General features: G+C 48.5%; 2 protein-coding genes across 2 annotated transcripts; one reads left to right on the forward strand and one right to left on the reverse strand.

Annotated features, from left to right (window-relative positions):
• Positions 1-7,920: 7,920 nt before the first annotated feature.
• LOC134409326 (spatacsin-like) lies at positions 7,921-15,708 on the reverse strand. Its single transcript, XM_063142035.1, has 10 exons — positions 14,868-15,708; positions 14,252-14,392; positions 13,876-14,076; positions 13,121-13,258; positions 12,420-12,557; positions 11,690-11,814; positions 11,018-11,186; positions 8,788-9,047; positions 8,485-8,636; positions 7,921-8,241 (listed from the first exon to the last, which is right to left on the reverse strand). The coding sequence occupies exons 1-10, from the start codon at positions 15,706-15,708 to the stop codon at positions 8,049-8,051; spliced, it is 2,358 nt and encodes a 785-aa protein (XP_062998105.1). The 3' UTR covers positions 7,921-8,048.
• An 8,316-nt stretch (positions 15,709-24,024) lies between these two features.
• LOC134409327 (spatacsin-like) lies at positions 24,025-114,135 on the forward strand. Its single transcript, XM_063142036.1, has 10 exons — positions 24,025-24,093; positions 107,421-107,619; positions 108,389-108,526; positions 109,090-109,220; positions 109,852-109,959; positions 110,463-110,631; positions 111,344-111,354; positions 112,514-112,669; positions 112,987-113,138; positions 113,382-114,135. Exons 1-10 carry the CDS (start codon positions 24,025-24,027, stop codon positions 113,572-113,574), a joined length of 1,326 nt encoding a protein of 441 aa, XP_062998106.1. The 3' UTR covers positions 113,575-114,135.
• The last annotated feature ends 28,957 nt before the right edge of the window (positions 114,136-143,092 follow it).

Below are 143,092 nucleotides of genomic sequence, written 5' to 3' on the forward strand. Positions count from 1 at the left end.
CTCCAGCTGTAGTGGTTCAGTTTGAAGCATCTGCAAATCTCCTCTGTTGTAGCCGTGGTGCTAGCAATGCTGTGCCAAGTTCCATGTTGTGTGTGTGGAGCTTGCACAGCAGAAAGAAATACGAGAGCCACGTGTGTCGTAATGGTAACGCTTCCACTGGAAAGCCGTCTGTCTTGCCTTCTGTCACTGATACCATCCTGAGGGCTGCTGCTTGGGAGCCTCCTCAAAGCGTTGCAGAGTAAGATGTGAAGGGCAAGGCCTGTTGGGTGCCTTGGAGTGTTCCAGCTCCTTAGCAGCACATTGATCCGAGGCTGTGCTTTCGTGGGAGCCCAGTGAATATGTACATCCATATGTACACCCATTCCCTAGAATCTCCCCCCAAATTCCCCATTGTGAGTGGGCTGAATCCTCTCAGGGAATGATAGCTGTTACCAAGCATAATTACAGGGTTTTGCATAAGTCATGGGAAAGCAGTCCAAAAGTCAGCTGTGGTTACTTGAATTCTGCAACCTTTCTAGAGTGCAGATGGGGAGAGAAGATACGGCGCTATTTGGAATGCCTGAAATAGCAGTACTGTACTTGAATTCCGCAAGCCTTCTCGTTACGCAGAGGGGCAAAGAATCCACTATCACTAGAAATCCTGCACAGGCCCTGCTCTGGCTTCTGAGATCTTGCCGGGCACGGCCCAGAGACTATCAAGTCTACCCTTAGCCAGCTTAAGGACTAGAAACTTTTTCTTTTGAAAGCAGAGATTCTCCGAGTGCTGAGCGCTGTGCTTCTGAAGCTTGTAGAGTTGGGGGCAGTGAGGAGGCCTTCTGTGATGAGGAGTCCCTTCAGCATGACAGTGAGGAGGATGGAGAAGATGTATATCATGTGCATCCAGCAGGTGAAGTTGTGTTCCTATTGCTGGTGATCCAGCTCTTTTCTCTCGTGTCCAGACTGGAAAACCTGGCCATGGTGGAGAGCCGGGGAGGGCTGTTTTCTCTGCCTGCTGCCTTTTACACGGAGAGTCCTGATTCAAGTGGCCTTTCCCTAAATAGATAAACCTCATGAGGGTTTCACTGAATTTTACAGCCTTGACCTGCTTTTCTTAATACTCAACCGGGTTGTGGCGACTCATGATCCAAACAGTGTAGATCTCAGCGCTTCGCAGGTCTTTTTCAAAAGGCCCAGAGGGCTCTGGAAAAGGGCCCCTTGGATTGACGGCCATCATGGAACGTGCTTGTCTGAATCATCCCATCCTGCTTGCCAGTAGAGTATAGTGGGGACCTGCTTTTTGCTGCATCAGGCTTTCTCGGTCTTTGTTGTTCTGGGCAGATTTCTTCTCTCGCAGATTAACGGGGAGAGGGGGAAGGAAGGGCAGAGGGAAATGCATGTAATGGGCCAATCAATCCAGCAAAGAATCCGGAAGCAGAAGGCCCAGTAGAAATCGCAGGATGCAAAGCCTCTGTGTGGAGAAGCCCTAAGGTGCCCCCACTTGCTTCATAAGCTCTTCCTCAAGCCATGTTCACGCTCTTTAGTGTGAAAATGTTGAAGTTCTCTGTGGTTGACTGTTTTGTTAATTTGCGCTATCACTGAATCACTGCATGTGTTTTTGAAGTTCCTGAAAAGAGTGGCCTTCAACCAGGTTTTGGGTCTTTCAGGAATCATTTTAACACGAATTGGATACTATACCATTCCATCCATGGAAGAGCTGGCCCAAATGACAAGCGACCAAGGAGAGTGCATTGTGACCAATTTCACCATTGGCCGGAAAGGTGAGGATGGACCCTGGGTCTGATCCAGCCTGGCAATTCTTATGTTCTTATGTTCTCGTGTATGCTTTAAAGTGGGCTCCTGCATTGAGTAGAGGGTTGGACTCCATGGCTTTATAGGCCCCTTCCACTCTACTATTCTATGATTCTAGTTTTGCCTAGTGGTTGCAAAAGATTTACCCCACAGCACCTTAATTTACCTTCACCTTCATTAATTTAAAATTAATGTCTAAAATTACCTAGCTGCACCAGTGCTTATTGAGGTGTAAAAGGCCCTCTGCATGTTCTCAGAAGCACTCTCCTCTTTCATCACTTTGCTTGCTCCAAGGCTGACCTCTGGCACATGCTTACACTACATTTCTAAGACACATGTAGCTGTGTGCACAGGATGATTTTGGTGTATCGTCGCAGCCATCCAGTTTGGGCTAACCCCTTGCTAATCATCGTCTTCTCTCTAGGCTATGGCTCAATTTACTTCGAAGGCGAAGTCAACCTGACCAACTTGAACCTAGATGAGATTGTGGGCATCTGCAGGAAATACGTTGTCATCTACCCAGATGCCAGATTGGCTCCACCCTTCGGGCAAGGTTTAAATCGGTAATGCAGAGCTCCCGTTGCCGGAAAGTTGGCTTGCGTTCTCCATGACTAAATGTGCGGCCTTCGTGAAGTTTAATTGCAGGTGTATTTGCGTTCCAGGTCTCCAACCCTCTGTTTTTTTAACAGGCGAGCCGAAATTACGTTGGATGAATATTGGCCCACTGACAAAACCTCAGGTGGCTTGATAAAGAGCCCAAGCCAGCTTGCAAAATTGAAATATGAAAATACCTTAGAGGCCGACTGTCGGAAATGTGGTGTCCAGTTCCTGGAGTACCGGCCCGAAACTGGTTCGTTGGTATTCAAGGTAACCCCCGCTGCTTGTGAATAGATCAAAGGAGCTCCCATGCTGAAGCTCTAGCATCTACTCCTTTTCCTTATGGCCTGTAAGATTTTAAAGCAGACTCCAAAAGTGCGGAGGGAGGATCGCTTCCACAGGCTGGTTGCCGTTTTAGTGGATTTGGGCTGATGTCCACAGTAATTCTGGGCTTACAAGCAGTGCCCCTAGCGTCGTGACACCCCACCCCCCGGCTTTGCCTCTTTGGGTGTGCTTCAGCTGGTGAGTTCTCTGCTTCCGTATCCCCACTGTGTGAAGTGCTGGCAGACTGCAGGGCCAGTTTTGAAAACCAGGTTTGCCATTGCCCTGTAGTACCCAGACGGAAGCAGGAGAATGAACAGACTGAATGTTTGTGAAGTAAAAATGACACGGCAGCTCTGCATGTCTGTCATTTAGAAAGACAACTGTATTGGCCATAGAGCAGCGTGAAGGCTGGGAAAAGAATAATCCCTGAGAAGTTAATAGTAGCCTCATCTGTTCCCTGACAGCAACCAGTTAGCACACTTTGTTCACTCACATGGCCAAGATGGCTTCCTACACTATAAGATTACCAGCTAAAAGGAATCCCCTTGAAAGCGCTCAGCCGGCACTGAACACGCTTATCTCGGACATGGGGCAAGCATTAATGGCTAGTCCTGAATCTGCCAGGGCAGTCGCCTCAAGTTTGCATCGCATGTGTCTTTTTTCAGAGAACGAATTCAGCTGCCGTGAAGGCATTGACTACGGCCACTCACCACAAGATGACCCTTTGCCCTGCAGTCAGACTTCATCCAAAACCTTTGCAAAGAATGCACCCTTCTAAATCCCGCGACAAAGATGGCCTACAGGAAGTTGTGCAAGCCCGGTCAAACCAGGATTTCGTGCCCAAGTAAGTGCTATGTCTCTATTTTTTCTGTGTGATGGATATTGGGAGAATATGCAAACCTGGTGAGATTCATGGTGGTCTTAAACCATCTCCCGTTCTGGGTTTAATCTAGAACAGCGTGGCTCTTCTTTGATTCCGTTAGTGCTCACTACTCCATTCAAGATCACGTTTGGTGCCCGCATACTTGAGTCAGCTCTGCGACTCCTTGTTCTAAAGGCTTCCCTCAAACTTTGTGAAGGCTGTTTCCATTTTCATCTTTCTAACTGGAGATAATTATGTTGTGTGCAGATGTTGAACAGTTCCATATGGAGCTCTAGTTCTCAACCTCGTACTACCTGAGGCACGCCTTTTGACACCATCTCAAAATGTAAAACACATTGAGTGTGGTTTTTTTTTTACAGTTTTTAAAATACCGTCTCTCTCTTTCACTCCTAGAAAAGATCTGATTCCTAGTTGGCTGAACTCTAGGTCCTGCAGTATTGCATTCTGCACTTCTGGCTATTACAGAAATAGGTCAGATCACCAGTCCAGTTGCTAGTCCTCACATGAGCAGACTCAGTGAAGCAATGGAACGAAGATAAGTATGGACTTGCCAAGTTCCCATTGATTCACTGTGTCGACTCCAGTTGGGAGTAGCAATTGGATTTAGGTCATTATCTCCCTTTCAAAAGAGAAACCAATAACAGAATAAGGATGTTTCTCTAATGTACCAGAGTTTGCTACATCCCATACACTAATGTACCCAGGGCCAGGGCCAATCTATTTTGCGCCCTAGGCAGGCACGCCGTTCTGAAGCCGCCCCCCAACCCCAGCGTCCTGGATTCGAAGATGACTGCTCCCCCCACCCGTGCCAATCGGGACATATGAAATGGCCTCTTAAGAGGCCCTTTCAGAGGTCCCGATTGGCACAGGTGGGGTGGGGTGGGAGGGTCTTCTTGGCCTCCATAAAGGGTGTCTATTCAGACTCACCACTAGTATAGGTGGGAGGCAATCTGGGGGTGCACTGGAAATTGGCTAGCCCTGGCGATGGTTTATGAGTTAAGAGCAGATACTGACAAGGACAGGCTTTGCCACACCTTTATTGTCTTAGCTAACTTGAAAAACAAACAGAACTTTTAGGGTTCACAATGGAGGATGAAGGCAACGGCTGGGGGAAGAGCCCTCCCAGTCTGCTTTTAGCACAATGGACGTATTCCTTCAGTTGTCAGGATGTCTTTAGGATGTCTTTAAGCACCACTGTTCTCTCTCCTATCAATTACAGCTGGACTAGATAGGATGGAAGTGGTGAGTCTACTGCATGGGGACATCCAGAGTATTGCATAGTGATATTGGACGCAGTGGTTTTCAATCTTAAGCCTGAGTGGTGGCACCAAACATAAAAGTTTCATTATGCGAATCATCGTATTAGGTGATTTGTGAGAGAATTTCCACCTCCCCACTAAAGGTGAAGATTCAGGAACTCCAGTAACAACTTAGTGTGGAATTCAGGGCTTCTTTAGGGCTTCTCGACATGACCATTTCTTCCCAGAACTGTTCTGCTGTTTCTGCTCCCTCTTTCAGGGAGGGGCCTCTACACTGGCTGGTTTTATCCTGGGTCTTTCCATTTCTTTTCTTTACATGGAGAGGCAGGGCCGGTGCCAGACTATTTTGCGCCCTAGGCAAGGTGAGCTACTTTCACACACACACACACACACACACACACACACACAAAATGCCAACTTTGATTTTTAAGAATATATGTTTCCTGGAAAAAATAAGAAGCACAAAACTTGAAACTGCTACATTGATTTTAAAGTGCAAGAAATACGTCATGCCAATTATAGCAAACAAATTGCAAAGGAACGTCTATGGGTCTAAAATGCATTATTTAATAGGAATATCACCTCCAAATCATCCCCCCCAACTCACACACACACGCACACACGCACTCAGCATCACTCACTCCAAACAAACACACGCATGAACACACACATTCACTCAAAGACCCCATGCACCCCATTCACCCATACATTCTCTCTCTCTCTCTCTCTCTCTCTCTCTCTCTCTCTCTCTCTTCCGGGCGCGTTCTGGAAGTCTGAACGTGGAGCCACTCCACCTCCACCTCCACCCCAGTGTCCCTGGCTTTGCTTCAGCTGGGCGGGCGCAGGGCGCCATCTCGCCCGCCCAGGCCCAACTGAATCCTCAGGCCAGGCCGGCTCACAGCCAACACGCGTGAGTGCTGCGCTGGGCCCGGCGCCCCTCTTAGCTTGGCGCTCTAGGTGGCCACCTGAGTGGTCTCTATGGTAGCACCGGCCCTGTGGAGAGGCAGCACCTCTCCTGAGCAGAAATGGTCCTGTGGAGAAGCCAGTCAAAATCAGCCTCTATCAAGTACTGTGATGGTTTCAGGTTGTATCTAGGACTCTCTCGATGGTTGCTAGGATAAAGAAACAAATGCTTGATACACCATTTTTAAAAAATATTAAATTCAGCTGATACTCAGAACTAAATGCAGACAGATTGCATAGCTTGAACACCAGCTGCACCCCTGCACCCCCATTTCTAAAGCAAAGTGTTCTCCCGTATGTACCTACTCAGACCCTTCAGTCCTCTTCGGAGGCATTTCTAAAAATGCCCCTGACAAAGGAGGCGGGACGGGAGGCTACAAGTGAGGCAGAGGCCTTCCGATTTGGGGAATGGGTTCGCCTGGGACCTACATTGTTATCTTTTTGGCACCAGGCAAAGACATTTCTTTTCTCACAGCCATTTTAGAGTTTAGTTTTTAGATTTTATGGCTAGATTTTAGTTTTATATATTTTAAAAAGATTGGTTCCTACACCCTTTGTTTTCTGCATTATATTTTATTCTGTTTGTAATCTGCCCAAAGAACATCTGTTATTGGTCAAATTAAAAATAGAATACATAGGGCGGGCGGGGGGGGGGGGGCGGTGGCTCTGGGGGCCCTCCACTGAGGCCCAACACTGCCACGCCCTAGTTCATTCCCCAGGCTGCATCATAGAACTGGAAGGGGCTTTCTAGGCCAGGGCGTTCGACCCACTCCTCAGCGCCAGTGCAGGAATCCCTCTTAGAGCATCGCTGCCAGATGGTGGTCCAGTCTCTGGTTGACTACACCAGTGATAGGGAGCCCATTGCCTCCCAAGACAGTTGGTTCCATTCTCTGACTGCTCTAACCAGTAGAGAAATTTCCCTGTTATTCAGCCAGAATCCGCACTTGGATGACAGAGAACATGTTTTGGCCTCCTTTGTGTGACAATGCTTTAGGTACTTGAAAAGTGCTATCTAACCCTCCCCATCTTTCTCTTCTCAAGGCCAACATACCCAGTTCTTTGAATATTGCCATTCCAATTATGAGCCATCTCACTGGAGGCAGCCCTCACGGGATGACACATGCACAGGTCCCAGCACCAACTGAAGAGGTGGACTCATTCCGTGGCCCACCCCACTCCACCCCCCGAAGCAAGCAGACAGCTCAGAAACGTCTCCAAAGACTTCATTCCCAGCCCTTGGCGACTCACGACATGACTGGAACTCCACCATTGTGGGCCAATCCCTGGAAGTGCCGCTTTCCACGCTCTTGCTGGTTGTGGTGCTAGTAGTGGTAGGAGGCTTCCGGCTCCCAACAGATTCTGGCTCAAACTCAGAGGACAGGATGGGGGTGGGATCATGTGCAGAGTAAATATCACATCCGCACCAGAGGCAAGCCTGCCTTGGAGAGGCATTTTTGGCAGGTCCTAGAGTGATCTGCTGTGAAAGCCTTGCATGAAACAGCTGAACTATGCAGGGGAGGAAGATGGAGCTCAGAGGCGATGTAGCGATGCCAGGGGCAGCTGGGCTCCCACTTACGCACATTTTCTGTGGATTGTAGCTGTGCTGAGATAAGCCAACCACAGATATGTAAAAGCAGAACGAGAACAGCAACAAGAAAGGCCACACCTCTGACTTTGTTATAGCAATTTAATTTAACACGCTTGAGAGCTACAGCCGTTAAATAAAACAAAATTACATGATTTCTTTCTGTTGTATCTCCTTGGAAAAAGTGTTATTTCAATTCCCTTGTATCTGAGATGAATTGCTGGGGGAATTTCACAGTTGGCAAATAAGGGCTGAAGGGTGCGCATGTGTAAATGTTGCATGCGCACTGGACTTCAACACTGCGCTGGCCAGAGACAACCTGAATCTGGCGTTGACATTTGGCCAGTGTGTTACTTGCTCTTGGCTTAACAGTAGTTTTAACCACCATACAGTAAAAGGAATTTAAAATGATTTGGGAGAAATGTATCTTTGAGACAGAGGAGTCACGAAGCAATACGATCAGTAAAATTTAATGGAGTTCTACAACAGGATTGTAGTCTCTGTCTTTTAAGACTCCGCTGTTCCGTTCATAACCCGAATAATAAATTTAGTAATAAAGTTTAATGACACAAAAGTTAGACCTAAAAGCAGTGCAAAGTCCTAAGATCACCTTTGCACCTTTGAGACATTCCTCCACTATCAATGTAGGTCAGAAAGCAAAGAACCATTTTATTATTTCACGTGTGTTCTTGCCAATGTGGAAATCCTTCAGAAGCATGTTCACTACGTCGTAGAACTGGTTGTCATAAGCTAGCTTGTAATACACATCGATATCATCACAATAGGTCAACAGCTTCTTCAGGTTTTTTAGAGCCGGTTCATTGCCTGCACGCTGCTTGAACCTGAAAGAGATGGTCATACTGTTAACAGATGTCCTCACCCCCTCTGCTTTCATCCTACGGCCAGCCTCTCCATTAGTTCAACCTAGTGCCGAAAGAATGAGATCTACCCCCTTTCAGTACGTACTCTGAAGGACTTGAAGACATGAAGCCAGTATCCCAATGATACAGAAAACCTGATTTGGGAGAAGTCTCCCCACTGGAGAATTGGGCTTCAAATGGTTCACTTGGTTGCAGAGGACTTACTCCTGGGCCATTTCCTCAAAGGTGCTCGCCTTGAGCAGGCCACGCTGCTTGCACTCCTCCAGGTAGCTGAAGTCCTCCTTTACAATCACTTGCTGATACAGGACTTCAGCCCAGTCCGGAACGAAGTCATAGGCCTCAGCCACGACTGCCGCCTAGCGAGAGATTGGGAGTGGAGAGGGAAGAGATCCCAGTTGGAGCAGGAGCAGGAGCATGCTAGGAGCTGCACGCTGCCCCCTGCCAACAAAAGGACTCTGCCCCCTAAGGCTCTCTGTCCATCGTACTGAGATCCTGACTGCATGTCACATTCAGCATGAAAAGTAGCCAGGCTCTCAGAAAGAACAAGGAAAGTGTCTGGGCCCACAACAGGACCGAGCTCCAATCAAGCTCTTGCAAGGAAAAATACTCAAGATCCAACAATAGCTGTAAGCTGTTCCCGATGGTGAAAGCTCTCCTGTCCTCTTCGTCACCGGGTAGAACCTGGGCAGGGACATGGCACATTCCAGCAGGCTCTTCTGGCTCAGGTTGATCAGCTTGGTTTTGGGGTTGGTGTTCAGGAAGTGGAGCTGCAGCGTAATGAGCTTTGTCAGCCTCTTGCAGCGCAAGGACTGACGCACACAGAAGTCCTCAAAGAGGAAGGATGAAGAGAAAGGAGTCAGGTAAGCAAGGAGGAAGCAGCTGCAGTCACTGCACCTAACTGCAACAGGACAGCCTTGGTTTGGGTCCAGGCTACCTGCGGGGTCACCTTCACCTGTACAATCCACCTCGCACACTCAGGTTCTCTGGGAAGAATTTCCATCAGTGAGCCAAAATTAGGCTGACATGTATTACCCAGAGGACCTCTTCTGCTTCTCCCAGACTGTGGCATGGCCTGCCGGAGGAGATTCGTCAACTTAACAGTCTTTTAGCATTTAAGAAAGCTATAAAGACGGATCTCAGGCATATCCAGTGGAGTCTTAGGATGTTTTTAGGATGTTTTAACAGTGTATACTATGTTTTTAATCAGTATTTTATACTTACTGTTGTTCCCCACCTTGATCCAAACGGAGAGGCAGGTAAGAAATAAAATTATCATTATTCCCAACCTGTTGCGCTCCAGATCTTTGGACTAACTGTCACCAGCCCCAGCCAGCATGGGCAATGGTCAGAAATGGTCAGTGGGAGCTGTAGTCCAAACCATCTGGACAGCACCAGGTTGGGAAGGCTGCAACAGGGCAACTGGATACATACCGGACACCAGGTTTGGATTTGCATGGGCAGAGCAGACTGTGATTTGGAGCTGCAAATAGGAGGGTTTTTCCCCACCACCAAAGGTGCAGCATGCGAAGCCGAAAGTAACAACGAGGGCCTGAGCTAGTTCTCCCCTTCAGACACAATGGGAGTTCTTCTGCAAATCCTGGATGGAGGGTCACTGACCTTCACTAATGCTAATGCTTTACCGATAGGAATAGTTCTCTGGCGTAGTGGTCTACCATTGCTTGGCTCCGACGGGCCAATTCTACTGTTACTTTCTACTGTTAGTTTTACCCTACCCTGTGCCTGCTTACCCTACCCTGTACCTGTTTGCATTCTCTTCCCCTCCTTATTGTTTTACTATGATTTTATTAGATTGTAAGCCTATGCGGCAGGGTCTTGCTATTTACTGTTTTACTCTGTACAGCACCATGTACATTGATGGTGCTATATAAATAAATAAATAAATAATAATAATAATAATAATAATAATAATAATAATAATAATAATAATGGGTGAGCCCAGGGTGGCTGTGTGCAAAAGGACTAGGCAGAGCGTAAAGCATGAGCGTATGCCCAGAGGTTCTCGCACCTCTTCGCATCCTGTGTGGGTAGAAAGGCAGCCACAAGAGTCAGTGTTTATGCTCCAGGTCTCCACGCCTTTGCTTGATGCACCTACTCAGGCACACTGGATTTTCTAGAGTCTAAGTGCTAAGCATATACTTAAAGTGGCAGCAAGGCGGAGCTCCTTCGTAACAGAACGTGCCACACCTGAAGAAGCTCTTGATGAAAGCCCTAACCCTCTTTATCGACGCTGCTGAGAGCTATTCCAAGGTAAAATGGAACACTGAATGGGGCTGGATGAAGGTTTAAAATAGTGATGGGAGCCTGTAGCCCTCAGCTCCCATCAGCCCCAGCCAGCATGGGAATAGATGCTGGGAGTGGTAGTCCAACAGGTTTCAATTTAAAGGGGAGCTGTGAAGTGTTTGCTCCATGTGTTCTGTGGTGTGATAGTTCTTGCATCAGGTACGTGAAAAGGGCTGTGTTCTGAAGGCACTCCTCTGGAAAGGAGAGAGCAGGGTGATTGTATGACCACGGTGGGCAGCGATGCCGCCTGCTCTGTGTCAGGGGACCTACTCTGTGTCAGGGGACACACGCTCCCCCACCCCCACCCCCACCCCCTCAAACCCACCCCCACGGCACCTCCTCCTCCTCCACCTGAGATCGAACACCTCAGACATCCCACCGTTTCCAGGTCCGGGTGGCTCCCGCCCGGGGCTCCCCGGGACGAGCGGCAATTTACCCCAAGGCTGGGATTCAATGAGCTTCAGCTGGACCTTGGCTGCCGCCTCGTGGTTCTCCCCAATCTCCCGGCACATGCTGAAGCAGAGGGCGATCATGTTGTGCTTCTCGCTGTCTCCTGGGCGGCAGCGCTTGATGTAGTCCAGCAGCGCTGTCTTGAGGGTCCCGCTCTGCCAAAGAGGGAGGGGCGGAGAGTGAAGGCAGCGCGTGGCTTGGGACCTGGCCAGCGCCAATCCTCAGGGCAAGTGAGCTCTGGCGCTGAGCAGAGCCCTCCAACAGCAACGCCAGGCCTCACAGTCGCTTGTGAAGGAGCGTAAAGGTGGCAAGAAAAACCTGCCCTTAAGACGGGGGTGGGGCAACTTGTGGTCCTCCAGCAGATATCCAGGTCTCCAAGTCCTGCCGTCCCTCATCACTGGCTCTGCTGGCTAAGGCGGAGGGAGGGGAACTGTAGGCCAAATACACCTGGAGGGCCAGAGGTTGCCCACCCCTGCCTTCAAGGGTGAGGGCATGGGCAAGTGATGGAGAGTTCGGTAGCACGGGGCAACATGTCGTGGGAATGCAGGGACTGGGGCGGTTATTTTGGAAGAGGGAAACAAGCAGAACAAAGGCACTGGAGGTTCTACAATTTGGAACTCTTGGACTGGGAAGGGTGGATTCTGTTGTTTGTACCCACCGGGTCCAACTTCTTTCTCATTAGCACCTCAAAGTGGTGCTTCTCATGCAGCAAGTCAAAGATGTAGGTCATCTCGTTGTACCTGCCGATGCCAGTGAGGTCGAACCTTTGGGGAGAGAAAAGAGCTTGAGCTTCAGAACCCACAAAACGTCACCCCACACGTTGCCGTTGGAGCAGTGCTGTGTCATGACAGCCCCACTCTTCCACTTGGGACAGAGTCCCTGCCTGTGGAATGCCACTGACCAGCCACTTCCCCCATTTCAGTGGGGTTCCAGACACTATGGACACCTCCCAGCTGCAGGCAAGAACTCCCCAGCTGAGAGACTGAGCAACGGAAGAAACGAACGCAAGGCCAGGAGGAAGCAATGGCTGCTCTCTCACCAGACCAGTGGAGAGCCACTCGCTTCCACACACAAGGCCCGACTCCTGGCACTGCTTCTCACGAGAGACACTGCAGGACGCTTGCTGGCGTAAGTCAACCTGCAGCACAACAGAACAAGACCTGTGTCGGAGCACAGGCCACCCTTCACAGGCGCGGGCAGGCGAGCGTCTGCCTTGCCACGGCCTTCCCTGCTCAGTGAGGGAGACAGCGGAGCTCCGGGAATCAGTGGGAGCCACAACAGCCTGCCGCTCTAAAACCCCAAAGACCAGGGGGAGGAAGGGGCACCGCAGCTGCTCAACATCCTCCACGGGGTGCTTTTGGGGCTGCCGCCACCGCCGCCGTCTCTACATCCCACAAGGCCGTATTCTTCACTGGGTGCTAAGTGTTCGTCTGTGAGCGTTCGGGTAGCTTGGAGAACGCGAATAATCCCTTCCATATGACACGTGAGGCTGAAGCAATTATGGGCGAGGATCAGGAGCTCTGTAGCTAAGGGAGGGAGGAATGGGGGCTCCCATCAGTAAGCATTTTGCTTAAAACAGAGTTCATGTGGCCCAAAAGCCAAAGAGCGGGATTTAAGTCCCTGCCTTGTTACTGTCTGCTGAATGGGACCCCCAGCAGCCAACCTCTCAGCTGTGGGAGACCCAGAGACCCAGTTCCCAGGCTTGAGTCATGAAGGTCAGAGATGGAGACCACCGCTTTCCCCTTCTGGGAATGTTCGCACATTCTCAAAGGGCTCAAGCGGTAAACCTGCACTGCTCCCTAGACACACGTGCAGCCTGGGGAACTGCAGCAGCATGTGAACCGAGGCCTCCACGAATGCAGCTCCTGGCATCGCATTTCCCAGATGTCCACCACGCAAAGAGAGCAAAAGGACAGGACACGAGGTCGCTCCTACAGCACAGTCGTATCTATGTGTACTCGGACATGACGTCCCAGGGACTGCGACGAGATCTGTGGCCAAGTGCGCATGTTTGGGGTAGCCGTCTTAGTCACAAGACCCAAGTCCTCGTAAGCGTGACATTACTGGACGTCCAGAGATAAACACTTACTGCAGGCAAGCTCCCCGTGAGGGACAGATGAAATTTTATCCAATAGCTTCACGCCAACCAGGGTGGGGTCCTGGCACAGTTTGGCCAACTGCAGGAACGCCTCGCTCTCCTCTGCTGGATTTAAGACTTGCTTTTCCCCTGTACAGACAGCAGGCCCAGAATGACATAGCGGCCACAGCACATTCCTCCGCTGAGCACCTGGGCCACGAAGGCAGCCTCTCCTCTCGCAAGTTTAGGAGTTCTTCCCCCATAAGTTGCACGAGCTCTGCCCTTGGCCCAAGAAAGCCATTTAAATGCCATGGCCATGGCAGAAGCAGTGACTTATTATTTTAATTTTTAAAAGTATTTTCATTCTTGTTGTAAGATGCTTTGGGTCTGAGAAAGATGTCCAGTAATAAATAATTGGATGATGGTGGTGGTGATGATGATGTAAAGAGGGTGGGATGGGGTGCAGGCAGTCACAGTGGATGGCAGCCTGAACGTGAGCTGACAACGTAACGCAGCATCGAAAAAGGGCCACTACAATGTTTTGGTTGGTATCAAGAGGCACAACGTCAGCCAGACTCCCAGAGTTTGGCAATCAACTGCCTGGAACGGAGCAAACAGACCAACAGCAGTGAGAACCCTCTGCCAGAGATGCTTTAAGGTGGGCTCCTGCATTGAGCAGGGGGTTGGACTTGATGACCTTACAGGCCCCTTCCAACTCGACTATTCTATGGGCCTATGAACTGGAGCCCCCACTCGCCCATACACACCTCTTCCTTGCAAAGGCACCAGCACTTCTCGGGTGACTTCCTCAGCCACGAGCTCCGCCACCATCTCTGGCTCCAGCCCCTGGGTGGTGAGGAAGGCCTGGGCCTTCTTGCCCCTGTCTGGCTGCTGGGAGGACAGGATCACCCGAAGCAGCTTCTCAGAATCATGGGCGGAGATCTCACCGAAGGAACAGCCCAGCTCCTGCAGAGCACCACGGAGAAGGACGGGGGAGGCCAATCCTGAAGCACCTGCCGCCTGGGAGAACCCCCACCCCACCCTGACCCCATGCCAAACGGACAGGCAAGATGCTCGGGGAAATTCCTATGCTTTCTGGAGCGCCCGCCCCAGGCGGCTCCAAACATGTGTCCAGACATTCCTTGGACAGGTCATACAGGCAGAGGACCTGCCTGCAGTAGTTCCGCCCATGTACACACTCTGCAATGAGAGCCTGCAGGCTACCTACAACCTCCTGGGGTGGGCACATCGCCTCCACCAAAGACCGCCACTCTAGGCTGGAGGCTGAAAATAAATGCAAGACTTCAGGAAGCAAGGAACAACCACGTCCAGAAGACTGATGAATCAAGACAAATCCTGCAGGAATTGCAGGTCACAATTTACAGAAAGAACCAACTGAAGGTTGGACAATGCTAATGAGCTTCAAAGCAAGGGAGGATCTAAAATGCTCAGAGATCTTCAATTGTCAAGTGCCCCCCACCCCGCCCATTTCTCTCTAGCCATTCCTGAAGAAACAAAGATCACACCAATTCTGAAAAGTCTGAATTACAAACTCTGAACTGGAGTTCTATGATGGAAACATTTCTAAGAATGGCCGGTGGCAACAACCCATCACACCCAACTGCTCTGTGATAGAACAACACTGATCCTCCCCCACACAATGGCTGGCAGAAAGGAATACGTTGCGAATGAGGGGTGTGCAGAACTCCGAGAGGGACACCTGGTGGGACTCCGACATCCCTGGGCTACAGCTGCTCACTGCTCTGCAGTCGTTTCTTCTGAGAGCCCTCTGCTCCGTTTCTCTTGCCCTTGCTTTCCTCTTTTTCTTGCGCTGCAAGGACAGCTTGGATATCTGGGTGAAACCAGCTTTGAGGGGTTTCTCCAGAAGCCAGCGCTCTGCAGTGCAAGACCAAGGAGACGTCTCTACTGTAGAAGTTAAAATACCGGCAAACGCGGCTGGCCTCGTGCTCACTGCCCTCATCCAGAAGGTGCCCGATTAGCAAACTCAGCGATTCCAATTCGGCCTCAGAAAGCATGGCGTGCAGTGCATCTTGGGAAGGCAAACTCTCAAGCTGCAAGTACTTGGGCACATTTAAAGCAGCTAGCTTAGAAAAGGAGAACTCCTTGGCTAAGGAGTCAAAGGACAGTTCGCCACTCATGGAAATCTGGTGAGAGAATCTCTGCTTGACCTGCCCCGTGCCCTGGCTCAGAGTCTGTTGTGTGATGCGGCAAAGCCAAATTTCTCTTTCAATATGCTCAAGCTCATCGAGTGGAATTGGGTCACTTTTAGCTAGCCAGTGTCCAGCCAAGGTAAGCAAAAGTTGCCTCTCAAGGACCCTCGATGCTCTCTCATCGCCCAAGGACTCAGAGGACAAAACGTCCGCCTGAGCCAAGAAGAAAGCAGAGGCTGCTGGGTGAGAGATGGCCTTTCTCACGTAGCTTTCGTGACACTTTTTCCAGAACTCGATCCTCGTCCGCTTTTGATACCAATGGCCAATCTGTTTCAAGAGGTGTATATTTTGGAGCACCTGCAAAAGACCGGTTAAAACATTTCTCAATCCCTTCTCAACAACGAGAACCAAAGGAAATCTTAACGACATGGAAATTGAGGACACAAGTTAAGTGTCTCTCTGCATAAAGCAGGTAACGTCTCTATGCCACTTTCCAATTCTACTTTGGTTAGAGATGGAAAATAACTAGGGGTGTGCACGGACCCCCCCGCTCCGCTTCTCTTCCAGATCCGCGATTTGCGGAACGGGCCGCTCCACCCCACCCCCGCTCCGCCTATGTCCGCTCCGCTCCGCTCGGAGCTCCGGATCTGGATCGGAGCTCCGTTTTCCCCCCCCCCCATAGGCTTGCATTAAGATAAAAAAGTATACAACTTTTTTTCTGTTAAAGTTAGAAACCTCAAGTTTGGCACCATGACACCTCACATGCACACCTCACATGCACGCCAAGGCAATCCCATCATCCCCTGATTTTTGGGGAATTTATGAAAACCAGGCACCCCATTCACACCCCTTTCCATAGCTCCGTCAATTTGCACGTTAAAAATCTCAAACTCGCCACCATGATAGCTTGTCCAGGGATACAAACGCACACCAAGACTCAAGGCAATCCCATCATCCCCTGATTTTTGGGGAATTTATGAAAACCGGGCACCCCATTCACACCCCTTTCGATAGCTCTGTCAATTTGCACTTTAGAAACCTCAAACTCGCCACCATGAAAGTTTGTCCAGGGATACACATGCATGCCCAGACTCAAGGCAGTCCCATCATCCCCTGATTTTTGGGGAATTTATGAAAACCGGGCACCCCATTCACACCCCTTTCCATAGCTCTGTCAATTTGCACTTTAGAAACCTCAAACTCGCCACCATGAAAGTTTGTCCAGGGATACACATGCATGCCCAGACTCAAGGCAGTCCCATCATCCCCTGATTTTTGGGGAATTTATGAAAACCGGGCTCCCCATTAACACCCCTTTTGATAGCTCTGTCAATTTGCACTTTAGAAACCTCAAACTCGCCACCATGATAGCTTGTCCAGGGATACATATGCACACCGAGACTCAAGGCAGTCCCAGCGGCAGAGCCCGGTAAGGGATCAAGGGAGAGGGGGGCCTTACCTGCCTCCGTCGGCGGTCCATCGGCGTCTTCAATTGAGCCCGCGGTTCCACCAGGAGGTCTGGGCCGCGGGCTCAATTGAAGATGCCGACGGACCGCCGACGGAGGCAGGTAAGGGAGAGGAGGGTGGGAGGGGGCTTACCGGGCCCTGCCGCCGTCGCCGCATGGGCTACAGTGGCAGGGCCTGGTAAACCCCACTTACCTTTCCGGCGGAGCTCCGGATTGAGGCAAAGGATCCGCCTTCACCTCGATCCTCTTTGCCACGCTCCGCCGGCCCCGCAATCCTCTTCGCCTCCGCCTTAAGGGCAGGTGAAGCCCCCCGCTCCGCTCCTGCTTCTCCGGTCCGATTAGAAGCGGAGCACATCCCTAGTATGTATGTTTACTGTATGAAGGATTCCCCTCTGCTGCTGCTGCTGGAGGTGTACAAATTGTGCATGGACTTCAAAAACTACCACGAAGCCCAAGCCAGGCTCCTTGCATTCCAAGCCAGCATTTCAGAAGTAAGCAGAAGCTTAATTCACTTGATGAAGCTTTCAAAAACACCCAAGTCTTTAACAGCGGAGGCAGATTCTGGTGCCTCTGCTTTGTATATTGTTGTGAAAGCTGCAGGTGTTCGATGGGCTGAGTGCCATGCTGCTTCTCTCTTAAATTCTACCAGCGCTCTAAGACAATTTGGCTTCTGTGGTGAGAAGATCCTCGAAACTACAGATGGTTGCTTTTTAAATAATTATTGGTCGCATTGATACCCCGCTGTCGGTGCCCCTCCCGATCCCACCCATGAGGCAGGTTAGGCTGAGAGTCCGCGCCAGGCCCAGCGCCACCCTGTAAGCTTCATGGCCAAATGCGGACTTGAACCTGATTCTCCCTAGTCCCAGTCTAACACTGTAACCACTACACTATGCTGCCTCTCAGTGGGAGAAGAGACACCCCAGAGTGAACCTCACCCGTTTCCCCTTTCTTCTTCAATGAATGAAAGCCTGTAGGAGAAACCAAGCGATCTGGCACATGGCAGAATATTCCTTGAGTGATCAAACTATGAGTCCAATTTATAAAAGGTTTATTAAGGTTTAAGATGAGGAAGTGGGAGAAAGAAGAAAGCATATATAAAAGTTTGTTTGAAGAAATGTGTAGTAAATGATTTATGGTGAAGATTTTTGTGTTTGATTCAGATACATTTGTTAATGTTAGATAATTGGTTTGATTTTATCATATTTATTTTTTGCAACAGGCCCGTTCCTCTTCTTAGCCTCTTAGGCCTTTTGTTACTCTAATTCCAGCCCTGTCTGGGATGGGGGGGGGGGGGGAGAGAATCAACCAGTTAGGCGAAGCTGCTGCTGCTGCTGCTGAGTCGCATGTTTGTCCTGCGCTTAGGGAGAGGAATGAGGCAGGCAGGACAAGAGGCGTGCATTGGCGCAATCTTTGTTCCTGACAGATACATCCACCAGGAGGAGGTCCTGCATACATTACATGGGGTAAAACATGGGCCACGATCCTATTCTTTGGGATCCAGCGGAGGGATTCCTAAAGGGAGAGGCATTGACCCTGTTTCGCCGGCATGCTAAACCACGGTGGTTAAGCATTTTGAGGTAAACATCATGGCTTAGCATGTTGTGTGAACCATTCCTAACCATGGTGGCTATGTAACCACGGTTTAAACACGCACTCACCACTTGCTGCAAGAGGGTCGACGGCCTAACCGTGGCTTCGCATGTCCTCTGAACAGGCCCGAAGTCTACTGAGCCTGTTTCCTTAGTTGTGTTCTTTTGATCGTGAGTTTAATTTTACCAGATGAAGAACAGTTAACACCCACACACCACACCTTTCCTGGTGTGTACAACTCCTAGGGCGTTACTAGACGAGGCTGTAGCGCGCGTTACCTTCCGCAGTCACGCCGAGGCTTCCAGATGACGTTCACGAGGATCCGCCGTTATCCTGCGGTGAAGCCTCTTTCTCCCGACTTTAAAAAAGTGAGTTCTAGTGCGCCTTTTCCTGGCGTCCCGCGGTAATTCGGAGTACGTGTGGGAGGATGTGAGGTCACTGCGGTCCGCACTGGGCAGGAAAAGGCGTGCTAAGGGGGAGTGGTCAGCGGCTTCGGTCAAGCCGCCTCCGCCATTTGCGCGCAGTCCGCCAGCTGGGCCTTTTTTTTTTTACTCCCCCAGTGACAGTTTGCGCAGGACCGGAGGACCGGAAAAGTGGCTGGTGACTCCTTGCGGTGGGCAGCTACCGTGGCCGCATAATGGCGGTGCTGTACGCTGCCTGTTAGTGTGGGTACCAGGCTGGCAGAGGGCAGAGCTGTTTGTGGGCTGCTGCCATGGCTACGGCCAGATGTGGGTTGGCTCCTTGGGATGGGGCACAGGGCACAGAGGCGGTCATCGCCGCCGACACCTCAAAGGCATGATGGGAGATGTAGGCACAGAGTGCCCATGCAGACGATTGACCTCGGGTCATATGACACCCGCCACGACCCCATCAGGAAGTGAGCGCATCAATGTTGACCCTCAACAGCAGCAGCAGCACTTCAGCTGGCACTGGCACTGCCGCCGCTGCCGCCGCCGCTGCTGCCGCCGGGGCCAGTGGCGGCATCGCTGACGGCTGCGCAAGTTTGCGGTCTTTCGGACGTGCGCAAACCGTGCAGCGAGCGGAAAAAAAAGCCGCGGCAATCAGGCCGGTGTGGCTGCGCAACCGGGCTCGCGGCAGCAGCAGCACAACCGGCGCAAACTTCCGCCACAAATCGAAGGCAGGTGTGGAGCATGAGGCGTCACGGCTGAATGGGAAAATCCGCTTTCACCGCTCCTCAACGACGGAACACCTGGTAGGTCTAGCAAAGCCCCTAATTTCCTAAACCTCTGTTGCTGAGGGTGGCTGTTCGCACAAGTTGCCTAAATATGTCCCTGGCCTGAAGTCCGGGTGGTGGGCAGGAGTGTTCTGCAGCCCACCTCGCTTACTTCAGGTGGTCTTTCCACAGCTTCCAGCCACACATGATGTGCCGCCTCCCATCCTCCCCAGGCCCTGGGTGGAGTCACAGGCTTCATGTCTCCTGGAAGTGATGCTGCCGCAATGCAGGACCCAGGAGGAGTTAGGAAAACGCCTTCAGCTTTTTGCAGCTCCCAACATTGCTCTTCCTCACGGCAAGGACCATTTTGTGTGTGTGTTTCCTGTGGGTGGGTGTTGCCCACGTAGCCTAGTCGCTGGATTGACATTTGTGGATTTTAACTGGAGCTTAACTTCAGCCAGGGTGTCGTTTTCAGTGCCTGGCCTCAGGCGGCCCTTAAAGGCAAGCTGGGGTTAAAGAAGTCTTTAGCTGCCAAATTTGGGCTCCTTTTAAGTGTAATAGAACATCATCATCACCATCATCATCATAACAGACTGTGGCACAGAAATGGGATAGGAAACCAACAGAAATTTGGCAGAGCAGTAAGTAGTTTGCAAGTGCATTGAAAGGCCCGTGCCTTTCGATATAAGGCCAAGCCTTCTACCTCTGCAGTCCCTGTCCTCTGTGTTCATCACTTGGGGAAGGGAAGGGACTGGGGCCACCAGTTGCTGATCAGCCTGACGTGGTTTATTTGTTTAAAACATTTGCTCTAGACTGATTCCAAGATGGTTTACAAATTTTTAGATATTAGGAATGCATTAAAACAGTGAAGTGCTTAAATAAACTGGCACATGAAAAGGAGCACACTTGGGCAAGTTAGCTCTTGGGTACGTGAAGAGGTTTACACCTGGCATCTGAAAGGAAAGCAGCATGGATGCCAGTGGTACATTTTATTTATTTATTTATTTATTTATTTATTTATTACACTTATATACCGCTCCCATAGCCAGGGCACTCTGGGCGGTTTATAGAAATTCTAAAATTGAGGTAAAAACAAGTATACAAAATTTAAAACTCTAAAGCACAGTACATACACACATAAAGCATTAAAAACCGATTAAAACTAAACATGTGGGTCATTAGGATGTGCCACCATATGCCTGGGCAAAGAGGAAAGTCTTAACCTGGCGCTGGAAAGATAGCAGCATTGGTGCCAGGCGAGCCTCATCAGGGAGATCATTCCACAGTCTGGGGGCCACCACCGAAAAGGCCCTGTCCCTCGTTGCCACACTGCTTGGGCACAGCCACTGAAGTGGCTGTCTCTGTCCTCGCTGCCCAATGTGCTTCTGGCCAGGGTGGGGCTCAGAGGAGGAGCAGGAGGAGGAGGGGCCTGGGTGGCAGGTCGATGCGGCCGACCTCTGAGTCCCCGTTTGCTCCTTCCCCAAGGCTCTCGCCTCTGAAGGGCTGATGGCGCCACGTCTTCAGCAGCGGCCCTGTCTTTTTTCGTTACTGTTTTTTGTGCTCCTTTTGTACATTGGGCCAGATTTGAAGAAGCTAAGTGCCCTCAGCTCTGCCTTGAAGGATTCTTCTGTCTTAATTGATCGTGCCATTTTAAGCAGTTACACTGTTGAGAATTTCCAGAATGAGCGCAGAAGAATTCTGGAACAGCTGCAGGAGAGACGCGCTTTTTCCGTGGCACGGGGAGTGGCAGAACTTGCAGAGTTGCCTGTGGACAACGTTGTTACCCAAGAGGTGCGCTGTAGTCCGTGTGGGTCTGCTCTGCACTTCCTGTTTTATGCTTTGGTTGGTTATTTTTAGGCATGTGCTCCGCTCCGATTAGAAGCGTAGAAGCAGTAGCGAATTGGCCTGCTCCGCCTTGCCCAGAGGCGGAGTAGAAGCGGACCGCGGACCCCTAGAAGCAAGGCGAAGAGAAGCGCCCATTTTTTGGAGCTCCTCTTTCAGGCGGACCGCTCCGATCGCCATCTTGAAACATTTCGCCCATAGGATTGCATTGCGGAAAATAATCGCGGATAACTGGGTTGTTTTTGAAGCTATCGTTCTGAAAATTCTTGTGCTCAGAGAGTCTGGATGGGGGTCATTTTGAGATTACTCTCAGCTCTCTGAGTCGTGCGGGTCGCGTGCTATATTTTTTTAAAAAATCAGGTACATTTACAATACAAACGGTAGGGTAAACCGGCTGCGGCGCAGCGGGGTTTATTTGAAGCGATGACAGGCACATTCAACTCCCAATCCTGATGAGAATTGATCACCTCATGAAGCATCATCCTCCAATCCCAGCGTTTGAGGCAGGGACTAAGCCAGAGTCACCCTCACAGTCAGAGAGCTCTCAGCGTCTTGTGGGTTTTGCGTTCGTTGGGAGAGGGTCTACTTAGCTAGCTGCTGCTGTGTACTTTGGAGATAGATTAGGATTTTAGCTTGGCGCGTGTTTGTTTGCTTCTTTCTGACTTTTTGCTTAGTTTGCCCTGTGTTTTTCCCTTACTTTGATTTAATATAAACTTTATTTTTAAATTTTGGAGTGTGTGTTTGTTTGGTTGGTTGTCCCCCCCCCTCCCCTCTCTTAAAGCCTGTTTGTGTTTGATCTTCCTTCTGCTTAAGGTGAAAGCTTTTTTTTGAAAACATACACACACTTCTTGTCCCATTTCCCTACATTTATTAGTAATATTCTTAAACATATTATTATATTCTTTTACATATTCTTAGTAGTATATTAGTATATTCTTATACATATTATTAGTAGTATTAATATTTTATTCTTCTTATACATATTAGTAGTAGTGTTTGGTTGGTTCGTTTCCCCCCTCCCCTCTCTTAAAGCCTGATTGTGTTTCCTTCTATCTATATACAAAAAAATGCCAAAAAAAATTATTCTCTTTTTCTTCTCTGTGTAACTTGGACTGTGAGTGTGCTGTGTGTGCACTGCTTTTGTGAAGTGCAACAGCCACAGATTGAGCATTTTGGGGAAAGCATACACACACTTCTTGTCCCATTTCCCTACATTTATTAGTAATATTCTTAAACATATTCTTATATTCTTATACATATTCTTAGTAGTATATTAGTATATTCTTATACATATTATTAGTAGTATTAATATTTTATTCTTCTTATACATATTAGTAGTAGTAGATATTAGTCATCATGAGAAGAGGGAGCAGGCGTGTTGAAAGCAGCAAGGGTCAGGGTGGCACCAGTAAGCAGGCTGCCTCTCCTGCTGTGAAAATCAAACGGGCAATTCCTTGGCTGGCTGCTCGGCAACAGAAGCAGGACAAGCAGTAGGCAGAGCCACTCTCTTCTGCAACTTGTGCCCGGCGTTCTCTTTTTGAGGGTGGGAATGGGAAAAGTGCCCCTTTTCAAGAGGCAAGTGGCAGCAGTGCCATTAGAGGAGGAGGAGGAGTATCTCCTTCATTATCCTTTGAGCCCACGAGCCCGCTGATGGACCTAGACGAGGTCCTCAGCACAGTGGAGGGGGAGGGGGAGGAGGCGGTGGTCCTCCAGGATGTGGGGGCTGAGGAGGAGCAGCAGTAGGCCGAGGCTCTCTCCCCAGTCTCATCCCACACCTCTTCCGCTGCCACCCCTGTTTCTGTGGCAACACCAGAGAGCTCAGGTGGGCAATTGGTGGTGTCACCATGGAAGCGAAAGACAAGCATCGTGTGGGACCACTTTGAGGTGGGAGTGGATCCCCGCTTTGCTGTCTGTCGCCACTGCAAACTCAGCCTAAGCAGGGGTTCATCTACAGGGCATTATGGAACCAGCAGCATGAAGATGCATCTTCAGAGGCAGCACCAGTTGGTCTTGCTGGGGAAAGAGGCGGGCAAGGCGACTGGTTCCAGGGGAAAGCCGAAGGCTGCTGCTGGCACTGCCACTCTCAGCTCTTCATCTCCCATCCCCACAAGGGTTAGGCAGGCAACCCTGCCGGAAATGGGGTGGGGGAAGTATGGACCCACAAGATGGTGTTTTCCAGTGCCCACCCAGATCACCACGTGCATCGGTGAGATGGTGGCGTTCGACGACCAGCCATTCAGCCTCGTCGACAATGCAGGCTTCAAGAGGCTGATGGCGCTTGTGGTGCCATACTATAAGCTGCCGTGTTGCACCACCCTGAGCAGGTGGGTGGTGCCTTCCCTGTACCGTTCCTGCAGGGAGTTAGTGCTGGGTCGTCTGTGCCAGGCAGAGGCACGGATGGTGCACTTCACCTCCGACATTTGGTCCAGCGAGGGCGGAATGCACGCTTACCTGTCCCTGATGACACACTGGTGGGCAGCCGTGGGGCAGGAAGCATCCAGCACTACAGGGACTGGCAAGGAGGGCTACTGCTGGGCCCTCCTCCACACGCAAGTGATGGACCAGTCCCACACGGCAGCAGAGATTACGGAGGCCATGAACCGCATGGTGGATGGGTGGCTAGCTGGGCAGAAGGTCACCCGCGGTTTCATGGTCACGGACGGGGAAGCCAACATGGTGAAGGTGGTGCGCGGCGGCGGATTCGAGGGCATCCGCTGCATCACGCACGTGTTGAACCTGGTGGTGAGGGATGGCCTTGGGATGGGCAGCAAGGCCAACCTCGGTCCCCTGTCCGGGATCCGTAACCTCCTGGAGAGCTGCAGAAAGGTGGCAGGCCATTTCCACCACAGTGTCAAGGGCAGTCGCTTGCTGCGGGAGAAGCAGGAGGAGTTGAATCTCCCGCAGCACAGGCTAGTGCAAGATGTGGTGACACGCTGGAACTCCACCTACCTGATGCTGGAGCGGATGGTGGAGCAACAGCGTGCCATCCACGACTTGTTTAGGGTCAGGGACATGGGCGTCCACCCAGCCCTGGGCAAGCAGCAGTGGGACGCCATGTCCCAGCTGGTGGCGGTCCTCAAGCCGTTCCTTAAGGCCACCGAGACCCTGAGCACTAGCTCTGCTCTCCTCAGCCAGGTGATCCCTGTATGCAGGCATCTCCAGAAACAGATGGGTGAGTTTCTGGAGTACAGGGATCCCGTCACTGGCAGGCGCTTTGAGCCCGAGGTACGCGAAGCGGTGACTAGGCTGAGGGACGGCCTGACGCGGAGGCTGGAGCCCATCCAAATAGACAGGGTCCACATGTTGGCAGCCATGTGTGACCCTCATGTGAAGGATGGGCTTTGTGGGCCAAATAGCAGGCAGCACTGGGTGGAAATGCTGGTGGGCGAAGTGCGGGCGGCACGGGCCAAGAGGGTGGGGCAGAGTGAGGCAGAGGAGCAGGCCACCCCTCCCCGCAGCAGCAGCACCAGCAGCAGCCTCACCTGCATCCCTCCCAGCAGCAGCACAGGCCAGGGGTATTGGGCAGAGGCTCTGCACACCGTGGTTGGGCAGAGACCCTCCCCAGCCACCGGCCAGGATGACGCTGCAACCGCCGGGCAGCGTTACCTGGCACAGCCCATGGAGGACTGCTCCATGGACCCCCTGGCCTACTGGTCATCCCGCTTTCAGATTTGGCCGGACCTGTCGCGGGTGGCCATGGATCGACTCAGCTGCCCACCCACCAGTGTTCCAAGCGAGAGGGTGTTCTCTATGGCGGGCGACATAGTGACCCCTCACCGCTCTCGCTTGGAGCCAGACTTGGTGGAGCAGCTGGTCTTTCTGAAGGGCAATCTGCCCCTGCTGGGATACCCCACCCTCAAGCCCTCGTGGGAGTGACAGGCAGGCTCCCCTCCCTTTAATTCCACCCCTCCTTCGGTTGGCAGGCACACTACAGTTCAGGCAGGCAGGCAGGCTTCTTCTTCTTCTTCTTCTTCTTCTTATTATTATTATTATTATTATTATTATTATTATTATTATTATTTAGTGGCTGTGTTTCAGTTCACAACATCAACTCTGAATCATTCGATTCGTCTCTCTCAGTAAGGTCATGCCTTCTTCGTCTTACATACAGGCAGGCAGGCTGTAGTCCTTCTACAATTCAGTTCACCACAGTAGACGACGTAGCAGGCACTGCCAGGCTGAATGTTCCCCAGAATACTTCCTGTCTGGTGGGGATCATGAGCCTCTACAAAAGCTGTAGGCAGAGTTTGTCACCGTGCGTGTGTGTGTGTGTGACTGTGAGGGCAAAGCACCGCACTTGAGTTTATTTCATTTCTGTGGCGTCCGGTACAGCTTAGTCAACTCATCCGGATAGTTTTCCACCCAGTTCCAAAAGACTCCATGATTGACTGCACGTGTTTGGGTGAGGTGCAAGCAGGGGGCAAGGCAATGCCTGGCACCACCACCACTAGCCAGGCTGCCTCTCTCCAGCAGTCCACGGGTCGCCCTTTGGAGTGCCCTTGGAGTGGAAGACGTACTCCCTGATCCAGAAGTATGGTTTTGAGAAGCAAGCTGTCACTTCAACTCATGAGCCTCTGTGCAAAAGCTGTCATTGTGTGTGTGGTTGTGAGTGTTACTGCAGCTGCCTGTCTTGCTGCGAAAATGAAACAGGAGAGTCCTCGCCTTTGAGAAGCAACCTTTAACTTCAACTCATGGAAGTCATTGACTTCAGCACAGCCACTACATAGAGGCTGTGGTCCTCCAGGATGTGGGTGACTTGATCAGTGTGCTGATTTTGAGAAGCAACCTTTCACTTAAACTCATTCACTTCCCCAATTGAGGGTGAGGGAGGTTAAACTCCAGCAGTCCACGGGTCGCTCAGGGATCAGATGCACTATTCATGATCCAGTCTGGTGATTTTGAGAGGCAACTTTTCATTTCAACTCATTCACTTCCCCAATTGAGGGAGGTACTCCAGCAGTCCACCGATCGCCCGTAGCACAGCCACTAGCAAAGCCACTACAGTGGATGCTCTCTTCTCTCTCTCTTCTTCTCTCTCTCTCCTCAGTCTCATCCAACCCCTCTTCCTCTTCCCCTTCTGCTGTAACCCCTCTTTGAGAAGCAAGCTTTCACTTAAACTCATTCACTTCCCCAATTGAGGGAGGTAAACTCCAGCAGTCCACGGGTCGCCCTTTGGAGGGCTCAGCAACAACGTTAATCCTCCAAGCATGCACATAAATCTTCCATACTCAAAGTAACTGCTTCAATAACTAGTAGCTCCTTTTTGCCCGCCTGCCTGCCCATGCCTGCCTGCCCTGGAGCCATCCTTGTGAGGTAGCTGGATCTGCTGGGACTCACCCCCCCCCCCGAGATCTATGGCATACTTGTGCAAGGTACCAGCTCCTTTGTGCCCACCGGCCCATGCCTGCCTGTCTGCCTGCCCGCCTGCCTGCCTGCCTGCCCGCCCGCCTGCCTGCCTGCCTGCCTGCTCATGCCCGCCTGCCCTGGAGCCATCCTTGTGAGGTAGCTGGATCTGCTGGGACTCACTCCCCCAGAGATCTATGGCATACCTGTGCAAGGTACCAGCTCCTTTGTGCCCACCGGCCCATGCCTGCCTGTCTGCCTGCCCGCCTGCCTGCCTGCCTGCCCGCCTGCCTGCCTGGCTGCCTGCCCATGCCCGCCTGCCCTGGAGCCGTCCTTGTGAGGTAGCTGGATCTGCTGGGACTCACTCCCCCAGAGATCTATGGCATACCTGTGCAAGGTACCAGCTCCTTTGTGCCCACCGGCCCAAGCCTGCCTGCCTGCTCACCTGCCTGTCTGCCTGCCCGCCTGCCTGCCTGCTCAATGACTCTCATGAGTCGAAGTGAGAGCTCACTTCTCAGAAAACATCAGGGAAAGGACAACATGAGGAACAGCTAGGACTTGGACTTGGACTTGAAGTGAGAGGTTGCTTCTCAAAGAGGGGGTTACAGCAGAAGATGGGTGGGACGAGACTGGCGGGGGGAGAGAAGTTCGACCAGCTGCTGCTACTAATCCTCACCCACATCCTGGCAAACCAGAGCATCCACAGGAGTGGCTGTGGTGAAGTCAATGACTCTCATGAGTCGAAGTGAGAGCTCACTTCTCAGGAAACTTAAACTGTCCCTATGCACTAAGTGGCTGTGCTCCGGAAGATCGGTGGATTGTTGGAGTACCACCCGCGATTGGGGAAGTAAATGAACTGAACTGATGGCCAGCCTCTCTCCCTCAGGCAGAGAGCATCAGCAAGGGGTCACAATGGCCAACCCATTTCCTACAGGCAGAGAGCATCAGCAAGGGGTCACTGTGGCCAGCTCCTTTCCCACAAAAAGAGAGCATCAGCAAGGGGTTACTATGGTCAGCCCTTTCCATAAGACAGAGAGCATCAGCAAGGGGTCACAATGGCCAGCCCCTTTCCCTCACGCAGAGAGCATCAGCAAGGGGTCACAATGGCCAGCCCCTCTCCCTCAGGCAGAGAGCATCAGCAAGGGGTCACAGTTGCCCGCCCCTTCTCCCTCAGGCACAGAGCATCAGCAAGGGGTTACAATGGCCAGCCCGTCTCCCTCAGGAAGAGAGAATCAGCAAGAGGGTCACAGTGGCCAGCTCCTTTCCCACAAAAGGAGAGCATCAGCAAGTGGTCACTGTGGCCAGCCCCTCTCCCTCAGGCAGAGAGCATCAGCAAGGGGTCACAATGGCCAGCCCCTTTCCCTCAGGCAGAGAGCATCAGCAAGGGGTCACAGTGGCCAGCCCGTCTCCCTCAGGCAGAGAGCATCAGCAAGGGGTTACAATGGCCGGCCCGTCTCCCTCAGGCAGAGAGCATCAGCAAGGGGTCACAGTGGCCAGCCTCCCTCCCTCAGGCAGAGAGCATCAGCAAGGGGTCACAATGGCCAGCCCGTCTCCCTCAGGCAGAGAGCATCAGCAAGGGGTCACAATGGCCAGCAATTTCCCTCAGGCAGAGAGCAACAGCAAGGGGTCAAAGTGGCCAGCCCCTCTACCTCAGGCACAAAGCAACAGCAGGGGGTCACATTGGCCAGCCTCACTCCCTCAGGTAGAGAGCATCAGCAAGGGGTCACAGTGGCCAGCCTCACTACCTTAAGCAGAGAGTATCAGCAAGGGGTCTCAATGGCCAGCCTCTCTCCCTCAGGCAGAGAGCATCAGCAGGGGGTCACAACGGCCAGCCAATCTCCCTCAGGCAGAGAGCATCAGCAAGGGGTCACAGTGGCCAGCCTCACTACCTTAAGCAGAGAGCATCAGCAAGGGGTCACATTGGCCTGCCTCTCTGCCTCAGGCAGAGAGCATCAGCAAGGGGTCACAATGGACAGCGTCACTCTCTCAAGCAGAGGGCATCAGCAAGGGGTCACAATGGCCAGCCCATTTCCCTCAGGCAGAGAGCATCAGCAAAGGGGTCACAGTGGCCAGCCCCTCTACCTCAGGCAAAGAGCATCAGCAGGGGGTCACAATGGCCAGCCTCACTCCCTCATGCAGAGAGCATCTGCAAGGGGTCACAATGGCCAGCCCCTATCCCACAGGCAGAGAGCATCAGCTGGGGGTAACAATGGCCAGCCGCTTTCCAACAGGCAGAGAGCATCAGCAAGGGGTCACAGTGGCCAGCCCCTCTCCCTCATGCAGAGAGAATCAGCAAGTGGACACAATGGCCAGTCTCACTCCCTAAGGCAATGAGCGTCAGAAAGGGGTCACAATGGCAAGCCCATTTCCCTCAGGCACAAAGCAACAGCAGGGGGTCACATTGGCCAGCCTCACTCCCTCAGGCAGAGAGCATCAGCAAGGGGTCACAATGGCCAGCCTCTCTCCCTCAGGCAGAGAGCATCAGCAAGTGGTCACAATGGCCAGTCTCACTCCCTCAGGCAATGAGCGTCAGAAAGGGGTCACAATGGCCAGCCCATTTCCCTCAGGCACAAAGCAACAGCAGGGGGTCACATTGGCCAGCCGCACTCCCTCAGGCAGAGAGCATCAGCAAGGGGTCACAATGGCCAGTCTCACTCCCTCAGGCAATGAGCATCAGAAAGGGGTCACAATGGCCAGCCCATTTCCCTCAGGCACAAAGCAACAGCAGGGGGTCACATTGGCCAGCCGCACTCCCTCAGGCAGAGAGCATCAGCAAGGGGTCACAATGGCCAGTCTCACTCCCTCAGGCAATGAGCGTCAGAAAGGGGTCACAATGGCCAGCCCATTTCCCTCAGACAGAGAGCATCAGCAAGGGGTCATTGTGGCCAGCCCCTTTCCCACAGACAGAGAGCATCAGGAAGAGGTCAAAATGGCCAGCCTCTCTCCATCAGACAGAGAGCATCAGCAAGTGGACACAATGGCCAGTCTCACTCCCTAAGGCAATGAGCATCAGCAAGGGGTCACAATGGCCAGCCCATTTCCCTCAGGCAGAGAGCATCAGCAAGGGGTCACTGTGGCCAGCTCCTTTCCGTCAAAAAGAGAGCATCAGGAAGGGGTCACAATGGCCAGCACCTCTCCCTCAGGCAGAGAGCATCAGCAAGGGGTCACAGTGGCCAGCCCGTCTCCCTTAGGCTGAGAGCTTCAGCAAGGGGTCACAATGGCCAGCCCCTTTCCCTCAGGCAGAGAGCATCAGGAAGAGGTCAAAATGGCCAGCCTCTCTCCATCAGGCAGAGAGCATCAGCAAGTGGACACAATGGCCAGTCTCACTCCCTAAGGCAATGAGCATCAGCAAGGGGTCACAATGGCCAGCCCATTTCCCTCAGGCAGAGAGTATCAGCAAGGGGTCACTGTGGCCAGCTCCTTTCCGTCAAAAAGAGAGCATCAGCAAGGGGTCACAATGGCCAGCACCCCTCCCTCAGGCAGAGAGCATCAGCAAGGGGTCACAATGGCCAACCCATTTCCTACAGGCAGAGAGCATCAGCAAGGGGTCACTGTGGCCAGCTCCTTTCCCACAAAAAGAGAGCATCAGCAAGGGGTTACTATGGTCAGCCCTTTCCATAAGACAGAGAGCATCAGCAAGGGGTCACAATGGCCAGCCCCTTTCCCTCACGCAGAGAGCATCAGCAAGGGGTCACAATGGCCAGCCCCTCTCCCTCAGGCAGAGAGCATCAGCAAGGGGTCACAGTTGCCCGCCCCTTCTCCCTCAGGCACAGAGCATCAGCAAGGGGTTACAATGGCCAGCCCGTCTCCCTCAGGAAGAGAGAATCAGCAAGAGGGTCACAGTGGCCAGCTCCTTTCCCACAAAAGGAGAGCATCAGCAAGTGGTCACTGTGGCCAGCCCCTCTCCCTCAGGCAGAGAGCATCAGCAAGGGGTCACAATGGCCAGCCCCTTTCCCTCAGGCAGAGAGCATCAGCAAGGGGTCACAGTGGCCAGCCCGTCTCCCTCAGGCAGAGAGCATTAGCAAGGGGTTACAATGGCCGGCCCGTCTCCCTCAGGCAGAGAGCATCAGCAAGGGGTCACAGTGGCCAGCCTCCCTCCCTCAGGCAGAGAGCATCAGCAAGGGGTCACAATGGCCAGCCCGTCTCCCTCAGGCAGAGAGCATCAGCAAGGGGTCACAATGGCCAGCAATTTCCCTCAGGCAGAGAGCAACAGCAAGGGGTCAAAGTGGCCAGCCCCTCTACCTCAGGCACAAAGCAACAGCAGGGGGTCACATTGGCCAGCCTCACTCCCTCAGGTAGAGAGCATCAGCAAGGGGTCACAGTGGCCAGCCTCACTACCTTAAGCAGAGAGTATCAGCAAGGGGTCTCAATGGCCAGCCTCTCTCCCTCAGGCAGAGAGCATCAGCAGGGGGTCACAACGGCCAGCCCCTCTCCCTCAGGCAGAGAGCATCAGCAAGGGGTCACAGTGGCAACCCTCACTACCTTAAGCAGAGAGCATCAGCAAGGGGTCACATTGGCCTGCCTCTCTGCCTCAGGCAGAGAGCATCAGCAAGGGGTCACAATGGACAGCGTCACTCTCTCAAGCAGAGGGCATCAGCAAGGGGTCACAATGGCCAGCCCATTTCCCTCAGGCAGAGAGCATCAGCAAAGGGGTCACAGTGGCCAGCCCCTCTACCTCAGGCAAAGAGCATCAGCAGGGGGTCACAATGGCCAGCCTCACTCCCTCATGCAGAGAGCATCTGCAAGGGGTCACAATGGCCAGCCCCTATCCCACAGGCAGAGAGCATCAGCTGGGGGTAACAATGGCCAGCCGCTTTCCAACAGGCAGAGAGCATCAGCAAGGGGTCACAGTGGCCAGCCCCTCTCCCTCATGCAGAGAGAATCAGCAAGGGGTAACAATGGCCAGCCTCTCTCCATCAGGCAGAGAGCATCAGCAAGTGGACACAATGGCCAGTCTCACTCCCTAAGGCAATGAGCGTCAGAAAGGGGTCACAATGGCAAGCCCATTTCCCTCAGGCACAAAGCAACAGCAGGGGGTCACATTGGCCAGCCTCACTCCCTCAGGCAGAGAGCATCAGCAAGGGGTCACAATGGCCAGTCTCACTCCCTCAGGCAATGAGCGTCAGAAAGGGGTCACAATGGCCAGCCCATTTCCCTCAGACAGAGAGCATCAGCAAGGGGTCATTGTGGCCAGCTCCTTTCCCACAAAAAGAGAGCATCAGCAAGGGGTCACTGTGGCCAGCCCCTTTCCCTAAGACAGAGAGCATCAGCAAGGGGTCACAATGGCCAGCCCCTTTCCCTCAGGCAGAGAGCATCAGCAAGGGGTCACAGTGGCCAGCCCCTCTCCCTTAGGCAGAGAGCTTCAGCAAGGGGTCACAATGGCCAGCTTATCTCCCTCAGGCAGAGAGCATCAGCAAGGGGTCACAATGGCCAGCCCCTTTCCCTCAGGCAGAGAGCATCAGGAAGAGGTCAAAATGGCCAGCCTCTCTCCATCAGACAGAGAGCATCAGCAAGTGGACACAATGGCCAGTCTCACTCCCTAAGGCAATGAGCATCAGCAAGGGGTCACAATGGCCAGCCCATTTCCCTCAGGCAGAGAGCATCAGCAAGGGGTCACTGTGGCCAGCTCCTTTCCGTCAAAAAGAGAGCATCAGCAAGGGGTCACAATGGCCAGCACCCCTCCCTCAGGCAGAGAGCATCAGCAAGGGGTCACAGTGGCCAGCCTCACTACCTCAGGCAGAAAGCATCAGCAAGGGGTCACAATGCCCAGCCTCTGTCCCTCAGGCAGAGAGCATCAGCATAGGGTCACTGTGGCCAGCTCCTTTCCCTCAAAAAGAGAGCATCAGCAAGGGGTCACTTTGGCCAGCCCCTTTCCCTCAGGCAATGAGCGTCAGAAAGGGGTCACAATAGCTTGCCCATTTCCCTCAGGCAGAGAGCATCAGCAAGGGGTCAATGTGGCCAGCCCCTTTTACTAAGAAAGAGAGCATCAGCAAGGGGTCACAATGGCCAGCCCCTTTCCCTCAGGCAGAGAGCATCAGCAAGGGGTCACTGTGGCCAGCCCCTCTCCCTTAGGCAGAGAGCATCACCATGGGGTCACAATGGCCAGCGTCACTCCCTCAGTCAGAGAGCATCAGCAAGGGGTCACAATGGCCAGCCCCTTTCCCTCAGGCAATGAGCGTCAGAAATGGGTCACAATAGCTTGCCCATTTCCCTCAGGCAGAGAGCATCAGCAAGGGGTCACTGTGGCCAGCCCCTTTTAATAAGAAAGAGAGCATCAGCAAGGGGTCACAATGGCCAGCCCCTTTCCCTCAGGCGGAGAGCATCAGCAAGGGGTCACTGTGGCCAGCCCCTCTCCCTTAGGCAGAGAGCATCACCATGGGGTCACAATGGCCAGCGTCACTCCCTCAGTCAGAGAGCATCAGCAAGGGGTCACAATGGCCAGCCTCTCTCCCTCAGTCATGGAGAATGAGCAAGGGGTCACAGTGGCCAGCCAAACTCCCTCAGGCAGAGAGCATCAGCAAGGGGTCACAATGGCCAGCCTCTCTCCCTCAGTCATGGAGAATGAGCAAGGGGTCACAATGGCTAGCCACTTTCCCTCAGGCAGAGAGCAACCGCAAGGGGTCACAATAGCCAACCTCACTCCCTCAGGCAGAGAGCATCAGCAAGGGGTCACAATGGCAAGCCTCACTCCCTCAGGCAGAGAGCATCAGGCAAGGGCTCACAATGACCAGCCCCTCTCCCTCAGGCATGGAGCATCAGCAAGGGGACACAGTGGCCAGCCTCTCTCCCTCAGGCAGAGAGCATCAGCAAGGGGTCACAATGGCCAACCCATTTCCTACAGGCAGAGAGCATCAGCAAGGGGTCACTGTGGCCAGCTCCTTTCCCACAAAAAGAGAGCATCAGCAAGGGGTTACTATGGTCAGCCCTTTCCCTAAGACAGAGAGCATCAGCAAGGGGTCACAATGGCCAGCCCCTTTCCCTCACGCAGAGAGCATCAGCAAGGGGTCACAATGGCCAGCCCCTCTCCCTCAGGCAGAGAGCATCAGCAAGGGGTCACAGTTGCCCGCCCCTTCTCCCTCAGGCACAGAGCATCAGCAAGGGGTTACAATGGCCAGCCCGTCTCCCTCAGGAAGAGAGAATCAGCAAGGGGGTCACAGTGGCCAGCTCCTTTCCCACAAAAGGAGAGCATCAGCAAGTGGTCACTGTGGCCAGCCCCTCTCCCTCAGGCAGAGAGCATCAGCAAGGGGTCACAATGGCCAGCCCCTTTCCCTCAGGCAGAGAGCATCAGCAAGGGGTCACAGTGGCCAGCCCGTCTCCCTCAGGCAGAGAGCATCAGCAAGGGGTTACAATGGCCGGCCCGTCTCCCTCAGGCAGAGAGCATCAGCAAGGGGTCACAATGGCCAGCAATTTCCCTCAGGCAGAGAGCAACAGCAAGGGGTCAAAGTGGCCAGCCCCTCTACCTCAGGCACAAAGCAACAGCAGGGGGTCACATTGGCCAGCCTCACTCCCTCAGGTAGAGAGCATCAGCAAGGGGTCACAGTGGCCAGCCTCACTACCTTAAGCAGAGAGCATCAGCAAGGGGTCTCAATGGCCAGCCTCTCTCCCTCAGGCAGAGAGCATCAGCAGGGGGTCACAACGGCCAGCCCCTCTCCCTCAGGCAGAGAGCATCAGCAAGGGGTCACAGTGGCCAGCCTCACTACCTTAAGCAGAGAGCATCAGCAAGGGGTCACAATGGACAGCGTCACTCTCTCAAGCAGAGGGCATCAGCAAGGGGTCACAATGGCCAGCCCATTTCCCTCAGGCAGAGAGCATCAGCAAAGGGGTCACAGTGGCCAGCCCCTCTACCTCAGGCAAAGAGCATAAGCAGGGGGTCACAATGGCCAGCCTCACTCCCTCAGGCAGAGAGCATCTGCAAGGGGTCACAATGGCCAGCCCCTCTCCCACAGGCAGAGAGCATCAGCTGGGGGTAACAATGGCCAGCCGCTTTCCAACAGGCAGAGAGCATCAGCAAGGGGTCACAGTAGCCAGCCCCTCTCCCTCATGCAGAGAGAATCAGCAAGGGGTAACAATGGCCAGCCTCTCTCCATCAGGCAGAGAGCATCAGCAAGTGGACACAATGGCCAGTCTCACTCCCTAAGGCAATGAGCGTCAGAAAGGGGTCACAATGGCCAGCCCATTTCCCTCAGGCACAAAGCAACAGCAGGGGTCACATTGGCCAGCCTCACTCCCTCAGGCAGAGAGCATCAGCAAGGGGTAACAATGGCCAGCCTCTCTCCATCAGGCAGAGAGCATCAGCAAGTGGACACAATGGCCAGTCTCACTCCCTAAGGCAATGAGCGTCAGAAAGGGGTCACAATGGCCAGCCCATTTCCCTCAGGCACAAAGCAACAGCAGGGGTCACATTGGCCAGCCTCACGCCCTCAGGCAGAGAGCATCAGCAAGGGGTCACAATGGCCAGCCTCTCTCCCTCAGGCAGAGAGCATCAGCAAGTGGTCACAATGGCCAGTCTCACTCCCTCAAGCAATGAGCGTCAGAAAGGGGTCACAATGGCCAGCCCATTTCCCTCAGGCACAAAGCAACAGCAGGGGGTCACATTGGCCAGCCGCACTCCCTCAGGCAGAGAGCATCAGCAAGGGGTCACAATGGCCAGTCTCACTCCCTCAGGCAATGACCGTCAGAAAGGGGTCACAATGGCCAGCCCATTTCCCTCAGGCAGAGAGCATCAGCAGGGGGTCATTGTGGCCAGCTCCTTTCCCACAAAAAGAGAGCATCAGCAAGGGGTCACTGTGGCCAGCCCCTTTCCCTAAGACAGAGAGCATCAGCAAGGGGTCACAATGGCCAGCCCCTTTCCCTCAGGCAGAGAGCATCAGCAAGGGGTCACAGTGGCCAGCCCCTCTCCCTTAGGCAGAGAGCTTCATCAAGGGGTCACAATGGCCAGCCTATCTCCCTCAGGCAGAGAGCATCAGCAAGGGGTCACAATGGCCAGCACCTCTCCCTCAGGCAGAGAGCATCAGCAAGGGGTCACAGTGGCCAGCCCGTCTCCCTTCGGCTGAGAGCTTCAGCAAGGGGTCACAATGGCCAGCCCCTTTCCCTCAGGCAGAGAGCATCAGGAAGAGGTCAAAATGGCCAGCCTCTCTCCATCAGGCAGAGAGCATCAGCAAGTGGACACAATGGCCAGTCTCACTCCCTAAGGCAATGAGCATCAGCAAGGGGTCACAATGGCCAGCCCATTTCCCTCAGGCAGAGAGTATCAGCAAGGGGTCACTGTGGCCAGCTCCTTTCCGTCAAAAAGAGAGCATCAGCAAGGGGTCACAATGGCCAGCACCCCTCCCTCAGGCAGAGAGCATCAGCAAGGGGTCACAATGGCCAGCCTCACTACCTCAGGCAGAAAGCATCAGCAAGGGGTCACAATGCCCAGCCTCTGTCCCTCAGGCAGAGAGCATCAGCATAGGGTCACTGTGGCCAGCTCCTTTCCCTCAAAAAGAGAGCATCAGCAAGGGGTCACTTTGGCCAGCCCCTTTCCCTCAGGCAATGAGCGTCAGAAAGGGGTCACAATAGCTTGCCCATTTCCCTCAGGCAGAGAGCATCAGCAAGGGGTCACTGTGGCCAGCCCCTTTTACTAAGAAAGAGAGCATCAGCAAGGGGTCACAATGGCCAGTCCCTTTCCCTCAGGCAGAGAGCATCAGCAAGGGGTCACTGTGGCCAGCCCCTCTCCCTTAGGCAGAGAGCATCACCATGGGGTCACAATGGCCAGCGTCACTCCCTCAGTCAGAGAGCATCAGCAAGGGGTCACAGTGGCCAGCCTCACTCTGTCAGGCAGAAAGCATCAGCAAGGGGTGACAGTGGCCAGCCCCCATTCCTTAGGCAGAGAGCGTCAGTAAGGAATCACAATGGCCAGCGTCACTCCCTAAGGCAGAGAGCATCAGCAAGGGGTCACAATGGCCAGCCCATTTCCCTCAGGCAGAGAGTATCAGCAAGGGGTCAATGTGGCCAGCTCCTTTCCCTCAAAAAGAGAGCATCAGCAAGGGGTCACAATGGCCAGCCTCTGTCCCTCAGGCGGAGAGCATCAGCAAGGGGTCACAATGGCCAGCCTCTGTCCCTCAGGCGGAGAGCATCAGCAAGGGGTCAAAATGGCCAGCCCATTTCCCTCAGGCAGAGAGTTTCAGCAAGGGGTCACTGTGGCCAGCCCCTTTCCCTCAGACAGAGAGCATCAGCAAGGGGTCACTGAAGCCAGCCTCTGTCCCTCAGGCAGAGGGCATCAGCAAGGGATCACTGTGGCCAGCCCCTTTCCCTCAGGCAGAGAGCATCAGCAAGGGGTTACTGTGGCCAGCCTCTGTCCCTCAGGCAGAGAGCATCAGCAAGGGGTCACTGTGGCCAGCCCCTTTCCCTCAGGCAGAGAGCATCAGCAAGGGGTTACTGTGGCCAGCCTCAGTCCCTCAGGCAGAGATCATCAGCATGGGGTCACTGTGGCAAGCTCCTTTACCTCAAAAAGAGAGCATCAGCATGGGGTCACTTTGGCCAGCCCCTTTCCCTCAGACAGAGAGCATCAGCAAGTTATCATAATGACCAGCCCATTTCCCTCAGGCAGACAGCATCAGCAAGGGGTCACAATGGACAGCGTCACTCTCTCAAGCAGAGGGCATCAGCAAGGGGTCACAATGGCCAGCCCATTTCCCTCAGGCAGAGAGCATCAGCAAAGGGGTCACAGTGGCCAGCCCCTCTACCTCAGGCAAAGAGCATCAGCAGGGGGTCATAATGGCCAGCCTCACTCCCTCAGGCACAAAGCAACAGCAGGGGTCACATTGGCCAGCCTCACTCCCTCAGGCAGAGAGCATCAGCAAGGGGTCACAATGGCCAGCCTCTCTCCCTCAGGCAGAGAGCATCAGCAAGTGGTCACAATGGCCAGTCTCACTCCCTCAGGCAATGAGCGTCAGAAAGGGGTCACAATGGCCAGCCCATTTCCCTCAGGCACAAAGAAACAGCAGGGGGTCACATTGGCCAGCCGCACTCCCTCAGGCAGAGAGCATCAGCAAGGGGTCACAATGGCCAGTCTCACTCCCTCAGGCAATGAGCGTCAGAAAGGGGTCACAATGGCCAGCCCATTTCCCTCAGGCAGAGAGCATCAGCAAGGGGTCATTGTGGCCAGCTCCTTTCCCACAAAAAGAGAGCATCAGCAAGGGGTCACTGTGGCCAGCCCCTTTCCCTAAGACAGAGAGCATCAGCAAGGGGTCACAATGGCCAGCCACTTTCCCTCAGGCAGAGAGCATCAGCAAGGGGTCACAGTGGCCAGCCCCTCTCCCTTAGGCAGAGAGTATCAGCAAGGGGTCACTGTGGCCAGCTCCTTTCCGTCAAAAAGAGAGCATCAACAAGGGGTCACAATGGCCAGCACCCCTCCCTCAGGCAGAGAGCATCAGCAAGGGGTCACTGTGGCCAGCCCCTTTTACTAAGAAAGAGAGCATCAGCAAGGGGTCACAATGGCCAGCCCCTTTCCCTCAGGCAGAGAGCATCAGCAAGGGGTCACTGTGGCCAGCCCCTCTCCATTAGGCAGAGAGCATCACCATGGGGTCACAATGGCCAGCGTCACTCCCTCAGTCAGAGAGCATCAGCAAGGGGTCACAGTGGCCAGCCTCACTCTGTCAGGCAGAAAGCATCAGCAAGGGGTGACAGTGGCCAGCCCCTCTTCCTTAGGCAGAGAGCATCAGTAAGGAATCACAATGGCCAGCGTCACTCCCTAAGGCAGAGAGCATCAGCAAGGGGTCACAATGGCCAGCCCATTTCCCTCAGGCAGAGAGTATCAGCAAGGGGTCAATGTGGCCAGCTCCTTTCCCTCAAAAAGAGAGCATCAGCAAGGGGTCACAATGGCCAGCACCTCTCCCTCAGGAAGAGAGCATCAGCAAGGGGTCACAGTGGCCAGCCTCTGTCCCTCAGGCGGAGAGCATCAGCAAGGGGTCACAATGGCCAGCCTCTGTCCCTCTGCGGAGAGCATCAGCAAGGGGTCAAAATGGCCAGCCCATTTCCCTCAGGCAGAGAGTTTCAGCAAGGGGTCACTGTGGCCAGCCCCTTTCCCTCAGACAGAGAGCATCAGCAAGGGGTCACTGAAGCCAGCCTCTGTCCCTCAGGCAGAGAGCATCAGCAAGGGATCACTGTGGCCAGCCCCTTTCCCTCAGGCAGAGAGCATCAGCAAGGGGTTACTGTGGCCAGCCTCTGTCCCTCAGGCAGAGAGCATCAGCAAGGGGTCACTGTGGCCAGCCCCTTTCCCTCAGGCAGAGAGCATCAGCAAGGGGTTACTGTGGCCAGCCTCAGTCCCTCAGGCAGAGATCATCAGCATGGGGTCACTGTGGCCAGCTCCTTTCCCTCAAAAAGAGAGCATCAGCATGGGGTCTCTTTGGCCAGCCCCTTTCCCTCAGACAGAGAGCATCAGCAAGTTATCATAATGACGAGCCCATTTCCCTCAGGCAGAGAGCATCAGCAAGGGGTCACAGTGGCCAGCCCCTCTACCACAGACACAGAGCATCAGCAGGGGGTCACAATGACCAGCCTCACTCCCTCAGGCAGAGAGCATCAGCAAGGGGTCACAATTGCTAGCCTCACTCCCTCAGGTAGAGAGAATCAGCAAGGGGTCACAATGGCCAGCCTCTCTCCCTCAGGCAGAGAGCATCAGGAAGGGGTCACAGTGGCCAGCCCCTCTCCCTTAGGCAGAGAGCATCACCATGGGGTCACAATGGCCAGCGTCACTCCCTCAGGCAGAGAGCATCAGCAAGGGGTCACAGTGGCCAGCCTCACTTTGTCAGGCAGAAAGCATCAGCAAGGGGTCACAATGGCCAGCCTCTCTCTCCCAGGCATAGAGCATCAGCAAGGGGTCACTGTGGCCAGCTCCTTTCCCACAAAAAGAGAGCATCAGTAAGGGGTCACTGTGGCCAGCCCTTTTCCCTAAGGCAGAGAGCATCAGCAAGGGGTCACAATGGCCAGCCCCTTTCCCTCAGGCAGAGAGCATCAGCAAGGCGTCACAGTGGCCAGCCCCTCTCCCTTAGGCAGAGAGCTTCAGCAAGGGGTCACAATGGCCAGCCTATCTCCCTCAGGCAGAGAGTATCAGCAAGGGGTCACAATTGCCAGCCCCTTTCCCTCAGGCAGAGAGCATCAGGAAGAGGTCAAAATGGCCAGCCTCTCTCCATCAGGCAGAGAGCATCAGCAAGTGGACACAATGGCCAGTCTCACTCCCAAAGGCAATGAGCATCAGCAAGGGGTCACAATGGCCAGCCCATTTCCCTCAGGCAGAGAGTATCAGCAAGGGGTCACTGTGGCCAGCTCCTTTCCGTGAAAAAGAGAGCATCAGCAAGGGGTCACAATGGCCAGCACCTCTCCCTCAGGCAGAGAGCATCAGCAAGGGGTCACAGTGGCCAGCCTCACTACCTCAGGCAGAAAGCATCAGCAAGGGGTCACAATGCCCTGCCTCTGTCCCTCAGGCAGAGAGCATCAGCATAGGGTCACTGTGGCCAGCTCCTTTCCCTAAAAAAGAGAGCATCAGCAAGGGGTCACTTTGGCAAGCCCCTTTCCCTCAGGCAATGAGCGTCAGAAAGGGGTCACAATGGCTAGCCCATTTCCCTCAGGCAGAGAGCATCAGCAAGGGGTCACTGCGGCCAGCTCCTTTCCCACAAAAAGAGAGCATCAGCAAGGGGTCACTGTGGCCAGCCCCTTTTACTAAGAAAGAGAGCATCAGCAAGGGGTCACAATGGCCAGCCCCTTTCCCTCAGGCAGAGAGCATCAGCAAGGGGTCACTGTGGCCAGCCCCTCTCCCTTAGGCAGAGAGCATCACCATGGGGTCACAATGGCCAGCGTCACTCCCTCAGGCAGAGAGCATCAGCAAGGGGTCACAATGGCCAGCGTCACTCCCTCAGGCAGAGAGCATCAGCAAGGAGTCAAAATGGCCAGACTCACTCCCTCAGGCATAGAGCATCAGCAAGGGGTCACAGAGGCCCGCCCCTCTCCCTTAAGCAGAGAGCATCAGCAAGGGGTCATAATGGCTAGCCCATTTCCCTCAGGCAGAGAGCATCAGCAAGGGGTCACAGTGGCCAGCCTCACTTCCTCAGGCAGAGAGCATCAGCAAGGGGTAACCGTGGCCAGCCTCACTCCCTCAGGCAGTGAGCATCAGCAAGGGGTCACAGTGGCCAGCCTCTCTCCCTCAGGCAGAGAGCATCAGCATGGGGTCACAATGGCCAGCCTCACTCCCTCAGGCAGAGAGCATCAGCAAGGGGTCACTGTGGCCAGCTCCTTTCCCACAAAAAGAGAGCATCAGTAAGGGGTCACTGTGGCCAGCCCCTTTCCCTAAGACAGAGAGCATCAGCAAGGGGTCAAAATGGCCAGCCCCTTTCCCTCAGGCAGAGAGCATCAGCAAGGGGTCACAGTGGCCAGCCCCTCTACCTCAGGCACAGAGCATCAGCAGGGGGTCACAATGTCCAGCCTCACTCCCTCAGGCAGAGAGCATCAGCAAGGGGTCACAATTGCTAGCCTCACTCCCTCAGGTAGAGAGCATCAGCAAGGGGTCACAATGGCCAGCCTCTCTCCCTCAGGCAGAGAGCATCAGGAAGGGGTCTAAATGGCCAGACTCACTAACTCTGGCAGAGAGCATCAGCAAGGGGTCACAGTGGCCAGCCCCTCTCCCTTAGGCAAAGAGCATCACCATGGGGTCACAATGGCCAGCGTCACTCCCTCAGGCAGAGAGCATCAGCAAGGGGTCACAGTGGCCAGCCTCTCTCTCTCAGGCAGAGAGCATCAGCAAGGGGTCACTGTGGCCAGCCCCTCTCCCTTAGGCAGAGAGCTTCAGCAAGGGGTCACAATGGCCAGCCTATCTCCCTCAGGCAGAGAGTATCAGCAAGGGGTCACAATGGCCAGCCCCTTTCCCTCAGGCAGAGAGCATCAGGAAGAGGTCAAAATGGCCAGCCTCTCTCCATCAGGCAGAGAGCATCAGCAAGTGGACACAATGGCCAGTCTCACTCCCTAAGGCAATGAACATCAGCAAGGGGTCACAATGGCCAGCCCATTTCCCTCAGGCAGAGAGTATCAGCAAGGGGTCACTGTGGCCAGCTCCTTTCCGTGAAAAAGAGAGCATCAGCAAGGGGTCACAATGGCCAGCACCTCTCCCTCAGGCAGAGAGCATCAGCAAGGGGTCACAGTGGCCAGCCTCACTACCTCAGGCAGAAAGCATCAGCAAGGGGTCACAATGCCCAGCCTCTGTCCCTCAGGCAGAGAGCATCAGCATAGGGTCACTGTGGCCAGCTCCTTTCCCTAAAAAAGAGAGCATCAGCAAGGGGTCACTTTGGCCAGCCCCTTTCCCTCAGGCAATGAGCGTCAGAAAGTGGTCACAATGGCTAGCCCATTTCCCTCAGGCAGAGAGCATCAGCAAGGGGTCACTGCGGCCAGCTCCTTTCCCACAAAAAGAGAGCATCAGCAAGGGGTCACTGTGGCCAGCCCCTTTTACTAAGAAAGAGAGCATCAGCAAGGGTTCACAATGGCCAGCCCCTTTCCCTCAGGCAGAGAGCATCAGCAAGGGGTCATTGTGGCCAGCCCCTCTCCCTTAGGCAGAGAACATCACCATGGGGTCACAATGGCCAGCGTCACTCCCTCAGGCAGAGAGCATCAGCAAGGGGTCACAATGGCCAGCGTCACTCCCTCAGGCAGAGAGCATCAGCAAGGAGTCAAAATGGCCAGACTCACTCCCTCAGGCATAGAGCATCAACAAGGGGTCACAGAGGCCCGCCCCTCTCCCTTAGGCAGAGAGCATCAGCATGGGGTCATAATGGCTAGCCCATTTCCCTCAGGCAGAGAGCATCAGCAAGGGGTCACAGTGGCCAGCCTCACTTCCTCAGGCAGAGAGCATCAGCAAGGGGTAACCGTGGCCAGCCTCACTCCCTCAGGCAGTGAGCATCAGCAAGGGGTCACAGTGGCCAGCCTCTCTCCCTCAGGCAGAGAGCATCAGCATGGGGTCACAATGGCCGGCCTCACTCCCTCAGGCAGAGAGCATCAGCAAGGGGTCACTGTGGCCAGCTCCTTTCCCACAAAAAGAGAGCATCAGTAAGGGGTCACTGTGGCCAGCCCCTTTCCCTAAGACAGTGAGCATCAGCAAGGGGTCACAATGGCCAGCCCCTTTCCCTCAGGCAGAGAGCATCAGCAAGGGGTCACAGTGGCCAGCCCCTCTCCCTTAGGCAGAGAGCTTCAGCAAGGGGTCACAATGGCCAGCCTATCTCCCTCAGGCAGAGAGTATCAGCAAGGGGTCACAATGGCCAGCCCCTTTCCCTCAGGCAGAGAGCATCAGGAAGAGGTCAAAATGGCCAGCCTCTCTCCATCAGGCAGAGAGCATCAGCAAGTGGACACAATGGCCAGTCTCACTCCGTAAGGCAATGAGCATCAGCAAGGGGTCACAATGGCCAGCCCATTTCCCTCAGGAAGAGAGTATCAGCAAGGGGTCACTGTGGCCTGCTCCTTTCCATCAAAAAGAGAGCATCTGTAAGGGGTCACTGTGGCCAGCCCCTTTCCCTAAGACAGAGAGCATCAGCTAGGGGTCACTGTGGCCAGCCCCTTTCCCTAAGACAGAGAGCATCAGCAAGGGGTCACAATGGCCTGCCCCTTTCCCTCAGGCAGAGAGCATCAGCAAGGGGTCACAGTGGCCAGCCCCTCTACCACAGGCACAGAGCATCAGCAGGGGGTCACAATGTCCAGCCTCACTCCCTCAGGCAGAGAGCATCAGCAAGGGGTCACAATTGCTAGCCTCACTCCCTCAGGTAGAGAGCATCAGCAAGGGGTCACAATGGCCAGCCTCTCTCCCTCAGGCAGAGAGCATCAGGAAGGGGTCTAAATGGCCAGACTCACTCCCTCTGGCAGAGAGCATCAGCAAGGGGTCACAGTGGCCAGCCTCACTTTGTCAGGCAGAAAGCATCAGCAAGGGGTCACAATGGCCAGCCTCTCTCTCTCAGGCATAGAGCATCAGCAAGGGGTCACTGTGGCCAGCTCCTTTCCCACAAAAAGAGAGCATCAGTAAGGGGTCACTGTGGCCAGCCCCTTTCCCTAAGGCAGAGAGCATCAGCAAGGGGTCACAATGGCCAGCCCCTTTCCCTCAGGCAGAGAGCATCAGCAAGGGGTCACAGTGGCCAGCCCCTCTCCCTTAGGCAGAGAGCTTCAGCAAGGGGTCACAATGGCCAGCCTATCTCCCTCAGGCAGAGAGTATCAGCAAGGGGTCACAATGGCCAGCCCCTTTCCCTCAGGCAGAGAGCATCAGGAAGAGGTCAAAATGGCCAGCCTCTCTCCATCAGGCAGAGAGCATCAGCAAGTGGACACAATGGCCAGTCTCACTCCCTAAGGCAATGAGCATCAGCAAGGGGTCACAATGGCCAGCCCATTTCCCTCAGGCAGAGAGTATCAGCAAGGGGTCACTGTGGCCAGCTCCTTTCCGTCAAAAAGAGAGCATCAGCAAGGGGTCACAATGGCCAGCACCTCTCCCTCAGGCAGAGAGCATCAGCAAGGGGTCACAGTGGCCAGCCTCACTACTTCAGGCAGAAAGCATCAGCAAGGGGTCACAATGCCCAGCCTCTGTCCCTCAGGCAGAGAGCATCAGCATAGGGTCACTGTGGCCAGCTCCTTTCCCTAAAAAAGAGAGCATCAGCAAGGGGTCCCTTTGGCCAGCCCCTTTCCCTCAGGCAATGAGCGTCAGAAAGGGGTCACAATGGCTAGCCCATTTCCCTCAGGCAGAGAGCATCAGCAAGGGGTCACTGCGGCCAGCTCCTTTCCCACAAAAAGAGAACATCAGCAAGGGGTCACTGTGGCCAGCCCCTTTTACTAAGAAAGAGAGCATCAGCAAGGGGTCACAATGGCCAGCCCCTTTCCCTCAGGCAGAGAGCATCAGCAAGGGGTCACTGTGGCCAGCCCCTCTCCCTTAGGCAGAGAGCATCACCATGGGGTCACAATGGCCAGCGTCACTCCCTCAGGCAGAGAGCATCAGCAAGGGGTCACAATGGCCAGCGTCACTCCCTCAGGCAGAGAGCATCAGCAAGGAGTCACTGTGGCCAGCTCCTTTCCGTCAAAAAGAGAGCATCAGCAAGGGGTCACAATGGCCAGCACCTCTCCCTCAGGCAGAGAGCATCAGCAAGGGGTCACAGTGGCCAGCCTCACTCCCTCAGGCATAGAGCATCAGCAAGGGGTCACAGAGGCCCGCCCCTCTCCCTTAGGCAGAGAGCATCAGCAAGGGGTCATAATGGCTAGCCCATTTCCCTCAGGCAGAGAGCATCAGCAAGGGGTCACAGTGGCCAGCCTCACTTCCTCAGGCAGAGAGCATCAGCAAGGGGTAACCGTGGCCAGCCTCACTCCCTCAGGCAGTGAGCATCAGCAAGGGGTCACAGTGGCCAGCCTCTCTCCCTCAGGCAGAGAGCATCAGCTTGGGGTCACAATGGCCAGCCTCACTCCCTCAGGCAGAGAGCATCAGCAAGGGGTCACAGTGGCCAGCCTCACTACCCCAAGCAGAGAGCATCAGCAAGGGGTCTCAATGGCCAGCCTCTCTCCCTCAGGCAGAGAGCATTAGCAAGGGGTCACAATGGCCAGCCTCTCTCCCTCAGGCAGAGAGCATCAGCAAGGGGTCTCAATGGCCAGCCTCTCTCCCTCAGGCACAAAGCAACAGCAGGGGGTCACATTGGCCAGCATCACTCCCTCAGCAGAGAGCATCAGCAAGGGGTCTCAATGGCCTGCCTCTCTCCCTCAGGCAGAGATCATCAGCAAGGGGTCACAATGGCCAGCCTCTCTCCCTCAGGCAGAGAGCATCAACAAGTGGTCACAATGGCCAGTCTCACTCCCTCAGGCAATGAGCGTCAGAAAGGGGTCACAATGGCCAGCCCCTTTTACTAAGAAAGAGAGCATCAGCAAGGGGTCACAATGGCCCACCCCTTTCCCTCAGGCAGAGAGCATCAGCAAGGGGTAACTGTGGCCAGCCCCTTTCCCTAAGACAGAGATCAGCAAGGGGTCACAATGGCCAGCCTCACTACCTCAGGCAGAGAGCATCAACAAGTGGTCACAATGGCCAGTCTCACTCCCTCAGGCAATGAGCGTCAGAAAGGGGTCACAATGGCCAGCCCCTTTTACTAAGAAAGAGAGCATCAGCAAGGGGTCACAATGGCCCACCCCTTTCCCTCAGGCAGAGAGCATCAGCAAGGGGTAACTGTGGCCAGCCCCTTTCCCTAAGACAGAGATCATCAGCAAGGGGTCACAATGGCCAGCCTCACTACCTCAGGCAGAGAGCATCAGCAAAGGGTCACAAAGGCCAGCCCCTTTCCCTCAGGCAGAGAGCATCAGGAAGAGTTCACAATGGCCAGCCTCTCTCTGTCAGGCAGAGAGCATCAGCAAGGGGTCACAATGGCCAGTCTCACTCCCTAAGGCAATGAGCATCAGCAAGGGGTCACAATGGCCAGCCCATTTCCCTCAGGCAGAGAGTATCAGCAAGGGGTCACTGTGGCCAGCTCCTTTCCCTCAAAAAGAGAGCATCAGCAAGGGGTCACAATGGCCAGCACCCCTCCCTCAGGCAGAGAGCATCAGCAAGGGGTCATAGTGGCCAGCCTCTGTCCCTCAGGCGGAGAGCATCAGCAAGGGGTCACAATGGCCAGCCTCTGTCCCTGAGGCAGAGAGCATCAGCAAGGGGTCAAAATGGCCAGCCCATTTCCCTCAGGCAGAGAGTTTCAGCAAGGGGTCACTGTGGCCAGCCCCTTTCCCTCAGACAGAGAGCATCAGCAAGGGGTCACTGAAGCCAGCCTCTGTCCCTCAGGCAGAGAGCATCAGCAAGGGATCACTGTGGCCAGCCCCTTTCCCTCAGACAGAGAGCATCAGCAAGGTGTCACTGTGGCCAGCCTCTGTCCCTCAGGCAGAGAACATCAACAAGGGGTCACTGTGGCCAGCCCCTTTCCCTCAGACAGAGAGCATCAGCAAGTGATCGCAATGACCAGCCCATTTCCCTCAGGCAGAGAGCATCAGCAAGGGGTCACAGTGGCCAGCCCCTCTACCACAGGCACAGAGCATCAGCAGGGGGTCACAATGTCCAGCCTCACTCCCTCAGGCAGAGAGCATCAGCAAGGGGTCACAATGGCTAGCCTTACTCCCTCAGGCAGAGAGCATCAGCAAGGGGTCACAATGGCCAGCCTCTCTCCCTCAGGCAGAGAGCATCAGCAAGGGGTCACAATGGCCAGCCCCTCTCCCTTAGGCAGAGAGCATCACCATGGGGTCACAATGGCCAGCGTCACTCCCTCAGGTAGAGAGCATCAGCAAGGGGTCACAGTGGCCAGCCTCACTTTGTCAGGCAGAAAGCATCAGCAAGGGGTCACAATGGCCAGCCTCTCTCTCTCAGGCATAGAGCATCAGCAAAAGGTCACAATGGCCAGCCTCTGTCCCTCAGGCAGAAAACATCAGCAAGGGGTCACAGTGGCCAGCCCCTCTCCCTCAGGCCGTGAGCATCAGCAAGGGGTCACAGTGGCCAGCCTCTCTCCCTCAGGCATGGAGCATCAGCATGGGGTCACAGTGTCCAGCCGCTCTCCCTCAGTCAGAGAGCATGAGGAAGGGGTCACAGTGGCCAGCCGCTCTCCCTCAGGCAGAGAGCAATTGCAATGGGTCACAATGGCCAGTCTCACTCCCTCAGGCATGGAGCATCAGCAAGGGGTCACAGTAGCCAGCCCTCCCCCTCAGGCATAGAGCATCGGCAAGGGGACACAATGGCCAGCCTCTCTCCCTCAGGCAGAGATCATCAGCAAGGGGTCAAAATGGCCAAACTCACTCCTTCGGGCAGAGAGCATCAGCAAGGGGTCTCAATGGCCAGCCCCTTTCCCTAAGGCAGAGAGCATCAGCAAGGAGTCAAAATGGCCAAACTCACTCCTTCGGGCAGAGAGCATCAGCAAGGGGTCACAATGTCCAGCCTCTATCCTTCAGGCAGAGAGCATCAGCAATGGGTCTCAATGGCCAGCCTCTCTCCCTCAGGCAGAGAGCATCAGCAAGGGGTCAAAATGGCAGCCTCTCTCCCTCTGGCAGAGAGCATCAGCAAGGGGTCATAGTGGCCAGTCTCACTCCCTCAGTCAGAGAGCATCAGCAAGAGGTCACAATGGCCAGCCTCACTCCCTCAGGCAGAGAGCATCAGCAAGGGGTCACAGTGGCCAGCCGCTCTCCCTCAGACAGAGAATATCAGCAAGGTGTCACAGTGGCCAGCCTCACTCTCTCAGGCAGAGAGCATCAGCAAGGGGTCACAGTGGCCAGCCCCCTCCCTCAGGCAGAGAGCATCAGCAAGGGGTCATAATGGCCATCACAGCTTTCTGCTCCATCTCATGTGAGCCCCAAGCCCTGCCACTCATAGCCCCACTTTCATTACCTGGGGCAAGTAGGAGTGGGAGCTCACCAGACATCCGGCTAAAGTCAAACAGGTGGGGGCAGCCTCAGGAAATCTATACACGGCATCAGCACTCCCCACTGAAAAGTCACTCCAACTCTCTGCCTGTGGCATCGGGGCCCTCTGTAGCTGCAGAAAAGTGGAGCAACTGGTCAGCAGCCGTCCACATTTGTGTTACAAGAGGGGAGAACTTCAGAAATGGAGCCATCACAGCTTCCTCCTCCATCTCATGCTAGCCCCAAGCCCTTGCACTAGGAGCCCCACTTTCCTTACCTGCAGTAAGTAGGAGTGGGAGCTCACCACACATCCAGCTAATGTAAAACAGCCTCAGGAAACCTGTCCTCGGCATCACCACTCCCCACTGAAATGTCACTCCAAATCTCTGCCTGGGGCATCGTGCCCCTCTGTAGATGCAGGAAAGTGAAGTAACTGGACAGCAGATGTCCATGTTTATGTCACACGAGGGGAGAACTTCAGAAATGGAGGCATCTCAGCTTTCCGCTCTACCTCATGCTAACCTAAAGCCCTGCCATTCAGAGCCCCACTTTTCCTTACCTGGGGCAAGTAGGAGAGGAAGCTCACCGGACGTCCGGCTAAAGTCAAACAGACTCAAGAAACCTGTCCTCGGCATCACCACTCCCTACTGGAATCTCACTCCAACTCTTTGGCTATGGCATCGTGGCCCTCTGTAGCTGCAGAAAAGTGGAGCAACTGGTTAGCAGACGTCCAGGTTTGTGTTACACGAGGGAAGAACTTCAGAAATGGAGGCATCACAGCTTTCTGCTCCACCTCATGCTAGCTCCAAGCCCTGCCACTCAGAGCCCCACTTTCTCTTACCTGGGGCAAGTTGGAGTGGGAGCTCACCAGACGTCCGGCTAAGGTCAGACAGCCTCAAGAAACCTGTCCTCGGCATCACCACTCCCCACTGGAATCTCACTCCAACTGTTTGGCTGTGGCATCGTGGCCTTCTGCAGCTGCAGAGAGGTGGAACAACTGGTCAGTAGACGTCAAGGATTGCATTACTCAAGGGGAGAACTTCAGAAATGGAGGCATCACCGCTTTCTTCTCCACCTCATGACAGCTCCGAACCCTGCCACTCAGAGCCCCACTTTTCCTTACCTGGGGCAAGTAGGTGCTCACCAGACGTCCGGCTAAAGTCAAACAGGTGGGGGCAGCCTCAGGAAACCTGTCTTCAGCATCACCATTTTCCACTGAAATCTAACTCCAACTCTCTGCCTGTGGCATCATGGACCTCTGTAGCTGCAGAAAAGTGGAGCAACTGGTCAGCAGACGTCCAGGTTAGTGTTACGAGAGGGGAGAACTTTAGAAATGGGGGCATCACAGCTTTCTGGCCCACCTCATGCTAGCTCCATGCTCTACCACTCCCAGCTCCCCCCTTTTTCACCTGGGGCTAGAAATGTGGGTTACTTACTTGTAATTTTAGTTCTTTGTGTGGCCATCTGTGCATTCACACATTATGGGCTCTGCGCCTGCGCAGAGCTGCTCTCAGAATTTTCCAAAGCTGAGTATTGTTTTGGTCAGGAATCCTTCCCCCACCATCCATTGTGCAGGCATAACTTAGTTCCCACCTTCCCCTCAGTTCCCTGAGACCGACTAGATGTCCTCAAGGCAGAGAGGTGACACCCTCGGTATCCCCATACAATGGACATGGATACTGAAAGTGGGGATGTTGGGAGGGTTGTGGGAATGCACAGTTGACCACTCGAAAACTACAGTTACAGGTTAGTCAACTGCATTTCTTCTTTGTGGTCTCTGTGCATCACACATTATGGGCGAGTAGTTAGCTCCCTTAGCTCTTAGGGTAGGTGAGATGTCCTAGGCCAATATCACAGGAAGGACCACTCTTCCAAAGGAGCAATCTGTTCTAGCTCTGGTGTCCAGCCTGTAATGCGCCATGAACATGGACAGCCTGGGCCATGTTGCAGCCTTGCAAATGTCTGCCACCATTACGCCTCTTCCAAAAGCTGTTGATGTCGAGACTGCTCTAGTGGAGTGGGCATGAATTGGTTGGGAGAGTTCCAGGCCTGCCAGCTGGTAGGCCAGGGATATAGTCTGTACGACCCTGGAGGAAAACCATTGTGGCAAAACGGGGGTTCCAATAAACACGCGCCGCAACTTTCTAAGGGCCTCGGTTCTAGATTTATAGAAAGCCAAGGCCCTTCGCACATCAAGTGCATGTAAGGATGGCTCGAGTGGGGTCACTGGTTGTGGGAAGAAAGTTGGAAGTATCATGTCCTGGTTAAGGTGAAAATTTGACATTCTTTTGGGTAGAAATGTTATATCTGGTCTTAGTAGTCCTTTGTCCTTATGGAAAGTGATATATGGAGTGTCTCTCCTGAGAGCACAGAGCTCCCCTGCCCATCGGGCAGTGGTGTGAGCGAAGAGAAGTGCTGCTTTCCACAAGACTAAACGGACATCAGCTGTCGCCATAGGTTCAAATGGTTCTTCTGAAAGCGATTGAATAGCTTCATCACACCAGCATCGTGTCGACTCCCAACAATTGTGCCATCCTGAGAACTTGATCTGTGAAACGATAAGTGTCCTCCAAAGGTGATGCGCCCTCCTGACATCCCACTGTCTTGTCGAGTGATGAAATTGAGGGAGATGGATGTTGAGTCTGAGTCGTAGTCGTCTATTGACTATGGAGACGTGGGGCTACGTCTCGATGCATCCTGATGTCATCGTGGAGAAAGAGGGAGCAACTGACTTTCCTTTGTCAGATCATCATCTAGTTTCTTTCATGATTACTCATAATCCTCCTCCTTCACATCCTGTTTCTCGCTCTTGTCGTGATTTGCAGTCTATCAATTATGAGGCTTTTTCTCAATCTCTAGCCTCCTCTCTTCCTTCTGTCTTTTCTGCCGTCTCCTTGGACTCAGCTGTCTCTTTCTTTAATTCCTCCTTATCCTCAACTCTTGATAATCTTGCTCCATCTGCGACTCTGATAGTTCGTCCTTCTCAACCCCAACCGTGGCTCACTTCTTTCCTCTGCTACCTTCGTTCTTGTACCCGGGCAGCTGAACGCCTTTGGCGTAGGACCAGGGACTAGGCGGACTTTGTCCATTACACATTTGTTCTCTCATTTTTCTCTTCTGCTATTTCCTTGGATAAACAGCAGTATTACTCACTGTTGATCCAGTCAAATGCCACGCATCCTCAGCGGCTCGTTGCATCCTTCAATTCTCTTCTGAACCCTAATCCACCATCTCTCCCCGCCTCTCTGTCTGCTAACGACTTTGCCTCTTTTTTCAATGCTAAAATCCAAACGATTCGCTCTGATCTTGCCAGCTCTGTTCCTCTTCCAGTTCCTGTCGCTCATTTGTCAGTTCCTCCTGCAAATTTCTCTGCCTTCCCTTCGGTCTCAGCTGATGAACTGTCTAGAATACTGCGCTCTTCGAAGCCTTCCACTTTTTCTCTTGATCCGATTCTTCCTCGCCCCCGTCGAGCAGCCGGGAAAAGCCGCGGACCCTGGGATCCCCATGCATCATCTGCATGCACAGCAGGGAGCCCGGGCCTCGTACCGGGCTAAACCCTCGTCTAGGAAGGCCGTCTGATTGTCAGAGAGCTTCGGCTATTGGGCGGTATAGAAATGCAATAAATAAATAAATATGTTTTTGGACTCCCATAATTCCTTACCTTTGGTGATGGAAGTTGGGCTGATGGAAGTTGCAGTCTAAAACATCTAGAGGGCACCAGGTTGGAGAAGCTTGCACTACAGCAACTGGAAGAAACATGTCAACTAGTTACTTTTCCTACTTAAATGACAGATGGATTTAATGTATCACATTATTTCAACAAAATACATTGAGTCTTTGGGGAAGGCTTTTTGTTGTTGTTGTTAAATGTAAAAGACATATAGTTTGCAGGATAAGAAACTCAAGTTAATGGATGGGATATGTATCTTCTCATACTACAGGGCTGCAAAGATGTTTACCTTAATTTTTATTGATGCATAAATATATTCAGTTATGACAGAATGCAGTCCAGGAAGGAAAAAGGCTACAGCATTCAGTTAACTAATTCAAAATTGAAGCTCTCTCTCTCTCTCTCTCTCTCTCTCTCACACACACACACACACTCCTATATTTGATGATATATTCATCATCCTTGAGGCTGTTAGTACTTTTTAAGTGTTCATTCTGTTGTGATTTAGAGGGGTTGTAAAGATTTAATTTTGCATAGTGCAGAGACCACAGTAAATATTCATGCCTTTTTAAAATCCAGTTTTCCAACTTGCTGTTCTGTACCTTTGCAAGCCATCTTTCATGATATGGTACAAATTTCTTAAGTGCTCTTTCAAAACACCACTAATATTCTGAACTGTGGATCCCTTTTTATTGTGTCTTCTTAGTGGTAAATGAGGATATGTCTTGTCACCTTGGTGTTAGGTTTTCATTTTCAGCTATTTTGGATAGAAATTAGTTTTTCCCATTAATAGGGGCATCTGAAACAAATTACCAGACAGGCCTCCTATTGGGACTTCCTTCTTGGAGCATTTTTTTTTTTTTTTTGGCATCTACAGGAGACTTAGAATGTTTCAGTCTTTAATTAGTTATTGAAGGCTGTAGCTTTCGTTTCTTGTTGGACTGGATTTAGCCATATCTGAATGCTTAGTTACACAAGAAAACACAAGGACTTCTTGCATGTTTCTCAAGTTTTATGTTTCTTTACAAATCTATAGAATCTTTGTTTTCAATTATTCATTGCTGCGGGGAATTTGCTCCCAACTCTACCACCTTGTATGGAGAATTTAATCCCCACTCTACCACCATCTGTGGGAGGAGGCTCACCCTTCACTTAACTTGGGTATCCCTGTGGGAAAACAATCCCACCTATGGTTCTTCTTCTTCTTCTTCTTCTTCTGATGATGATGATGATGATGATGATGATGATGATGATGATGTTTATATTTCAGGGCCTAAGGAACTCCCTGCCACTATAACTTAAGAGGTCCACAAGTTGACCCTTTTCTGCTGCCACCAATTCACTTCGAATCCTTTAAAACCTCCTGGCAACTTGGTAAAAGAGGCCTTGCCATGAGATGAAAACCGACACTAAGGTCAGTTTAGACTTATTAAGGCATATTTTGTAAGTATGGGAAGAGTGTGTTATTCAAATTATAGGATGGGAATGCTTAAACTTACTTAAACTAAATATCATTGGCTACAATACTAAATAAGAGAGTCTTCCCTGCTCTTAAGCTCTCTCCCCCCTCCACAATCCAGTTTCCCCTAAATTCCACCCTAGCCAATGTCTCATAACTAGGAATGGATACAGCACTGCAGCCCTCCTCTGCCTTCAGTCCTTCCTGTTCTCTCTGGCTTTTGGGATGATGATACAGAATCAGGGATCACTGGCTGAAACTCCTTCTGGGCAGGCCTTTGACGCCTGATGCTGGGCTCTGCTGCCAACCTGAAAGATCGCCACTTCCCAGCCACCTGCTCCTGATTCCACGGCTTCCTCCAGAGCAGCTCCCTCAGCCTGGCTTTCCTCTCTCCCAGCTCCAAGCACTGGTCCCTTCACCTGCAACCTCAACCCACTCTGTTGTCCCGCTCACCACTGTTTCTGAACTGACTCTCCTTGACCTCACAGAACTCCCAACTGCCAATGATCTTTGTTGACCCACCTGACCAATCAAAACAAAGGTAACTTCTCACCCTCAACATTTTGAACAGCCTAAAGCTCCCATTCATAAGCCACCATAACCAAGGCAACCACAACTGTTTAAGGCTCCATACAAAGTAACAAAACTATAAGGTATATTAATAGGCCTCTGGCAGTAGGAGAAGTATGACCATCCATCAAACTCTTAAACCACGCCCACTGAAAGGTGCCCCTCCCCCTTTTGGACTGGAAGTCCCACCCTATGCGGAAGTCCCGCCTCCGGAAAGTGTGGTCACTTGACAGGGATCACATGACCCAGTGGGGTCATGTGACCTCTCTAGGGAGGTGTCAGGCCACCCTCGACCAATAGGAAGGGTTTTTAGAGCCCTGACCCTTTCGGGGGTGCAGAAATCCCCCCTAGATTGATATTTCCAATTTGGATTGATACAACCCAGGCAATGGAGTCTTATTGGGCAGGTGTGGGTCAGGTATTTCATTTAATGTTAAATGCTTTGAGTGTGGGTGATATAAAACAGATCTTCTGTTCTTTCTTTATTTCCTGTCCTAAAACGGATCGGTCTGCAATTCTATACCCATTTCCCCCTGAAAATTAGACCTGTTAAACTCAGTGAGTATTACTTCTAAGTGGAGATGGCTAGGTTTGTGCTGTAAATTAAAAACTATTTACAATTGGGGAGTAATGCTCTTTATATTTCTTCGTCTTTATTTTATTTTGAAATGTTTAAATAGGCACATACACTGGTTATTTAATGGCAAAAATAGCATGAAAAAGATGAGGCTTTATTAGAAAACTAAGGTAATTCATATGATTTAAAATACACTGTACTTGATTTTGGGGGGTGGCTGTTGCCTTTGCAGTGCCTTAGAATATTTAATTGTTGAGTAAAGCCACATTCTGTAATTGAACCATTTTCAATGCCCTAGTGATGGATCCAATACCGCCCCCCCAAAAAAGGGCATCTTTTCCCTCCATAATGTAAAGGTTTTTTTTTCCCTTTACTAATTTTCTATGGTTATAATTTCTCCTTTAAATCAAGACCTTGACCATATCTAATACAGCGGTATACAACTATTTTTATATATATATAATTTTAGTAACTTCCATTAGGTTACATTAACTGTGGGAAAACAGACTTAAGTATAGTAAAAAGAGAAAAGGGAACAGAAATATTTTAAAATATTTATTTTCAAACAGGCAGCAGCAACCATTTTACCAAAAAATAATAATTGCAGGCATTTCAGATCTTTGTCTTCAAAGTGTAGAGGGATAACCAAGGTTTTCTGTCTTCAAATCCTTTTTCCTGCAATATAATACATAAAAACTGCTTAAAAGGGAATATAAAATCAATACAATATTAAAATAACCATCACTTCATCTTAAAATACTCACTCAGCCACCATTTTCAGTTAACCAATTATCCAGGCCCCTCTTAGATATTAGAACGTAAGCCTATGCGGCAGAGTCTTGCTATTTACTGTTTTACTCTGTACAGCACCATGTACATTGATGGTGCTATATAAATAAATAATAATAATAATAATAAAGCCAGTGACACATGTAGAAAAATGTTCCATGTCCTCTCTTTTCAGGGGAATATCTTGTGTTTGTAGACTCTCGGTCAGCATTTTTGCAAAAAAAAAAAAAAAATAGAAAAGATTCTGCCAAAATTTATAATCCCATCGGAAAATTCCTCATTCATAACCATTGTAAAAGTTTGGATAGCCTCAGTCAAAGAACGGATTTGTAATGCGTTGATTAGTGGTGTAATTTTATTTTTCATAGGTTCTTGAATTTTAGAGGTTGCTTTCTGTGTAATCGCGAGGGTCTGAACCAATCAGATGCACCTTTGGGTATGACTCAGCCAATTAGGGCCCAGGGATGATATAACAAACACTCTGTACCCTCATTGGCCAAGTCTGCCCTAAAGGCAGTGTCTGATTGGTTCAGATCAGTGCTATTCAAAATGTCTTACAATCCTTTGAAATGTGGTACCGTGGGGCCTGCAGGTTGAGCCACATGGGACTCCCTAGGGCTGCCCAGGTGGGTGCAGAGGAGGAGAAGGAAGATGGCAGCAGCTGCGACAGCAGGCTTAGGGTCAAGGACTGGCCCCTCTGAGCCTCTGGACACTCAGCAGCAGCTGCCTGCCTAGACCAGGCCTGCTTAAGGCATATAGTAAAATGATTTTAAGTTTTCTACCCAATAATAATAATGATAATTTCAGACACACACACACACACACACACACACACACACACACACACACACCCTAGTAAACATTAGCATAGCCGGGGGAATCTGTGCCATCTCAGGAAGCAGGGGAACTGCATTTTCCCACGCCTCTCCTTCCTCTCTCGCCCATTGGGGCTGAAAGGGCCTCTTCTTAACCTCAGGCTTTGCCCTCAAACTCCTTATTGGGGCTGTCTTCACAGGGTTTTATCTGCAGCTTGGCTAATAAATATGAACTCACTTAAATCGAAGGTTGTGTCTGCTGCCCGGAGGGCTTTGGCCACAAGTTCCAGGCCGAGCTGCACGGCTCCCAACACGTCAGTCCCGGTTCACACCTCAACTTCCTCCTTGGGACCAGATATGCCCCCTATGTGCCCAGGGCTGCACTGGTCTGACGGGTCATGTCATTTCAATGGGCAGAGGGCACTGAGATCAATTTGAGAGAGGAAGGAGCCGTAGTGTGTGGGTTGAGAGCGGGACTAATAAAGAGGGAGTGAGAGCAGCAAGAAGAGCAGAGGAGTGGCATTAAAGAGGGGCTGTGGCTCAGTGGTGGAGCACCTGCTTCCCGTGCAGAAGGAGCCAGGTTGAATTCCTGTCATTTCCAGGAAGGGCAGGAGAAATCCATGCCTTAAACCCTGGAGAGATGCTGCCAGCCAGTGTCAACAATGCTGGGCCAGATGGTCGGATTCAGTATAAGGCAAGTTCCTATGTTCTTATGAAAAACAGGGGGAGGCTCTGGAGACAAGATGAGGGAAGGGAAGCCTTCCGACCAGTGGCTCACCCCTATTTGCCCTCTTGTTGCTGTACCCCTCTGGTTACTTGAAGGAGAAGCACTTTTCACATGCTCTGATGGCCTATCTATCCACCCATCCATCCCTCCCTCCCTCCCTCCCTCCCAATAGAAGGGAGAGCAGCATGCCAGGGAATCCTGGCTGTTATCTCTGATCTCAGACTGGAGATAACAGGGGAACCCTCCAGGGGGCTCAATGGGCCAGGGGTTCTGCACTCCTGTGGCTGGAGTGACACCGTGTGTCAAATCTTTTTGAATGTGGAATGAAAAGCAGGAAATAACACTATGAAAGCGGTCTATGGAATGTGGATTTTGCCCCAACAGTTATCAGTCCACTTCAATACTCCTATAAAGCAGTAGTGTAGATCTAGGGTTTTAGAGCCATTACTTATTACTGCTTCTCAGTTACTGTTTGTTCCATTATATAAACCAACACCTGTTCATTCTTTTAAACACCAATGTTCTGGTCCAGCTGGATTAGAAGGTTGGCAACTCTGGCCTGCTTCTAAAATGCAAATGTGGAATCATGGCAATTTCAAATTTGGGGAGGCTGAAAGAGGCATCACTGTGTACTGGATTGCTACCAGTCTGTAAGCCTCCATGGTTCCTATCTTTTAAAACTGTAAGCTGAAAAACTAATGTTGCTAAATATGTCTTTACGGAGGTTTCACATCAAGAAATATTTGCATATGTATAAATTCTCTATGTATAAATATGTATAAATTCCAGGCAGGCGGCTACTAGGAAGAGGGCTTTCTCTGCTGTGGCCCCCCGGTTGTGGAATGAACTCCCCAGAGAGGTTCGCTTGGCACCTACATTGTTTTCCTTCCGTCGCCAACTGAAGACCTTTTTATTTTCTCAGCATTTTAACACCTAATTTAACTTAAATTTAAACTTTGCTGTTTTAATCTGATATTTTAACCTATATTAATTTTGCTGTGTGGTTTTATTCTGGTTGTGCTTTTTATACTGTATTTTGTATTTGTGTTTTAAATTTGTTGATTGTTTTTATGCTCTTCATGGTTTTAATTTTTGTGAACCTCCCAGAGAGCTTAGGCTTTTGGGCGGTATAAAAATGAAATAAATCAATAAATCAATAAATCAATAAATCCTAAACTCCAAACAGAGAGGTGCCAAGGCTCAAGGTTATCTGAAAGTCATTATTATTTCTTCTGCAAGCCCTAATGACTCTTTCCAGACGTTTAGAGTTGCTTGATGGTGGTGGAAATGCAGAGGCTTAAAGGAATTCTTCACATGCTCCATTGCATGGGCCTGGAAGCTGAGCCACGACTCAGATGTGTTCTATCCCATCAGGAGCTTTGTGTAAAATATTTAACTTCAGGCTACCACCTCCATATTGCACAGCTGGCGGTTATGTTCACGAATGCTTTCAGAGCACCCAAGAGATATGGTCCTACAGAACATGGATGGAATAGCTAAGTCCTACTGAAGTCAATGGAACCAACTGACAACTAAACTTGCACAGGTTTGCATGTTTATGGAGAAAGATCATACAGCTTGAGATATTCATAATTTAACCCAATGCTGAATATTTTGGTCTTATCTGGTGCTACGTTCCTGAATTATCTGGAGTTCAGCTGAAGTTACAAGTAGGGTTTAGGAAGGCTACAACTGTGAAGAGCAAGATCTCCCCAGCCCCTCTGGTTTTCTAGCCTGGATTGAGAAATTCATACATGCATCATTCTGGTTTCTTGCCACAATCTTGCTTCTACGGTTTCCTAAACCCAAACTGATGCATGCCCCACAGTCATAGATGTTGCACAACAGTGAAACTGGAGACGACTCTGGAGACTTGCCAAAGCCAAACTATTTACTCTGGAACCCTCAAAGGTGGCTTGATGACTCTAGTAAACGTCCTTGACAATGCACAGCTACGGAGAATTTAGGTATTGCTCTTTGACATCTCTCAGTTCAGAGAGGGTGCTGACCTATGTGGACAATGTCACCTAGAATATGTCCCTGAAATCTCTACAACATTCAGGGGTTCTGTGACAGCCACAGAGAGGTTCTTTTGCAGATGCCAAAACAGAGAATATGCTCAGAGGGTTTCCAGGAACTGTACTGACCATTTTTTTGCTTGTGGTGAACCACATAACTGCAGCATCCTGGTGGTGAAGAACCTTCTGGCTCTGGATTGACCGAGCCTTCTTAGGTTTGCTATTGGCTCCTCCTTGGCAGGAAGGAGTATAAGAGGGCTTTGGTCTTGGTGGAGCTTTACTCGGTCTACTTGAGCTCTGATGGTCTTTGTATGTTTGGATGGGAGAGGGATGATCCCCCCCCCGGTGGACCCCTTCTTTACCTAAGTTCCCCAGCAGAAAAGAATTTCTGATAGACTGCCACCAGTCAGGATGAACCTCCTGACCCACCATAGTCTGTCCAGCTGCTAGGGGAGTTTCTGAGCCCTGTTGCCAAGGGCCCCTTCCTTCAGCTCTGACCTTGGGAAAAGTAACAAGGAAGGCACTTTGGCTTTTCTTTCCCAAAGCCAAAAAACCACAGACCTTAACAAAATACCTTGTAAAATAAAATAGGAATTAAAACCCCACCCCAAAAGCGGTAGTGAAGGGCTTAGTGAGTTCCGGAGCACATCCAGGGAAGTGTTGTACTAACTAGATTATACTAGCCAACAGTAAAGGGATGTTTTGTACATTAGTGCCCAGAAGGGGAGGTCTCCCCCCCACACACACACAAAAAGGTTTCCTTGTGATCGGATTCCATGCAGAGGAGCATAACATTGCCAATGCGCTGAGCACATGAGTCAGTTTCAGTCTCTTGGATGTCTCTATCCCAGTGATGGTGAAGGGCAATTGGGAGTGTAAAATTCTACACAGCAAGGAAAGGCATGGGAACCCTGCCCCCCTTTCCTTCTAGATAGCCTCCAGACATGGGAACCCTGCCCCCCTTTCCTTCTAGATAGCCTCCAGACATGGGAACCCTGCCCCCTTTCTTTCTAGATAGCCTCCAGACATGGGAACCCTGCCCCCTTTCTTTCTAGATAGCCTCCAGACATGGTAACCCTGCCCCCTTTCTTTCTAGATAGCCTCCAGACATGGTAACCCTGCCCCCTTTCTTTCTAGATAGCCTCCAGACATGGGAACCTTGCCCCCCTTTCTTTCTAGATAGCCTCCAGACATGGTAACCCTGCCCCCCTTTCTTTCTAGATAGCCTCCAGACATGGTAACCCTGCCCCCCTTTCTTTCTAGATAGCCTCCACACACCAGATTTTTTAAAAAATATATTTTATTTTATTTAAAGTGTTACAGAAAAGAAAATGAATACAAACAATCCCCTAACACTAAATATCAAACCAACAATTATATGGATATGTATAATATAACAAAAAAAAAAGGAAAAAGGAAAAAAAGGTTGATCGATATAATTACTAGGGAATCGAAGCTTAATCGAATTAGGAAAAAACCCACAGGCAACTGATAACATGTGATGGAGCATTTGTCAGTTGTTTTATTGGGTCTGGTATCTTATTGTAACTGTTTTCTAGCTCTCTTAGAGCCATTAATGATTGTGTAGTATATTTTTATTTATGCTTTACTTGTGGCTTGCAATTTTTGTGAACCACCCAGAGAACTTTGGCTATTGAGCTGTGTAGAAATGAAATAAATAATAGGTTCTATGAGAAAGTTCATTTTTTGGTGTGCTAACTACGAACCCCCGCTTGAAGTATCGAAACAGAGCTGTTGGTGGTGGCACAAAACTCGGGGTTTGGAGCACAAAACGGCACAAAACTTTGGCACTGGTTTGGAAAAGGTTCTAGGTTGGGGGGTTCCAAGTTAACAGAGCCGATCCAGTCGCAAGTCCATGGAAACAAATACAAGGTATATATCAGGCCAATAAAAACACAATATTGTAGTATTGAAAACCTCGCTTTACCTACAAACACTTTACTAATACCAAACGCGTTTTGACCTATGGTCTTCTTCAGTGGTAAAATGAACATTCACAATTATACAAACATATATCAACCATACAGACAACACAAGTATCACTAGGCCCTACTGCAGCGTTAAGACCTGTAAATACAAAGGCAGTATTCTATTTAAAAATATTATTTATTAAAAATTCCTACTTAAAATCCAAGTAAAAGGTATCCAAAAATAGGTTTTTCTAAAATAAAATAAATTTCAACTTCCCAATTCAAGGCTCTTGCCAATCCTTCCTGTAATACATGAAGCCTACAGAACGATACATTTTATAAAACGTATATAAACGGCTCCACCAAGGAGGATTGTTTTCCGTTTGGCAAAGGACTGCAGTGGTCCCAGAAGGGAATAAATAAACAGATCTATAGATAAAACAGGTAATGTACCAATTGTAAAAAGTAAAATATGCTAAGAATGTAGATATATGAAATGACACACTCACATACAAATGTCAAATAATAGTAAAATAACTCAGGATGCTGCCCGAACAGAAACTTTCCAGCTCCTGGCACAACTTATAACTGCTTAAGGCTCCCATTAAATTCTTAAAACAATTAGAACACTCCTAATTAAGGAGCTGAATACAACTTGAAGGACATTCATCCTAGGCTAGCTGATAACACTAAAATACTTCAAAACATCAGCAGTGAAACTACAAATCAAACACATAATGGCCTAACGCACCCACACACCCACATATATTTGCTCTTCCTAGTGCAGGACCATCCAGTTCATCTCCTCAACCAAGGCAGCTGGGGACTTAGTCTTTCGAGTGGAAGTCCAGACACCCACCTCATTGCTCTCACGGGTGGGCAAATGAGAAGGACCTCTCTTCCTGATCTTAAAATTAAGGCAGGCCCTGCCCTCAGGCATACACTCTAACAAGCCATGAGAAGCAACGAAAGGGCTTAGGAGGGAGATGGAGAAAAACCTGATGGTGATGCTAGACTCTGTTGCCCAGAAGAAGAGGAATGTGGCTATTCTGGAACCAGTTCTGGGTGCAGTTCCACCATATATGGAGAAGCTTCTAACTTGGTGAGAAGAATGAAGAGTCTCTGACCCTCTGTCTTCCTTCTCGACCAGAACTCTGTTTAAATCCCCTCCAAGGAGCCCTGCACCCTGCCTAGGTTTATCCCGCTTGTTCAGGGTGTTGCTCAGGAAGTCCTACTGGCCCTTGTCTGGGCTGGAGAGAGAGCAAAGAAGAACTATATCCTTCCCACGTGCCCCAGTGAGCAGAGAAATGTGCCTTTTGAGGACCTGTGGGCTTTGGAGAGGGGGGAAGGGGCCCCTCTTGCCCAGAATGAGAGAAACCCCTCTTGTTTTCTTGGAGCCAGATGCTGCTACACGGTAGAGGGGGGGCACATCCATTGTCTGCTTCTTATGTGACACACTGGGGGCCTCTCGTGTGTGTCTTGGGAGGAATAGAAAGGTTTGGGGTTTTCTCAGGGCAGCAGTGATCCTATTCTGACTTGCTTAGTTCAATGAGCCTAATCCTTTCTCATTTCGGGAAATCACTTCCAGGTTTTCAGAAGGATGCAAAGTGTACCTCTTCCATTAATGATATACTTCCTTTAGTTCTTAGCTTGTGCAACGTCTGGGATGACTCCGGGTTATTCTCCCTCTGATCTCTGAGAGACTTGCACCTCGGTGTTGTGATAGCACAGCCCTCAAGAGTTTCTCAGCACCTGGAAAACGTTCTCTTTCAATTGGGAACAGTCAAAGCAGGGGAGGATGTCACATGGTCTTCCACCATCCCAAGGTTTCTGCCCAAAGGATCAGTGCACGGATTCAAAATAGTTTGCAAGAGTCCTCCTTGGTTCAACTTGCTCTGCAGCTTGTTCAGTGCAATGGGTTGTTAGTCAAGTCAGTAGAATTTACATGCTTTGCACCTCTTTTCGCCATAGCAGCAGCCTCGGTTTTTGCTCCGTCAGAGGCGTGAGACCGATGTTTACCATGCAAGAAAGGTTGGGAGCATTTGGTTGGCTCCGTTTGTATTCTCGGTTCATCCCTTTGATGGCTGAAATCCTCTCTCCTCACCATAGAGGACTTTGTTGTTTTCGATGGCTCAACAGCTTCAGCTATTGTGCTGTTCGGAAAAGTAGTAATGGAAAGGACAGGGCAGGACAGGGAGAGAGACAGGGAGAGCAAGAACAAGGCTGAGGCCTCAGCTGCTGTGAATGACGCTGCTGCCTGAGATGTGGAGCGGATGAAGGAGAAGCTGCAACTTCCCTTCTGGCCCTCACATTAACCTGCGCTCTCCTTCTGCTGGCCCTTGGAAAGGGACTTGGTGGGATTCGGATCAACACTCCGCTGTCCTTTGGAAATGACACTCTTCAATTAAACAGTGTCATCAATAAAGCAACAGAAGAGACTGGGAGCGGAAAGAAAAGAAAAGAAAATGTGGTTGCTGTTTGTAGCCTAGAAGTCACAACTAAGAAGGTACAACCCCAATTAATCTATGGGGACTTGGGAATAAACTTGCAAGGACATGAGTACTGACTAGAAGTGTCGTTCATCTGTAATCGCTGGCGTTGGAAGAGACTTTACGAAATGGTGCTCTCCGGAAGGGGATATAGGACCCTGGGAATTACACCTTCTCCAGAGACTATCCCCCCCCCCCCAATGGATGGGCAAATCAAAGCAAAATCACACTATTTTCTTTGCAGCAAGAAAGAATGTGGGAAAGGAGGGAGTAGCTGAGCCATCTCAGTTCCTGAATTCTATCCAAAGATTGATCTTTGCACCTTAAAGGAAACTGTAATATATGTTATGTGTTGGCACCTAGGGGCAATGTAGCAAAAGTGTTTGTCTTAGAGTAGTTGGAACTGAGCTTCCTCCAAGCCTGATTTCCTGGACGTGGTTTCGAGATGGACTCCAAATGGCAATGTACGAAGAAGTAAGCCAGTTATTCTTTCTTTTTACCGGTGTAAGCTACCTCTATTACACTGGTGACAAGGATAAACAGGATACATCACTCCTTTGATTCTTCACACATTGTGAGGAGCAGTGTGGCTGAAGATGGCTGTTTATGGATTTATGAAGGAGTTTGATCCTGACCAGGAGGCCTGGGTACACTATGCAGAGAGACATTCCCAGTATTTCATTGCTCATGGCCTTGATGATGATAGCCAGAAGCGTGCCTTTTGACTGACTCTTTGTGGAGCAAAGACATATGGACTCAAAAGAAGTTTAGTAGCTCCTGATCAGCCCAGTGACAAATCATTTGAGGAATTGATTGGGATTGTCTCAAATCATCGCAACCCCAGGCCATCAGAGATTGTGGAGATGCAGAAATGGCAACTCAAAGGAGTAGACCTATTTTTCAGAAAGGCACAAGTCCTTCTCAAGAATAGATATGACCTTGAAAACTAAGGAATTTTTCACAAAAGTGGGCAAAATAGAAATCTTACCTAAATCTTTCTCAGATCACAATCTTATATCTATGGTCTAGAGGAGAAAAGGTAAAACATTTAGATGGAGATTAAATGAAACTTTGCTGCAAGATAAAGATATGGTGGACATCAGTAAAAGAAAATTGAAAGAGTGTTTTGAAATGAATCTGAACAAAGGAACAGATCTCCAAATGGTCTGGGACGCAAGTAAGGCCTTTACGAGAGGACATTTTGATCAACAAAATAGTCAACTTAAGGAAAAAAGGGAAGAGAAAAGACAAAATATTCTGAATGAGATCAAAAAAAGAGAAGAAGAATTAAGGAAAACGTCTGGGAAGACAAGGGCACTTCAACAAATTAAAATGCTTCCACAACAATTATCAGTGTTAACAATATGGGATATGGGAAAAAAGTTAAGTTATATGAAACAAGGAAGTTTTGAATCCGCAAACAAGCCAGGAAAATGCCTGGCTTATAAATTGAAGAAAGAAAGAGAACAGAGAACAATATTTAAAATAAAGGAAAATGGAGATGATACGGTCGGCCATACAAAGCGTCTTTCATCAATATTATTCAAATTTATATAAGAGACAGGATATATCAACAGATTTAATGGATAAATACATTGAAAAACAAAAATTACCCAAAATTTAAAAGGAAGAACTATTAATGATGAATGGTCCCATAACAACAGCTGAGATGGTGGCAGCGAAAAGAATGATTAGTTGGGGAAATCCCTAGGACCGGATGGACTGTCAGGTTGATACTACAAGATCCTTGAGGATGATCTCCTACAACCACTACAGTCTACAATGAACTCTATTTTGAATAGTGGGGAGATACCTGGTACTTGGAAGATGGCTTGTAGAACACTTATACAGAAAGAAGGACAGGACTTGACCTTGACCAAGAATTATAGGCCGATATCATTACTAAATAATGATTATAAGCTATTTATGGCAATTTTGGCAGAAAGAGTTAAGGAAGTCCTACAAGAATTCATACATGAGGATCAAAGTGGCTTCTTACCTAAGAGACAGTTGAGAGACAATGTAAGAACGGTCATAGATGCTGTGGAATATTTGGAAAAACACCCAGAGAAACAGGCTGCTTTGATTTTTCTCGATGCAGAGAAAGCGCTTAATAATCTTAATTGGCCCTTTTTATTTAGAACTCTAGAGGACCTGGATTTTGGAGTAAACTTCATAAAATGGGTGAAATCTATTGATACCTCTCAGAAAGCGCAAGGAATTATCAATGGAAATGTGACCAAATCCTGTGAAATACAAAGGGGGACGGGACAGGGTTGTCCCCTGTCCCCGTTATTGTTTATTTTGGAGTTAGAACTGCTGAACCACGATATAAGACAAGATGAGCGAATCAGAGGAATAAAGAGAAAAAAAGAGTCATACAAGCTGAGGGCATTTGCGGATGATTTGGTTTTTGCCTTGGAAGGTCCTTGAAAGGGCATTGAAATCTTGGTGAGAAAATTGAAAGCGTTTGGGGCAGTAGCAGGTTTCAAAGTTAACAAGCAAAAGGCAAAGTTGTTAACAAAGAATATGAGCTCCCAAGAACAATCAGAATTGATAGAAAAGATAGGCTTCCAAATTGAAAAGAAGGTAAAATATTTGGGAATTGTACTAACAAATATGAATCGTATGTTATTTCATCATAACTATGTTAAGGTGTGGAATGAAGTTTAAAAGATGGAAAAAGCTCCAACTGTCTATTCTGGGGAGAATTGCAACAATTTAAATGAATTTGCCGAGAATGTTATTTTTGTTTCAAACAATACCCATTGTAACCTCGGACGTATCATTTAAGCCGTGGCAGAGATATGTATCTAAATTTATCTGGCAAGCAAAAAACCAAGAGTTAAAATTAAAATATTGCAGGATGCCAAAGAAAGCGGAGGACTAGGTTTACCAGACCTCCAGGCATATTTCTCTGCCTGCTGCTTAGTGTGGATGGAAGATTGGATGTGGTTGAAAAATAGGAGCCTGTTGGAACTGGAAGGACATGAATTGAGATATGGATGGCATGGCTATTTGTGGTATGACAAAGCTAAAGTTAACATAGAATTTAATAATCATTATGTGAGACGTGCTATCCTAAGAGGATGGAATAAATATAAACCTAGGTTCGGCCAGAAAATACCACTTTGGGTATCTGCCCAGGAGGCTATTCATAGGAGGGAATGGTCATCTATGCATACATAGTTAACATACAATGATGTATTAGAAATGTTAAAAGATGAATGTAAATTCAAATCAAGGGAGGAGTTGTTGAAAGAAGGTCATATATGTCAATGGTTTTTGTATGTACAAATTATGGAAAGGTTTAAAAGAGATAAAAAGAATTGTGGGTTTGAGCAATCGAAATCTGAGTTTGAAATGGCACTGTGTACAAAAGATGAGCATGTGATTTCAAAGATGTATATAATCTTTGATTAAGGTATGAAACAGAGGATGAGCAGGTAAAAGATGGTATGATAAAATGGGCTTAACATTTTGGATATAACATTTCAGTGGAACAGTGGGAGAATATGTGGGGAAAGGGTTTGAAATTTACATTACGTTCAAGAGTTAAAGAGAATCTTTATAAGAAGCTGTATTGATGGCATACAGTACGTTACCTAAGAAGTTGGCCAAAATGTATAAGGGTAAATGTTGGAAATGTGAGGAAGAAGGAACCTTCCATCACCTTTGGTGGACCTGCAAAAAAGCTAAGGCATTCTGGATGCAAATACACCTTTTAATTCAGAAAATATTAAAGACTAATATACAAATGAAACCAGAAGCCTTTCTATTGGGGCTAATGGACAATCATCTGAAAGAGAAGGGGGGAACTTTGCTTTTGTATATGACAACGGCAGGGAGATTATTATATGCACAGAAGTGGGAAGACGAAACAACGCCAACAATGCAAGAACGCATATTGAGGATGTTCGAGTTGGCAGAAACGGCAAAACTAACAGCGATAATGAAGGATCAATCAACCGCCACATTTATATCAGAATTTATTTATTTATTTTTATACCGCCCAATAGCCGAAGCTCTCTGGGCGCTTCACAAATGGAATGGAATGGAAACCACTGATAGGATTTCTGCAAGAGACATAGAAAAACAACGTATTTGTCTGTGGATTCAATGTATGAGATTTAGTTAACTTAGAAGAAAGAAAAGAATTTGATTATTATGTTAAATGTATTGAACAAGGAGAGCATATAATTCTCATTTTTGATGTGTAGAGAGCCGAAAACATACCTTAACCTTGATGTGTGTTTTCCTTTCCTTTCTCTCTCCCCCTTTTCTTCTCCCTTTTTTATATCTTTATGTAATACTTTTAGGCTACATGTGTTTATGAAATAATAATAAAAAATGATTACAAAAAGAGAGATTGTGCAGCGATTTCAGTTTAACAGTCCCTCACGCTCCCCTGGGATGTCTGTGGCAGACTATGTGGCAGACCTGTGTCGCCTGTCAGAGCATTATGAGTTTGGAGATACCTTGAATGCCCTGTCTGTGGCATCAATGAGGACAGGATGCAGAGGCCTTTATTGGCAGAATCCAATTTAGACTTCAAGAAAGCCCTGGAGATTGTGCAAGGTGGAGGTGGCAACTCAGAAGGCTTTCGATTTGCAGAGGGTCTCTACAACCCCAGAGATGCTCAGATAGTCTCTGCTACTGTGCCTAAGTTGGCTGAAAAGGGCTCTCCGGGGAAGACAGAATCCACAAAGGTAGCCGAAGTCCCTGTTTTCGATGTGGAGGGAAACCTGATGGTCACCCATGCCCCCACAGGAATAGTGAGTGCTGGTTGTGCCTAAATCGAGGCCATTTCGCTAAAATGTTTCGTACAAGAAGGACACAGAAAAAGGACCAGGAAGCTCACAACAGCAAGCAGATACACCACATTACAGGTGCAGGAGAGAATGCTGAGAGCACAGATGTGGTGTACACCACGTATGACATGGCTAGAGAAAATGTTGATACACACATGTACTGGTGAATATGCCCCAGTGAGAGGCAGTATCCATGTTGAATAGATACTGTTGTTTTTATACTGCTGTTTTTATGTTTCTGAAGATTTTCAAATTTTGTATCCTTTTTAAGTGTTTACTGTTTATAACTTTTGTGAACCGCCCAGACAGCTTCGGGTGTGGGGCAGTATACAAATGTAATAAATAAATCAATAAATAGAGGTGATATATGCGAATGAGACCTTACAATTGCCCTTAGTTGCAGGGAAAGGGAAAGGACCTAGTCTAATGGGCCAGGACTGGATAAGGCTGCTGAACCTTAACTGGGCAAACATGAATAATGCCAGTTATTCCGGAGAGACTGAAAGGACCACAATCCCTGCTTCAGATCATGCCACTGCTTTCGGCGTCTCTCCTGATGAAGTAACTTCAGAGCTAGAACATCCAGTGACACCCATTGGGTGAGCCGGGAGAACGGGCAGTTACTCTGCGCCATTGAAGGTGACATCCCAAGGCCAGGGAGAGGCTGAACTTGTCAATACAAAGGACCTTGTGGGTTAAGACCAATGTATCTGGAAACTAGTTCAGTATACTCAAGATATCAATTGATTTTCTGTATCTTCATTTTCTGTTTGTCTATATGCTGATAGTAGAAACTAAAGGGAGAGGAGTGTACTTTGGTTCAGTTTAATTTCTGCCTTGACAAATGTGAGGCAAAACCTCCGAATTTTAAAAGAGACACTGTCCTAGTTACAACTAGGTCTGTGCAAGCCTCGGGCCTCAGAATTTGAAATCCAAATTACGATGGTCATTTCGTAAGGGATCTGCCATTTTATGATGGAAAACCACCTTTTTAATGCACAGCTCTAGGCTGTAAAGAAGAAACAGCCTACGACTTTTGTATATCTGTACAGATATTTTGTACTCTGTACAGCACCATGTACATTGATGGTGCTATATAAATAAATAAATAAATAAATAAATAAATAAATAAATAAATAAAAATATATCGCCCAGAGAGCTTCGGCTATGGGGCAGGATATAAATGTAATAAATGAAATAAATAAATAAAATAAATAAATAAAACTCCCAGCATGCATTGCCTGGGAGAGCTGAGCCTATCAGAGCCCAGGATCAGTGGGCACTCACGTCCTCCCTGCTGCCACTGCAACCGCCCACTCACAAGCGTGATCGCCCACTCCCTGACGTGGTCCAGAACACTCCAGTTCCTGGAGGAGTTCTCGTGTGTTCTGCAGGCGCCCCACAGCCGACTGCATCTCCCAAAAGCCGAAGCAGGCATCTGCGTGGTGCCCGTGGAACACATGAGGACCCCTCCAGGGACCAGAGTATCCTGGACCACATCAGGGAGTGGACGATCACGCTTGCGCGTGGGTGATCGCAGCGGCAGCAGGGAGGACACGAGTGCCCACTGACCCCGGGCTCTGGTAGGTTCAGCCCTCCCAGGCGATGCATGCTGTATAGGTTGTAAATGTTTTTCATTAAAAAAGGGAAAAAAAGGAAAAAGGGAATGAGAAAGAGAGAGATGAAAAAGAAGGAAAGAAAAATGAGAGAGAGAGAGAGAGAGAGAGAGAGAGAGAGAGAGAGGGGGGGGGGGGAAAAGGGAGGAAGGAAGGAAAAGGGGGCAGGAGCACTACCAGAACCAGTATCTTTCCATTCTCATCCTGCAAAAACAGAGACATTAGAGGAATGAGTCCAAGTGGTTTCTATGGGGTGTGGCAGCGGTGCCGCCGCCAGGTGAGCCCCCCTCCCCCTTACTTACCTGCGTTTGGAGCTCCAGATGGAGGTGAACCGTTTCACCTCCATCCACAGCTCCCCCTGACCCGATTCGAATCCGCCTTTGGTGAAGACGGATCGGGTCGCTATGCCCCGGATTCACGATCCGAATTGGAGTGGAGCACAGCCCTAGTTCCTACTCATCTCTATGCATGACCAGGGCATGGTGCCACACCACAAAACCCCATCCCCAATGTCACATTTCCCACCAGCATTTCTGAAACATCGAAGCAAAAGAAAATTCCAAACCTTTTCCTTTCGGGCCCTTCATTTTTTGGCTTCCTAATCTGAAAGTGAGTGAGAGAGAGAGAGAGACGTTTGTAATGGCTGATGAGGGCCTCCGTGGTTTTCTGACTCTTAGGGACCCCCGTGGGAGAGGAGGCTGAGGGGCCAACAATCCCCCTTCCCAAGGGACAACACAATTTCAGCCTCCATGTGTTTTTCAATTTTGTGGGAGAAGCTGGGTGGCTGCTGAAAAGGGCAGCAGCATTGCATCTTGTCCCTTCAAAACCCCTTGACGCACTTTGTCGCAGTGGCTCTACAGGCAGTGACCAACACAAGCTCTCGCAGAAGGACACCACACTGTGAGTTTCCCTCCCCCATCCCCTGAAATGGCATCGAATTCCACTGGGGTCCCAGGGTCATCCTCAGGGGCTTCCACCAACTCATGTGGTGAGTTTTTAAAGAGCCAAATAGCTCTGTGAGCAGAGAGTGCAGTGTAATGCATTGCCTTACCTCTTCCTCTGACGGCTCCAATGGAGCTGCATTCCTCTTCCTCCATGCCCGCTTTCTGCTTGGGGGGAGGTTCCCTTCGGCCTAAATAGAAGGAAAGAATGCCATCAGGCGGGTGGTCTGCATTCCCTTGGACTATCCCTACATGCTATTTCCCATCTTTGTACCTCCCTTTCTACTGTGCAGGGAAGGACCGGTCTTTCAGCAGGGCTGGTGGAATGGCCCTGCTTCCCAGTCAAAATGGAGTCAATGGGTTGACTGCAGAACCACTGTTGCCTCTCATTTCAAGATGCTGTGGATGATGGAGGAGGAAAAGGAGAGGGCGGAGAAGGTGATCTTACCTGTGTAGATGGTTGCCCTGTTGTTGTTGTAGGAGGTGTAGCAGATGCTGTTGCAGGAGGTGGAGGAGAAGGTGAAGTTGCGGATGATGTTTCTGACTCCTGTGAAAATACCAGTACATAAACTCTATTTTGGGCTATAGCGTAATTGATAACTTCCCCCTTTCACCACTCAAGCTCCACTACGTTTACGTTCCTTTGGCTTGAGGGCTGCCCTGAGGGGCTGCCCTTGGGAAAGTCAGGGAATTCTGATTGGCCAACACATTCATCAAGCTATTTTTATGAATCTATTATTTACCCCAGGATTACCTCAGCTTCTTTCTGAACCATTTTGACCAGGGAGAGGGGAGGAAACACCCAGATATCAGGCAGCTTACGCCGGAGTACATATTCCCCTCATCCCACATTGTCAGACAGTGATCCTGGTTGCACCCCCAGAAGTAGAACATCCTATGCTACCATGCCCCATTCATGGCCTTGCTCCTTCGCTGACTCCCGCCCTCCACCATCCACCAGCCATGTTCGCTCTGGAGAAGACTTACTTCCAAAGTTAGGAGGGCTGCATTCACTGCCTGGGCCCAGGCATTCCACGGTACAGATGTTTCCTGGAACAATTCAGTGAATTATTATTATTATCGAATGGAATTTTAAGATATTTCTAAAACGTTTGCACGATGTTTTTTAGGATGTTTTTAAGAATGTAAATTATGTTTTAATGGAGTATTATGTATTTTATCGTTTATTGTTGTTCCCTACCTCGATCAAAATGGAGGGGTGGGTAAGAAATATTATTAAATTATTATTAATATGATTATTATTATTATTTAACCCCCTCTCTTAAATAACCCATGTTGGGTTCTGGTGATGTCCGAATCCATGCCCCAGCCGCCTGGCGAAGGCTGCATCACATGATGCTTCCCTGATGTCCAGGAGAGGGCCAACTCTGTCACCTTGCTGGGTTCACCTTGCCTGAGAGAGGGGGAGAGAGGCTGCCTGGCTCCCTGCCCAGGCTAGCTGGTTGAAATCAAGCAGGGCTGGACTGGGAAAGGTGGAGAGCATGAGATGAGCAGGAGGGGCAGCCTTGGCCTCCAAAATAGCGGAGAACGTGGAGGAGCGGGCAGAGAAGGGCGGAGGAAGATTGTGAAGAGGAGCACTGAAAGAAACCCTTGGAAGGTTGCAGGATGGGAATCCAGCTTCCTAGTCCGTCTCCCCGAGGAGAGATGCCCAGCAGGCCCATTGAACATCCTGCATGCTGACAAAGCCACGCAAGTGAAATCACAAAAAGGGGGGCGGCTATAACTCCAGGGACGCTTGCAGGAGCGGGACAAAACTTCAGGCGCAGCATCCACTGGCAGGGATGCACACCGGGCGAATCGCAGCCCCAGGCAGCTGCTGCCTCCCCACCAAGATGGTGTTTGACACCTGGGGGGGTTGCACAGGGCCAACGTCGGGGGAGGGGACAGGGTCCTGGAAACAGAGATCTGCCGGCTGGAGGAGAGTGGTGGGAGCGGTTTTGGCCGCTCTTCCCAGACAACCCGGAGTGCGACCCAAGGTAGCCCACTGTGACCACCCCATGACACGATAACTGATGTTGTATTATTTGGGCCAAATAAGCCATCGTGGGCTAAAAAAGCTCCTGACAGATGACACGATAACCCACGAAGGGTTAATCAATCCACTCTCTTAAATAACCCATGGTGGGTTATTGTGACGTCAGAATGCAGTCAAAGTCTAAACCATGGTTTAATTTGTTTTTAACTGTGCATATTTATTGTTTTTATACTGTATGTTTTTAGCTGTACGCTGCTCTGAGATATTAATGATATAGGGCGGGGTATAATTGTTTTAAATAAATAAATAAATAAATAAATAAATAAATAAATAACCACAGGCAGTTAGAGGTTGATTGTTCAGTTATGATTTTGGAACGGAAACTGCCTTGGTCGCCCTGTGGGATGACCTTTGCCGGGAGAGGGACAGGGGGAGTGCGACCCTGTTGATTCTCTTGGACCTTTCAGGGGCCTTTGATACCATCGACCTTGGTATCCTTCTGGATAGGTTGCCTGGGCTGGGAGTTGGAGGCACTGTGTTGCAGTGGCTCTGCTCCTACTTGGAGGGCCAATTCCAGAAGGTGGTGGAAGTGGCTGTTCTGAATCAGTGCCTGACAACAGTAATGGACTGGAGGAGGGCCAAGAAACTGAGACTCAATCCAGACAAGACAGACGTACTGTTAGCAGGTGGTTCACCTGTTCGGCTAGGTGGTGTTCACTCTGTTCTGGAGGGGGTTGCACTCCCCCCTAATGGATTGGGTTCCTAGTTTGGGGGTGCTCTTGGATCCAAAACTATCACTTGAGGCACAGGTGAACTCAGTGGCAAGGAGCATCTTTTATCAGCCTAGGCTGATATACCAACTGCGTCCTCATCTTGACAGAGATAGTCTTGCTGCAGTTATCCATGCTCTGATAACCTCTGATCTGTGTTATACATGGGGCTGCCTTGGAAAAGTGTCCAGAAACTTCAGCTGGTTTAAAACGGGGCAGCAGCTTTGCTAACAGGGACTGGCCAACGAGACCACATCACGCCAGTCCTTTTCCAGCTGCTAGGTCCGGGCCCAGTTCAAAGTGCTGGTATTAACGTTCATAGCCCTTAACAGCTTGGGTCCAAGCTGTCTGAAGGAACACCTCCTCCCATATGTACCTGCCACAACACTAAGATCATCCTCAGGGGTCCTTCTCCGTGAGCCCCTGCCAAAGGAAGTGAGGCAGGTGGCTACCAGGAGGAGCAGGGCCTTCTGTGCTGTGGCACCCCGGCTGAGGAAGGAGCTCCCTAAAGAGGTTCGCCTGGCACCTACACTGTACTCTTTTAGACACCAGGTGAAGACCTTTTTATTCTCTCAGCATTTAACAGCCTATTAACTTAATTTTAACTTTGCTGTTATGAATTTATATTTTAGATCTGTATTAATTTCTGCATTGCTGCTCAGTTTTCTCTGGTTGTGTTTTTATATTTTATTTTATACTATACTTTTATATTGTTTGTTTTATACTTTGAATGCTTTTTTTGGTTTTAATTTTTCTAAACCATCCAGAGAGCTTCAAATATTGGGCAGTATAAAATGCAATAAATAAATAAATATTTTATTATAGTTTACTCTAAATCTATTATTATGTTAAGTACTTTGATCGTTTTATTAGAAAGCAGTATAAAACTCTGCATAATGAATAAGAAATTAATATATTGTCTCCTGTCTTTAGCAAAACAGACAGAAGAGAAGAGCCACTGACCTCCCTAGTCACCTCCGTGGCCCAAGCCTCTCCTAAGGAAGCCCAGCGAGTCTGTGAAGCAAAAAAGAGAAATAATTAGATCCAAAGGGATTTAGGACATCCACCGTGAATTCACCACCCATTTTGATGTAGATCTTCAGGAAAAGTCCCTCGTGGGGGGGGGGGGGAGGATCTCTTGGATGCTGCTGGCGCTAGAATATGACTGGAGAGACTTGCCCGCCTCTGCCTTAGTCAGCTGCCACGCCACCACCAATCCCGCCCCTGCTCATGCCACTGCGTGAGCTTCTTAATGACCTGGTTGCACCCAAAGACGCTGGGCCCAGTGGGTGGAGAGGCAGTGGAGAGTCCTCTGGACTCCTGGACCCAGTCAGGCACCCGTAACAACCTACACTAGAATGTCCCCAACCATGGTCTTGCTCCTTCGCTGACTCCCTCCCTCCGCCGTCCACCAGCAATGTCAGATCTGTAGGAGACTTACGTCCAGGGCTTTCAACGCCTCTGCGACTGCCTCTTCCCAGGCACTGCTCGGTACAGATGTTTCCTGGAAAAATTCAGTCAACAGATCACTCAGTCAACAGATCAATGGGAAGGATGAGACAACAGTCAACAGCACCTCCATCTCCCCTGGGTTCAACCTCAGCTTGTTCACCCTCATCCAGCCACTTACCGTATTAATCTCACCAATACGCCACAAAAATGAAAGAAGAGCGCAAGGCGTAACACGCTGCGAATTTCCAACAATATCCTTTCAGGGGCCCAGGGACATCTAAATCCCAGCTCACCATCTCCTCCCAATAACACCACCGGGCAGCAAAACAGACAACACAGAACGGCCACTGACCTCACTTCCCACAGCCACGAGCAGACTTTGCCACCTCGAAACCACATGTTTCTGTGAAACAAAAAGAGCCATAAAAGGGTGTCTGAAGGGGAGGCAGAAGATCAAACTTTTATGAAATCTACGCTGAATTCACTTTGCATTCAGCTGCACATGTTGGGAAATGCCCCTGAGGAAAAGGAAGCATCTCTTGGATGCTCTTGGCACAACAGAGGCCACATTCAACGACAGAGCTCGTTGAACCATACCCTTCTGTTAAATTTAGAATTTGTAAAGCCGTAACTATATAAATGTATAAACTGGGTGCATCAGGCTGCCTTCCCACTATCCCCACAGGGCAGCAAGACATGGAACAGGGAGACGCCACACTTACTTTGACTACCACAGGGGTTGGCTGGCCTTTGGCCAGGCATGCGTTCTGTGAAGCAAAAATAAACAAACACTGGCAAGGTCTGATGATAACTGTGACAAATGTGTCAGGTGGTATTTATTTATTATAGGCAAAGTTTTCTTGAAGGAGTTTAATAGAGCTTCCACAGTTTTCTTCCCTCTCCTCAGCCCATTTTACCTTTAAAATGTGTGAGTAAGTTACAACTGTGGGGTAGGGTCTGCTCATTGAGCCTAAACATGTGAAGTAGTTTCGTCTCGCCCATGATCCCCCAGTTACATTCTCCCCTGAGTGAGGAGTTGAACTTTGGGGTCACTTAATAATAGGGGGGCCATATTTTGGAAACCAAAGAGGAGGACAAATGGCCGGCCCAAGAGGGTGTGACCACCAACATGTCCAGTCCCCAAAGGGCTTGACCACCAACTGAGTAACCAATCGAGAGCGCACAAGAAAAGCCTCATGTTGCAATGCTCTCAATCCCACAAAGAAACCTGATCACCCCCACAAAAGGTTTTGGAAGAAGAGCCCTGGAGTTCTCTCTTTCCATTCTTACTGGTCCCCAAGGAAGTTTAAACCGCAACCCATGCCGTCCTCCCATTAACAGCCTTTGGCAGCAAAACACGGAAGACGGAAGAGGCACTAACCTTGCCTGCTGCTGTGGTGAGGCGATTCTGATGGGGATTCTGTGAAGGAAAAACACACAAACCATGTCAGTGTCTGAGGGAAAGGGAGAAGAGTACCTGGCAAAGAAATCCACAATGAATTTAACCTGCATACTGCTTCAGAAAGAATGACAAAACCGCAGACATTTATTTACCGATATCCCACATTTTCTTGAAGAGGATCAATAGGGCTTCCATGGTTCTGTTCCCCGCCACAATTCATCCTTAAAAGTGTGAATATCTTACAACTGTGTGATGTAGGTCATGCTGAGAGAGCCTAACCAAGTCAGCTAGCTTAGCCTGGCCTGTGGTCGCCCAGTTCGGTTCTCCCCTGAGTGAGGAGGTTAACTTGGCCCTCCCTTGATATTCACTGATTCACCCATTCTCTCATTCCATTTCTGTACTGCCCCAATAGCCTAGGCTCTGTGGGTGGTTTACAAAGACCAAAGACCAAAAACCCTTAAAACACAATATTATACACAGAGTAATATAAAGAAAATCATTTACATACAAACACATCAATAGATAGCACACAAGTAGTAATAGGAGGGGTACCTCCAATCAAACAAAAAGTGACAGGTCAGTAGGGTTGTGACTGTGGGGTTGTGGAAAACTGATGACGAACAACTTAGAGCCACCTACTTCTTTTTTTTTTGTTTAGAGCAGCCCTTCCCCAACCTGGTGCCCTCCAAAGGTGTTGGACTACGACGATCCATCATTGCAAGTCAGTATGTCCTATGGTCAGGAATGCTGGGACAGCAGGATGGGGAACGTAGGGCGGCGGCTCCAGGCAAGCCCCCCCCCTACCCCACCCCACTTACCTGCTCTGTTGTCGCTGGGCCCGGGCTTGAACCGAGCGCCCTGGTGCACCCGGAAGCAAGGCCACACCTGCAGCCTTGCTTCTGGGTGGACCCAGGGGCTCTCTTCAAGCCTGGGCCAGGCGACGACGGAGCAGATAAGAACCCCCCTTCCCCACCTGGCCCCTTACCTGGACCTGCCGCCACCACTGCACAAAGTGTGGCAGCTCCAGGCAACTCCCCCTCCTGCCTGGCCCCTTACCTGGAGCCGCCACTGCACGAACTGTTGGGGTGGCAGCTCCAGGCAAGCCCCCCCCCCACCCCACTTACCTGCTCTGTTGTCGCTGGGCCCGGGCTTGAACCGAGCGCCCTGGTGCACCCGGAAGCAAGGCCACACCTGCAGCCTTGCTTCTGGGTGGACCCAGGGGCTCTCTTCAAGCCTGGGCCAGGCGACGACGGAGCAGGTAAGTGGGGTGGGCTGGGGTGGGGGCTTGCCGAGAGCTAGCGCCGCAGTTCGCACAGCAGCGGCAGCGGGTCCAGGTGAGGGCCCAGGCGGGAGGGGGGTTCTTACCTGCTCCGTCCTTGCAGTCCAACACCTTTGGAGGGCACCGGGTTGGGGAAGAGCTGCTCTAAACAAAAAAAGAAGTAGGCGGCTCTAAGCTGTTCGTCATCAGTTTTCCACAACGCCACAGTCACCTCTGCATATCCTAATCTCCATCCTGTCCTCATGGTTTATCTGCTTTGGCAGAAGGAGAATTTCACTGGGACTTTCTGCCTCCTTATGGAGGATGTGGCGTTAAGGTTGGTGAGCCTTAACTCCCAATTTCCCCGCGTTTTGGTGCTTGATGGAAAAGTGTACGTACTTAACGTTGTTTCATAAACCGTAGGTTTTTGTTTTTTGAATTTCATGACTTTTTGTAAAGGATGACCAGAGCCCTGCCCTCTTTTAAATGTGGTCACTGTAGTATAGCTCCTGCAGCTTTAACTGTTGTGATGAAGAGGGAATTTCACCAGGTTCTACATATAAACAAATGACACCTGCTGAAATTCCCTTTTCTATGCAACTGTTAAAGATACAGGAGCGCTGTCCTCCGTTCCATATGGCTAGGGTGACTATATAAAAGGAGGACAGGGCTCCTGTACCTTTAACAGTTTCTTACGGACGTTTTTCACGCCCGAGAAGCAGAGGTGGGGGGTGGACACTTAGAAAACTGTTTCTTTATACAATTTAATAAAAAGCAACAAACCAAGGTGTCATCTTAAAGTTAACCAAATAGTACTTCTTCACCATGGCTAGGCAAAGTATACGTCCAAATGCAAAGAAAAGGAAACTGGGAACATGATTTTGGAGAACTAAGATGCTAAAACAATTAGCACTTACAATTTGCAAACACTGAAACACAAAGACAAGCAAAAAAGGGGGTGTGAGTGGACAAAACGCCGATAGACGTTGTGTGATTTGCAATCGCACAAGAAGGCAAGTCAAATTCCCACTCTGAATGCTGTGTTAGGGTGACCATATGGAAAGGAGGACAGGGCTCCTGTACCTTTAACAGTTCCATAGAAAAGGGAATTTCAGCACATGCCATGTGTATGCATGCAGCCACTGGTGGAATTCCCTCTTCATCACAACAGTTAAAGCTGCAGGCGCTATACTAGAGTGACCAGACACAAAGGAGGACAGCGCTCCTGCAGCTGTAACTGTTGTGATGAAGAGGGAATTCCACCAGTGGCTGCATGCATACAAACGACATGTGCTGAAATTTCCTTTTCAATACAACTATTAAAGATGCAGGAGCCCTGTCCTCCTTTCCATATGGTCACCCTAGCTGTGTTCACCATGCCTGGATCAACCCCCGCAAAGATACTTTGTAACTAAACAAAACGACAATTCTCCTGCTGCAGCTTTTGCCTGTGTTTTCTCAAAAGTGTGTGCTTTTGTGTGTGTGTGTGTGTGTGTGTGTAGTGCTTAAGGAGGCGCACACTCTGTCTCCCAAGCTGTTGAACTTTGAAACTGATGTTTTTTGTCAATGAATACTCAGTTGCTCTTTGCAGATGTTGGGGGTGGGGAAACGTAGGCCTTTCCTAAATTCTGTGTTAGGCTTTCCTCCTCATCCCTCATTTATCCTTCATCTGTTGCGCTGGGGGTAATACATGTTTGCTACCATACATTGGTGAAATTCCCTTCTCGGCGCATTTACAAACTTATCCCACAACTATGGGATGCACCTATTAAAGATACAGAAACATTAGATTATACCTGTCCACATTTGGAATTTTCAGTCGTGGGATAAGTTTGTAAATGCACTGAAAAGGGAATCTCACCTATGGACATGGGTTCAGTTAATGGGCTGGAGCTGCTCCCCTGGCTCCTCCAGGCATCGAAGGTCCCATTCCTGAGGGGGGCCGCTGAGATTCATTTTGAATATGTACCTACCGACTAGTTGTTTTTATGGCCTGTTGCATGTAAAGTAAGGGCATCTTCCTAGGTCTGGGAATTGGGACTTCCTACCTGACTTTTCCTCCCACCTCTACAAGAAAGTTCAGAGCTTTGGGAGACTTACACGCAACTGATGTTCTTGCGCCACCATGAAGTCCCACAGCAGCCGCCTTGCTGGGTAGCTGGTCACACCCAGGCCCTGCAAGAGAAAGATGGACAACAGGTCAACAACTGGTGGATCCAATCCAGGATGACTGAGAACGTGTCGACGTTTTAGGGGAGATCCAGGGCGGGCAGAAGGGAGACAACACACTCAGCATCGCCTAACAGATTAGGGTAGCGCTTCAGAGATCAGGCAGATGCCTTCAGCTTTATCTGTGTAAAACACACTTCTGTGAAAGTGGAATTCCATTTTTAAAAAAGAAAAGAGCGTGGATCACACAAGTCAGCCCACTTGTGGCATTGAGAAAAGACGGGGGGGCGGCAGAGCGTGGTCTACCTGGGGGAGACTGGCCTGTTCCCAGTGGACCACAGAGGGCTTGGCAGCGCTTCTGACTCCTGTAATTCAGGCTGCACTTGCTGGGCCCAGGGTGTACGCATTTCGTTCAGTCTTTCTGCCTGTGTTTTGCATGTTGTCAGGTGTCTTTCGTTCCATCATCCACTCATTGAAAAAATCAATACTTTTTTTAAGGAAGTCCAAGAATTTCATCCCATTTACACTAATGCCCGTTAGCATAGATCTAATAAAGTGCATTAGTGATGCCTATTTGTGCAAGTGTGATTTGGTGCAAATCCCCACAAAAAGAAAAAGTGGTTTGAAAAAGGCAGTCCAGAATTATGCACACTTTTAGTACATTTCTTCGTTCTCTCCTGCAGAAAATGAAGATAAGTTTGGTGATTTTATATGAGCGATGGCAAAAGAGCTGCGGCCAGGTGCATGCGATTAACTTCTGGCATGAAAGAGGTGTCATCGAAATAGGGCTCTTCCCTCCTGCCCCAGGACGTGCCCTGCCTTCCCCCCTGCAAAGCTGCCCCAATTTTGTCTTCGCTTGTGTCAGAACCCCCTAACCCATGAAATCTCCTCCAGTGCCTGTGGGAGAAGCAAAGCCCCCGATTCCCCGCTGGCCCTCTCTCTCCAGAGCCACCAGCTGACACTTCCCAAGATGGGACCCTAAATTGTTGTTAAGATGTGAGACAGAAGATGAACAAGTAAAAGATTGTATGACAAAACGGGCACAAAATATTGGGCATAATATCTTAATGGAAGAATGGGAAAATATGTGGGGAAAGGGTTTAAAATTTACACAATGTGCAAATCTTCAAGAGAATTTGTATAAGATGATGTACAGATCGTATATGTCACCTGTAAAAATAGCTAAAATGTTTAAAGGGGCTTCAAGTAAATGTTGGAAATGTAAAAAAGAAGAAGGAACCTTTTATCGTCTTTGGTGGACTTGTAAAAAAGCCAAGACCTTTTGGACTCAAATCCCTCCTTAATCCAAAAAACATTAAAGAAATGAAACCAGAAGCTTTCTTAATTGCAGTAATGGACAAACAAATAAAAGAGAAGGGGGAAATGTTGTTTTCGTATTGGGTGACGGCAGCAAGATTGCTATTCGCACAGAACTGGAAAAATGAAATAACACCAAAAATGAATGCATTGATGTTGAAGATGTTGGAACTTGCAGAGATGGAAAAACTTACAGCGATGTGGGGAAAGGGAGGAAAGAAGCATAACTCTGTGAATCCAATGTAGGAGATTTTAATAAATTATAAGATCATAAGAAAAATTGAATTGGATATATAAAGGGTGATGAAGAAATTAATCAGCATTTTTGGCATGAAGAGGGCAAAAGAAAAATATACTTTAACCTCACCCTTAAGTGTTTTGAGTGTAATTGTAGTGGTTATATGTATACCCTTGTTTGTATGTACCATGTGGGATGTTTGCTTAGATGCTGTTGGGAAAAAATAAAAAATTTAAACCACCAAGATGGAACCCTTCTTACCTTGCGCCACGTTGGGTTGATGATGCTCATCGTGAGCAGCGGTGGGTGGAAGACGGTGTGGGGAGGGGGAAGGGGGTCGGCTCTCTGGGATGGGGGGAAGGGAGGGGAGGGAAGGGAAGGCTAAACTATTAAACAATTAAGTTCGCAACTAATAACCTATCAAAATATTAAACTTTAACTTTAAAATTACAAAGAAAAATGAACAATAAATGCTGGTAGCACTAGAAACACTATAAACAGCCACACTCCCACACCAATCCGCCACACTCCCACACTAATCCTCCACACTCTCTCAAGACACCAACGGTCTCCCGGGGTTGGAATCCTGCGTCACCACGGCTGCTAGAACTCCGGCATTGTGGAGAATCCGGCTCTGGACTGGATGGGATTTTGATATAGGCAGTGACCACCAAGGGCAACCACAGGGGGGTGAAGGGGGCCTTCTACCCCACCCCACCCTCACCCCCCACTGACCCATGAGCCATAATCCTAGCCATGGATCCTTTGAGTTGCAATAGAAAGGAAGGTTTAAAGCACTTGTTGTGAGAGATCAATGGGTTTTCTGCCTAAATGTATTGTTTTGATTATTCCTCGTCTCTATTATACGATATATCTGACATGATTATTTGGAATGTTTGGTCTAATGGCTTAATACTGCAATTTTCATCCTTCTGTTAGAAGCCCTGATGTTGCCAAAATAATTGGCTAATTTTTCTGTAATTCACATTCCAACACTTCTATAAGAATTTCAGGGAACTCTACGTTGAAGGAAATGTAACCAAAAGAACTGACCTTGGTGCGATAGATGATAGATGAATATAAGGGAGAGGGGGAAAAGTCTAAATCAATAGGTGCCCTAGAAGGAAACTAGGGGGCTGTCTAGATGTCTTCTTTGCCCCTTGGTGGCTGTGCAGTGGTGCTGCATTGATTATTCAATGCAGTCCCCAACATCACAAGCACAGCAACCCTTTGCGACAGTAATTGGTGATCATTTCTTCAGCACTGCTAAGGTGATGGTGTTAATATCTGCAGGAGTCCCTATGCAGACCTGAATGAATGGAATTCAGCTGCCTGATGAGCGAGTCCAGGAACTGCTATCTGAGGGTGACACTTCATTCAGCGGATGAAGTGCATCTGGAAGCCCACGTTTCTTATGCTATACAACACTTGTTTCTCTTTCAGGGGGCCCAAGACTCCTTGCAACAGGAATCTGGTTGAATGTCAACCTGTATCTTCCTTTTCATACAATTCTACTACTTTTTACTTATTTACATATTTATCATTAAACACCTGTCATTTGCATTTCATCATAAGACCTCTTATATTGTCTTAAGACAGATGGATTAGTCTTGTCAGAATCAGCTGTTTCCAACAAATCCATTGAATAGGATAAAGAATAGAATAAATCCAGGAGACGAAGTCTATAGCCAGTTGGATTTTCTCGTCTCCCCCCATTTTATCTATGGGGACCAATATTGCCCCTTCCACTCTGTTGGGACTTTTCAGGAACACTTCAGTGCAAATAAAGCGTGATGCCAGTACTGGTGCCCACCATTCAACAACGACCTTTAATTAATGGGGTGGGGGGATACGCTGGGCTGCGTTGCTTTTCACTGGCACAATGAGTGACTTAATTCCATCCGCTATCACAGACGGCCATTGGCCAGCAATGGAGGGAGCAAGTCAGTCCGTTCCAAATCCTTGGACTGTTGCCCCCCAAAGTCCTCCCACGTTGGTGCTAATTATTATGCCTGTACCTGTAATTTCATTTCTTTTTTGGTAAATTTTCAAGCTTCTAGTTCTCAATGAGGGTTGAGAATTTTAAAGAACTCCTAAAAATCAGGCGATGAACCCATCTGCTTCAAACGTAGCATACCTAAATCTCTACTTAGGACCTACCATAGTGCCAAGTTACATGTCTGTACCTTTAAAAATGGCAGTGTATTTTTTAAAAAATAATTTAAAAAACTCAAACTTTTAAAAATTCCTAAAAATCAGAGGATGAACAAATAGGCTTCAAACCTGGCATGCCTAAACCCCTACTGAAGCTCTACCATGGTGCTAATTTTTGTGTTTGTATCTGTAATTTCATTTCTTTTTTAGGAAACTTCCTTCTCAAGCTTCTAGTCCTCAATGAGGTTTGAGAATTTTAAAGAACTCCTAAAAATCTGGGGATAAACCGATATGCTTCAAACTTGGCATACCTAAATCCCTACTAAAGACCTACAATGTTGCCAAGTTACATGTCTTTACCTCTAAAAATAACAGCGTATTTAAACATTTTTTTAAAAAAACTCAATTTTTTTAAAAAATCCTGAAAATCAGGGGATGACTCCATATGCTTCAAACTTGGCATGCCTAACGCCCTACATAGGACCTACCATGGTGCTAATTTTTATGTTTGTTTCAGTAATTTCCTTTCCTTTGGGGGGAAACTTCTTAAGCCTCTAGTCCTCAATGAGGTTGGAGAATTTAAAAAAACTCCTAAAAAACTGGGGATGAACCCATATGCTTCTAACCTGGCATACCTAAAGCCCTGCTAAGGATCTAGCATGTTGCCAAGTTACATGTCTTCACCTTTAAAAATGACAGAGTATTTAATTTTTTTATAAAAACCAAAACTTTCACTCAAAAAAAATTCCTAAAAATCAGAGGCTGAACCCATAGGCTTCAAACCCGGCATGCCTAAACCCTACTGAAGGTCTACCATGGTGCTAATTTTTGTGTCTGTGTCTGTAATTCCATTTCTTTTTTAGGAAACTTCCTTCTCAAGCTTCTAGTCCTCAACGAGGTTTGAGATTTTTAAAAAACTCCCAAAAATCAGGCGATGAAGCCATATGCTTCTAACTTGGCATGCCTAAAGCCCTACTAAGGGCCTACCATGGTGCAAAGCTACATGTCTTTACCTTTTAAAATGACAGCATATTTTCATTTTTTTAAAAAAACCTCAAACTTTTTTAAAAACTCCCAAAAATCAGGCGATGAAGCCATATGCTTCTAACTTGGCATTATGGAACATGGTTAGCAGCACTAACCATGGCTAAAAGTGTCATCTGACACATGTCTGTGGTTAACATGCTGAAATAATAGAGCCTCAAGTATAGAGTGGCCAAAATTGCCATGGCTGCTCTATACTGCGGGCAATTTCACTGCTCCAGACGGCTGCTTTGCCTAAGCGTCTGCAGAGGCCACCATTTTGCATAGTCGGCAAAGATTTTGATGCAGTTACGTCTGATTGAACAGGCGCGTGTTAAACTCACATTTACTTCCTCATTGCCCGGCACTTCTTCCCTTTGTTGTGTCATGATATCGATGTCGCTTGTTGATGATGCGTCCCGTTCGCTTGCTTTGGCCCGCTCATTCCCATGGCCGACACACTCAAAATGGCCGCTGGAGCTGTACTATAAAGAGGAGTCACCAACATGGCGGATGGCATTAGCCGGCACAGCAGACACACTCAAAATGGCCGCGAGCATGACAGGCCATGAGCCACTAGAGGAACGGAGGATTTCCCTGTAAAAACGTACATTTACGTGCTAGTCCACGCAAAAATGGCTGGCGCTACTGCATGGGCTCCTAATGCACAGACTTCCGGGATATGGGGCGGAGCAGTTGGAGGACTCAGGTGCTCCACGCACCTAGTGTGACCGTATGGAAAGGAGGACAGGGCTCCTGTATCTTTAACAGTTGCCTAGAAAAGGGAATGTCAGCAGGTGTCATTTGTATATATGGAGAACCTGGTGAAATTCCCTCTTCATCACCACAGTTAAACATGCAGGAGCTATACTAGACTGAGCAGATTTAAAAGAGGGCAGGGCTCCTGCAGCTTTAACTGTTGTGATCAAGAGGTTCTCCATATATACGAATGACACCTGCTGACATTCCCTTTTCTAGGCAACTGTTAAAGATACAGGAGCCCTGTCCTCCTTTTCATAGGGTCACCCTATCCAATGGACACTTACCCAGTACTGGAAATCCCAGTAGGGGATTATATAGAATCATAGAATAGCAGAGTTGCAAGGGGCCTACAAGGCCATCGAGTCCAACCCCCTGCTCAATGCAGGAATCCACCCTAAAGCATCCCTGGCAGGTGGTTGTCCTTTACTCAAAAGTAAATCCCATTGATTTCAACTGCTAATTTGAACTGCTGCCCCTTGGTCTGTGCTTGGAGGGGAGAGAAACAGAGGGAAGGGGGCTGGAATGATTTCCCCTTTTTCTGCGCCCTTTTCCTAAGCATAGTTCAAGGGGCAGCGTGTAGCAATTGAAATCAATGGGATTTGCAGCAGCAACCCTCACCCACATATATACAAATTAAGTACACTGGACCTCCAGGGAAGAATGGAAGGTGAGGGGGGGGAGACTCTTTAGATCTGTGTGTGTGTTTAACTGCAAAGGAACACGTTCCTCCGTAGGTCCGGAACAGTCTCTTCAAAGGCTGGTCAGTTTCAGGCGCGGATTGAGAGACTAGCTCTGGTGCCAATAAAAGTGATTAAATCTTTATAAATTCTCATCTGTGTCCAGAATGTTTGATGTTTCGGATTAATAATACTCCTTCCTCAGGAGCTGACACTGGAAACCTTATTCTTATATGTTAAATATTTTCTGGAGCCTTTTTCCTTTTTGAGCGTTCGCCTGAACTGCCTCTAATCAAAGAATTCCGGCTCGTAGCACTTTTTTCTGCACCAGAGCTAGTCTTTCAATCCGCCCCTGGTCAGTTTCACCCAAAATGTCTTGTCAGTTTCAAGCGAAGTCCTTTGGCTGCTTCTGAATCAGTGTCCCTGTTGTGTAGAGATAAAAGATTTCCTCACCTCTCAGTCCATAGGAGTGGATTATGCCATTGCCTGCCCTTGTTCAAAACTCTACCTAGGGAAAACAACAAGGCAATTGAAGACTAGAATAGAGGAATATCTTTATAATTTGAGACATAACAAAATTGAAGCCCCGCTAGTATAGGGTGACCATATGGAAAGGAGGACAGGGCTCCTGTATTTTTAACAGTTGCATTGAAAAGGGAATTTCAGCAGGTGTCATTTGTATATATGGGGAACCTGGTGAAATTTCTTCTTCATCACAACAGTTAAAGTTGCAGGTGCCCTGCCTGCTTTTAAATCTGGTCACTCTAGCATAACTCCTGCACCTTTAATTGCTGTGATGAAAAGGAAATTTCACCAGGTTCTCCATATACACAAATGATATCTGCTGAAATTCCCTTTTCTATGCAACTGTTAAAGATACAGGAGCCCTGTCCTCCTTTTCATATGGTCACCCTACGCTAGTAACATTCACCAGAATCTATCCTGTTGTGGGCCATTGAAAAAACTAGAGGAAGTGAAGCCACTCTTAGCAGGAGAGAACTCTATTGGATTCTATCTCTGAAGTCCCTCACTCCAGGAGGGCTCAATGATACTTTAGAATTAATTGCACACAATTAATCACTGTTAACTTACCGTTGACCCTTTGATCACCATTCAGGGTTAAATCACACCATCACGACTCAGCTGAACACTATAAAATCAACCCGCACCTTCCCTAATGCATCAGGGCTTGTTCAAACACACACACATATGCACCCAAAAAATTTCGTTCTGATAGCAGGACTCACAACAAACGCTGAGGCTTTTTAATCAAGCGAATTGTGTTTGCAGTATTGCAGCTTGCCCGTCTGTTTTCTTATAACAGGTCGCTCAAAATATGTATATGTAATGGGTATTGTTAATCTTGTTGCTAGATTTTGCTGCATAACTAATTAGATTCTTTGAGTTGACTGTATGTTATGGTCTTAACAGCTATCGATGCAGTTTGAAAAAAGGACTAGAATGTATTCCATGTTTGAAAAAGAGCATTTTATGACTTTTAATTTGTTGTGTATTACCTTTTAAAAAATACACTACATGTATAGTATGGAAGCGTTCTCCGTGGGGGTGGGGATCCTGCATCTCCCCACCTTTTTCTTTTCTTTTTTAACAATGGGGGGTCCAGTTTTTTTGGGAGCCCCCACATGGGAAAGGAGGGTTTAATCCTCTCAGTAACTGTGATTTGCCTCTCAATTCCTCTGCCATTGGAGGTCCTGGTGCTGCATTTGAAGTCTCCTCCTCCCTACACTGGGAGTTGAGATGATCACGTGCTACCTCACTTTGCTCCCCCACCCCAGACACCCACCCCGGTTTTTTCCCCCCCTTTTTAAAATTGCAAAAATTAAGACTGAAATCCGAGGGGCTCAAATGCATTCCATTGAACTCAATGGGGTTGATTTACTGAGTAAGCATGCAAAAGAGTTGACTTCAGTCTTATGTAATGTTCTGCTTTGGTGTTCAGTAACAAGAGAAGCAAATCCCAATCCCTGTTGTCCGAGGAGGAGTTGTCCACACTTCAAACAACCAATAAACGGGAGGAGGAGGTACAAAGAAGATCTGGGGTGGGGTGGGGATAAGAACACGTGTGAGTGAACCTCAAGGATCTCCCCAAATGCGCTACAGCAGAGGTGTAAGTTTACAAGTTTTCATATGCTATGTAAGCAAAATGAGCTAATTCGAGGGTAAACCAGAACAAAAGTGTACGTGGGATGAGGCTTTCAGCCTCAGAACAGGGGTTCTCTCCAGAGGTGATGCAGCTCCTGTACTCAGCTGTTCTATAAGATTGCCAGAGTAGGGCCCACCCAACCAGAGTCTGACAGGGGCTGGGAATGGGACCTCCTCTTTGCCTATTCATGACCTTTTGCTGTAGTCACGGCCATTCAAAATAAGATCTGAGAAGTGCCCTCAGAAGTGCTCCCTTCCTCCCTCGGAGCTACAAACTCTGCACAGACAAGCATTTCGGCAGTTTCCTGGCGTAGCATGGCTCTGGGAATGGCTGGGATTTGTTGCCTCCCGGAGCACATCAACTTCTAGATCAGCTCAAAGGGTCCCTGAGAGACACAGAACTCCGAAGTCCACTTCTCTGAGCACCTTGCAGCAGTGGCGATCAGCACCCATCCCCGAAAGAGAGACCCAAATGGGGTGGGGCGGCTGAGAGAGAGAAGTAAGAGCCTGAGGAAATATTATAGGCTCCGGTGGTTCAGTCCGATGCCCTGGGGTTAGGTGTGGCTCAGGATTTCATGGACGTCATGGCAATCATGGGCCAGTAGATGTTGGTTCTCACACAGCAGGTGGGGCCCATATTGGACTTCAGGGCAAGTGGGTGGAGGAGATTAAGGGTACTACTGCATCACTGACAGATCACAACCTGGTTGGATGAAGGTAAATGAGAGGAAATTAAGGACAAGAAATACTTGGTATTTGTTCAGGGATTGGATGTCATCCCCTTCTGGATGAGGTTCCCCTCCCCTTGAAAGATCAGGACAGCAGTTTGTGGATACTCCTGGACCATACCTGCTCAAGTGATGGTTGGCCAGGTGTGCTTTTCCTCAGCATGGAGTACTGCACCCATAGAACGGTGCACTCAGCATAGAATGGTGCACCCTTGAAAGATCAGGACAGCAGCTTGGGGATACTCCTGGACCATACCTGCTCAGGTGATGGTTGGCCAGGTGTGCTTTTCCTCAGCATGGAGTACTGCACCCATAGAACGGTGCACTCAGCATAGAATGGTGCACCCTTGAAAGATCAGGACAGCAGCTTGTGGATACTCCTGGACCATACCTGCTCAGGTGATGGTTGGCCAGGTGTGCTTTTCCTCAGCATGGAGTACTGCACCCATAGAACGGTGCACTCAGCATAGAATGGTGCACCCTTGAAAGATCAGGACAGCAGCTTGGGGATACTCCTGGACCATACCTGGTCAGGTAATAGTTGTGGCCAGGTGTGCTTTTCCCTGGAATGGAATGGTGCACCCATCCCTGGTTCAGTTGGACCTCACCGTAATGCTTCGTGCATGGTGAACATCATGACTGGACTACTCTAACATGTTCTATGTGGGCCTTGGAAAGCACTTGGCTCAGGATTTCATGGAAGAGGGCTTTCTCCGCTGTGGCACTCCGGTTGTGGAATGAGCTCCCCAGAGAGGTCCGCCTGGCACCTACACTGTACTCTTTTCGTCGCCAGCTGAAGGCCTTTTTATTCTCTCAGTATTTTAACACTTAATTTTAACTTAAATTTAATTTTTTCTGTTCTAACTCTGTATTTTAATCTTATATCAATTTTGCAGCGTGGTTTTATCCCGGTTGTGCTTAGACTGTATTTTGTATTTGTGCTTTTAACCTGTTGGTTGTTTTATTATGGTTTTAATTTTTGTGAACCGCCCAGAGAGCTTCGGCTATTGGGCGGTATAAAAATGTAATAAATAAATAAATAAATCAGCTGGTGCCGAACATTTTGATGGGGTTCACATCATGGGACCAGGTTTTTATACCAACTGCAGTGGCAAGGAGGCAATTCAATGGCTGGAGGTACTTGAAACGCTGTTTCCCCCCAGGTGGTCCTGCCTGCCTCTGGAGATCAGCTGAGACACTTCCTACTTTTCAGTACTTTGAACCTTGTCCCGTAGAAGCACAGCTTCTGACCGTGTTCATCCCAGGAACTTAAAAGGAGTTTGACTCTGGTTCTAAGCATTTTTGGTTCTAGAGGGAATCTCAATCTTCCATTTTCTTTTTTAGAAAAAGTCAGATCCATATTGAGAACTTTGAAATATGCGTCATTTTTTCATTCGCAGCACTTTTATACCACTCTTCAGAAGAAAAGATCTCAGCGAATCAATTCTTGATTTTCTTTATTTAAAACATTTCTTGGCTGCCTTTCAGGGCAAAGGCCTTCACAAGGTGGCTTACAACAACAAAATACATACAATATTAAAATCAAGAAGAATATGATCATAATAAAATAGCAAAAACAAAACCCAACAAAACCAACAATACAACCAGCAGGAACAACAAAACCAACAATAACAGTATTCATCATGGGAAGGCTGTGGTGAAATAAAATGTTTTCAGGCCTCCTTGAAAGCCTGCAAGGATGGTGCATGGTGGACCCCTGATGCAAGTTTGTTCCAGAGGTTTGGGGCCACCCCAGAGAAGGCCCTCTGCCATGTGGAGATGATTTACTTTCTTTCGTTCTTCCTGCAAGGACTGCAAGACCACTGATGCTAGCACACTCCTACCCTGTAGTAAGGGATAAAGAACTTGGATCACTGGGAAGTAAAGGTGGGAGTTGAATCTGCACCAGTCAGTGGCTGTCCCATTTGGGAGCTGTAAAGGGGGACTTTTTCCCTTCCCTTTTGGCCATCGAGAGCGGGGGAGGACACACCCGGAGGTCAGCAACATGGAGAAACAATAGATCACGTATTGCCCCCTTTTGGCTTAAGTAGGGTGACCATATTTTGGAAACCAAAAAGGAGGACAACATGGCCGCCCCATGGGGGTGCGCCCACCAACATGTCCAGCCCCCAAGGGGGCGTGCCCACCAACATGTCCAGCCCCCAAGGGGGTGTGCTCACCAGCATGCCCAGCCCCCAAGGGGGCGTGCCCACCCAAATATGGCCTTGGTCACAGGTCTAATTTCACAGCACACAATTAAGACAGACCTGTTCTACATTACATCTTAATGTTAAAATCATAGAATAGCAGAGTTGGAAGGGGCCTACAAGGCCATCGAATCCAACCCCCTGCTAAGTGCAGGAATCCACCCTAAAGCATCCCTGACAGATGGTTGTGCAGCTGCCTCTTGAAGGCCTCTAGTGTGAGAGAGCCCACAACCTCACCAGGCAACTGATTCCATTGTCGTACTGCTCTAACAGTCAGGAAGTTTCTCCTGATGTCCAGATGGAATCTAGCTTCCTTTAACTTGAGCCCGTTATTCTGTGTCCTGCACTCTGGGAGGATCGAGAAGAGATCCTGGCCTTCCTCTGTGTCACAACCTTTTAAGTATTTGAAGAGTGCTATCATGTCTCCCCTCAATCTTCTCTTCTCCAGGTTAAACATGCCCGGTTCTTTCAGTCTCTCTTCATAGGGCTTTGTTTCCAGACCTCTGATCATCCTAGTTGCCCTCCTCTGAACACGCTCCAGCTTGTCTGCATCCTTCTTGAATTGTGGAGCCCAGAACTGGACACAATACTCTAGATGAGGCCTAACCAGGGCTGAATGGAGAGGAACCAGTACCTCACGTGATTTGGAAGCTATACTTCTATTAATGCAGCCCAAAATAGTATTTGCCTTTCTTGCAGCCATATCGCACTGTTGGCTCATATTCAGCTTGCGATCTACAACAATTTCAAGATCCTTCTCATTTGTAGTATTGCTGAGCCAAGTATCCCCCATTTTGTAACTGTGCCTGGAATAAATCACTGGAATAAAGTATAAGTGAAACATTCAATGTATCTGAAATTAAGTTCACTCATTCCTACTTCTGTAGCTTTTGCTGTACGTTGAAGCTTTTGCTATACTGTGTGCTCAGCTACACCAAGAAGGGTATTCCACTATGAAAGCGGTATATAAAAGTCAGGAGCCACACTATTACTTTATAGAGGTATTCAACTGCACTGCACGAGCTACACTACTGCTTTATAGTGGTACTGAAGAGCACTGACAACTGTTGGGGCCCATGACACATCTACACCAAGCAGGATATAACACTATGAAAGTGTTATGAAAGCGGTATATGGTATGTGTCATGGGCCCCAACAGTTGTCAGTACACTTCAATACTGCTATAAAGCAGTAGTGTGGCGCCTGGATTTTCTATACCGCTTTTTCAGAGCGGAATATCCTGCTTGGTGTAGATGAGCCCTATGTGTGATACAGTCTCCCCTTCCCTCAAATATCTTTTCTGACTGCAAATCCTTCACTGGATGACCATAGTCTAACCTTTCCTAACATTTAACACTGTTTCCCCATCACCTTACTGCATACTGCTACCACTGAACAAATGAAGCAGTTGACAATTATACAACAACCAGAGCATAAACTATTAGCCTTGTTACAAGGTAGCTTCTGTGAGCAGTACTGACTCCATTTTGAAGTCACCCATAACCCCACCTATAGACTGCGAGCATTCACAGAAGGCCTAGCTCGAGTAACCATTTCCTGATAGACGTCTTCAAATGCCTTCCCCAGAGACAAAGGTAGGGGTAAAACCAAGCAGAATATGACTGCTGGATGGCAAGAATTTTACCTGGTCATACACATGCTAATGTTGCCCTGTTGCTGAACTCCAAGCTGCATCAAGTACAGCCATCATCCGCAAATCACCCTCTTTTGTTCCCATAGCAAGTAGACCTTTAAACAAGATCATACCAAGACACCCTAAAGGGGGAGGGGAAGGAGAGGCTAGCTGCTTCTTTTTGAGCGCTGCCATGCTTTGCCTCGCTGCTTTCCTTTCCTCTTCACCTAAGACCGAGAGTTGCAATGCTCCACAGTTCTGCTCTACAAGAAAGGGCTGCAGCCCAAGGAGAGGTATTATTATTAGATTCCCTCTACTCTTTCCCCTGCTGTCTCTGTGTATGCTCTTAAGTCTCAAAAGGTCTATTTTTCAATCTTGAAACTGCTTCTAAGCCTTTACATGCTCAGCTAATTTCCCCAAAACTAGCTTGTGCCTTTGTATTTGTTTCAACCTCAATAAATGTGCCACTGTGGCGTTATCCCCTTCAGTGCTGTAAGTTTCTTGAGTTAGAATTGCCTTACTTCGCCACAGACGCTCTATGGCCAATGTCTCGGCATGTCTTTCAGATATCTCAGCTTGGTTGCTTCATCATCGTTTGAAACTTAATATGGCAAAGACTGAATTGCTTGTTTTTCCTCCTAAACCTTCTCATCTCTCATTCTCTCTTACTGTCAATGATGTTACACTTACTCCAGTCAAGGAAGCTCGTAGTCTTGGCTTTATATTTGATTCCTCGCTCTCCTTTATTCCTCTTATTGAGGCAGTAGCTAAATCCTGTCGATTTTTCCTGTATAATATTGCCAGGATTAGATCATTTTTGTCTGTCTCTTCTGCCAAGACTCTTGTTCATGCATTGGTTATTTCTCGGTTGGACTACTGCAACCTTCTTCTCACTGGCCTTCCTTCTTCTCACATCAGTCCATTGGTTTCTGTTCACCACTCTGCTGCCATCTTCTTGGCTCGCTGCTCTGACCATGTTACTCCACTTCTGAAATCTCTTCATTGGCTTCCAATTCATTTCAGAATCCAATATAAACTTCTCCTGTTGACCTACAAAGCTTTTCACTGTCTAGCTCCTTCCTATCTCTTCTCTCTCATTTCGCACTATTGCCCCGCTCTTGCTCTTCGCTCCTCTGATGCCATGTTTCTCACCTGCCCAAGGGTCTCTACTTCCCTTGCTCGGCTTCGTCCATTTTCTTCTGCTGCCCCTTATGCCTGGAACGCTCTTCCAGAGCATTTGAGAACTACAAGTACAATGGCAGCTTTTAAAGCTCAGCTAAAAACTTTTCTTTTTCCTAAAGCTTTTAAAACTTGATCTTGTTCTGACTTTTATACTGCCTGTTTGGTGCATTCTCTTCCTCTCCTTATTGTTTTATTATGATTTTATTAGAATGTAAGCCTATGCGGCATGGTCTTGCTATTTATTGTTTTACTCTGTACAGCACCATGTACATTGATGGTGCTATATAAATAATAATAATAATAATAATAATAATAATAACAATGTCAAAAGATTCCTTAGAAGTGGGTGTAAGTCTCATTAGAATGTGTGCGAGTTTGTACACGGGTCTAATGAGAGCACATCACGTAACTGATCTGGTGTAGAATGTGGGCAGACACGTGTCTGTTCATACACACATTATTTATTTATTTATTTATTTATATAGCACCATCAATGTACAGCATAGCGGTTCACTGTATGAATGCTTTCTTGTTTTCTGTTTCCAGTGCTGGGTAACACCAATGTGTTTGAAGTAATATTGCATGCAAAATGTTTTGCTTAGCCTAAATGTTTGCTAGAACTGTGATTTTAGAAACTGCTTTTTAGAACTGCAAAAATTAGAATTGCTAGAATTGTTTTACAAGGCCTTGGTGTCTTGAAGGGGCTCTCCTTGTGCCTTACAAGGGACTACCCAATGTGTGTAATTTTTGTCTACTCTCTGGTGGCTGCACTTTGAGACTATTTAGAATCATAGAATAGCAGAGTTGGAAGGGGCCTACAAGGCCATCTAGTCCAACCCCCTGCTCAATGCAGGAATCCAACCTAAAGCATCCCTGACAGATGGTTGTCCAGCTGCCTCTTGAATGCCTCTCTTAATAGATTAGAGAGAAAACTAGGTTAATTTTTAAATTTAATTCAGGTTTGAGGTAGACTCTTCTTGCCGTTGGAGGATTGCCAAGAGGTCTGGAACAGAGGCGGGGAAGTGTTTCTTCACACAAGGCATAACTCACGGATGGAGTTGGGTGCCAAAGAATGGGGTGAGAAGCACAAGCCTAGATGGCTTCAACAGGAGATTAGACCCATGATAGGATGGAGGGGGTCTATCAGTGGTTCTTAATCCTGGAAGCTGAATATGGAACCTCCACATTCAGAGGCAGTATACTGCTAAATACCAGCTGCTGGGTAGCAAGACTAGGGGGAGGGTATTGCTCTTGCCACCAGGCCCTGCTTGTAGGCATCATTGAAGCATCTGGTGCGATCATAGCAGAAGGTAGGATGCTGGGTGGATGGACCTTTACTCTGATCCAGCGGAGCTGCTCTTAAGCTCTTATCACAAAACACGGTAACGTAAAACAGTGCAAAATGATTGCTTGTCACAAGCAAAATATCGTTAATGACAATATTTTAGGGCTCCACCCACACGACTGATTTAGTGCAGAGGGGCAGCACACCAGGTACACACTCAGCATTGGGTTAAATTATGAATATCTCAAGCTGTATGATCTTTCTCCATAAACATGCAAACCTGTGCAATTTTAGTTGTCAGTTGGTTCCATTGACTTCAGTAGGACTTAGCTATTCCATCCATGTTCTGTAGGACCATATCTCTTGGGTGCTCTGAAAGCATTCGTGAACATAACCGCCAGCTGTGCAATATGGAGGTGGTAGCCTGAAGTTAAATATTTTACACAAAGCTCCTGATGGGATAGAACACATCTGAGTCATGGCTCAGCTTCCAGGCCCATGCAATGGAGCATGTGAAGAATTCCTTTAAGCGTCTGCATTTCCACAACCATCAAGCAACTCTAAACGTCTGGAAAGAGTCATTAGGGCTTGCAGAAGAAATAATAATGACTTTCAGATAACCTTGAGCCTTGGCACCTCTCTGTTTGGAGTTTAGGATTTATTGATTTATTGATTTATTGATTTATTTCATTTTTATACCGCCCAAAAGCCTAAGCTCTCTGGGAGGTTCACAAAAATTAAAACCATGAAGAGCATAAAAACAATCAACAAATTTAAAACACAAATACAAAATACAGTATAAAAAGCACAACCAGAATAAAACCACACAGCAAAATTAATATAGGTTAAAATATCAGATTAAAACAGCAAAGTTTAAATTTAAGTTAAATTAGGTGTTAAAATGCTGAGAAAATAAAAAGGTCTTCAGTTGGCGACGGAAGGAAAACAATGTAGGTGCCAAGCGAACCTCTCTGGGGAGTTCATTCCACAACCGGGGGGCCACAGCAGAGAAAGCCCTCTTCCTAGTAGCCGCCTGCCTGGAATTTATACATATTTATACATAGAGAATTTATACATATGCAAATATTTCTTGATGTGAAACCTCCGTAAAAACATATTTAGCAACATTAGTTTTTCAGCTTACAGTTTTAAAAGATAGGAACCATGGAGGCTTACAGACTGGTAGCAATCCAGTACACAGTGATGCCTCTTTCAGCCTCCCCAAATTTGAAATTGCCATGATTCAACATTTGCATTTTAGAAGCAGGCCAGAGTTGCCAACCTTCTAATCCAGCTGGACCAGAACATTGGTGTTTAAAAGAATGAACAGGTGTTGGTTTATATAATGGAACAAACAGTAACTGAGAAGCAGTAATAAGTAATGGCTCTAAAACCCTAGATCTACACTACTGCTTTATAGGAGTATTGAAGTGGACTGATAACTGTTGGGGCAAAATCCACATTCCATAGACCGCTTTCATAGTGTTATTTCCTGCTTTTCATTCCACATTCAAAAAGATTTGACACACGGTGTCACTCCAGCCACAGGAGTGCAGAACCCCTGGCCCATTGAGCCCCCTGGAGGGTTCCCCTGTTATCTCCAGTCTGAGATCAGAGATAACAGCCAGGATTCCCTGGCATGCTGCTCTCCCTTCTATTGGGAGGGAGGGAGGGAGGGATGGGTGGATAGATAGGCCATCAGAGCATGTGAAAAGTGCTTCTCCTTCAAGTAACCAGAGGGGTACAGCAACAAGAGGGCAAATAGGGGTGAGCCACTGGTCGGAAGGCTTCCCTTCCCTCATCTTGTCTCCAGAGCCTCCCCCTGTTTTTCATAAGAACTTGCCTTATACTGGATCCGACCATCTGGCCCAGCATGGTTGACACTGGCTGGCAGCATCTCTCCAGGGTTTAAGGCATGGATTTCTCCTGCCCTTCCTGGAAATGACAGGAATTCAACCTGGATCCTTCTGCACGGGAAGCAGGTGCTCCACCACTGAGCCACAGCCCCTCTTTAATGCCACTCCTCTGCTCTTCTTGCTGCTCTCACTCCCTCTTTATTAGTCCCGCTCTCAACCCACACACTACGGCTCCTTCCTCTCTCAAATTGATCTCAGTGCCCTCTGCCCATTGAAATGACATGACCCGTCAGACCAGTGCATCCCTGGGCACATAGGGGGCATATCTGGTCCCAAGGAGGAAGTTGAGGTGTGAACCGGGACTGACGTGTTGGGAGCCGTGCAGCTCGGCCTGGAACTTGTGGCCAAAGCCCTCCGGGCAGCAGACACAACCTTCGATTTAAGTGAGTTCATATTTATTAGCCAAGCTGCAGATAAAACCCTGTGAGGACAGCCCCAATAAGGAGTTTGAGGGCAAAGCCTGAGGTTAAGAAGAGGCCCTTTCAGCCCCAATGGGCGAGAGAGGAAGGACAGGCGTGGGAAAATGCAGTTCCCCTGCTTCCTGAGATGGCACAGATTCTCCCGGCTATGCTAATGTTTATTAAATAGGTGTGTGTGTGTGTGTGTGTGTGTGTGTGTGTGTGTGTGTGTGTTTGTGTGTGTGTGTGTCTGAAATTATCATTATTATTATTGGGTAGAAAACTTAAAATCATTTTACTATATGCCTTAAGCAGGCCTGGTCTAGGCAGGCAGCTGCTGCTGAGTGCCCAGAGGCTCAGAGGGGCCAGTCCTTGACCCTAAGCCTGCTGTCGCAGCTGCTGCCATCTTCCTTCTCCTCCTCTGCACCCACCTGGGCAGCCCTAGGGAGTCCCATGTGGCTCAACCTGCAGGCCCCACGGTACCACATTTCAAAGGATTGTAAGACATTTTGAATAGCACTGATCTGAACCAATCAGACACTGCCTTTAGGGCAGACTTGGCCAATGAGGGTACAGAGTGTTTGTTATATCATCCCTGGGCCCTAATTGGCTGAGTCATACCCAAAGGTGCATCTGATTGGTTCAGACCCTCGCGATTACACAGAAAGCAACCTCTAAAATTCAAGAACCTATGAAAAATAAAATTACACCACTAATCAACGCATTACAAATCCGTTCTTTGACTGAGGCTATCCAAACTTTTACAATGGTTATGAATGAAGAATTTTCCGATGGGATTATAAATTTTGGCAGAATCTTTTCTATTTTTTTCCCCTGTAAAAATGCTGACCGAGAGTCTACAAACACAAGATATTCCCCTGAAAAGAGAGGACATGGAACATTTTTCTACATGTGTCACTGGCTTTATCATATCTAGGAGGGGCCTGGATAACTGGTTAACTGAAAATGGTGGCTGGCTGAGTATTTTAAGATGCAGCGATGGTTATTTTAATATTGTATTGATTTTATATTCCCTTTTTTTTAATACTATTTTTATTGATTTTCAAGTAAGGACAAATACAATAAACACACATAGGTTGTCTGAGCTGGGAGTTGGAGGTACTGCGTTGCAGTGGTTCCACTGCTACTTGGATGGCCGATTCCAGAAGGTGGTGCTGGGGGATTATTGCTCTGTGCCGTGGCACCTAAGCCACGGGGTTCCACAGGGCTCTATCTTATCCCCTATGCTGTTTAACATATACATGAAGCCGCTGGGGGAGGTTATCCGGAGATGTGGACTGAGGTGTCATCAATATGCGGATGATACCCAGCTCTACATTTCCTTTTCATCAAACCCAGGTGAGGCAGTGGCTGTTCTGAACCAGTGCCTGGGCATGGTAATGGACTGGATGAGGGCTAATAAACTGAAACTCAATCCAGACAAGACGGAGGTACTGTTAGCGGGTGGTTCTTCTGTCCAGCGAGGTGATGTTTGCCCTGTCCTGGACGGGGTTGCACTCCCCCTAAAGGATCGGGTCCGTAGTTTGGGGGTGCTCTTGGATCCAGAACTGTCACTTGAGGCACAGGTGAACTCAGTGGCAAAGAGCACCTTTTACCAGCTTAGGCTGATATAGCTGCGCCCTTATCTGGACAGAGATAGCTTAGCTACGGTTATCCATGCTCTGATAACCTCTCGTTTGGATTACTGCAATGCGTTATACGTGGGGCTGCCTTTGAAAACGGTCCGGAAACTTCAACTGGTGCAAAACAGGGCAGCACGCTTACTAACAGGGACTGGCCGACGAGATCATATTACGCCAGTCCTTTTCCAGCTTCATTGGCTGCCAGTCCAGGTCCGGGCCCGATTCAAAGTGCTGGTATTAACATTTAAAGCCCTAAACGGCTTGGGGCCAGGTTATCTGAAGGAATGCCTCCTCCCATATGTACTTGCCCGGACCCTAAGGTCATCCTCAGGGGTCCTTCTCCGTGAGCCTCTGCCAAAGGAAGTGAGGCAGGTGGCTACCAGGAGGAGGGCCTTCTCTGCTGTGGCACCCCGGCTGTGGAATGAGCTCCCTAAGGAGGTTCGCTTGGCACCTACATTTTATGGTTTTAGACGCCAGGTGAAGACCTTTTTATTCTCCCAACATTTTAACAATCTATAAATTTTAAATAACATGGTTTTAAATTTGTAATTTTGCATTGCTGCTGTTTTTATCTGGTTGAGTTTTTATATTGTATTTTATATTATGGTTTTATACTGTTGTTTTATACTTTGAATGTTTTTAATTTTTGTGAACCGCCCAGAGAGCTCCGGCTATTGGGCGGTATAGAAATGTAATAAATAAATAAATAAATAATAAAAGAAAACACTCAACAACAATATAAATGTTCCCACAGCACCACTATAAAAAAGCACGGGTGTTCATTCCTTCAATAAGCACTTGGTACAGAAAAAGATGCAGGTTAAGTTAGAACCTCTGACCAAAAGGATTCCTGAGTCATTGGGGGTCTAGGTTCGCCAGGATTCATATTAATAAATGTGAAAAAGTCCAGCCAGTTTTCCACAAATGTGTCTGCTGTTATTTCTCCTCTTGCTAACCTGCTATGTTGTGTCAATTTATCATTTAAAGCTAGTTTCCAAATCTTATCAAACCAGCGTTGATGGTCAAAAGGTCTGTCGCTTTTCCAGAATTGGGCAATTTCCCACCTGGCTGCAACCAGCAAATGGGTGACCAAGGCTTTGGGAATACTTTTTCTATTGGCATTCCTAAAAATAGAAAGTAGAGCCAGTGCTGGGTCAGTTTCTACTTCAACATGAATAATGTTTGTAATGGTTTGGAAAACCCTTGACCAAAAAGTTTTGACCTGTTGACATTCCCACCAAAGATGAATATAAGTGCCAGGAACGGAGCAACCACGCCAACAGAGCGGGGATATATTACCACTAATATGGTGCAGTCTAACAGGGGTGATATACCACCTGTGAGTGATTTTCAGAGTGAGCTCTTTAACTTTTGCTGATATTGTTTTATAGGGTGCTGATTGCCACAAGCTTTTCCATTCACCTTCAGTGAAACTGGTGCACAGGTCATGTTCCCAAATCATTTTTAACCCTCCCTTATCTGGGAATTAACAATTCAATATCATGTGATATATATCAGAAGCTCCCCCTTTAACCTTTCTAGAATAAGTCAGGCAAGCTTTCTCAAATATAGTAAGCGAGCGTGGAATGTTATGGAATTGATATAGAGCATTTGCAAAAGAGACTATTTGTAGTTTTTGGAGCCAGGGACAAGGGAGTGGGCTCAGGTTTGCCTCTAATTGTTGCATTGATATGATTTTTCCTTGTATAAAGAGATCACGAATATGGAAAAAACCTTTTTCTTCCCAACCTGCAAATTGTCTGTACTTAAATTGATCTCTGAATCGGGGGTGGTCTAAAATCGGGGTTAGGGGAGAAGGGGATGGTGCAAACCATTTTGCCCACTTTGCCCATACCTTTAAATTTGCTTTCAAAAATGGGTTATTAATTATTTGAATATGTTTTTTCAATGTTGGAAGGAATGGGATCGCCCTGATCGTAGGGATGCAGGGGGCGCTTTCAATTGACACCCACGGGATTTCTGTCTCATTTCTAATTATTTTGAGTAGTTGCCTCAATTGAAAAGCATCATGGTACAGCCTAAGATTTGGGACACCAACCCCCCCTAGTTTAGTTGGTCGGAATAGTGTCGCTTGATTGACCCGGATGCGTTTGCCCCCTCCACTGACTGTGGATAGAGCTTGTTGCCAACGTTTGAATTCATTTCCAGGAATCTCTACTGGCAGGGTATGAAATCAAAAAGACAGTTTAGGCAACAAAGTCATTTTCAGGGCTGAATTCCTCCCTACCCAAGATAATTTAAGTTTCTTCCACAGTGTCATATCTTTTCTTAGAGCATTCCATAAAGGATCAAAATTGCGCATACGCAGTTGTTTGATTTCCTTAGTGATCTGAATGCCTAAGTATTTTAAACTGCCAAATCTTAAAGTGACTTTGGAAATTCGTTGAATATTGCGAATGGCCTGATTGGCTAACAAGCAATAAAGTTATGAATATTTTTCTGTTCAGCCAAAGGGATATTAAACACAGAGCAAATCAGATTTGTCATAATTGACCTCCAGACCAGCAACTTCCTTGAAGGTATGTATGTTTACTGTATGAAGGATTCCCCTCTGCTGCTGCTGCTGGAGGTGTACAAATTGTGCATGGACTACAAAATCTACCACGAAGCCCAAGCCATGCTCCTTGCATTCTAAGCCAGCATTTCAGAAGTAAGCAGAAGCTTAATTCACTTGATGAAGCTTTTAAAAATACCCAAGTCTTTAACAGCTGAGGCAGATTCTGGTGCCTCTGCTTTGTATATTGTTGTGAAAGCTGCAGGTGTTCGATGGGCTGAGTGCCATGCTGCTTCTCTCTTAAATTCTACCAGCGCTCTAAGACAATTTGGCTTCTGTGGTGAGAGGATCCTCGAAACTACAGATGGTTGCTTTTTAAATAATTATTGGTCGCATTGATACCCCGCTGTCGGTGCCCCTCCCGATCCCACCCATGAGGCAGGTTAGGCTGAGAGTCCGTGCCAGGCCCAGCGCCACCCTGTAAGCTTCATGGCCAAATGCGGACTTGAACCTGATTCTCCCTAGTCCCAGTCTAACACTGTAACCACTACACTATGCTGCCTCTCAGTGGGAGAAGAGACACCCCAGAGTGAACCTCACCCGTTTCCCCTTTCTTCTTCAATGAATGAAAGCCTGTAGGAGAAACCAAGCGATCTGGCACATGGCAGAATATTCCTTGAGTGATCAAACTATGAGTCCAATTTATAAAAGGTTTATTAAGGTTTAAGATGAGGAAGTGGGAGAAAGAAGAAAGCATATATAGAAGTTTGTTTGAAGAAATGTGTAGTAAATGATTTATGGTGAAGATTTTTGTGTTTGATTCAGATACATTTGTTAATGTTAGATAATTGGTTTGATTTTATCATATTTATTTTTTGCAACAGGCCCGTTCCTCTTCTTAGCCTCTTAGGCCTTTCGTTACTCCAATTCCAGCCCTGTCTGGGATGGGGGGGGGGGGGGGAATCAACCAGTTAGGTGAAGCTGCTGCTGCTGCTGCTGAGTCGCATGTTTGTCCTGCGCTTAGGGAGAGGAATGATGCAGGCAGGACAAGAGGCGTGCATTGGCGCAATCTTTGTTCCTGACAGATACATCCACCAGGAGGAGGTCCTGCATACATTACATGGGGTAAAACATGGGCCACGATCCTATTCTTTGGGATCCAGCGGAGGGATTCCTAAAGGGAGAGGCATTGACCCTGTTTCGCCGGCATGCTAAACCACGGTGGTTAAGCATTTTGAGGTAAACATCATGGCTTAGCATGTTGTGTGAACCATTCCTAACCATGGTGGCTATGGAACCACGGTTTAAACACACACTCACCACTTGCTGCAAGAGGGTCGACGGCCTAACCGTGGCTTCGCATGTCCTCTGAACAGGCCCGAAGTCTACTGAGCCTGTTTCCTTAGTTGTGTTCTTTTGATCGTGAGTTTAATTTCACCAGATGAAGAACAGTTCCTGGTGTGTACAACTCCTCATTTCCTAAACCTCTGTTGCGGAGGGTGGCTGTTCGCGCAAGTTGCCTCAATATGTCCCTGGCCTGAAGTCCGGGTGGTGGGCAGGCGTGTTCTGCAGCCCGCCTCGCTTACTCCAGGTGGTCTTTCCACAGCTTCCAGCCACACGTGATGTGCCGCCTCCCATCCTCCCCAGGCCCTGGGTGGAGTCACAGGCTTCATGTCTCCTGGAAGTGATGCTGCCGCAATGCAGGACCCAGGAGGAGTTAGGAAAACGCCTTCAGCTTTTTGCAGCTCCCAACATTGCTCTTCCTCACGGCAAGGACCATTTTGTGTGTGTGTTTCCTGTGGGTGGGTGTTGCCCACGTAGCCTAGTCGCTGGATTGACATTTGTGGATTTTAACTGGAGCTTAACTTCAGCCAGGGTGTCGTTTTCAGTGCCTGGCCTCAGGCGGCCCTTAAAGGCAAGCTAGGGTTAAAGAAGTCTTTAGCTGCCAAATTTGGGCTCCTTTTAAGTGTAATAGAACATCATCATCACCATCATCATCATAACAGACTGTGGCACAGAAATGGGATAGGAAACCAACAGAAATTTGGCAGAGCAGTAAGTAGTTTGCAAGTGCATTGAAAGGCCCGTGCCTTTCGATATAAGGCCAAGCCTTCTACCTCTGCAGTCCCTGTCCTCTGTGTTCATCACTTGGGGAAGGGAAGGGACTGGGGCCACCAGTTGCTGATCAGCCTGACGTGGTTTATTTGTTTAAAACATTTGCTCTAGACTGATTCCAAGATGGTTTACAAATTTTTAGATATTAGGAATGCATTAAAACAGTGAAGTGCTTAAATAAACTGGCACATGAAAATGGAGGGGGAGAGGATCCCAGAGTCATGGGAGCATTCTATAATAATTTTAATTCCGAAACCAGATAAGGATCTAACTCTCCCCGATTCATATAGACCAATTTCACTAATAAACCAAGATGCAAAAATTTTTTCAGGCATTTTGGCTAAAAGGTTAAATAAATGTATAGCTAAATATGTAGGGGAAGATCAATGTGGTTTTATAGCAGGTAGACAGATGCACACATTAATAGGTAGAGTTTTGAGTGTAATACAGGGGATAAAAAAATCAAGGATTAAGGCGGGTATTTTAGCGTTAGATATATTTAAGGCTTTTGATTGTGTGAGCTGGCAAACTTTAAAGTTGGTTATAAATAAAATGGGATTTGGTACTAAATTTAGAACAATAATAGAACAGTTATACTCTAAAAGCACAGCTGTAGTGGTAGTAAATGATGGAATAACGGACAAGATACGACTAGCTAGAGGGACAAGACAAGGATGCCCACTCTCGCCAGTCCTGTTTGTATTGGTGATGGAATTGTTGGCAAATGCAATAAGAGAGGATGAAGAGATAGAGGGGATAGGTAATAGTAATAAAATTAAACTGAACATGTTTGCAGATGATACATTGATGACTATCAGAGATCCTTTAGGTAAAATGGAAAGAATTAAACAGCAGTTGAATGATTTTGAGGAAGTTACGGGGTTAAGGATAAACTGGGCAAAATCGGATTTGATGTTATTCAACTATACTAAAAAGGAAGAAAGGGAGTGGGAAGGGAAGGCTTCAGTTTTGAAAAGCAAAGAGAAAATTAAATATTTGGGTGTTAAGATTACAAAAAATTTAGAAGATTTGGGAAGTGAGAATTTAAATGGATTGAAAAAAGAATTGGAGGAAGAGTTAAAGAGGTATAAGAAACTGAATCTTTCCTGGTTTGGAAGAATAGCTTTAATAAAGATGAAAATTTTACCTAAGATTAATTTTTTCTTTAGAATGTTACCGATAAGAATTTCAGTGATAGAATTAAAAAGATGGCAGAATCTTATAAATAATTACTGCAATGAAGGGAAGAGATCAAGGATTAATAAAAGTAAATGGTATTTAAGCCAAAAGAGAGGCGGACTGGGTCTCCCAAACCTTGAGTACTACTATCTAGCTAATAGGTTAAGACATGTTGTTGAAGCAATTATAGGGGTAGGGGATTTGAAATGGATGGAGGAAAATACGCTAGGGAATATTGAGTTGAAATTGCAAAATGTGTTTTTTAAGCAAAAAGGGAAGGGTAAATGGCTTAATGATTTAGATAACCAATTTCTGAAGTTCCATTGGGAACTTTGGGATAATTATAAAAAGGAATTGTTTTCAAGTAATTCCCCCTTAACACCGGTGATAATGTTAAAGAAATTTCCTGAAAATTTAAAGATGAGGTTAAGCAAAGTTTTAAAAGAAAGAAATAAAATGAAATTAGGAGAGTGGTTAAGGGGGATGAATACAAGAGAGAGGTTGGAAGAAGTTTTGAGAGATTTGGAATTAACGTGGTTAAATTATTTTCAATTAGAACAATGGACTAAAAATTGGATAAGAGAAAATGGAGAATGTAAAGAGAGGACGAAATTTGAGGAATTAATTGAACAAAAAGAAATAGATAAGGGACAAAACATAGGGATAAAGGGGTTAGTGAGTCAAATATATAATATATTAGTTGAGAAAGGAGGGCTGGATAGTGCTGGGAAAATGGTTTGGGAGACTGATCTGAAGATACAAATAGGACAACAGAGGTGGGATGGACTATGGAGACAGAGAGTGTTGAGAAATATGTCAGTAAGAATAAAGGAGAATTATTATAAACTTGTATGGAGGTGGTACTTAACTCCGGTTAGATTAAATAAGATTAATAAACAGCTTTCAGCAGATTGTTGGAGGGGTTGTGGAGAAAAGGGAACGTATTTACATATGTGGTGGGATTGTATACATGTGCAAAAGTTATGGAAGATGGTGTTTTATGAGATTGAACAGATTGTGGGATTTAAAGTAGAAGTTACACCAAGGATTGCATTACTCTCACTGCATGATGATCCTAAATGTAATAAAGAAATGAAAGAATTGATAACGAACCTACTGACAGCTGCGAGGTTGATAGTAACTAGGAATTGGAAAATTACAGGAGATTATTGTATTGAAGAATGGTATAAAGAAGTGTGGGACATTGCTATAAACGATAAATTGACATGTAATATAAAAATGCAAAGAGGCATAGTAAAAACGAATGATTTTGAGAGTATATGGAAAAAGTTCCTGGAGTTTGTATTTTCTAAAGGAAGGGGGGTTCCACCAACAGATGAAACTATGAGTTTTTGGAAACAAGAATGAGATCCCGAGGTGGGGGGAGCACTGTTATGTTTATTATATTATGTTTAATAGGTTAATATTGAATATATGATAGTAAGGTATGATAATATCTTGTATTAAGTGATTTTGATTTGTGTTTGTTGTTTTAATAATAAAAAAAAAAGAAAAAAAAAAAAAAAAAAAAAAAAAAAAAAAAAAAACAAGATGGTTTACAAATTTTTAGAAATTAGGAATGCATTAAAACAGTGAAGTGCTTAAATAAACTGGCACATGAAAAGGAGCACACTTGGGCAAGTTAGCTCTTGGGTACGTGAAGAGGTTTACACCTGGCATCTGAAAGGAAAGCAGCATGGATGCCAGTGGTACATTTTATTTATTTATTTATTTATTTATTTATTTATTTATTTATTACACTTATATACCGCTCCCATAGCCAGGGCACTCTGGGCGGTTTATAGAAATTCTAAAATTGAGGTAAAAACAAGTATACAAAATTTAAAACTCTAAAGCACAGTACATACACGCATAAAGCATTAAAAACCGATTAAAACTAAACATGTGGGTCATTAGGATGTGCCGCCATATGCCTGGGCAAAGAGGAAAGTCTTAACCTGGCGCTGGAAAGAGAGCAGCGTTGGTGCCAGGCGAGCCTCGTCAGGGAGATCATTCCACAGTCTGGGGGCCACCACCGAAAAGGCCCTGTCCCTCATTGCCACACTGCTTGGGCACAGCCACTGAAGTGGCCGTCTCTGTCCTCGCTGCCCAATGTGCTTCTGGCCAGGGTGGCGCTCAGAGGAGGAGCAGGAGGAGGAGGAGGAGGAGGGGCCTGGGTGGCAGGTCGATGCGGCTGACCTCTGAGTCCCCGTTTGCTCCTTCCCCAAGGCTCTCGCCTCTGAAGGGCTGATGGCGCCACGTCTTCAGCAGCGGCCCTGTCTTTTTTCGTTACTGTTTTTTGTGCTCCTTTTGTACATTGGGCCAGATTTGAAGAAGCTAAGTGCCCTCAGCTCTGCCTTGAAGGATTCTTCTGTCTTAATTGATCGTGCCATTTTAAGCAGTTACACTGTTGAGAATTTCCAGAATGAGCGCAGAAGAATTCTGGAACAGCTGCAGGAGAGACGCGCTTTTTCCGTGGCACGGGGAGTGGCAGAACTTGCAGAGTTGCCTGTGGACAACGTTGTTATCCAAGAGGTGTGCTGTAGTCCGTGTGGGTCCAAGGAATGTCTGGACACATGTTTGGAGCCGCCTGGGGCGGGCGCTCCAGAAAGCATAGGAATTTCCCCGAGCATCTTGCCTGTCCGTTTGGCATGGGGTCAGGGTGGGGTGGGGGTTCTCCCAGGCGGCAGGTGCTTCAGGATTGGCCTCCCCCCGTCCTTCTCCGTGGTGCTCTGCAGGAGCTGGGCTGTTCCTTCGGTGAGCTCTCCGCCCATGATTCTGAGAAGCTGCTTCGGGTGATCCTGTCCTCCCAGCAGCCAGACAGGGGCAAGAAGGCCCAGGCCTTCCTCACCACCCAGGGGCTGGAGCCAGAGATGGTGGCGGAGCTCGTGGCTGAGGAAGTCACCCGAGAAGTGCTGGCGCCTTTGCAAGGAAAAGGTGTGTACGGGCGAGTGGGGGCTCCAGTTCATAGGCCCATAGAATAGTCGAGTTGGAAGGGGCCTGTAAGGTCATCAAGTCCAACCCCCTGCTCAATGCAGGAGCCCACCTTAAAGCATCTCTGGCAGAGGGTTCTCACTGCTGTTGGTCTGTTTGCTCCGTTCCACACAGTTGATCTCCAAACTCTGGGAGTTTGGCTGACATTGTGCCTCTTGATACCAACCAAAACATTGTAGTGGCCCTTTCTCGATGCTGCGTTACGTTGTCAGCTCACGTTTATTTATTTATTTATTTATTTAAGCATTTTTATGCCGCCATTCAGCCAAAAAAGGCTCTCATGGCGGCTTACAAAAGTATTTCCTGACAGTCCCTGCCCACAGGCTTACAATCTAAAAGACATGACACAAAAGGAAAGGGGATTGGGAGGGAGGAGGAGGAGGGATCTGTGACTGCCTGCACCCCATCCCACCCTCTTTACATCATCATCACCACCACCATCATCCAATTATTTATTACTGGACATCTTTCTCAGACCCAAAGCATCTTACAACAAGAATGAAAATACTTTTAAAAATTAAAATAATAAGTCACTGCTTCTGCCATGGCCGTGGCATTTAAATGGCTTTCTTGGGCCAAGGGCAGAGCTCGTGCAACTTATGGGGGAAGAACTCCGAAACTTGCGAGAGGAGAGGCTGCCTTCGTGGCCCAGGTGCTCAGCGGAGGAATGTGCTGTGGCCGCTATGTCATTCTGGGCCTGCTGTCTGTACAGGGGAAAAGCAAGTCTTAAATCCAGCAGAGGAGAGCGAGGCGTTCCTGCAGTTGGCCAAACTGTGCCAGGACCCCACCCTGGTTGGCGTGAAGCTATTGGATAAAATTTCATCTGTCCCTCACGGGGAGCTTGCCTGCAGTAAGTGTTTATCTCTGGACGTCCAGTAATGTCACGCTTACGAGGACTTGGGTCTTGTGACTAAGACGGCTACCCCAAACATGCGCACTTGGCCACAGATCTCGTCGCAGTCCCTGGGACGTCATGTCCGAGTACACATAGATACGACTGTGCTGTAGGGGCGACCTCGTGTCCTGTCCTTTTGCTCTCTTGGCATGGTGGACATCTGGGAAATGCGATGCCAGGAGCTGCATTCGTGGAGGCCTCGGTTCACATGCTGCTGCAGTTCCCCAGGCTGCACGTGTGTCTAGGGAGCAGTGCAGGTTTACCGCTTGAGCCCTTTGAGAATGTGCGAACATTCCCAGAAGGGGAAAGCGGTGGTCTCCATCTCTGACCTTCATGACTCAAGCCTGGGAACTGGGTCTCTGGGTCTCCCACAGCTGAGAGGTTGGCTGCTGGGGGTCCCATTCAGCAGACAGTAACAAGGCAGGGACTTAAATCCCGCTCTTTGGCTTTTGGGCCACAAGAACTCTGTTTTAAGCAAAATGCTTACTGATGGGAGCCCCCATTCCTCCCTCCCTTAGCTACAGAGCTCCTGATCCTCGCCCATAATTGCTTCAGCCTCACGTGTCATATGGAAGGGATTATTCGCGTTCTCCAAGCTGCCCGAACGCTCACGGACGAACACTTAGCACCCAGCGAAGAATACGGCCTTGTGGGAGGTAGAGACGGCGGCGGTGGCGGCAGCCCCAAAAGCACCCCGTGGAGGATGTTGAGCGGCTGCGGTGCCCCTTCCTCCCCCTGGTCTTTGGGGTTTTAGAGCGGCAGGCTGTTGTGGCTCCCACTGATTCCCGGAGCTCCGCTGTCTCCCTCACTGAGCAGGGAAGGCCGTGGCAAGGCAGACGCTCGCCTGCCCACGCCTGTGCAGGGTGGCCTGTGCTCCGACACAGGTCTTGTTCTGTTGTGCTGCACGTTGACTTACGCCAGCAAGCGTCCTGCAGTGTCTCTCGTGAGAAGCAGTGCCAGGAGTCGGGCCTTGTGTGTGGAAGCGAGTGGCTCTCCACTGGTCTGGTGAGAGAGCAGCCATTGCTTCCTCCTGGCCTTGCGTTCGTTTCTTCCGTTGCTCAGTCTCTCAGCTGGGGAGTTCTTGCCTGCAGCTGGGAGGTGTCCATAGTGTCTGGAACCCCACTGAAATGGGGGAAGTGGCTGGTCAGTGGCATTCCACAGGCAGGGACTCTGTCCCAAGTGGAAGAGTGGGGCTGTCATGACACAGCACTGCTCCAACGGCAACGTGTGGGGTGACGTTTTGTGGGTTCTGAAGCTCAAGCTCTTTTCTCTCCCCAAAGGTTCGACTTCTCACTGGCATCGGCAGGTACAACGAGATGGCCTACATCTTTGACTTGCTGCATGAGAAGCACCACTTTGAGGTGCTAATGAGAAAGAAGTTGGACCCGGTGGGTACAAACAACAGAATCCACCCTTCCCAGTCCAAGAGTTCCAAATTGTAGAACCTCCAGTGCCTTTGTTCTGCTTGTTTCCCTCTTCCAAAATAACCGCCCCAGTCCCTGCATTCCCACGACATGTTGCCCCGTGCTACCGAACTCTCCATCACTTGCCCATGCCCTCACCCTTGAAGGCAGGGGTGGGCAACCTCTGGCCCTCCAGGTGTATTTGGCCTACAGTTCCCCTCCCTCCGCCTTAGCCAGCAGAGCCAGTGATGAGGGACGGCAGGACTTGGAGACCTGGATATCTGCTGGAGGACCACAAGTTGCCCCACCCCCGTCTTAAGGGCAGGTTTTTCTTGCCACCTTTACGCTCCTTCACAAGCGACTGTGAGGCCTGGCGTTGCTGTTGGAGGGCTCTGCTCAGCGCCAGAGCTCACTTGCCCTGAGGATTGGCGCTGGCCAGGTCCCAAGCCACGCGCTGCCTTCACTCTCCGCCCCTCCCTCTTTGGCAGAGCGGGACCCTCAAGACAGCGCTGCTGGACTACATCAAGCGCTGCCGCCCAGGAGACAGCGAGAAGCACAACATGATCGCCCTCTGCTTCAGCATGTGCCGGGAGATTGCGGAGAACCACGAGGCGGCAGCCAATGTCCAGCTGAAGCTCATTGAATCCCAGCCTTGGGGTAAATTGCCGCTCGTCCCGGGGAGCCCCGGGCGGGAGCCACCCGGACCTGGAAACGGTGGGATGTCTGAGGTGTTCGATCTCAGGTGGAGGAGGAGGAGGTGCCGTGGGGGTGGGTTTGAGGGGGTGGGGGTGGGGGTGGGGGTGGGGGTGGGGGAGCGTGTGTCCCCTGACACAGAGTAGGTCCCCTGACACAGAGCAGGCGGCATCGCTGCCCACCGTGGTCATACAATCACCCTGCTCTCTCCTTTCCAGAGGAGTGCCTTCAGAACACAGCCCTTTTCACCTATCTGATGCAAGAACTATCACATCACAGAACACATGGAGCAAACACTTCACAGCTCCCCTTTAAATTGAAACCTGTTGGACTACCACTCCCAGCATCTATTCCCATGCTGGCTGGGGCTGATGGGAGCTGAGGGCTACAGGCTCCCATCACTATTTTAAACCTTCATCCAGCCCCATTCAGTGTTCCATTTTACCTTGGAATAGCTCTCAGCAGCGTCGATAAAGAGGGTTAGGGCTTTCATCAAGAGCTTCTTCAGGTGTGGCACGTTCTGTTACGAAGGAGCTCCGCCTTGCTGCCACTTTAAGTATATGCTTAGCACTTAGACTCTAGAAAATCCAGTGTGCCTGAGTAGGTGCATCAAGCAAAGGCGTGGAGACCTGGAGCATAAACACTGACTCTTGTGGCTGCCTTTCTACCCACACAGGATGCGAAGAGGTGCGAGAACCTCTGGGCATACGCTCATGCTTTACGCTCTGCCTAGTCCTTTTGCACACAGCCACCCTGGGCTCACCCATTATTATTATTATTATTATTTATTTATTTATTTATTTATTTATATAGCACCATCAATGTACATGGTGCTGTACAGAGTAAAACAGTAAATAGCAAGACCCTGCCGCATAGGCTTACAATCTAATAAAATCATAGTAAAACAATAAGGAGGAGAAGAGAATGCAAACAGGTACAGGGTAGGGTAAAACTAACAGTAGAAAGTAACAGTAGAATTGGCCCGTCGGAGCCAAGCAATGGTAAACCACTACGCCAGAGAACTATTCCTATCGGTAAAGCATTAGCATTAGTGAAGGTCAGTGACCCTCCATCCAGGATTTGCAGAAGAACTCCCATTGTGTCTGAAGGGGAGAACTAGCTCAGGCCCTCGTTGTTACTTTCAGCTTCGCATGCTGCACCTTTGGTGGTGGGGAAAAACCCTCCTATTTGCAGCTCCAAATCACAGTCTGCTCTGCCCATGCAAATCCAAACCTGGTGTCCGGTATGTATCCAGTTGCCCTGTTGCAGCCTTCCCAACCTGGTGCTGTCCAGATGGTTTGGACTACAGCTCCCACTGACCATTTCTGACCATTGCCCATGCTGGCTGGGGCTGGTGACAGTTAGTCCAAAGATCTGGAGCGCAACAGGTTGGGAATAATGATAATTTTATCTCTTACCTGCCTCTCCGTTTGGATCAAGGTGGGGAACGACAGTAAGTATAAAATACTGATTAAAAACATAGTATACACTGTTAAAACATCCTAAAAACATCCTAAGACTCCACTGGATATGCCTGAGATCCGTCTTTATAGCTTTCTTAAATGCTAAAAGACTGTTAAGTTGACGAATCTCCTCCGGCAGGCCATGCCACAGTCTGGGAGAAGCAGAAGAGGTCCTCTGGGTAATACATGTCAGCCTAATTTTGGCTCGCTGATGGAAATTCTTCCCAGAGAACCTGAGTGTGCGAGGTGGATTGTACAGGTGAAGGTGACCCCGCAGGTAGCCTGGACCCAAACCAAGGCTGTCCTGTTGCAGCTAGGTGCAGTGACTGCAGCTGCTTCCTCCTTGCTTACCTGACTCCTTCTCTTCATCCTTCCTCTTTGAGGACTTCTGTGTGCGTCAGTCCTTGCGCTGCAAGAGGCTGACAAAGCTCATTACGCTGCAGCTCCACTTCCTGAACACCAACCCCAAAACCAAGCTGATCAACCTGAGCCAGAAGAGCCTGCTGGAATGTGCCATGTCCCTGCCCAGGTTCTACCCGGTGACGAAGAGGACAGGAGAGCTTTCACCATCGGGAACAGCTTACAGCTATTGTTGGATCTTGAGTATTTTTCCTTGCAAGAGCTTGATTGGAGCTCGGTCCTGTTGTGGGCCCAGACACTTCCCTTGTTCTTTCTGAGAGCCTGGCTACTTTTCATGCTGTGAATGTGACATGCAGTCAGGATCTCAGTACGATGGACAGAGAGCCTTAGGGGGCAGAGTCCTTTTGTTGGCAGGGGGCAGCGTGCAGCTCCTAGCATGCTCCTGCTCCTGCTCCAACTGGGATCTCTTCCCTCTCCACTCCCAATATCTCGCTAGGCGGCAGTCGTGGCTGAGGCCTATGACTTCGTTCCGGACTGGGCTGAAGTCCTGTATCAGCAAGTGATTGTAAAGGAGGACTTCAGCTACCTGGAGGAGTGCAAGCAGCGTGGCCTGCTCAAGGCGAGCACCTTTGAGGAAATTGCCCAGGAGTAAGTCCTCTGCAACCAAGTGAACCATTTGAAGCCCAATTCTCCAGTGGGGAGACTTCTCCCAAATCAGGTTTTCTGTATCATTGGGATACTGGCTTCATGTCTTCAAGTCCTTCAGAGTACGTACTGAAAGGGGGTAGATCTCATTCTTTCGGCACTAGGTTGAACTAATGGAGAGGCTGGCCGTAGGATGAAAGCAGAGGGGGTGAGGACATCTGTTAACAGTATGACCATCTCTTTCAGGTTCAAGCAGCGTGCAGGCAATGAACCGGCTCTAAAAAACCTGAAGAAGCTGTTGACCTATTGTGATGATATCGATGTGTATTACAAACTAGCTTATGACAACCAGTTCTACGACGTAGTGAACATGCTTCTGAAGGATTTCCACATTGGCAAGAACACACGTGAAATAATAAAATGGTTCTTTGCTTTCTGACCTACATTGATAGTGGAGGAATGTCTCAAAGGTGCAAAGGTGATCTTAGGACTTTGCACTGCTTTTAGGTCTAACTTTTGTGTCATTAAACTTTATTACTAAATTTATTATTCGGGTTATGAACGGAACAGCGGAGTCTTAAAAGACAGAGACTACAATCCTGTTGTAGAACTCCGTTAAATTTTACTGATCGTATTGCTTCGTGACTCCTCTGTCTCAAAGTTACATTTCTCCCAAATCATTTTAAATTCCTTTTACTGTATGGTGGTTAAAACTACTGTTAAGCCAAGAGCAAGTAACACACTGGCCAAATGTCAACGCCAGATTAAGGTTGTCTCTGGCCAGCGCAGTATTGAAGTCCAGTGCGCATGCAACATTTACACATGCGCACCCTTCAGCCCTTATTTGCCAACCGTGAAATTCCCCCAGCAATTCATCTCAGATACAAGGGAATTGAAATAACACTTTTTCCAAGGAGATACAACAGAAAGATATCATGTAATTTTGTTTTATTTAACGGCTGTAGCTCTCAAGCGTGTTAAATTAAATTGCTATAACAAAGTCAGAGGTGTGGCCTTTCTTGTTGCTGTTCTCGTTCTGCTTTTACATATCTGTGGTTGGCTTATCTCAGCACAGCTACAATCCACAGAAAATGTGCGTAAGTGGGAGCCCAGCTGCCCCTGGCATCGCTACATCGCCTCTGAGCTCCATCTTCCTCCCCTGCATAGTTCAGCTGTTTCATGCAAGGCTTTCACAGCAGATCACTCTAGGACCTGCCAAAAATGCCTCTCCAAGGCAGGCTTGCCTCTGGTGCGGATGTGATATTTACTCTGCACATGATCCCACCCCCATCCTGTCCTCTGAGTTTGAGCCAGAATCTGTTGGGAGCCGGAAGCCTCCTACCACTACTAGCACCACAACCAGCAAGAGCGTGGAGAGCGGCACTTCCAGGGATTGGCCCACAATGGTGGAGTTCCAGTCATGTCGTGAGTCGCCAAGGGCTGGGAATGAAGTCTTTGGAGACGTTTCTGAGCTGTCTGCTTGCTTCGGGGGGTGGAGTGGGGTGGGCCACGGAATGAGTCCACCTCTTCAGTTGGTGCTGGGACCTGTGCATGTGTCATCCCGTGAGGGCTGCCTCCAGTGAGATGGCTCATAATTGGAATGGCAATATTCAAAGAACTGGGTATGTTGGCCTTGAGAAGAGAAAGATGAGGAGGGTTAGATAGCACTTTTCAAGTACCTAAAGCATTGTCACACAAAGGAGGCCAAAACATGTTCTCTGTCATCCAAGTGCGGATTCTATTTATTATTTATTTTATTTATTATATTTTTATACCGCCCAATAGCCGAAGCTCTCTGGGCGGTTCACAAAAATTAAAACCACAGTAAAACACCCAACAGGTTAAAACACAATTACGAAATACAGTATAAAAAGGATTCTGGCTGAATAACAGGGAAATTTCTCTACTGGTTAGAGCAGTCAGAGAAGGGAACCAACTGTCTTGGGAGGCAGTGGGCTCCCTATCACTGGAGTAGTCAACCAGAGACTGGACCACCATCTGGCAGCGATGCTCTAAGAGGGATTCCTGCACTGGCGCTGAGGAGTGGGTCGAACGCCCTGGCCTAGAAAGCCCCTTCCAGTTCTATGATGCAGCCTGGGGAATGAACTAGGGCGTGGCAGTGTTGGGCCTCAGTGGAGGGCCCCCAGAGCCACCGCCCCCCCCCAGCCCTCCCTATGTATTCTATTTTTAATTTGACCAATAACAGGTGTTCTTTGGGCAGATTACAAACAGAATAAAATATAATGCAGAAAACAAAGGGTGTAGGAATCAATCTTTTTAAAATATATAAAACTAAAATCTAGCCATAAAATCTAAAAACTAAACTCTAAAATGGCTGTGAGAAAAGAAATGTCTTTGCCTGGTGCCAAAAAGATAACAATGTAGGTCCCAGGCGAACCCATTCCCCAAATCGGAAGGCCTCTGCCTCACTTGTAGCCTCCCGTCCCGCCTCCTTTGTCAGGGGCATTTTTAGAAATGCCTCCGAAGAGGACTGAAGGGTCTGAGTAGGTACATACGGGAGAACACTTTGCTTTAGAAATGGGGGTGCAGGGGTGCAGCTGGTGTTCAAGCTATGCAATCTGTCTGCATTTAGTTCTGAGTATCAGCTGAATTTAATATTTTTTTAAAAATGGTGTATCAAGCATTTGTTTCTTTATCCTAGCAACCATCGAGAGAGTCCTAGATACAACCTGAAACCATCACAGTACTTGATAGAGGCTGATTTTGACTGGCTCCTCCACAGGACCATTTCTGCTCAGGAGAGGTGCTGCCTCTCCACAGGGCCGGTGCTACCATAGAGGCCACTCAGGTGGCCACCTAGAGCGCCAAGCTAAGAGGGGCGCCGGGCCCAGCGCAGCACTCACGCGTGTTGGCTGTGAGCCGGCCTGCCTGAGGATTCAGTTGGGCCTGGGCGGGCGAGATGGCGCCCTGCGCCCTCCCAGCTGAAGCAAAGCCAGGGACACTGGGGTGGAGGTGGAGGTGGAGGTGGAGTGGCTCCACGTTCAGACTTCCAGAACTCGCCCGGAAGAGAGAGAGAGAGAGAGAGAGAATGTATGGGTGAATGGGGTGCATGGGGTCTTTGAGTGAATGTGTGTGTTCATGCGTGTGTTTGTTTGGAGTGAGTGATGCTGAGTGCGTGTGTGCGTGTGCGTGTGAGTTGGGGGGGATGATTTGGAGATGATATTCCTATTAAATAATGCATTTTAGACCCATAGACGTTCCTTTCCAATTTGTTTGCTATAATTGGCATGACGTATTTCTTGCACTTTAAAATCAATGTAGCAGTTTCAAGTTTTGTGCTTCTTATTTTTTCCAGGAAACATATATTCTTAAAAATCAAAGTTGGCATTGTGTGTGTGTGTGTGTGTGTGTGTTTGTGTGTGTGTGTGAAAGTAGCTCACCTTGCCTAGGGCGCAAAATAGTCTGGCACCGGCCCTGCCTCTCCATGTAAAGAAAAGAAATGGAAAGACCCAGGATAAAACCAGCCAGTGTAGAGGCCCCTCCCTGAAAGAGGGAGCAGAAACAGCAGAACAGTTCTGGGAAGAAATGGTCATGTCGAGAAGCCCTAAAGAAGCCCTGAATTCCACACTAAGTTGTTACTGGAGTTCCTGAATCTTCACCTTTAGTGGGGAGGTGGAAAGTCTCTCACAAATCACCTAATACGATGATTCGCATAATGAAACTTTTATGTTTGGTGCCACCACTCAGGCTTAAGATTGGAAACCACTGCGTCCAATATCACTATGCAATACTCTGGATGTCCCCATGCAGTAGACTCACCACTTCCATCCTATCTAGTCCAGCTGTAATTGATAGGAGAGAGAACAGTGGTGCTTAAAGACATCCTAAAGACATCCTGACAACTGAAGGAATACGTCCATTGTGCTAAAAGCAGACTGGGAGGGCTCTTCCCCCAGCCGTTGCCTTTATCCTCCATTGTGAACCTTAAAAGTTCTGTTTGTTTTTCAAGTTAGCTAAGACAATAAAGGTGTGGCAAAGCCTGTCCTTGTCAGTATCTGCTCTTAACTCATAAACCATCGCCAGGGCTAGCCAATTTCCAGTGCACCCCCAGATTGCCTCCCACCTATACTAGTGGTGAGTCTGAATAGACACCCTTTATGGAGGCCAAGAAGACCCTCCCACCCCACCCCACCTGTGCCAATCGGGACCTCTGAAAGGGCCTCTTAAGAGGCCATTTCATATGTCCCGATTGGCACGGGTGGGGGGAGCAGTCATCTTCGAATCCAGGACGCTGGGGTTGGGGGGCGGCTTCAGAACGGCGTGCCTGCCTAGGGCGCAAAATAGATTGGCCCTGGCCCTGGGTACATTAGTGTATGGGATGTAGCAAACTCTGGTACATTAGAGAAACATCCTTATTCTGTTATTGGTTTCTCTTTTGAAAGGGAGATAATGACCTAAATCCAATTGCTACTCCCAACTGGAGTCGACACAGTGAATCAATGGGAACTTGGCAAGTCCATACTTATCTTCGTTCCATTGCTTCACTGAGTCTGCTCATGTGAGGACTAGCAACTGGACTGGTGATCTGACCTATTTCTGTAATAGCCAGAAGTGCAGAATGCAATACTGCAGGACCTAGAGTTCAGCCAACTAGGAATCAGATCTTTTCTAGGAGTGAAAGAGAGAGACGGTATTTTAAAATCTGTAAAAAAAAAAAAACCACACACAATGTGTTTTACATTTTGAGATGGTGTCAAAAGGCGTGCCTCAGGTAGTACGAGGTTGAGAACTAGAGCTCCATATGGAACTGTTCAACATCTGCACACAACATAATTATCTCCAGTTAGAAAGATGAAAATGGAAACAGCCTTCACAAAGTTTGAGGGAAGCCTTTAGAACAAGGAGTCGCAGAGCTGACTCAAGTATGCGGGCACCAAACGTGATCTTGAATGGAGTAGTGAGCACTAACGGAATCAAAGAAGAGCCACGCTGTTCTAGATTAAACCCAGAACGGGAGATGGTTTAAAACCACCATGAATCTCACCAGGTTTGCATATTCTCCCAATATCCATCACACAGAAAAAATAGAGACATAGCACTTACTTGGGCACAAAATCCTGGTTTGACCGGGCTTGCACAACTTCCTGTAGGCCATCTTTGTCGCGGGATTTAGAAGGGTGCATTCTTTGCAAAGGTTTTGGACGAAGTCTGACTGCAGGGCAAAGGGTCATCTTGTGGTGAGTGGCCGTAGTCAATGCCTTCACGGCAGCTGAATTCGTTCTCTGAAAAAAGACACATGCGATGCAAACTTGAGGCGACTGCCCTGGCAGATTCAGGACTAGCCATTAATGCTTGCCCCATGTCCGAGATAAGCGTGTTCGGTGCCGGCTGAGCGCTTTCAAGGGGATTCCTTTTAGCTGGTAATCTTATAGTGTAGGAAGCCATCTTGGCCATGTGAGTGAACAAAGTGTGCTAACTGGTTGCTGTCAGGGAACAGATGAGGCTACTATTAACTTCTCAGGGATTATTCTCTTCCCAGCCTTCACGCTGCTCTATGGCCAATACAGTTGTCTTTCTAAATGACAGATATGCAGAGCTGCCGTGTCATTTTTACTTCACAAACATTCAGGAGCGTCTGTTCATTCTCCTGCTTCCGTCTGGGTACTACAGGGCAATGGCAAACCTGGTTTTCAAAACTGGCCCTGCAGTCTGCCAGCACTTCACACAGTGGGGATACGGAAGCAGAGAACTCACCAGCTGAAGCACACCCAAAGAGGCAAAGCCGGGGGGTGGGGTGTCACGACGCTAGGGGCACTGCTTGTAAGCCCAGAATTACTGTGGACATCAGCCCAAATCCACTAAAACGGCAACCAGCCTGTGGAAGCGATCCTCCCTCCGCACTTTTGGAGTCTGCTTTAAAATCTTATAGGCCATAAGGAAAAGGAGTAGATGCTAGGGCTTCAGCATGGGAGCTCCTTTGATCTATTCACAAGCAACGGGGGTTACCTTGAATACCAACGAACCAGTTTCGGGCCGGTACTCCAGGAACTGGACACCACATTTCCGACAGTCGGCCTCTAAGGTATTTTCATATTTCATTTTTGCAAGCTGGTTTGGGCTCTTTATCAAGCCACCTGAGGTTTTGTCAGTGGGCCAATATTCATCCAATGTAATTTCGGCTCGCCTGTTAAAAAAACAGAGGGTTGGAGACCTGGAACGCAAATACACCTGCAATTAAACTTCACGAAGGCCGCACATTTAGTCATGGAGAACGCAAGCCAACTTTCCGGCAACAGGAGCTCTGCATTACCGATTTAAACCTTGCCCGAAGGGTGGAGCCAATCTGGCATCTGGGTAGATGACAACGTATTTCCTGCAGATGCCCACAATCTCATCTAGGTTCAAGTTGGTCAGGTTGACTTCGCCTTCGAAGTAAATTGAGCCATAGCCTAGAGAGAAGACGATGATTAGCACGGGGTCAGCCCAAACTGGATGGCTGCGACGATACACCAAAATCATCCTGCGCACACAGCTACATGTGTCTTAGAAATGTAGTGTAAGCATGTGCCAGAGGTCAGCCTTGGAGCAAGCAAAGTGATGAAAGAGGAGAGTGCTTCTGAGAACATGCAGAGGGCCTTTTACACCTCAATAAGCACTGGTGCAGCTAGGTAATTTTAGACATTAATTTTAAATTAATGAAGGTGAAGGTAAATTAAGGTGCTGTGGGGTAAATCTTTTGCAACCACTAGGCAAAACTAGAATCATAGAATAGTAGAGTGGAAGGGTCCTATAAAGCCATGGAGTCCAACCCCCTACTCAATGCAGGAGCCCACTTTAAAGCATACACGAGAACATAAGAACATAAGAATTGCCAGGCTGGATCAGACCCAGGGTCCATCCTCACCTTTCCGGCCAATGGTGAAATTGGTCACAATGCACTCTCCTTGGTCGCTTGTCATTTGGGCCAGCTCTTCCATGGATGGAATGGTATAGTATCCAATTCGTGTTAAAATGATTCCTGAAAGACCCAAAACCTGGTTGAAGGCCACTCTTTTCAGGAACTTCAAAAACACATGCAGTGATTCAGTGATAGCGCAAATTAACAAAACAGTCAACCACAGAGAACTTCAACATTTTCACACTAAAGAGCGTGAACATGGCTTGAGGAAGAGCTTATGAAGCAAGTGGGGGCACCTTAGGGCTTCTCCACACAGAGGCTTTTCATCCTGCGATTTCTACTGGGCCTTCTGCTTCCGGATTCTTTGCTGGATTGATTGGCCCATTACATGCATTTCCCTCTGCCCTTCCTTCCCCCTCTCCCCGTTAATCTGCGAGAGAAGAAATCTGCCAAGAACAACAAAGACCGAGAAAGCCTGATGCAGCAAAAAGCAGGTCCCCACTATACTCTACTGGCAAGCAGGATGGGATGATTCAGACAAGCACGTTCCATGATGGCCGTCAATCCAAGGGGCCCTTTTCCAGAGCCCTCTGGGCCTTTTGAAAAAGACCTGCGAAGCGCTGAGATCTACACTGTTTGGATCATGAGTCGCCACAATTGAGTATTAAGAAAAGCAGGTAAAGGCTGTAAAATTCAGTGAAACCCTCATGAGGTTTATCTATTTAGGGAAAGGCCACTTGAATCAGGACTCTCCGTGTAAAAGGCAGCAGGCAGAGAAAACAGCCCTCTCCGGCTCTCCACCATGGCCAGGTTTTCCAGTCTGGACACGCGAGAAAAGAGCTGGATCACCAGCAATAGGAACGCAACTTCACCTGCTGGATGCACATGATATACATCTTCTCCATCCTCCTCACTGTCATGCTGTAGGGACTCCTCATCACAGAAGGCCTCCTCACTGCCCCCAACTCTACAAGCTTCCGAAGCACAGCGCTCAGCACTCGGAGAATCTCTGCTTTCAAAAGAAAAAGTTTCTAGTCCTTAAGCTGGCTAAGGGTAGACTTGATAGTCTCTGGGCCGTGCCCGGCAAGATCTCAGAAGCCAGAGCAGGGCCTGTGCAGGATTTCTAGTGATAGTGGATTCTTTGCCCCTCTGCGTAACGAGAAGGCTTGCGGAATTCAAGTACAGTACTGCTATTTCAGGCATTCCAAATAGCGCCGTATCTTCTTTCCCCATCTGCACTCTAGAAAGGTTGCAGAATTCAAGTAACCACAGCTGACTTTTGGACTGCTTTCCCATGACTTATGCAAAACCCTGTAATTATGCTTGGTAACAGCTATCATTCCCTGAGAGGATTCAGCCCACTCACAATGGGGAATTTGGGGGGAGATTCTAGGGAATGGGTGTACTTGTGGTTGTACATATTCACTGGGCTCCCACGAAAGCACAGCCTCGGATCAATGTGCTGCTAAGGAGCTGGAACACTCCAAGGCACCCAACAGGCCTTGCCCTTCACATCTTACTCTGCAACGCTTTGAGGAGGCTCCCAAGCAGCAGCCCTCAGGATGGTATCAGTGACAGAAGGCAAGACAGACGGCTTTCCAGTGGAAGCGTTACCATTACGACACACGTGGCTCTCGTATTTCTTTCTGCTGTGCAAGCTCCACACACACAACATGGAACTTGGCACAGCATTGCTAGCACCACGGCTACAACAGAGGAGATTTGCAGATGCTTCAAGCTGAACCACTACAGCTGGAGCTGCATCTTTAAAAGTCGCTTGTTTACTTCAGAAGCCAGCAGAGCAGAGACCATGCTTCTTCCATACCTCTGTAAATGGGTTTCTCCATTGTTTGGATCCCCAGATGTAGAGGCCACGTCACCAACTGTGCACGGATTAGAGCATGAAGTAGAGCACGGATTGTTGCTGTTCAAGTTCTTTGACACCAGCTTTTTAAATGTCTCCCTAAGAGAGAGAGAGAGAGAGAGACCAAGGTGACAAAGATCAGTTGAAAAGTCACACCACGATCCCACGGCCGTGGAGCGGACCAGGGTGGACCAGTCATCTTGCCTTGGCGGCTGTGACCCACAACTGGGTCATGCCCTAACTGTGGCAACTGTAAAAGGGCTTGATTTGTTTGCGATGCTGAATAACGGGGTAACTAAGGATACAAATCAAACAAGGCTCCAGTGTATCAGGGGCTCTATGCTTGAAGGTTTTGAGTATAAATAAGGCCTGATGAAATAAGATTTACTAGGAGTTTCTGTATCAGATCTAACTGTCTTGCGACATGCCCCAACTTGTTCCAGCTGCCATATAAAGAATGGACTGACTGGTAGAACGTTGTAATAAAGACAGGGTTATTCTTTATAAATATCCAACGGTTACAAAACAGAAAGATGAAGAAGAGCTGTTGGATGCACAGATAAAGAACCAATACTCTTTTTGTCGTAAATAAAGAATGGCCAAAAAGAAGAGGCTTTCCAGAGGGGAAAGAAATGACATTTTCCAAGGAAAAGATAACCTGGAGAATGATATAGACCAATCGATGCCAGAGTTTCAAAGTAGGTCAGAGACAAAGATGGAGGCTGTCAACAAAATGGCGCTTAAGTGTCCTTTGCCTCCTGTTTTCACAACAAGTTTGTCCCTGACAGTTTTTAATGATCCTTCTGCACGCAAAGGTCCTTTTTTGTGGGATCAGGATTGGAATGACGGAGAATATTGCTTGTGCCACTTTGTGTTGGATGAAACTTAAAAGATGGAGTAATACTAAAAATGTCCCTGGAGTAGAGGGAGGGAATTATTTAAGCCTAAATAAGTTTAAAGCAAAAAGGTTTTAAAGGCTTCTCATAAATAATAATAAAAACAGGAGGGGGGTCATAACTTACCAGAACCAGGCCGGCCACGTCCATCGCTGATACTTGCTATTCTGAGCAATTTGCCAAATCCTACACAGGGACCTAAAAGACAGAGACAGGTAGAAAGAAAAGAAATGAAAATAATTCAGAACAAGTCCTTGTCAGCCATTGAAATAGCAGCATTGTCCAAGCAATTTGTTTTGTATAGTTAGCTAAGACAATAAAGGTGTGGCAAAGCCTGTCCTTGTCAGTATCTGCTCTTAACTCATAAACCATCGCCAGGGCTAGCCAATTTCCAGTGCACCCCCAGATTGCCTCCCACCTATACTAGTGGTGAGTCTGACTAGACACCCTTTCTGGAGGCCAAGAAGACCCTCCCACCCCACCCCACCTGTGCCAATCGGGACCTCTGAAAGGGCCTCTTAAGAGGCCATTTCATATGTCCCGATTGGCACGGGTGGGGGGAGCAGTCATCTTCCCTGCCGCTCTCCCAGAAGTCTCAAGTCTTGGGAGACTTCCGGGATGAGCTAGCTGAGTCCAGACTTTTGGAGGAGGTGGGGCGCGTGTACGCGTGCCAAGAGAACACCGGTTCACTGGCCGGCCGGCCAGGTGGGCGGCCATGGCAGCAGTAGCAGCAGCCTTGTGGGCTAAGGCAGTGGCAGTGGGAGTTGCAGCCGCAGCTGTGGCGGTGGCCACAGCTGCTGCAGAAGCAACGTGGGGCAAGGTGGCGGCGGCAACCGCATCAGCACGGATGAGTCTGCAGCGGTGGCGGCAGCAGTAGGAGCAGCAGCACAGGGCGAGATGGCAGCGGTCCTGGCGACTAGCGAGGCAAGTCGGCGTTGGCAGCGAGTGCGGGTGGCGCTCTTCAGTTTAGTAGAAAAAATCCTCCCTTGCGGTATGTTTAGTAACGTGGTTCTCCTTTAGCAAGCCATGGTTCTGCCACCTTTGGGCAGACTAGCAGGGAGAGAAGAGCGGCGTCTCTTGACTTCATGTTTTGTAGGCTACTTAATTTTGTCATTTGGAGGTTGGAGCCGAAGTGAGGTTCTTGCATCTCTACGGGCTAGTGGGAGGGATTTTAAGTTCTAGTTAAACCTCATTATTATTATTATTATTATTATTATTATTATTATTATTATTATTCTTTTTTCATTTAAAAGAACTCTGTCTGTGGGGTTTGGGCTGATTTTCTTTCTTTCTTTCTTTTAAAGGTTTGCTTTGGAAGTGGTGAATTCTCTTTCTAGGGAGCTAGGAAAGCAGTTGAGGATTCCAAAGTTATGTGCACTGGTGGAGCTTGGGGGGCTGAATAGCTGAGGGGATAGAGAGTCTGCACAAAGGGGAGATGAAGCATCTTCGTCCCTGGGTGAAGAACCTTTATCCAACGGAATGACCTCACAGGGGCCTCAGAAGAACAGAAGAGGCGTGTGCTTGGGGATACAGGGTTCTTGCGAGGGCGCTGAGGTCCAGATACCCAAAGGGCCAGGGGGTGGCAGGAAGGAGATGAGGGGCGACTTCACACAGCCCAGGGGCAGGAGAGGTTCACGGGGAGGAGGGCACTTGTGTCTGCACGTCAGGGACAGAGCGAACGGACACCTCACGCAGCGCCCGCTCAGGAAGAGGAGGCGGCCTGGCCTGTGTGGGGTCGGTCTCAAGGGATGAATCCTGCACGCTGATTCAGAGTAAGTGAACCACCAAATCCTTGGCTTCAGGCCTCTTGTGACTAGAATTTCGTTTTAACGACCATAAAAAAGCAAACCCCCAAATCCCACCTCCTGTGGAACACAAAACCACCGCGTTCTTTCCTTCTTTCCTTCTTTCCCCTCTAATAGAGCTGCAGACCTGCTCAGGGGCCTTGTGGCGAGTCAGCCCTGGGGCTGGGCTGATGAGTTCCTGGGCTCTCCTTTGAGCCTCACCCACAGATGTTCTTTCCCCCAAAAGAAAATGTTACCCCTTTCTCCACCTTTGGTCATAGACGGATATATTCTCCCTCTCTCTCCCTCTTTGTGGTCATCTTTCAAAAGTTGTAAAACTTTAATACAAAGGATTTTTTTGAAAAAACAAAACAACAACAACAAGGAGCTATTTCCAAAACAATTTCCCAATCAAAACACATTCCCTCAGGAAATCTAAGTTGTCGTGGGGCGACGGGGGACGTTTTGATGCACAGCCTCTGCCCCTGCCTCTTTTACAGCTACTCAGTGTTCCTACAGAGGTTTTCAGGCAAGGGAATGACTTTGGGTCATCTCACTCGCACGTGATACAGATGTCATATAAATGCCCTCGAGTCTTGAATCGAAGCTGCTTCTGGGGGGGGGGGGGGAACATGCTTCCAATCCCTATCCTCACGCTGCACTGTGTTGTGGCAGTCTTGTGGTTAGTGAGCTGGGATGCCAGCTGAGCCAGAAGCCTCTTCAATATAGCGGTTCTTCTGTTAGATAGAGCCTCGCGTGGCACAGAGTGGTAAAGCAGCAGTTTCTGCAGCTGAAACTCTCCCCGTGGCCTGAGTTCGATCCCAGCGGAAGCTGGTTTCAGGCAGCCGGCTCGGGTCGAATCAGCCTTCCATCCTCCCGAGGTCGGTAAAATGAGTACCCAGCTAGCTGGGGGAAAGGTAATAACGGCCAGGGAAGGCAACGGCAAACCACCCCGCTATAAGGCCTGCCAAGAAAACGTCAGCGAAAGCGGGCGTCCCTCCAAGAGTCAGTAATGACTCAGTGCTTGCACGAGAGGTTCCTTTCCTTTCCTGTTAGATTAATGGCAGAGAACCAGGTGATGCAAATCTCCATAAACCTGAAATAAGCAAAGTGTTTGAGATTACACTGAAAAAGGAACTTACCTGTGAATTTGGGGATAGGTTTAGCTAATTGCTCTGAAAGTGGTTTTATTTTAGTGTGTTAAACATAGTAGTACAGACAACATTATTATCTTCAGTTAGAAACATGAAGGAGTCGCAGAGCTGACTCAAGTATGCGGGCACCAAACGTGATCTTGAATGGAGTAGTGAGCACTAACGGAATCAAAGAAGAGCCACGCTGTTCTAGATTAAACCCAGAACGGGAGATGGTTTAAGACCACCATGAATCTCACCAGGTTTGCATATTCTCCCAATACCCATGACACAGAAAAAATAGAGACATAGCACTTACGTGGGCACGAAATCCTGGTTTGACCGGGCTTGCACATCATCCTGTAGGTCATCTTTGCCGTAGGATTTAGAAGGATGCCTTCTCTGCAAAGGTTTCGGACGAAGCTTAATTGCAGTACCAAGGGTCATCTTGTTGTTACTAGCCATAGTCAATGCCTTACTCAATGCCTTCACGGCGGCTGAATTCGATCTCTGAAAAAAGACACATGCGTTGCAAACTTGAGGCGACTGCCCTGGCAGATTCAGGACTAGCCATTAATGCTTGCCCCATGTCCGAGATAAGTGTATTCGTTGCCCGCTGAGCGCTTTCAAGGGGATTCCTTTTAGCTGGTACTCTTATAGCGCAGGAAGCCATCTTGGCCATGTGAGTGAACAAAGTGTGCTAACTGGTTGCTGTCCGGGAACAGATGAGGCTACCATCCAGTTCTCACGGATTATTCTCTTCCCAGCCTTTGCGCTGCTCCATGGCAAATAGGTTTGTCTTTCTAAATGACAGACATGCAGAGCGGCCGTATCGCCTTTACTTCACGAATGGTAAAAACAGGCTACAGCCTGTGAAAGGGGAAAGGAGCTACTGCGCTATTGTGAATGCTTGAAACAGTAAATGCTAGTAAATGGGGAAAGGAGCTATTACACTATTGTGAATGCCTGAAATATAGGAAAAGAGGTACAATGCTATTGTGAATGCCTGAAACAGCACTACTGCACTAATGTGAATGCTTGAAACGGCACCACTGTGATACTGTGGATGGAAAAATGAGGCTAGGTATTGTGAATGGAAAAGCAGTCTTATCGCAACAGGGGGGGGAAAGGAAAAGGGGGAAGGAAGGGAGTAGCCCCACCCCTTGACCAGGTCCCAGCCAGGTCAGAGAAATAGGCATGCCCAAGATGTAATGCCCGGGGGCTGGGGCACACTGTAGTGGAACTGCAGGGTAGCAGCCTTTAAGGGGAAAAAGATGCACTAAAAGGACTTTCCAAAACTGCAGGGTCACTGCGGATTGGCAACAGTGTCATCAGTCACAAACAAACCTGGTGTGCTGCCCCTCTGCACTAAATCAGTTGTGTGGGTGGGGCCCTAAAATATTGTCACTAACGATATTTTGCTTGTGACAAGCAATCATTTTGCACTGTTTTACGTTACAGTGTTTTGTGATAAGAGCTTAAGAGCAGCTCCGCTGGATCAGAGCAACGGTCCACCCACCCAGCATCCTACCTTCCGCTGTGATCACACCAGATGCTTCAATGATGCCTACAAGCAGGGCCTGGTGGCAAGAGCAATACCCTCCCCCTAGTCTTGCTACCCAGCAGCTGGTATTTAGCAGTATACTGCCTCTGAATGTGGAGGTTCCATATTCAGCTTCCAGGATTAAGAACCACTGATAGACCCCTTCCTCCATTCATGGGTCTAATCTCCTGTTGAAGCCATCTAGGCTTGTGCTTCTCACCCCATTCTTTGGCACCCAACTCCATCCGTGAGTTATGCCTTGTGTGAAGAAACACTTCCCCGTCTCTGTTCCGGATCTCTTGGCAATCCACTTCATTGGGTGATCCCCACCTACCTCCTGCTCCTTTGGGTCAGGCTTTGGGCTTCTGAAGAGGGGACGATCCCCAAGGGGCGAGTCAATCGAGGTGTTGTGGAGCTGCTGAAGAACTGCTTGCGGGTCTCCTGAAGCATTTGGACGGAAATGAAGGACAAAAGTCAGTCCAATAACCCACAGGGAAATCCAGAGGCGGCCAACTTGTGGCCCTCCAGATATTTTGGCCTACAACTCCCATGATCCCTCACCATCGGCTATGCTGGCTTGGGCTGATGGGAGTTGTTGGCCCAAGTTTCTGGAGGGCTACGCGGTATCCAGCCCTGCACAGAATGATTCAAGAAGCTGCTGAAAGAAGAACTGGGGTCTGTTGTCCTGCAGGTAAGCCCAGGGGGCAACAGCTTCCCTTGCCCAAGTGCTGTGCCCCTTCCCCGTTAGCTGTGCAGGGGCTGGAAGGTGCTTCCAGGCTGCTTCCGTGGGGCCCGGTGGGCAAATCTGTGTGGGTGGCTCTCCCACTCAGATAGGCTTCCCAAGCCCGTGCCATTCCAACTGAGCTCTCTGAATTGCTCCACAAGACGAGGCACACACACTCCAGCGGCACACCAACAGTGTCAGCAACCCAAAGTATTTGAAGTAGCTGCAGAGTCAACGTGACAGAGGGGCCGTTTGCCCGATTGCCAGGTGGTTCACAAGCCACGGAGCACATGCCAGTCACAGGTGGCCTAAAGCACGTTCCGTGATGGCCGCCAGTCCAATGTGACCTCTTGCAGAGCCCACTTGGCCTTTTGAAAGAGACCTGTGAATGTGCCGAGACCTGTGCAGCTTGGCTCATGAGTCAATACAACCTGGTTGAGTCTTAAAAATACCATCTCCGAGTTGGAAAATTCACTGGAACCCTCATGAGGCTGCTCTCTTTAGGGAAAGGCCACTGGAATCAGGACTGTCAGTGTAAAGGGCAGCATGCATGGAAAACAGCCCTCCCCTGCTCTCCACCATGGCTAGCTTTTCCCGGCTGGACCCGAGAGAAAAGAGCTGGACCACCGGGAATAGGAACACCACCTGCTGCATGTCCATGATGTTTGTCCTCTGTCGTCTCATCACGCTCCCCCATAATGGTGCTTTCCACAATGTTGTGGTTGTTGCTGTTCGTGTTCCATTGCGTCTGGGGAGGGCGGTTGGCAATGCGGTCGGCGCAGAGCTGTAACACTTTGCAAAGGGGGCTCTCTTCCTCCTCCTTCTCTCCATCCTGCCTGGGGCGCTTGCCAAGGGCCATGGCGTGCAAGTTGACGCTGACAAAGGAAGACACACTATTTGCGTGGTGCCATTCATGGAAGAGCAGTCACCTGAACCAGGACAATGGATTTCCATAGCCTGTGGCTTCTGGATCATCATTATCATTATTATTTATTTATTTATTTATTTATTTATTTATTTTATTTCCCACCTTTTTTCCTCCAAGAAACCCAAGGTGGCATACATAATCCTCCTCCTCTCCATTTCTATCCTCACAACAACAACCCTGTGAGGTAGATTGGGCTGAGAGTCTGTGACTGGCCCAAAGTCACCCAGTGGGTTTCCATGGCCGAGTGGGGACTAGAACTCGGATCTCCCGACTCCCAGTCCACCACCTTAGCCACTACACCACACTGGCTCTCATACCTCTAAGTACCTCTGTGAAACAGAAAGGCCTTGCCCAACTTGGTGCCCTCCAGATGTTTTGGACTTCAGCTGCCATCAGCTGTAGCCCACATAGCCAATGGTCAGGAATGCTGAGGGTGTGGTCCAAAACATCTGGAGGGCACCAAGTTGGGCAAGGCCGATATGGGGAATTTTGGAACAAGCTATTTACAGTGGCATGGCCAAGAAGAGGCACTCAAGAAGCCATCCTTCCGGGATGCATGGCAATGCCTGCAAGAAGCCCAGTCAAAAATGTTCAGAAACGACACAAGGAACAACACAGCTACAACAGAGAGCCTACAGAGAAGAGAGCCAAGGGTAATTCTACTACTGTTTACCCGAGCCTTTAATGAATTTATACACATGGGTTGCTGTACGGATTAGGCATTGGTCAACTACATTGAATAGGAAAACAAAGCAAACAACCAAATCAGATGTTAGAAAGTTGAGGCAGAATCGGAGCCTGGAGTAGGCAGAAGGGTCAGAGCCTGAAAACATTTGGCCTTTACCTGTTTAGGAAAGAGATCCAGGCCAAATCCATTCCAGCATTCTAATGCTGTCTTCTTAGCACTGACCCGTGGGTCAGGTCATGTGTAGAAGCCTCAAGTCACTGCTGAATTTAAACATGCACACTGTGGGGAGGCCAACTGAAGGACCTAAGGTGAACTGCATTCCCTAAAAACACGACAGCTCCAATACAAAAATGAAATTTTGTGGGGGCCCGTCTGTCCTCCAAGGGGATGTTCCATTTCCATTCTTCTAAGACAAAACTCATGAAAATAAAAGCTTTTAGAATGGTTTAGCAAGTAGTCTATTTCCCTGGGAGCACCAGGGAAATTGGAGAGTTTCTCGCAGACCATTTTAAATAACAGGACAGTGCTGACTCTACCATGAAGGTAAGCAGGTAGTTTTTACTTCCTCGTCCTCATTTTGTATCGGAGAGTTGGGAGAAATTTGAGCACACCCAACCCTATTTGTCCCCACCTCTACACACTCCAGAAGTACAGCGCTCAGCATTCTGAGAACCTCATTTTCAAAAGAAAAAGTTTCTAGTCCTTAAGCTGGCTAAGGGTAGACTTGGAAGTCTCTGGGCTGTGCCTGGCAAGATCTCAGAAGCCAGAGCAGGGCCTGTGCAGGATTTTCAGTGATAGTGGGTTCTTTGCCCCTCTCCATAACAAGAAGGCTTGCGGAATTCAAGTACAGTACTGCTATTTCAGGCATTTCAAATAGCGCAGCATCTTCTTTCCCCATCCAGTCTAGAAAGGTTGCAGAACTCAGGTAACGACAGCTGTTTTTTGGACTGTTTTCCCGTTAAGTATGGAAAACCCTGTAATTGTGCTTGGTAACAGCTTTCATTTACTGAGAGGATTCAGCCCACTGACGATGGGGAATTTTCGGGGAGGTTCTAGGGAATGAGTGTACATATGGATGTACATATTCACTGGGCTCCCACGAAAGCACAGCCTCGGATCAACGTGCTGCTAAGGAGCTGGAACACTCCAAGGCACCCAACAGGCCTTGCCCTTCACATCTTACTCTGCAACGCTTTGAGGAGGCTCCCAAGCAGCAGCCCTCAGGATGGTATCAGTGACATGAAGGCGAGACAGACGGCTTTCCAGCGTAAGTGTTACCATTACGACACATGTGGCTCTCGTATTTCTTCCTGCAGCGCAAGCTCCACACACACAACATGGAACTTGGCACAGCATTGCTAGCATCACGGCTACAACAGAGGAGATTTGCAGATGCTTCAAGCTGAACCACTACAGTGGGAGCTGCATCTTTAAATGTCGTTGGTTTACTTCAGAAGCCAGCAGAGCAGAGATCAAGCTTCTTTCATACCTCCGTAAACGTCGTTTTCTATTGTTTGGATCCCCAGAGGTAGAGGCGACATCCCCAACTGTACAAGTAGCACGAGAGCATAGGCTTTTCCTTCTGAGGGACACCAGCTTCTTGAAGCTCTCCCTAAAAGAGAGAGAGAGAGAGACCAAGGTGACAAAGATCAGTTGAAAAGTCACACCACGATCCCTCGGCTGTGGAGTGGACCAGGGTGGACCAGTCATCTTGCCTTGGCGGCTGTGACCCACAACTGGGTTGTGGCCTAACTCAGAGCAGGGGGGAATCACACCAATGACACCACTGCTATTTATTTATTTTTATAAAAAGTGAATAAACAGTTTTAAAATCTCTGCACCGGCTGCCAATTATTTTCCGGGCAAAGTAGAAAGTATAAAGTGTTGGTTATCACCTTCAAAGCCCTACATGGTTTGGGTCCAGGTGACCTGCGGGATCTCTTTCTCCCGTACAATCTGCCCCACACACTCAGGTCCTCTGGGAAGAATTTACTCCAGTCAACAAAAACAAGGCTGACAACTACTACCCAGAGGACTTTTTCCTCTGTCGCTCCCAGATTATGGAATGACCTGCCAGGAGGGACTCGTCAACTTAACAGTCTTCCAGGGCCAGATCTACACGTCGTTGCGAAGGGGCTTCCGTGCGCCTTTTTTAAAGACGTGCCTAAAAGAAGCGCCTCTTTCTTTCCTGTGTGTACTGTGAGCTAGGCAGCGCCGCCTGCGGAAGAATCTCTGCCCCATTCAAAGATGCTGCTCTGGCCGCTTCCCCCTCGCATGTTCTTCCATTCGAATAATCCCCCCTCCCACCCGGCGGCTCTTCTGGCGTGTCCCACCGGCGGCGGCTCCTCCTGCAAAACACTTTTCTCCCTCGGTCTGCAGATTTTAAAAAAGCTATAAAGACTGATCTCTTCCGGCAGGCCTACCCAGTTGAATTTTAAGATGCCTTTTAATAATGTGCTGCTTTTAATAATGTATTAGTTTTAAATGTTTTAATTATATGTATTTTATGGCATTTGCATATTATTATTATTATTATTATTATTATTATTATTATTATTATTATTATTGCATTAGTCCAAAGGTTACACAAGTGACCAATTAAAATTTGTCAGTAAAATTGTTAAGGTTAAAAAGTATTCCTAAAATAACTAGCTTTACTTATACAATACATGACACTATAAACCCGCATCAGAACGCATTTCTCATTATTCAGCATCTCCCAGGCAATTCATAGCAATGGAAACTACATACTTCTCCCTGTATTGAGCAGCCTTTACTGCAAAAGGTGCAACCCTCCAAACCAGATATTGCTTAGTTCCTTGTAGCAAAAATCCCAGTTTCCTCTTTACACCCCAAATTTCATTAAAAAAAAGGGGGGGCAATCTAACTAATGGGCTTTCCTGTCAATGTATAATTGACATTTGAGAGTATAACCTGCCAAATCCTCCAACGCCGCTTCCTCACAAACACACAATCTCTCTTGGACAGATACACCATGAAACCTAGTGGAATTCATCATACAGTCCATTTGTTCGAAGCGCAATCCATTGAAAGCCCTTCAGTATTCCACCGTCATGGAGATTAAGAGGTACCTTTGCGTTGATGCTGATGTCTGGTACCTGCCACCACCTAGCTATTCTAGAGGATGTAAGGAAAGCTATATCAGACTGGGTGTCAACATCCAAGACTTATTGTTTAAAGCAATTTCTAGTAACATTTCCCCATGGGTTTAAAGCCTGCAAGGAGCAACCAAAATTTAGTAATTTGAGAATTTCTGCAGCCATGAAGTACCTAGATTGCTTATTCTCTGTTTCTCTAGACCTGTAATCATTCTCATCCCCATTTCAGTTTTGAAACCCCTGGGGCCATTTTGAACTTGTTCACTTTTGGTGAGATTTGCATATCCCCACGTTTCTGCACTGAATGTTAGCATTGGGATCACCTTTGCTTTAAAAATATCCAAAATCGCATGCATTGACCCAGGGTATCTGAGACTCAGCAAACGGATTAGGGATTGCGCATGGGCAACTGATGTCAGTGATCCTCAGGGTGATGTGACACTTGTGCTCGTCATATGTGTCTTCTCAAATGCCTTCTCAGTGTTCTGCATTCTTTATCAAACCATAAAGTCTTCATAGGCTTTGTATCATTTGAACTGACAGTATAGCAGTCGTTAAGAAAGGTTTCAGAGTATCACACACGGCCTGATGCGCATGTAGAACTCAGTCAGGATCAGAATCACAAGACACAGTGATATTGAGCAAAGATCTAGCCATATTCAAATTCTGAAATGCTTCCAGCTTGATCGTATTTATTTTTTTGCTATTTTCATCTCTTTTCCTGATAAATTTCCTGGTTCTAGGAAAACCAGTGGTCTGAAAAAGTTTCAAGTCTTAAGTCGGATTCAGCAACCAGCATTACCACTACGAGTTGGGGATCCCTGTCTTCCCTAGGGGGAACCGTTACACTGGAGAATAGATGTGCTTTTTCTTTGGAAACACAAATGTAATCGAGAACAGTGCTGGAATAAGCCAAGAAATGAGTAAAAGGATATGTAGTGCTGGGACCATTGCCGCCTACAACATGCAATCCAAACATCTATGTTAGCCTAAATAAATTTAAAGCAGCACAATTTATCTTCACAACTCTGAATTTCCAGTAATTTAGTTCTACAGGGACATCTTGCGATATACCACCGTGTTCTGCAACTAATGGTAGTGATGAGTCCAGTCTGTCATTAACATCATCTCATAGGATAAGCAAAGCCTTTGGGAACTCCATATTCAGCTCCGTCAGTACTCGCTCCAAGTGCTCTTCTTTAACCAGGATGGCTAAACCCCTTACAGGTCTGGCCCTGTGATTTCTTTTGTCGGTTTAACTACACTGTAAAATGTGGAATCAGTAACTCATCTGTTGCAGTGAGCCATGTTTCTTGCAGTGATATCAGTGTGTCTATAGATAAATATGTCATCAACTCACAATCCTGAGCTCTGGCCTTCCTCTCTCCCCCCCCCCCCCCAGCTGTATTCCATGACATAAGAGCAGAAGACATCCTTTTTTGGCCTCAAGCGAACCCTCCTTTGATTTCCTCCTGCTGATGTTTCTGGGCTGGGGGTCTTTCAGATTATGATCCTGCTGTTTGCGTTGTCAATTTATATAGCCCAGGTTTGTCATCTGCACCTCAGATAGCTCTTCCTCCTCCTTGATTCCATAGAAACATAGAATAGTAGAGTTGGATGGGGCCTATAAGGCCATCAAGTCCAACCCCCTGCTCAATGCAGGAATCCACCTTAAAGCATCCCTGACAGACGGTTGTCCAGCTGCTGCTTGAATGCCTAGTGTGGGAGAGCCCACGACCTCCCTAGGTCATTGGTTCCATTGTCCTACTGCTCTAACAGTCAGGACATTTTTCCTGATGTCCAGCTGGAATCTGGCTTCCTTTAACTTGAGCCCGTTATTCCGTGTCCTGCACTCTGGGAGGATTGAGAAGAGATCCTGGCCCTCCTCTGTGTGACAACCTTTCAAGTATTTGAAGAGTGCTATCATGTCCCCCCTCAATCTTCTCTTCTCCAGGCTAAACATACCCAGTTCTTTCAGTCTCTCTTCATAGGGCTTTGTTTCCAGACCCCTGATCATCCTGGTTGCCCTCCTCTGAACACGCTGCAGCTTGTCTACATCCTTCTTGAATTGTGGAGCCTAGAACTGGATGCAATACTCTAGATGAGGCCTAACCAGGGCCGAATAGGCAGGAACCAGTACCTCACGCGATTTGGAAGCTATACTTCTATTAATGCAGCCCAAAATAGCATTTGCTTTTTTTACAGCCACATCACACCGTTGGTTCATATTCAGCTTGTGTTCTATAACAATTCCAAGATCCTTCTCGCTTGTAGTAGGATTTAGTTTAAAGCCCTCCTGATCAAGTTCTTCATGCTGTGACCAAACACATTCTTCCCAGCCCTTAGGAGGTGCAACCCATCCCTTGCCAGCAGTCCATCTTCCAAGTAGCGTAGCCCGTGGTCCCAGAATACAGATCTCTCACGTCGGCACCACCTGTTAGCATAGGTGCCTCCATTTTCTTAAGGAAACTGTGAAGCAGCCATTATGTAGTAAGCAAAACGCCACGTCTCCAAGGGTGTCTCCTTGTATCTGTCTTATCTAATGAAAACAGTAGCCTCGGCTCCAGGCAAAAGTTAGCTTACTGTAACTTACTGTGAGCAAAGGGATTGTTTAGCAAAGATTAGCTATGCTCCAGTGTTACGTTCTGATTGGTTAATGCCGCTACTGGGCACTGCCCCTTTCAAGCTTCAAAAGCTGTGCTGAATCCCCTGTTTCGGTTGTCTGACTGCTCGCCTTCAGAGACCAGACCTTGATTACTAAACAATAAAGTGCTTTTGAACCCTCTGTCGCTGGAAGTGTGGAGTCGTGCTTAGGGGCTGATTGGATCTCGTCCCTAAGGGCAAAGAACTTGTACAACACACCTTCGTAGCCAGTCATTCACCCAGAGTATTCTTCTTTCCCTTTCTTATCCTCTTCCAAGAACCGGGAGGATGGATGGGAAAACTATCTGGGCCCCAAAGTGCTTGAGTTTCCTTCCCAGAGCTTCAAAATCTGATGGGATTTCTTTGTAGCTCCGCTTGGCAATACCATTTGTTCCCACATGGATGAGAAGAAAAGGGTATGTGTCAGTGGGCAACATTATGGGACTCAACCAACTAACGTTTGAAAGTGCTGGACACATGTCTTTTCTTGGATAAGGGATATTGGATGTTGCCTTTTGTTTGGCTAGTCTCTGCGGGGAGCCAAATGCCTCATCTTCCAGGTATCTCATACCTGCCCAGGCAGAAGGTCTTCTTAAGTCCGTAAATTTTACAGTGGGCATACTACTTCCCTCGTATGGCATCTCTGTTCTATCTTACTTAGTGGGTTAATCTCTACTGCCTTGAGGCAAGGTGATGCGCCCTTCCCAGGCCTAAGAGGTTCCTGTTCATCTCCATCCCTTCCTTTATGACTATGGTCTGGCTGGGCTGAACAATAGCCCTCCATTAGCCAGTATGCCCCTTCTTCAGAGTCTGTGCATCTCCCATTTCCTGTCTGGAGATTTCTCATCTTTTCTTTCAGGCACTCAAATCTCATTGCAATTGCATTCTGTGCCTCTACTGGCAAAGCACAAAAAGAACGTAACAAGGCTTTCTCCTCGGTGTTGAAAAGAAAACACTTTTCTCTTAGGAGATATTTTCCAATGTTCTTGCATTCTGGCAGGTTCTGTCTCTTTCTGCGCTTGAATTTCTAAATTTAGAAAAGTGGGGTGATTTTCTGGGGTAGTATCGACTTTGCTGCCGAAATGAAAACATAAAAAAGAGAACATTTACTTTGAGGTTTTCATTTTCTGCCAAAAAGGCCCTCTTTGGCAGAAAAGCAGAGTTGAAATATGAAGGAATGAATTAACGAATTAATAATAAATTTATTTATTTATTCGTTAATTCATTCATTCGTATTTTAAAGCTGCTTTCCTATCGAAGGGAGCCTTGCTTGGCAGGAAATGAAAACATCAAAGAAAATGTTTCTCCCCCTCTTTATTTAAGTATTTCGAGAGAAGGATAAAAGAAGAAAGATTGTGAAAGGGCTTTTTCTAGAACACAGGTTTGAACTGATTCTCCGCAAGGAACCCCAGGAATTGTAGTTCTGTGAGAAGAGGGAGTTCAAAGGCATGTCTCAGGTATGATGCGCTGCAGAACTGGAGCTCCAGTCTATGGTACTGTTCAACATCTGTACACTACATCATTATCTTTGGTTAGATACATGAAGAAGGAAACAGTCTTTACGAAGTTTGAGGGAACCCTTTAGAACAAGGAGTCACAAAGCTGACTCAAGTATGCGGGCACCAAACATGATCTTGAATGGAGTAGTGAGCACTAATCACATCCAATAAGAGTTTTCATCTGGTTTTAAGCGAATGCTCTAGATTAAAACCAGAACGGGACACAGTTTAAGACCACCAGGACTCTCACCAGGTTTGCATATTCTCCCAATACTCATCACACACACAAGAAAGAGATAAAGCACTAACTTGAGCACAAAATCATATTTCGGCTGGCGCAGCTCTTCGTCCTCTGGGTCGTCTTTGACGTGGGATTTAGAAGGGCGCATTCTCTGCAAAGCTGTCGGACGAAGCCTGCTTGCACGGCGAAGAGTAAGCTTGTGGGGAGTGGGCGGCAACAATACCAGCAGGTGCAATAAATTCCCTCTCTGAAAAAAGACACATGCGATGCAAACTTGAGGCGACTGCCCTGGCAGATTCAGGACTAGCCATTAATTCTCGCCCCATGTTTGAGATAAGCGTGTTCAGTGCCGGCTGAGCGCTTTCAAGGTGATCCCTTTTAGCTGGTAATCTTATAGCGCAGGAAGCCATCTGGGCCATGTGAGCGAACAAAGTGTGCTAACTGGTTGCTGTCCGGGAACAGACGAGGCTACTATCCAGTTCTCATGGATTATTCTCACCCCAGCCTTCGCGCTGCTCCATGGCAAATAGGTTTGTCTTTCTAAATGACAGACATGCAGGGCTGCCATGTCATCTTTACTTCACGAATGGAAAAAACAGGCTACAGCCTGTGAAAGGGGAAAGGAGCTACTGCGCTATTGTGAATGCTTGAAACAGTAAATGCTAGTAAATGGGGAAAGGAGCTATTACACTATTGGGAATGCCTGAAAGACAGGAAAAGAGGTACAATGCTATTGTGAATGCCTGAAACAGCACTACTGCACTACTGTGAATGCTTGAAACGGCACCACTGTGATACTGTGAATGGAAAAATGAGGCTAGGTATTGTGAATGGAAAAGCAGTCCTATTTCAATTGGGGATAAAGAGGGAAATGGGGGAGGAAGGGGTGGCCCCACCGCTTGACCAGTTCACAGCCAGGTCAGAGAAATAGGCATGCCCAGGATTTAATGCCGGTGGCTGGGGCACACTGTAGTGGAACTGCAGGGTAGCAGCCTTTAAGGGGGAAAAGATGCACTAAAAGGACTTTCCAAAACTGCGGGGTCACTGTGGATTGGCGACAGTGTCATCAGTCACAAACAAACCTGGTGTGCTGCCCCTCTGCACTAAATCAGTCGTGTGGGTGGGGCCCTAAAATATTGTCATTAACAATATTTTGCTTGTGACAAGCAATCATTTTGCACTGTTTTACGTTACCGTGTTTTGTGATAAGAGCTTAAGAGCAGCTCCGCTGGATCAGAGTAAAGGTCCATCCACCCAGCATCCTACCTTCTGCTATGATCGCACCAGATGCTTCAATGATGCCTACAAGCAGGGCCTGGTGGCAAGAGCAATACCCTCCCCCTAGTCTTGCTACCCAGCAGCTGGAATTTAGCAGTATACTGCCTCTGAATGTGGAGGTTCCATATTCAGCTTCCAGGATTAAGAACCACTGATAGACCCCCTCCATCCTATCATGGGTCTAATCTCCTGTTGAAGCCATCTAGGCTTGTGCTTCTCACCCCATTCTTTGGCACCCAACTCCATCCGTGAGTTATGCCTTGTGTGAAGAAACACTTCCCCGCCTCTGTTCCGGACCTCTTGGCAATCCACTTCATTGGGTGACCCCACCTACCTCACGCTTCTTTTGGTCAGGCAATGGGTTTCTGAAGAGCGGATGATCCCCAAGGGGCGAGTCGTGGAGCAGCTGATGAACTACTTGCTGGTATCCTGAAGCATCTGGATGGAAATGAAGGACAAAAGTCAGTCCGATATCCCACAAGAAAATCCAGAGGAGGCCAACTTGTGGCCCTCCAGATATTTTGGCCTCCAACTCCCATGATCCTCACCATCGGCTATGCTGGCTTGGGCTGATGGGAGTTGTTGGCCCAAGTTTCTGGAGGTCTACACGGTGTCCACCCCTGCACAGAACGATTCAAGAAGCTGCTGAAAGAAGAACTGGGGTCTGTTGTCCTGCAGGTAAGCCCAGGGGGCAACAGCTTCCCTTGCCCAAGCGCTGGGCCCCTTCCCCGTTAGCTGAACGTTAGCTGTACAGGCTCTCAAAGAAAGCTCACAATGGCCAATGAATGCACCTGAATATGATGACTTGGTGGACAAAAGAGACAAATTGATGGAAGGTTTGGACAAGGATTTTCCGGCTAAGGCAGACTGGTCAAAGATTTATTTGGTTAAGTGGAAATTGCAAATGCCAAAGAGACTGCAACTTCAGCAATGGTGGATCTCTCTGTAAAGGGGCTGCCAGGACCTGTGCAGCAGAAATATACACATGTAATTTTAGGGTGGGGGAGAAGACTGTGAAGGAGCCAGTGAATGCAGTATAACAATGTCTGGGTGCTCAAGAAAGGAAGAGAGAAGACCTAAATGGTTCCATCATGGTTATGCAGGCGACTCCCTTGAAAACACAGGCAGGCAGGGGTGGAGGGAATAGCGGAAGAGGGGGTCGGGGAGGTTTTAGTGGCAGAGGAAAGTGAGGAAGAGGTCAAGGACGGCAAGGGGGACAGCTGCAGGGAACCCCAGTTGGAGGACTGAGAGCTGAGGTGCTGCCTTTCAGCCCAGGCTCAGGAGAGTGTTTTCATTGTGGTCAGACAGGGCACTGGAAAAGAGAATGTCCTTACGTTGAAAAGAAAGTGCCATAGGAAAGCGCAGCTACAGAGGCATGCGGAAGAAGGGGGGAAGTGACTCAGACTCAGAAAATGATGGGTTTACACAAATGTGTAGAGAAAGGTTGTGGTCTGGAAGTGATAGAAATTGGGTCTGGATTGGAGCAGACTATGATTGGGATTTGGAAGATGCTATGCATTTTGCCTGTGTTCAAGTCACTCCCCACCCGGGAGTGGGTACTCAAGTCTCTTTGAAAGTACCTGGGTGCGAAGTAGAACTTTTGGTGGATACAGGGGCTACAGATTCCACTCTTAACCCACAAAAGTGCGCCTTGCCTCTAGGGCAAAAGAATGTGAACGCGATTGGATTCAGTGGGTGTCTGAAACCCGGCCAATGTCAGAGGACGTGTCAGTGGAAGTGCCAGGGAGGCAAGAGATTTTGGAACATGAGATTTTGGAGCACTCCAGTCAATGTACTAGGTATAGACTTGTTGTGTAAGATTGACTGTGCAGTGGGTGCAGCGGAAAGTAGTGTACTTGGGACAAAGTTGTTTTTGTGGGTGTCTCTGCCAAAAGGGGGGCAGAAGGATGGCCATTGGCAGGATATGCTGTGGCAGGAAGCGCAGGAGTGGAATTCGAAGCTGCAGCCCTGCCAGGGAGTTTGTCAGCTCAGGGAGCGGAATGGTTTGCGCTCCCTCGAACTTGTTTGATGCATGAAGGCCGGAAGGTCACAGTACATACAGATGCTAGATATGCATTTGGGACAGTCCACAAGTTCAGAATTCTGTGGGGAAATAGAGGGTTCCCAACAGCAACAGGGACACCGATAAAGAACGCAAAGAGTGTAGAGGGACAACTGAATGCCTTGCAGAAACCCCTTGCAGGTGCAGTGGTTAAACGGGCAGGACACCAGACAGGAGCAGATCCAATAAAATGGGGAAACGACTGGGCAGATCAGGCCGCAGGAAAGGCCACAAGAGCCTTCGTAGGGATAGTCCAGGATGCCACCCACACTTTGCCCAGTGCCCTTGGACATTTGGCAGCAACACAACGTGCAGCCGGCCTTGGTGAGCAACAAGAATGGCTCAAATGGGGCTGCAAGCCGGATCCTGATGGGATCGTACGTGAACCCCCCACCCACAAGCCAATAACAAACCAAACCATGGTAACAAACCAAACCAAACAACGTATGTCATGTCAAAAGCATAATGTGGGGAACGCAACCAAGGTCCCGCAGGTGAAATTGCAGATTGATTTCATCCAAATGGCCAAATGTCAAAGATTTCAATATGAGTTAGTAAGAATCGACATGTTCTCCCAACGGATTGAGGCCTATCTGACCTTGAGGGCGGATGCCATGCCAAGAAACTGCTCTGGGAACTCATCCTGAGAGTTGGATTGCCAGCTACTCTACAGAGTGACTGGGGGACTCGTTTTACCAGCAAGGTGATCTCAGTCCTAGAAAAGGCTTTGGGCGTAGACCGACGCCGTCGTGGTCCTTCTCACCCGCACGCCACAGGGCTCGTGGAGAGGCATAATGGGATTCCAAAGAACAAAATTGCCAAAATCTGTGAAGGGATGGGACTCAAATGGCCAGAGGCGTTGCCTCTAGCCTTGTATGCAATGAGGGTCACTCCAGGTCCCCTTGGTCGGTCACCACATGAGATTGTGATGGGCAGGCCAATGCGTGTACCAGCTTCACCACCACCATGCAGTGAACTGCAGCGGGTCGATGAGCGGATTAGAGACCATTGGTCCAGCTAACCAACTCTATGCAAGGACGCTTTCCACAGGTCAAAGTTGCTTTACCTGCTCCCAACCAGCACAAAAGGGGCCATAAGTTGAAAGCAGGAGATTGGGTGTGCATGAAGTCATTCCAGTGAAACAAGCCAAGGAAGTCTGCGGGTTAAAATAGGCCAAACTTGCCAAACTTTTAAAACATTCTACACAGTACGTGATCTAACGAATGTGGCAGAGGGTGCGCGGTGTACAGAGTTCTCTAATGCTACTGTCTGGGAATGTGTCTGGGCCTCAAAGGGAGAATGCTACCTAAATGGTACCAAAGTAAGTGCCCCCACTGCCAAAGATAGAGGCAGTGTTATACCATTTGGAGGCCACTATGCATACTTCACACTTGGCTCTGATAGAAACGCCATTGCACTCGAAGGTCATTATTTTGTACGTGGTATTAAGGCTTACAAGATCTTGCGTGGCAATTGGTACGGCATATGGGAGACATTGCAATAGATGCACCGCTGAGGATTCCAAGGCAATGTTAGAGAACGGTTATAAGAATCCCCTCACTCAAGGGAAGTTGGTTGGGTGCTCCACAGTAGGGATTCTCCCAGTGGTGGGAACAGCCTGCCTGAGACAATATGTCATAAGACCTCAAGCGGTTGTTCGAAATCATGGCAGATGAATTCAAGCAGTCTGTTGGAGAGTTGGGCAAGGCAGAACAGATCAGACAAATGGGAATACCGAATCGGATGGCCATAGATTTCAGACTCAAAGAGGAAGGCAGAGCCTGTGCAGTTCTTTCATGGGAATGCTGCGTATATGTAAATAGCCCTTTTCAAGGGGTTGAAGCCCATATGAATGATGCTATTGTCCGTGCTAATAAAGCTAGCCAAATAGCAGATGTTCCCAGAGGCAGCTCTATGGACTGGCTGAGTGGATGCTTGCCCAGTCTCACAGGATGGGTGAGGGCCGTGCTGAAATATGTACTTATGGGATTATTTATTCTCATGTGATTGTATGCGATAGTGCAGTTAGTAATCTATGCTTTAAAATCCTGCATTAAGAAAACATCTGATTCTGTCCAGGCCATCTCAGCCACCAAAATGAAAATGATGGTATACAAAAATGTACACCTTTCAAAAATGCAGACAAACATTAACATATTTGCAAAAATGTACAAAAAAGACTTTATTCAATGTGGGTGGGGGAATGTGTACATTGGCAAAATTGTGCACAAAAATGTGTTCATTTGGGGGAATGCTTAAAAAAATTGAAAGCGTGCATATGCAGACTCAAAAACATATTGCAATCCAATGCAGAATTAGGAGAAAAAGCATATATATATATATATATATATATATATATTGAGGAAACCTGAGTGAAAAATGGGAACCAGAGTGAAATTGAGCATGACAGATTCACCCATCCCTATTGAATACAACAGCCTACAGATTTAAATATCTTTAAACTAATAAATAAGCCAAAGGGAAGCATTTGACTAAATTGTTAGTGTGGTCTTCATTTTGTGGACATTATAACAACAAATGAAGACCATACAGCACACTTATTAATTCATTTATTTGTTTATTTTGTTATTCCTTTTCCCTTCCATTTTTTTGCTTTTCTTTCCTTCTTTGTATTATTCTCCCCCCCCCAAAAAAATTGTATTACGTAATTAATTCTATATAACAGCTGTTTACGC

The sequence above is a fragment of the Elgaria multicarinata genome, chromosome 15, assembly GCF_023053635.1.
Source record: "Elgaria multicarinata webbii isolate HBS135686 ecotype San Diego chromosome 15, rElgMul1.1.pri, whole genome shotgun sequence".
Classification (NCBI taxonomy): Eukaryota; Metazoa; Chordata; class Lepidosauria; order Squamata; family Anguidae; genus Elgaria; species Elgaria multicarinata.

Excerpts from the sequence above, each read along its gene's own strand:
- LOC134409327 (XM_063142036.1), top strand. The coding sequence starts at position 24,025 with ATGGTGAAGGTGGTGCGCGGCGGCGGATTCGAGGGCATCCGCTGCATC. Across the intron at positions 108,527-109,089 it reads TCACGGGGAGCTTGCCTGCA|CTACAGAGCTCCTGATCCTC; the intron begins GTAAGTGTTTAT and ends TCCCTCCCTTAG. Across the intron at positions 109,960-110,462 it reads TGAGAAAGAAGTTGGACCCG|AGCGGGACCCTCAAGACAGC; the intron begins GTGGGTACAAAC and ends CCTCTTTGGCAG.
- LOC134409326 (XM_063142035.1), bottom strand. The coding sequence starts at position 15,708 with ATGTCGTTAAGATTTCCTTTGGTTCTCGTTGTTGAGAAGGGATTGAGA. Across the intron at positions 8,637-8,787 it reads GGCTACTTTTCATGCTGAAT|GCGGCAGTCGTGGCTGAGGC; the intron begins GTGACATGCAGT and ends ATCTCTCGCTAG. Across the intron at positions 8,242-8,484 it reads TTTGAGGAAATGGCCCAGGA|GTTCAAGCAGCGTGCAGGCA; the intron begins GTAAGTCCTCTG and ends CATCTCTTTCAG.